The following is a 114,777-nucleotide window of genomic DNA, read 5'->3' as shown; positions in this document are numbered from 1 at the left end:
ATTCTATTCTATTCTATTCTATTCTATTCTATTCTATTCTATTCCATTCCATTCCATTCCATTCCATTCCATTCCATTCCATTCCATTCCCGGTAAATGGGATTCCCCGTTAATTATTCTTTTTATTTATTTATTTTTCCCGGCAAAAGGACTTCCCAGTTAATTACAATATCTATTTATCTATTTATTTTTCCTGGTAAACAGGCTCCCCCTTAACGGCACGTTAAATACAGAATCACAGAATTTCTAGGTTGGAAGAGACCTCAAAATCATCGAGTCCAACCTCTGACCTAACACTAACAGTCCCCACTAAACCATATCCCTAATATACGTATCCCTAATATCCGTATATGTATATTCCACTAATGTATTTATATATTTTTTCCCACTAATATAATATGTATATTCCCGCTAATATAATATATATACCCACTTTTATATATCTAAACATTCCCACTAATATATATTTCCACTAATATATATCTATTCCCACTTAAATATATATTCCCTCTAATACAATATATATATTCCACTAATATATGCATATATATTCCCACTAATATAATATATATGCCCACTTATATACCTCTATATATTCCAAGTAATATCTATACATTCCCACTAATATATATATACATACACCCACTAATATTATGTGTATATATTGTCCCGCTAATATAGTGTATAGTATGTGTATCTATATATATATTCCCACTAATAGGGTTTTCCCATTAATTGGCCTTTAATTATAAGGTTTTTCCAGACTTTTAATTGGCCTTTAACTCCACGCCTTTTTCTTTTTTTTTTTTTTTAATTTGTTTTTTGGTTTTGTTTGTTTGGGTGGTTTTTGTTTTGGTGGTGGGGATTAGTCGGGATTAACGTTAGTTACCCGTTAATTATTCTTTTAGCAGACGAGGATTCCCCTTTAATTGCGTGTTAATTACAACTTTGTTTTCACTGATGGGGAATACCCGTGAATCGCCTGCTAATTACAAGTTTCCTCAGTGATTGAATTACCCGTTAATTGCCTGTTAATTACAAGGGTTTTTCTTTGCAGTTATGGAATGAGACGTTAATTACAACGTGGTTTTTTTTTTTTTCCTTTTTTTTTTTTTTTTTTTTTTCTTCCCGGTGATTGGAATTACTTGTTAATTGCCAGTTAATCATGTGGATTATTTTTTTTTTCAGCTCGTGAAAAAATAGATTCATGAAAAAACAAATTGAAAATAATAGGCGTAAGTAGGGCTAAGCATCTTTACTTATGTGGCATCGGGTGAGGCTCGTCCGGTCCAAGCAGGGGGGCTCGAAGGGTTGGTTTAGGTCTATTTTGGCTCCTTTGGGATTTTCTGTGACCCTAAAAGGGGAACAGGAACACGCTCCGGAGCTGTGTGCCATCCCCCATGCAAAGGTGGCTGTGCTGCTGCCGAACTGCTAAAGTGGCCTTCTTGCCATGGAAAAAAAATCATTTTTTTGCCATGGAAAAACTCCTTTTCCATGCACAATATGCAGGCATACGTAGAAAAGGGTATAGAAGAAGGAAAAAAAATACACTTCAAAATCCTTCCTTTTCTGTTCCTTTAGCCAAAGCAGCTACAACACTCCAAATCCTTCCTTCACCCCTTGTGATTTTTAAGTGTGGTAGAGGGAAAGACTGTATTTTTGGGGGGGCACAGTTCTTTGCTTTGAGACAAAGTCATCTATTGATACAGAGAATAGAAGGCAGCCTTGTCTATTAAATAATTTACTACAGGAATTAAATAATAAAAACTTATTTATGGCAGCGGGCTGATGGCAGCTTGGCCCAGGAAGGTTTGGGGCTGAGGATCGCTGCCGTCCCGCTCCCATCCCGTGACTCACTCCTGGATAATACCAAGCAGAAAAAAAAATATCTGGAGACGTGATTCACGCTCCAAAGAGGCCAGAATAGGGCAGGCTGTAATATTTACAGCGAGCAGCATCTTCCCTGACGAAGACACATGGGTGCTGTGCACGGAGGGATGCTAATGAGTGTAATCTGTGCGTGCCCGATGCTAATGATGGCACAACGAGAAGTGCCCAGAGGAAAGCTGGGTCCAAGGCTTCTTCCATCTGCAGCTCGGGAATACTGGATCTGATTAAACCAAATATTTCCTTGTTTTTACCCATCTTTGGTGCATCTTCCCAAGTTTTCCATTTGAGCATCGTGCTGCAGAGGAAGTCTTCGCAATTTGGGGTCATGAAAGTAACGCACTGGGTGCACGCTTGTGTTCAAATCCCTTGACATTCCCCCCAAATTATTGACCTCGTGCCTCTCTTTCCTCCTTCTTGCAGGGACCTACGGGGATTTCCTTTGTACGCTGAGCTTGTTGTGTCCATTGCACAAGGCTGAATGTTGAGGTCTCCCTACATCACTGTTTTTCTCTTTGTTTCATGACTTTAAAACCCCAAGGTGCCAAGTGCCAGCTCTACCTTTTTGGCTTCTCCTCGTGCCTCCAGGAGACTTGTGCTCATGTTGATGTTGTTTCCAGGCACCAAAACTAGACAATACACCCCAAAACGATGTTGTGGATGAAAGCTGGACCAAGAAACTGCTGAGACATCACTGAATTGCCCTGGGACTACCCTGTGAGCCCCGACATGACCTGTTCATGGTCTCCTTGATTTCAGGAGCTGGCTTCTGAGGATATTTGGAATTGCACAGGGATAAAGGGCAGCCTCCACTGTGGGTTTTGGAATACCAAAAGAAGGTGTTAGGCTCTTATCACCACCGCGGGACCCCCGTGCCTGCCCTTACCAGCCCACCAGCTGCTTGCTAGGAGCCCCAGCAGAGAACTGGAGCAGCCGACGGTTGTTTGGCCACAACACAACCGCGTGAATTCGGAGATTAAAAGCCAGCGTGTGTCAAATCCAGGGCCTTGGCAGCAGGCAGCGCAAACATCTGTGTGATAAGCCTCCAGGTAGGAAAAATGCCAACGGAAGGAAACAGAAGCAACTCCTAGACACAATGGAGCGTGGATGTAAAAATGCGACTTACGAACTGCACAGACAAATTGCTATCCAAGTATGGCTTATAGCTCCTGGTTATTTTTATTTTATTTATTTATTTTAAGAAATCCTTGATTACTACAGCAATCCCTCCTAACTGTAGCTGTTGACGATCGTTTTGTAAAACATACAGCCAATATTTCCGCTGAACCCGAGCTAGCTTTCTCTGGTGGTGGATTGGCTTTTGAGGTGGCCCAGCAAAACCAAATAGCAGCTTTGAGGAGCTCCTATCGCTTTCGGAGGCACTTGCATCACTGCCCCGTGGTCATTTCAGCCCAGCGGTCCCATTTTGAGACCGGTGTGATGAGGATTTGGTCCTATAGATGCTGCCTGAGCAGAGCGCCGCCAGCTATTTCCCCTCTCCAGTTGTGTGTTGTCCTAGAATAAGATCAAGAAAATATATATCTGTTAACGTCTGTAGGCTGGAGGCATTTGAAATGGGGAGGAACCGCATTTCTTAAGGCTGCAATCTGAATTTATTTGCATCGCTGATGACTTCAAAATTAGAAGCAGTTATTGGTGTCTGGCTTTCTGGAGGAAAGCAAAGGCTGCAGAATTGCAAGTGCAACTCATGTATAATGGATGCGAGGCTTGTAGTCCATGGAGAAGGTGTTTTTCCTGCACAGGAGGAAGGTTGAGCAGAATGCAAATGCCTTGTTCAGCCCGAAATATTCCATTGGCATCAGTGTGGGAGAGGTATCTGATATAAACCTTAAATACCCATCAGCTTGCTTCATGCCTGTGGGGAACCAGCAAATTAGACCCTGTGGTTTAATAAACAATCCTTTGATGGAGGAGGAACTATGCAAAATATTCTTCCCATAAGGCTCAAAACCATATCGACTCCCTGCTGTACCTGGGAGGGGAAAGCACGGCAGTGCTGCTGCTACGAGAAGGAAACTTTTCCAAGCAGCCCGCCTGCAGTAAAATACAATAGCAGGTTGGTTGGCGGGTTTATTTTCCTCTGAGCTTTTTGGAAGTGGTCTCCATTTTCCATTCCCACTTGTATCCAGCTCCCAGAGGCACAACTTGGATATTAGGAGAAATTTCTTTATCGAAAGGGTTTTGTGGCATTGGAATTGGCTGCCCAGGGAAGCGTTGGAGTCACCATCCCTGGAGGTCTCCAAGAAAGGTGTAGATTTAGAATTTAGTAGAGTGGTTTCGTGGTGGTCTTTAATACTGCATTAAGGGTTGGACTAGAGGGTCTGAGAGGTCTTTTCCAAGCTGAACTGTGAATCTACAACTCCTAAGTGCAGCAGTGGGAGAGCATTCGTGCCTTTAATCCTTGCAACTGAAGGCAAGGCCGAGCTGCTTTGAATTCTGCTCTATGCCCATGAAATAAAGCAGGAGGGAATTAGGTGCTACTTGTTAGGTTAACCCCTGCTGCCTTGACAAGGATGTCGGCACCTCGTTGCTTATCCCCATCCCTGTCTAGAGGGAATTACAGACCTAGCTGAGCGCCTCAGAGCCCACATGAACTGTCACCGTGATAACCAATTGTCTGGTAACTCTCTGAAGCTCCAGCAAAAGAGTTAGCAAGGCTTTTCAGCGGAATACCGTGTTTCAGCACTTGTTGCCATGCCTCCAGGGCTGTCTCCTTGAGCTAACAAGAGACGGAGAGTGGCTTTTTGGAAATGCATTGTGACACCTCCTTCTAGAGATGGCTGGATATCCTATCTGTGTTCCTCACGCTGTGAATCATCGCAGATCAGAGTACCCTTCTCTGCCGAGGCTCCAGCAGCCTTTAAATGTTACAGGCTTGCACGCCAGCGTGAGCGGGTTTTTCTGAAAAGCCAGCCCACGTCCTATTCTTGTCATCTGTCCCCTTCTCTTATTTCCCCTTGTTCCTCATTTGTCCTTTCATACCGTGAGTCCTGGCATCTCTGTGCTATGCCACTGAGGCTGGACAAATCTGCTGCCAAGTGCTCCCTCCTCGTTTTACTTTTGCTGGCTCTTTACGAGGCCAATAAATACCTTTTGGTCCCCTGAACGTCTCCTTTACAACTCCACCCACATCTCCTGGCCTCGTGGTGCCTCTCTGCTTTCAGATGAGGAGACTCTGTTGACCTTGATGATTTCCTCCTAGGAGGACAGGGGTGAGGCTGGGAGGCTGGTTCAAGATGTGATTTCTGCACTAAACTTTTCTTTTAAGTGGGGATTTACAGATGTTGGCTGGTTTCAGCTCAGCCTAGTCGTTTGTCTGCTCTGTTGCCCTAGAAGAGGCTCTTCCATAGCCAGTGATCCTCTTTGTCCCCGTCCTCCAAGCAGACATTACAAAAGGCTCTCTGTACATTGGAAGCAATAACCAGGGGAGCATTAAAACAATCATAAAAGATGCCATTGGACCTTATGGGGAGCATCTTGAGTTATTTTGAAGCTACTCGATGAAGCCTTGCTGCCAGCTCTAAAATCGGTGCCATCCATATGGCGAAGTCAACGCTGGCAGAGAACACGTTCCCTTGGTCATCTCTTGAACCCATCCTTTTCCTCTCCAAAAATTCATTCCTGTTGGAGCTGACTGACATAAACTCACCTCTCTTGGGTCTCCAGACCCAAGCAGATGATTGTTTGGAGCTTCCAGCTGACCTGGACGATCCCAAGGAGCTGCTGAAGTGAGATCTTCCCGAAGTCCTGCTGGGGTTGGTCCCTCAAAAGCCTCTCCTACTTGACTTGTTGGCCTAACGAAGCTGCCCTGTGAAGCTCACGGGGTTAAACAGTCTCCCCTAACTCCTAACGAAATATTGGCTTATATCTGGTGTTTAAAAATCCCCTGTGGACGAAACGAGACGTATATTCAAATATATTCATGCTCACCATGGTGCTTTCTGACCTTCTCCTTCCTGGGAAGTCTACACGGCTTCCCCAAAAGGCTTTAGCATTGTGCTGGGCTCTGCAGGGCGAGGTGAGGCAGCTAGCAAGGGTAGAGATGTTTGTGAAGAATGCGTCTTCCTTGGGGACCCCGAGGAGCTGACTTTGTAGTAAACGTGTGTCCTGAGCTGACCTGTTCAGAAAATCAGGATGAACACTTCTGGAGTGCTCGATTTCCTCCCCATTTTCTTGGCATCTAAATGGCAATGCGCACTGGTGATGCTGCATGGTCACCAATGTGATCCAACTGCTTTAGATCCCCAAAACTGTCCACATTGTTTCAACCTGATCCTTGCGTTGCTGCTGGAGCTCTCTCCAACCTGCTTCACACTATTAGGATGCTCATTTTGTTTTATTCTTGGTCTTAATTTGTCTTGTTTGTCATAAATTTAGTTTGTCTCATAGGGAGATTTGTTGCATACTCTCCATTCTGGTTGGAGCTCGGCATTTCTTCTCAATACTTTGCAGTCTAAGATTATTGCACGAAAAATACCAGAACTCGGCTTAGGCTTCCAAAAATAACAAAATCCAGTTTCGAGATGTGGCGATTAATGCCAGCCCGCCGCACGCAGCCTCTCCTCGGAGCACCGGGGCTGCATTGCGGACCCGAGCGCGTATTTGCCTCAATAGGGGCCGTCCTTTTGTAAAGTGCCATATGCGTGCCACATTGCAGCTGGTTACCATGTCAACCTCTGAATGATCCTTTTTTTATTATTATTATTGAAAGGCGAGAAGGTAGGTACACGAAGTCCATTGATCTCGCTTGCCACCACTCTTTCATTGCACCGCGCTGCTTCTTCCTGGGAATGCTCTCACATTAACAGAGGGTTGCTTTGGGTTTTATTTCTTCTCCGATGCTCTCCGCCGTGATTCTTTGTAGGGGGCTGTGGTAGTCAGCAGAAGGGAAAGCAGTGTCATACGAAGACCAAATTGGCAAAATCTCTATGCGTGTGGTCCTCTTTGTGCCTCTTTTAGGGAAGCTGCTGCTGGTAGTCTGTTAGTTAAATACGGACCCGAGGCTTTGTGAACAGCATAAGGTGGTGAGATGAGGCTTGCCAGGGCTTCACCTACAGCTCTTGGTGGTAGAGGGGTTTCCTGAGACCCCCGAATCCACAAAAGTCACCCTCAATTTGTCTTGTTGGGATGCTCTTTTTCTTTTTTTCTTGCACCTGGAAATATCAGCATGACGCCAAATATTTTGACCACGTCTTAGGCATTCTCTCTTCCTTATGGCTCTCTGCTGGGGGGCAGAAGACTTGCTGGGGAAAGATTTGCCTTTGGTTTGTTCCAGAAATCAAATGAAGACTTTTAGACTCATCAGAGTGATATCTGAGGTGGATGAGCAATGAACTAACAGATCATTTAGACTGATGCATTCATACCAAAACTCATTTGTTCTCTCTGATTTGTTTGCCTGTGTCCTGAAAACACAACTTCTTGTGGTGCCTGTGCTCAGGCAGAGGTACCAAAGCTGGCTCATTTGCTCCAGTTAATGAAGAAGCATGGCATCAGTCTGCATTGAAACCAAAAGTCAGACCAATCATCCCCAAAAAATGGTTAGGGCAAACACAACCAAGACCACTGCTTGTTTTTTGTGATAACCTCAGATGTTGAATATCGTAGAAGGAAAATTAACAGAAGGAGGAATGTGGAGATGGAAATGGAGATGGAGAAGACCTTCTGGGTAAGCCTAAAGATGAAAAGCTCTTTGGTTTGCATTCTGGCTTTGTTCTCTGCCCAAGTTAAGATGCATTCCCATCCAAGGAGTTGATGTTCATCAGAGCTAAGGATAAATACCCTCCATCTTTCAGCTTCCTCTCGCTGTGGTTCTTGGTTTGATTCAGCATGATTGCTGAAGCCCCAGCTCCTCTAAGTGGAAGTCTTCATAATGCTCATCACTTAATGCCTCACACTTCGAGGCTTGTTCAGTCTCAAAGTGAAATCCCGAAAGAAATGCCACAACTTAAACCATTTATTTTATTTTTTTTAACTTTTCCAACTTTACAGAAATGGAGCTCATTTCCTTCGTGTGTGTGCTCAGACGTGATTTGTGGCATCCTCGTGCTCGTGTGCTGGTGCCTCTGTGGTTAGCCAGTTTGCTGGTAACAAAGCAAGCATCTGCATTCATGTTGGCAGGGATTTCTCATTTCACAGCTGGAGCACTGCTTGTTAACTCTCCTCTACAGCGACGAAATAATCTGGTAGCAGAGCTCACTGAACTTTTTCCTATTAAATTCCAAAAGTGCCCGACCCGGCCACTTTCACCTCTGTGGCAGCATCAAGATTAATGCCTGTATTACTGCTTATAGCCCAGCATACAGCAGTCAAGTCTGTCCGTGATAAATAACACTTTTCCATGCAATGGGACTAAGTGTTCTGACCTTTTGCTGTCGAAAGGCAATAACAAGTTGTGGGCTGACCCCAGCCAGCAGCTAAGTTTTTTTTTTTTTTTTTTTTTTTTTTTTTTTTTTTTTTTTTCCTGGGACTTTTTCCATCAAGTTCAGCCTTTAATTCCCTGGAAAGCTAGCTGGGTTATTTGCTTCTTGTGCTGCTTACACGCTGCCTGCTCCGGTTGACTTGATGAACTACTTGCCTGTATTTTATACGACCTGTCCTTCCTAATAAAATCATACCTGGTGACTTGAGAGCCTCTTTAATAGAAACTGAGTAAGAACAGGATTGTGCTGTTTGTGGGGCTTTGCTAACAGCTGTTCCTTAACGCTCATCCAGGCTGTTGACTATGACTAAACGTGAGTCTACTCCAGAATACCTGACCTGTGCCACGAGTAACAGGTTTTATTCCCCCAGGGTAAAGCAAAGAAATGCAGCAGCATGTTTACTAGCAGAGTTTGTCTCCCTAACATTAATATTAAAGGTTTCTACCCCTACTACGTCCCTCTCAAGCCCCAAACTTGCAGCGGAGGTGTCCAAAGTGATAAAATATGCTAACTCCTGACATCTCTCCCTGCTTGCTGGATGCAGTGGAAGCCAGTGCGTTGTGTCTGGCAGCAAGATTTTTATTTCAAAAGGAGCAGAGAAGGGAGCAAGAATGATGTTCGGGAGCTCAAACATGCAAGCAGCAGAAATTTCTCTGCTTTAAAGATAATCTGCATGTGTGCAGGACCAGGAGGGATGCTGTAATGAACAGTCACCCTAGGGTGTGCCCTGTTACACGCAGTGTTGGTGCAAGGCAGAAGCACCCAACTCACCTGCTGACTTTAACCACTGCTTTACAGCAGTTAGGGTTAGGGTTAGGGTTAGGGTTAGAAATTGTGTGTGTTCCTGCATGGGCAGTGTCTCCTTTATCAGCCTGTGTGGGTTTTATTCGCTGTCTCATGAAGTTTGTTTTGAGGATCAGGCGTGCTGCTCAAAATAAATCTAGTTCTGCACCGGAATTTTTCTTAATGCTGCCCTGAAGTGGTCAGGAAGGATTTACAGGCTCATGCATCAACCCTAGAGCAGGCAAAATTGTCTTTAAATGGGATTTTGAAGTGATAATCTTCCCTCTCAATGGAAGCGGTTTTAATTTTTCTTTCAGGAAGCAAGGTTGGGGGCCTGGCGCTGGCATATTGTGGCTTCAGTATTTAAGTAACTCTCAGGGAAAATAATTGCAAACAGAGCAATTCCAATCAAACAAGCGTTTAAGGTATTACTGCTGTGTGCAATGTGCTACTGCTCCCATTCTCAGGAGTAACGTGCCAGAATAGTTGGAAGAAATTTTTTAATTCAGCCTTGATTATTGTTATTTTTTTGAACTTGCTTTAGGAAAGAGTTGCTGCAGGGTGGGCAGACATCCTCCAGCAGGCAGCTGGATGTTTCCGAATGCCACCTCCCATCATCAGGAGATGGGGAGCGGCTCCTGGAGAAAGGAAATTAAATCCTGAAGTGAAAAGCTCTGTATGATATTGAAAAGCTCTGGAGAGGCACGCTGGCAATTTTTGTCTTGTCTGAAGCAAGCTGCAGGTCCTGAACCTGCAAGGAACACGAGCTTGTTTTGGACTCGGGTGAATAGTTCAGCCGCCGCTTTCCGTTTATTTTTTATTGTATTATATTTTTTTTGTCACTTGGTTATATGTTGTCTCTCACCCACTTTTCGTGCTGCCTCAGTACTGAATCATCTCCTTCGCATATTAAGTTTTAACAAAGTGCTGTAAGAATGACTTCATTATATATTTTTTTTTAATTATTAAAGCAGCTCAAAAGCTCGACGCGAATGGAACCGACAGGCAGGTGGATACTTAGGACGGGCGGAAATAATGTTCAACTAGTTCAATTTCAGGATTCCGTAACGCAATATGATTTAATAACACGGTCTGTCAGCTTGCTGTACAGAGGTGGAAAAACCCCATAGCTTCCTCCTAGGAAATACAAAACAACCTACTTTGGAGCTGTTTTTTTTTTTTTTTTTTTTTTTTTTCCTATGTGAACTTAAAAAAAAAAAAATAGCAGAGAATTTGGGGGTAAATTTCTATCCTTTTGGAAACAGGAGGTGGTGATTTTGGGCTGAAAAAGGAGGTTTAAGGCTTTAAGGAGGTACAGGCTTCCTTGCCACCACTGCCTCCGCTTCATCCAAGCTGCCAAACAAAACCAACAGCCGGGGAGAAGGAAAGCCACTAACTTTCATGTAAATACAAGTAAAGCTTTTGTACAACAGAGGTAGCAGAACCATGCAGAGGCTGGTCTAGGGGAGGTCCTGTCGAGGCCATAAAATGGTTTTCCTGGGGCCACAGCTGAGGAGGAACAGTAGAAAATGAAGAACAACATGTACAGCTGGTGATAAGGGGAAAAACGCTGCGGTGCCAATTGTGCTTGGCGGAAACCTTCTCCCTGTCGATGATCTTATTATCCATCTGTTTGGGAATGGACATAATGGTGTTAGTCATGACTTTCTCAAATAGAAATCGAGAGGATTGAGTGGGAGTGAAAGCCTGCTGCCAGGGTGGGAGAGGATGGAGTCCCGCAGCCAACGCAGCCGTCTGAAGCCTTGCAAGTTGAGGAAGAGCAAACAGAGGAAAGCCACCTCCACCTCGTCCCCCGTGCTCGTGCTTGAGAATACCAGAACTTCCCAGCATAAGGCTGGAGTGATCAGGGGGTGGCTGGGGATGCCAGTCCTCAGGTCCCTCGAGGGCATCTGGGGACGGTCAGAGTAAGGCTGGTGGTCACACACGATGAGCAACCTCTGCTAATTGATTCGTGGAATATTCCCATTAACACGGTGTAATGCCCTTGAAGGTGAACTCTAAGAGCATTTCTTGCACTGGAGAGAGAAACTCTTGATGGATGAGCTCCTCTCCAGTCCAGTCATTCCCCTCCAGTCTGGAAACGAGAAGACCCACTACGTTTTTTTGGGGACAGGTCTTGCTGATGGTTTTTTTTAGGGACAAGTCTTGCTGATGGGGTGATTTATGGCAAGGAAGCTGCAGGTTGCTTTGGCAGGGATGCTCTGGCTTCTGGGTGAAGTCGACTCTTTATTTTTGAGGCTCAATGCAGGGAGTGGTTGTGGAGCATTTGGGAAGCAGAATGGTCTGGGCTGGATTCATCCCCACCGTGCAACAATCCTCCCAGAGGTGAAAATACAAATATATAATACAAATATTATATTATATTAATACATCTGCTGCTGCTTCATGACAAGTGCAGGCAGAGTGACCAAATCTGTGTTTTTTTTTTTTTGTTTGTTTGTTTGTTTGTGTTTTGTTTTGTTTTGTTTTGTTTTGTTGTTTTTTCTCAAGCCCAACCCCTAATGCTGTGGCTCTGTATGAAGGGTGCTGGGGTGTGAGATCAAACTCTTCCTACCACGGTTGGAACTATCAGTGATTTCCTCCTCTGGCTTTTGGAAAATGAGGTTTTTCATTGCGTCAACTGCAGAAGGGAAGCTCTGGGGAACAGGAGCCATTTTCTGGGATAAGTTGTGCATTTTTCTTGAGTTTCTACTTAGTGAGTGTGGGGTTTCTTGGCTCTCAAGATGCAAAGATGACTTTATCCTGCTCTCACCTTTACAATGAGAAATAAACAGTGATTAACTCATTTTCTATGCTGCCAGAACAATGCAAAAGGGCACAACTAATCCAAGCTGGGCTTCTTGCTTCTCTTCTTTCGTGCTCTGCTTTTCACCAGTCTTCCTCAGCAGGGTCCTTAATCTAGAGGAGACTGGGCTCACATAAATGCACGCACAACTTGACCTCAGAGAGACTTTCTGTGCTGTTTTTCGGGTGATTGGTGTGTAAGTACAGTTAACTCAAGGACTGGTGATGGGCCACGCATCCCCTAGGGGAGGCTGTTTGTTGTAGTTTGACTTTGAAAGCGACTTGATTAAGGAAATAGCTTAATAGGGAGAGAGAGAGAGAGACAACAGCAGAGCAAAAAGACTTTCCCCTTTTTACTTAATTATGAGCATTAGTTGGAGGAGCAATGGAAAATAGAGTGGCAAAGCTTTCCTTTCATGCGACTGTCTGATGCCCTAGAGATATTTTCTTTGCTCTTTTATCATTATAGCTAGGATCATCTTGTATTTTTAGTCTAATAGCTGCAGCTTAAGTAATTTGTATAATAGTTGGTAATAGCAGCTTATGCAAAGCAGGGAGTGTGTACCTCGTGAAGGAAGAAAGTGCTGCCCTTCCCTGCAAAAATGAAATTAAAACCTCCAAAATAACTTGAGCAGGAGAAGGGGAACCAGGCAGCAGGGTGGTCAAACCCACAGTGTTCCTGCATGCATGGGAAGAAGGGGAATACTTGTTCCGTGTTGAAAGAGGTGGCTTTAAACAAAGAGGTGTATCCTGGAAGAGGCTCAAAGTCCTCGAGGGTGAATACCTCTGATGGTGAGAACAACTCATGGCACAGACCCAGCCGAGTCCCACGAGCATATAATGAAAATCTTGAGATGTGACAACGGTGGCACCTTCTATGGGCACTCAAGGGTCCCTCTGGCACCATACAGGGGGGATTTTAGGCTTGCTTGTCGGTGTGTGCTCTTTGGGGTGGCTTTCCCCCATTACCCCACCATAAATTTGTGTGAAGGGGGGTGAAGACCCACCCCAACTCCCCCCACAACCCCTTTTTTTACCCCACTTTTGGGTATTACAGAACAACATCAGGTGCTGTGGGAATTCTCCATGGCTGCAGGACGCCTCATGGAGATGTTGGGCTGACGGCTGGGTTGCATCCAGGCTGCAAAGTGTTCCTCCTTTGATGTTAATGAAGGAAAAACACCAAGGGGTGGGGAGGTGTCTTAGGCAGCAATGAAAAAAATAATGTCTTTCTTTCTCCGGGGACACAAAAGAGAGAATGCTTCAGCCTCAGTGTCAGGCGTTGACCTTTGAACCAGGAAATGTGGAAGAAAAATACTTTTATTCAAGCACGCTCAAAAAAAAAAATCACAGAAAAAAAAAAAAAAAAGCCAAAAAAAAACTACATAACCGGAACAGCACTCACAGAGCTGGTCCTTGAAGCTCAGACCATGGAAACCTGCAGGAGTTCACCCGCATCCACTCTGCAGCATCCTCATGTGAAGGCGGTGCAAGGCGGGCCCATGAGCACACAAAAACATCCATCGAACAGGGAAAAAAAATCCAACAGCGAGGTCAGGAGGGAAAAAAAATCTATTTCCGACTCTTTTCCTGCCTTTTAATTGCACTGTCTGGGGGACAGCTGGCATGTTTTCTCTTAGTGTCCCATGCAATTGCAAGGCAGAAATTTTAATTACGGCTAACTTCAAATTGGGTATGCTCAAATTAGCGTCTTAGTGGCATCGAAAGTTTAAAATAGAATCTATATAAAATCAAAATGAGCCTATGACGTGACCCGGAGCACTGAGTTTGGCTTTGATTTGAATCATGCTCATTATGCATTGCATAGGAAGTAATAAATATTTTTTTTGCAGCCATTTCTGAGATGTAATGGCTTTGCTGAATGATGTGATACCCTTTTTTTTTTTTATTTTCCTGGGGTTAATTATGGTCTACGTTTACTCAGGGTGGTTACAACAAAATAATGATGGGTAATGTAGGGGAGGGGGGTGATATTTTTTTTAGGGTGGTAAATATCGAGCTTTTCTCTAAAGGAAATGAGTTTGGGAGAAAATTTACGGGACTTGTATGGGCCACAGCTTTAGGAGGAGATGCCTGATAAATGAGGAATGCGCAAAGCATTTCTTAATCCATCTCCTCTGGCTCGATTTGTATGCAGGAGGCACCCGCTCTGACGCTGAAGGTTATTCTATTTTTAACATCATGCCGCCGCACTTTTTTTGGTGGAGAGGTAAGTTCCATCAAGTCTCCTTTTTTTTTTTCCAAACATCAATTAAAAGCCAGGCATTAAAAAACCCGCGCACGGGAGCGATGCACATCCCAGACCGGACTCTATTCCCCGCCGTGCTTTTGGTGTCTCCGCTGATTTATGGGGAAAGTCTGGACACCAAAACCCTTCCCACAACCAAAAGCTGGCTTTGGGGCAGATCTACACCAGCATGAGCCTGCAGGAACAGAACTGGCATTTTCTTGGGGTTTTTCCTCTTTTTTTTCTTTTTTTTTTTTTTTTTTTTTTTCCTGGCTGATGAAGATTATTTGCTGTAGTCAGCTGCTGTTCGGAGAGAGACTGCACTAGCAGCCTGGATCTTAATCCTGCTTGACAGCATAGCCCGAAGAACCAAAGTGGCCAAACCGATATAAAACTGCTGTCAATGCTCAGAAGAGCAGGGATTTTTTTTGGTGTATTTTGTGCTGTTTCTGTTCCAGAAAACGGGCTTTCTGCAAAAGCACCAAACCTGCGACCGCTACAGCCCCTTTCCTGGAGCAGCTTTGTGTTTTCTCGGGTTTTATTTGCTTGCTGAGCACTGCCGAGGTGCAGGGCAGCACCCGTGACCCTCTGTGTCTGACAGCATCATGTTTGCAAGCAAACCCGCTGTCCTCTGCATCGTGTCAGCTTTGAAGCAATTCAGCTGCTGAAAGCCCAAATAAATCCTGGTTTCCTTCTTTCTTTCCTTCTTTCTTTACTTCCTTTTTTCCTTCTTTCCTTCTTCCTTTCCTTCCTTCTTTCTTTCCTTCCCTTTTTCCTTCTTTCCTTCCTTCATTTTTCCCTTCTTTCCTTCTTTAATTCATTTCAAAGAGGCAATCTCACAGTAATAGCGCGGGTATTGCTCATTGCATCGATTAAGATATTTGTATCAACCAAATGTGGCTTGTGAAGGCATCTTGCTTCATTTCTGGTAGCAACATAGTGTGCCCAGCCTAGACAGAGTGACAACTAGGATTAAAAGTCTGTTGGGAGGGTTTCCAAGCATATACTGTTGATATATGTTGTATACCTATCTATCTATAGATATATCTGTCAATAGATACAAATATCTCTGCGTGTGTGTTATATATAAATAGAATACAACTGGGAGATATCTCTATATTTCTTTATATCTCTACCTATATCTAAATATATCTCTATACCTATATATCTCTATCTCTACCTATATCTCTATGTCTATACATCTATATTTATATCTCTATATCTGTATCTCTCTATAAACCCTTGCTTTGGAAAACAAATTCCCACCAAGCCCTGGACGTGTCCTGTTTTCAACAGCAACACCTTTGGTTAATTCACTTAAATTTCAGAATGAGGCTTAAAATCATAAGTTTCTGGTCTCTGTGGTGGTGCTCAGTATTTCAAGAGCTTCTGTCGGTCTCTGCTTCCACCCTCATCCTGCAAAATAATCAACCCAGAAGAAGTGGAAAAGTGAGTGATAGATGTTCTCGCTGGAAGTGATTTGGGCTGTTGTTGACTTTGTCAACAGAGAGGCCCCCGAGCTATTCACCTCTCTTCCCCCCCATACCAGCTTCTGAAAAATGAATTTTTCATTTAATTTCTGAATATGTACTGTCAATATTTAATAGCAGAGGGCTCTTCCTCATTAAATAAAGATGCTGATTTTTTTTTTTTTATTATTTTTTTTTCCCCTCACAGACGCTAATAAAAAGATTACATTGCTGTCCACCCATTGCTGGTACCTGACCTGATGGGTTTCTCTTCAACACGCATGAGGCTGACTTGTTTTTCCCGGAGGAATTTGGAAAGGAAGAGGAAAACGAATTTTCCAGCACATCCATGGGATATTTTTCTAGGAGCTGGTCCCCAGCAGGATCTGTTCCTTTCCAAGGTATCGCTGTGGCCCTTTCTGAAGGTTTCCCACCTTTCCAACAGTCCCACTCTCTTAACACTTTCCCTGAAATTATTCCTCAGCTTCACTTTGTGTGCTGGAGGCCAAACATCCTCCAAGCCCCAGTGCATTGTAAATGATTTAAAGGGTTTGGAGCTCCTTTGCCAGGGCTTTGGGCTCAAACAATGCGCAGGAGCTGTGCATAATTTTGACTTTTCCCCATGTGACAGGGGTTTAAGAAATATTTTTCTTATTGAAGCTTTTTTTTTTTTTTTAAGTGAAAACATCAAATAAACTAGCAGAAAATCTAATTAATTTTTCATCATGTGCAGAGTCTCTGGAATAATTACCAGGGTTGAGATTCCCCACAAGCCAATATCAGCTGTGCCATGAATATTCATGCCGGATGGAAACAGCGAGGATTGAGGGGCAGGTGTCGATTTTCATTGACTTTGGGAAGAGATTGTGGATGCTGCAGGTTAGCCGCCTGCTGTGCTGCTACGTGGTGATGGTGGTGGCCACCTCTGCAGCAGGTAAAGCCTCTGGTGATGTTTCTGGAAGGAAAATGTTTTCCAGACCAATTTGAAATGAGAAAGGGAGCTTGAAGTGGCTGGGGATGGTGGAGGAGATGCAGTCTATGTGATGGGTAAGAGCTGGGGGTCAGTTGATGGGTGGACACACACAGTGTGGCTCCACCAGGCTTTGACACAGGCTTCTCACTTTCCTGGAGTGAAAATAAAGCCAAAAAGCTGCACTAAACACTGTTTTTTTTTTCAGTTTGGGTGGCTTAGAGCTTACATCGCCTCAAAAAGAGCCTATTAAAGGCAACAGGCACCACGGGGTGAAAAGGGGAAGTGCCCTAAGGATGCACATCAAGACCAAACTGTGAATTTCAGAGGGGTTTGCACATGGTTTTCTGTGTCAGAGGGAAAAAGGCAAGCTGTAAATGGAAATCAGCTGCTGGCTCCGGAGTTGGAAATGAAATGCAAGTCCATTCAGTTTGCAAGTTTGTCTTAAAATGTATCTGGTAGCGATTCTGTTTGTTGATATCTTTAATGGGATTTAATTAAGTATGCTTACAGGACAAGGAAAGACCATATGGTCCCACTTATTATCAGCTAATTTAACTTTTCCCAAGGATAATTAAAACCAATGGATGTATTTGCTGTATTAACAACTGCAAAGACCAAGCTTTCTTCCTCCTTGCTTACTTAGCAGCAGCCTCAAGAGCAAAATTCTTCTATGGGCTTTAATAGAAGTTAATACTGCATTAATGTCCAGGGTCAGTCTAGATTGACCCACGTGGTGCTTCGGTAGGAACTCAATTTTTTGAAAGTAAGCCATTTTTTAATAGTGGTTCTATATGCAGAGTCAGCTTGCACCTGAACCAGGTTTCTGAGTAGGGGCTTTGCTTCGTTTCATGAACTGTATCTTTGCATTTGAATTCTCATTCGTATAACATCTGCAATCAGGTTGGGCAAAGGACAGCAAGGGAAGATGCTGGAGCACAGCATCCCTTCCTGAAATACCCAGTCTCTGTTTCGGGACGCGAGCATCAAATCCTCAACCTCCCGTGGAGGTTTGCTTCAAAGCCCGATCCTACTCATCACTAAGAGCGTGAGCTTTGCTCCTAATCTGAATTGCCGACTGGAGCTTCTAGCCATTGATTTGCAATACAGCTCCTTCCCCCGCTTCTAAAGATCCTTTAATACCTGGTATTTTCTCCTCTGAGGATATGATGTGCTGTAATCAAGTCATCTCTCACTTGTCTGTGTGATAACTGGGGCCAGTGGCACTGTTCGTGTCCGAGTGCTAACAGCTTTTTTGTAAGCCTGGTGCATGTGCATGGCTTTTTCTGCCTTTCTGACCCATTTTTCTGCCTTTCTGACCCCTTTTTCCACCTCTCCGACCCCTTTTTCCACCTGCCAAAATGGGTGCCCCATTTGGAGGCTCCATTTCCACATTTGTTTCACTTACATCAGGGTGTTCAATAGCACTGCCATGTTGCAGAACCCCCCAAAAATAACCCTGGAGATCCGATAAGCCATAAAACTCCCTAAAAAAAAGGGTCAGCAGGCTTACCCCTGGAAAAATGGGGTGGCCCATGCATCATCCTGGAGGAAATCCTGCTTACCATGTCAACTGCCAGTCATCGAAGTCCAATTCTGCCCCTGTTGTCTTTTGGGACCCAGTCCCATGTCGCTTCGACCCAAATTCCTCCTGCTGCAACACCTCGTGGCACGATCTGCTATTCGCCCTTTGCTGCCACAGACTGCTGTAAGTAAACATGGGAGGAAAAAGAAAAAAAAAGAAAAAAAGAAAAAAATACACCTCTGAATAAAGGGTTTTAGATGACTTGGGGAGAAAATGTGAGACAGGCGAGCAGCGCTTGGAATTATTGATCGATATTCCAGCAGCGGGGGTTGCTTGCTTTTGTCAAGGGCTGCAAGCCACGAGCACGCCTGTGGATAGACCTGGAGAGGCACATCACGGCCACACTGTTTGAGCAGAAATTTAATTTTTTTGGCCGTGCATAAGCCTGGTAATGTATGTTTGAGAACACGATAGAATGCAGAAGGTGGCGTCTGGCTTCCTCACCTCCTTGGGTCTGTTGTGGCACCAGTTGGTACCGAAAGCAGAGGATTGAGTTCACGTAATGAAATGCTGCTATGACCTTAGGGGTCAATTTTCAAACATTTATGCAAGTTTTTCGTTTTGCACAGCGGGGAGGAGCAGCAGGGAGGTTTCTTCTGTGTCTCATCGTGACGTTGTGATGCCTACCCTGGGGCTTTTGTGCACAGGGCTCAAGCCTGAACAACAAGCACTGGTGTTATGCGGTGCTTTTCCTCTTGTGGCTCCAGGGAGAGAGAAAATGCAAGGAAAAAAAAAAAAAAACAACAAAAAAACACAGCTGCATAGCAAGTCTTTAAGCTTGTCTGGGGTTGGCACAACGCAGTGCTGGCACAAAGAAGACCTGCTGTCCTTTTGTCTTGGTTATTGTTTAATCTTCTGGTCTGCTGGTGGGAAGAGCATCACCGCCACCGAGCCCTTGCTGTGCCAAGGGATGAGAGCCCCTCTCCGCCTTCTGCGTGCTCCCATCCGCACTGAAGTCTTTTAAATGCTCCTTTAAATCCCAAGCAGCCCCCTCTTCTTTTATCACTCCTTTCTCCCAGCCCGAGGGAGACGGTTTATTAAACAGAAGAAGCAAATTGTGTTTCGCTGCAGTCACCTTCCATTTCCAAAACAAAAAGCAAATTGTATTTCACCTGCCATTTCAAAAATAAAGCAGACTGAAGGAATCCAGCCCTGCTGGGGTGTAGATCCCGTGCGTTAATTGAAATGTCTCGAGGATATCGTTCGAGTCCCGTATTGCTTCCCACCTCCCCACCTTCCCTGGATCTCGAATGGGTATCCTGCCATTTAGCATGCATGTTTTGAAAGAGGTATATAGAAGTGCAAAAGGCTGTAAAAATCTCTGTAAAATACCCAGATGGAAGGAAAATGTAAAGAAACAGATGGCGCTTTTATAACTTGGTGTTTTATTGAGCTATAGAGCTTTCACTAAAACATCCCCGTGGTAAGGAGAGGCTTTTCTGGATAGACACAGATCATAAACTTTAATATTGAGATGTTTGTTTAGGGGGGTCATTCTGTGTACAAAAATAGCTTTTTGTGAATAGGAGGACATGGCGCGGGGCCTGCATGAGATGCTTTTGCACAAAACAGCCGTGGCCCTGGAGCCACCTGCCTTTGGGGACAATTTGCCTGGTGGATGAAAGGATTTTCCCTCTTCTTGCAGGACACTTTGATGGAGAGGAGCTGGGAGGGGGGAAAAACCTTTGCTGGAGAGCACTGGGCTCAGCTGCTGGACAAAATGGACTGAGAGACAAGAGGTAGGTGGGAAGAAAAAAAGTAAGGAGGGGAAAAAAGAGCATCACGCGTAGCCCTGGGGGGGTTTATTCAAGGCAGCAGCATCGTTGTGAGCCCCACATGGTCCTGGTGGGGGTCGCAGGACCGCTCTCAGCAGGACTGAGCCAGCCCCTTCTGCTTGCTGCAGCTTATTTGTCAGCACCAGGCTTCATTTTTTCCTGCAGCAGCCAGGGACTTAGTCACACTTTTAATTAAAGATTTCGAGAGAAGGCAAGAAATCTGAAACATGAATGATGGCACAGACAAGTTGTTACCGCCGCTCCTACTAACTAGCAATATGTCTTTCACAAATGTCTCTTGGTGTGCCCCCTCCTGCATCCTTCATTTTATTTACTGATCTATTTTTTTTTTCAAGGAAACAGCCATGTTGAGCCTTCTCAACTTCTGTTTTGTTGGTTTTTTTTTTTCAAGAAAAAATATTTTTGGTACAAACTGCTTTATAAAGTTGCCTGTTTTATCATAGAGGGGCAAGAGGAGACCTCAACGGTCAGGCCCTGCCTTCTTAAAGCTGCTGATGTCTTTGATAAACATGAGAACAAATGATCAGACCTTTTTTTCTTTTTTTTTTGGTTGGATTTTTTTCTTTTTGGCTGGGCTGGGCTAGCACAGCAGGGCTAACAGCTTGCATCTGTCTGCTTTCAGCAAGAAGAAACTTGATTTTTTTATTTATTTTTTATTTTTTTCTGCACTGAATCCTGAACTTCTCTCCAAACTGTGCTCTGCTCTGTTGGCTTGCTGCTGCTGTCCCTTTCTATCTGCCAGGCTGCTGCCCGAGGCAAGGAAAATATTCTTTCATCCAAAGCTTCAAGAGAAAAAAAAAAACACATTGTCTTTGAAAAACGTTGCTCAGGTCATGAATACCTGTGAAATTTTCCTGCAGATGGGATGTAACCCTTCCATCACACCTCTCCCATTCACACCCAGGGGGAAGCACACTGTCTGCTCAGAGAGAGACATCTGGACGATGTCTACCCAAAATAGGTGTGGACACCTGAGCAGCTTAATTTTATGCTCAAATAAGGGTTTTGAGCGGTGTAAGAGCCAGCTTGGCTTGACTGGAAATGGGTTTTGCGGTGATGGCACTCATGTGCCAGGTTCCTGTGGTGATGGAGGCTGAGTTGATTTTCCTTTTCTCACCCTCCCCGAGCACGTAGAGATTTTTTGTGTGTTGAAAATCAGTTCTGTGATTCCATGATGCCATGATTCCACAGTTGCATGATTCTTTAATGCTGTGATTCTGTGGTTCTGTTACTCTATGGTTCTGTGATTCCATTATTCCACAATTCAGTGATTCTGTGATTCCATGATTCTGTGATTCCATGATTCTACGATTCTCTAAATTCTACAGTTCTCTAAATTCTGCAATTCTCTAAATTCTACGATTCTCTAAATCTTATGATTCTCTAAATTCTATGATTCCATGGCTCTATGATTCCACAATTCCATGATTCTATGATTCTATAATTCTATGATTCCATGATTCTGTGACTCCACAATTCCATGATTCTGATTCTATGGTTCTGTGATTCTATGATTCTATAATTCTATGATTCTATAATTCTATGATTCTATAATTCTATGATTCTATAATTCTATAATTCTATTATTCCATAGTTCCATGGTTCTATAATTCTATGGTTCCATGATTCTATAATTCTATTATTCCGTGGTTCCATGGTTTTATGATTCTGTGATTCCACAATTCCTCATTTCCACGGTTCTACAATTCCACAGTTCCATGATTCTCTGATTCTATAATTCTGTTATTCCACAGTTCTATGACTCTGTGCTTCCACGATCCCATGCTTCTGTAATTCTCACCCAAGAAAAGCAGAGCAGCCTGTGCCAAGCCGGGTGCGCGATCCGGGCTGGGGAACGTCCCCTGGAGCCAGCAGATCTCCGAGCTGCCTCCTCGTGCTCATTCAGCACAGGGTCCTCCCAGCGAGGTGGCAGATGGTGGCACCTCCATGCCAGGCAGTGATATTTGCAGCTCAGTGGTGGCTTCGCTACGCAGAGCAGTTTGCCCAGAAGTACGTGCTTGGCTTAAGTTCATGCTTTATTTTTTATTTATTTAATTTTTGTGTTTTTTTTTTTTTTTTCATTTTTGCTGGATCCTGCACTAAAATTAACACAATGCCTTCACAGCATTAGATAAAGCCTCCAGCTAGGGTAAATCAAATTCTCAGCATCACGTTGGCTTAACTCAACCTAAGAACAAGAAAGCTTAAACACAACCCAAACAGGCATTGCTATTTCAGCATCCCCTTTGAAGTGAGAGCTCGCTTCAGAAGAGCTCAGTTCTTCGGGAGAGGGGAAGAAGTGGACACGTGTCTGAAGCTGGGTTCTGTCTCCCTGTAGAGCTCCTGATTTCAGTTGAAATGTATTTTTTTTTAATTATTATTATTAATAATAATAATTTCCTTGCAGCAGGAGAGATCTATATATGCAGTGTTGCTTTTTTTTTTTGGGATGCCTTTCCCAGGACAGACCCCATGCATGGGACAGATTAAAGCACACAGTGGAGGACTTACCAGATGAATCACCCCAATTTTGGGGGGCACAAAGCTTTATTTCCTTAACCCCAAGAGCCCAGATGAGGTGGTCTCGTATTTGGCCTGCTCTTGGGCAAATCCACCTCTCCAGTATCTCCTTGTACATGGTGCTGGTCATTGGGGTCCAGCCACTTTTCTGCAAGCTTTGCTGCCACCGTGGAAGTGGTCGGGGCTAATTGCAAGCTCACTTTATGCTGGCATAGCACAGGGCTGCGTGGAAATGTTTGATTCTATTCTTAATCCTCCTAAAGCCTGCAGAGGGAAGTAAAACAACCTTTCCGTTGATGGGCGATGGATCTGTCAGCTCCCCGAGTAAATTCCACCGCCTTTGCTCAGAAGGCACATGCTTGTTTTCCCTTTTTTCTCCCAACTATTTTCAGCTACAGAATTGCCTCCTAGGAGAAACCACTTTTTATTTATTTATTATTATTTTTTTTCATGCAGGACTTCTGGACTCCCTGCACTCACCTCTGGTCATTTCTGGTCTTTTTCACCCAAACTGAGATCGGCTGGCTCTTTATATTTGTCCCTACAATATTCGTGCACTTGCTGGGACTTCAGCTCAGCATTGTCCCCTGCTGTGGAGGTTTTGCAGATGGAAAAAAAAAAAAAAAAAGGCCATTAGGAGCAGCCTGTTGATTTGTGTGATGATGCTTTTCCAATGTTGTCCTGCTTATGCATGGATGAGGTCAAATATCTTGTATATCTGCAAAATACCTGGCTGCAAATAAATTCTGAGTGTCATATTTCTCTTGGTTCACCAGCAGCCTCCTTTTTACCCCCTTTTTTGGTGTTTTTTTCTTTTTTTTTTTTTTCCCTTTCAGGGGCTGAGCTGTGCAGGTACTCTTCGTGGTGACTGCCAGCTGTGAGATTATGGCATTCAATTTTATTTTATTTTTTAAATTGTATTAATTTGTCTTCTTTTATTTGCCTTTTGATTGCCAGGTCTGTGCAGAGGGCATCTTTTCTGACAGAGGCCAGGTCAATACCGGGGATCTTTTTTGTGGACTTCCCAATGTTTACTGGAGGTGCTTTGTGGATCTTAATAGTTGCCTTTCTCCTGTTTGCTCTGAAAATTCAGGGCTTCCTCTCTTAACCTTGTAGCAGAAAGGGAAGGAAACCCTTCAGATTTTTCAAACCTGCTTCGCCAAGTGTTTTACCTTTCCTCCTTGTTCCAGCTGGCTGCGTCTTCCAGGCTGATAAACAGGGCTATAAATTAGATATCCTGAGTGTGTGTTTTTCAGGTGCTCTCTAACCTTTTTCTGCCTGAAAGTGCAGAGAATGCCTTTTTTTTTTTTATTTTTGCCACAAGCGTGAGGGTCTTGTGGGGACAAAAGAAGAAAAGGGAAAAAGCGCTTGGAAACAGTTCAAATGACAAAAAGAGGAGAAAGCAGCAGAATTTCTACAGCTGCCCTGGGGAATTTGCATTAGCAGCTCCTTTTTCACCTGGACAGAGCCAGAACCAGAGCTCAAGAAGCTGGTGGGCTGGAAGACCTACGTTAAACATTATGATGGCACCACGTGAGACAGATTGCTCGTTACGGAGGCATCCTGGAGCATAAGGAAGAAATTCAAGAAATTCCCCCGTGGTGACGTTTTTGGAGACTTTATCACATCATTTCTATCGCTCGGGGTGCTAGGCAGGGTTAATCTCTGCTGGAAGCCCAGCGAGCTGTGCTGAGCATCGGGCTGCTCACGTTTCGGATGCTCGAAGCAGCCTCCACCTCCCCGCCATCCCAAGGGATGCAGCTGGGGATGCAGCTTCGATGCTGACCTACTTTTCCTCTCTTTTGCAGGTTGTACGCCAAGCCACATCTGCCGACGAGCTGCTGGGGGGTGAGGAGGATGGTTCTGGGCTGGGGATGTAAAAAGGGGATGGGAGCACAGGGGGCTGTGGCAGCACGATGGCATTTTCCTTGCCTGATGTTTTTCTCCTCCAGCCTCTTTTTCAGCCACTTTCTCCTGGTCTCCCATTTCCCAACCATTTTTAGTTACAAAAGCAAATTCAGCCCAAGCAGTGAAGGACAAGCAGCACCTTCCCCTCCCCATTAAACATCCAAAAAGCAAAGCCCAAAGCTCCAGTGCTGGACAAAAACAGGAGCAGATGCTAAAGGGAGGCGGTGGCAGCACCAGCCTTGCACTGTCACCTTGTCGGTGATGAGCTTGCACCATCCAGAAAAAACAAGGAAAAAAACAATCCCAGGGACACGAGGGCAGCAGTGGACCAAATGCTTTAACAGGGACATCTTCAGCCAGTATTTAGGGTGGCTTTAGCTGTTGTGATGCCCATAATAGACATTGGTCAGCTCTGAGCATCCTGGTGTTTCCCCATACTGCTCGCAATAATTCTAACATCGAGAGTAGACGACTTTCTGCAACCTCTGCTGTCACAGGGCTTTTATTTTCTTCTGACCTTAAGGTTTGATGCTGCTAAGCGAGTGTCTGGCATGCTCTGACTCCTAGCTGGGCTCTTGCTTTTGCCAAAACACCTGGGTTAAAGACATTCTGGGGTTTCTCTAGTCTGCTTTCTTCCATTGCCAAGCAGAGCCGTGCTCCAGACAGGGAGACAATGTTAATCTCCAGTCTTTCTAAAAAAAAAAAAAAAAAAAAAAAAAAAAAAAAAAAAAAAAAGATGTAAAATGAATCATTCTGCACGTGAAACTCCAGCATCATTTGGGGAAGAATTTGCACCGCCTATGACAGGAGGCCTATTCAGCCGAATCAAACTGCAGATGCAGACCCATTCATGCACTTTAAATGAATGCTGTCGTTTATCTTCATTAAGCGAGGAGCTGGCTGCCGGTGTCCGGACACTGAAGGATGCTCACCCTGCCCAGCGGGACCAGGAGCTCTCGCAGTGTGGCTCTTTGTGATGCCTGCCCTGACCTTTCAGGGCAATCTCTGGCTGGCAAAGTCTTTGTGCTCCGAGATCTGATGGGGGAGAAGCCTTCGTGCAGGCAGGGCTGTGAAAGCATCAAAAAAAAATATATAAAAAAAATCCCTGCTACTCTGCCTTGCTCTGACTCAAGCTGGAGCAATTGAACCAGGTCCTGTAGCGACAGACAGCTTCTCAACTGATTTTTAGGAATATTAATTGCAAGGAGAGCTTCCTCAAGAGTTTTTTTGTGAGTTATTTTTTGTATTTTTTTTTTTTTGGATGTCTGTATGAGGACTCCTTACGAGCTTGTAAAGGTGGAGCTGACCACCTGCATGGGACAAAATAACCCAAAATAAAGATAAAAAAAATAAATATTTATTTACTTCAAATTATTAAATAAATATTAAATAACCCCAAATTCACCCAAAATAGTGGAATAAGTGTGCAAAATGATGCACACCGATGCATGTGTCGGTCCGCACATGCCTCTTGTTCTTAGCTGTGGGTGCCGTCTGGCAGCAGCAGCATCCACGACACCGGGATTTTGGGATATTCAGTTGCCATGGCTCTGGAGCTGCTTATTATAGCAGCTCCTGATGGAGCAGGTAACGGGCTTTTTGCTGCTCGTGGCTCTGCTTTTGCTTATTGCCGAGGGCTGGAGTCCTTCCATCAGAAGGATCAGTGCACGGCCTGTGGCTCGCTGCTTGCTTGTTGAATGCCACGAGTTCCTTTCTCTTCCAAGGCTTCCTCCTTTTTTGGAGTCCTCACCCACTCCTCTTGCCACAGCATCCCATAATTCCTGTACAAAAACACAATTCTTAAACCCAAAATGATCTCGGCCCCCTTCGATAGCAAGCTCACTCACCTAACTCACCATCCTCCCAGTTTTAATACATTTGTTTGGGAAGGGTGCTTAGGACAATTTCTTCTGCTCTCAGTGTCAATGCATTTGTTTTAATTGATTAATTAATTAATTAATTAAAAGTGTCTCTCAATTTCTGGTGGAATTCAGGTGTTCTGCACTGTGGGGGCAGAATGAGGAGCAGTGAGGGGCTCGAGCTGCTATGGAGAAGCTCAACTTCATCCCAGCCAGACCCAGTATGACCAGTAAGGCCACCAGATGCACCCAGGGGGCCCTGCCCACCTCGAACATCCCATGCTGGAGCTGCCAGCAGGCTGGGTTGAGAAACTCCAAGTTTGGAGATGTATCTCCAGCATCGTGGCTACCAAAACCGCCAGCATTTGGCACTTCTGCACACAGAAAATAGAACTTATCCTGTTCCAGCTCAAACACAGGCCTTTAATCAATACTGTAAGAAATCCCTCAGAAATACGTAGCGCTGGCTTTTAATCTGAATAAATATTGTCCTCAAGAGCGCACTTAAAGGAGGAATGATTCTTACAAGGCCCAGTGGAGACGCTGATATAATTTTCTGGTCTTCAGTGCCTGTTTGTCACACCATTTTCCTGGGAAGATTAAAAAGAAAAAGAGGAAAAAGCCAGCATTTTAAGTAGTGTATGAAACGAGAGACTTATTAATAGCAGGTTGTGTCAAGGCTGTTGACAGTGTGTTTTGGGTGACGGTTTGCAGGCACGGAGGAGCAGCCCTTGGTCCACTCACCTTCCTCCCGGAGCTATGGGAGGGCTCCAAGAGCTCAAGATGTTTTTTAGGAGCACCAAACGGACATTTGAAGGAGGCTTTTTGAGGCTCTAAATGCGGCACGGCAGGCAGTCTGCTGCAGTTGGCAGGTCCAAGAACCAACCTCTCCAAACTAATTCCTCTAAGCCGTCACAAACGCTGGGGATTTGGGAGTCCTGGGTTTGCTTTCGGCTCCTGCCCCCCTTTCTAAGCCGTAAAATAAGGTTAGCAATGCATCTGGCATCCTCAGGGGGGATTTTGGGGGGATTTTTGTCCAAACATGATGTTTTGCATAAGTTAATCAGGTGGTATTCATTTTTCTAGACATGTACCATGCCACACTTTGTTGTTTTCTTGCCTGTTGTGTTTCTTCTTGTCTGCTGTGTTTCTTTTTCTTGTTTTTCCTGAGGAAATATCACAAAACACTTAGAAAAAACATCAAGAGCCTGGGGATTCTTAAAATTATAGAAGCGCAGAATCATGGAATTGTAGAATCATAGAATTTTAGAAACATAGAATTGCAGAATTGTGGAATCATAGAAACATAGAATTGTAGAATTTTAGAATCATAGAATTGTAGAATTTTAGAATCATAGAATTGTAGAATTTTAAAATCATAGAATTGTAGAATTTCAGAATGGTTTGAGTTGGAAACTCCCACTAGGTCAACCACCAAAGCCCCATCCAACCTGGCGTTGAAGAGGGATGGTGCAATTCTTGCCAGGGGCAAGGTGCTATCAAGCAAGCAGAACTCAGCATCAACAGAAATGGCAGCTCAATAAGCACTGGGAGTCTTGCTTCTCCAAATTCACCCAATTCTCCAAATTGTGTCTTTGGGTGGTGCTTTGGTGCTGGTAGGACAACACCAGGCAGTGACACCATCTCCCAGCAGACCTCACGTGCGCAGCTTTGCAGTGCTTTCACTTCCACGGGCTGCGTTTTTATTTTTTGGAGGAAGCAGAAAGGCGTTTTTGCATGAAAAGGTGTAAAATTAGATCTGCTTGCACAAGCGTAGCTCGTGTCGCACGTCTCCGTTGGCGGTGGTGGATGCTGAGAGCGCCGTGCGATGACAAGGGACAAGGGTGGTGCTCAGTTTTCCCTTGGAAAAAAGAAGCCTTTTTTGCCATCTTGCTGCTCCAGCCACTGAAAATAAATCAGTTTGTTGCCCTATGGCACCACTAAGTAGGTGTCAATCGGGTAACGAAAAGATCCAATCTCACTTAATTTGCTCCAGAGCAGCAGCGCTGCCCCAGGCACCTCCTGCGGTTTCTTGTACTGGCCCTCATCGACTGGTTTTTTTTTTCTCAGAAGTTACCTTTCCTCCTGAAATTGGCCAGAAATAGGTATTCCAGCTTCAGCTGGAAGCAGTATTGGTCCATGTGCTTGGGCACATAGGGAAGTGGCTGGGGGACGAGCCTCTTGTTCTGGTCCCAGCTGTCCTCAAGATGCTTGAGGACCATGGATGAAGGCACACCAAGGGCTGGAGCCTCTGGCATGTACCTTCTCTTAATTAAGGTGTTCTTAATTATCTTTAAATGGCTAAATGTTCTATTTGCATTCTGAATATTTATATTTTAACTATTTATATTGTAACTATTTATATTTTAACTATATTTTAACTATGTTTTAACTATTTTTATTTTAACTATTTTATTCTATTTTTATTCTAAATATTTATATTCTAAATATTTATATTCTAAATGTCGTGTGGAAAATCCAGATTGAAAATCAGCTTTGTGGAGCCTTGAGCCTTGCCTGAGCACTGCTCATGGTATTGGCTGCGGGGCTCATCCTTGGCTTGCCCCTCTCCCTGCTCTTTAATACGTCAACAAAACCTGTGTCAGAGCAAGGATTTGCAGCCCGACCCATTTAAAATAAGCCAGCGTTTCTCTTCCAAATCATCACAACACCGCCTCAATCTGGGTCTCGTTGCAGCCCAGGGATGCTCTGCCTCCAGGGACTGAGATGATCTCCAAGAAGCTGGATGTATTTGCAGCTCCCTTGCCTATCACAAGCCAACATTACCTCCAGATCCAACATTTATCACTCCTACATCTCCACATTTCCAGGCTTGCTCCGGCGCAAGCTTCATCTCCACCAGCACTGGTGCTCAATCAGAATTTCCTGCCCAAAGACACGATGGCACGAGGGAGATTTTCTTCTGGGACACTTTAGATCTGAGCTGTGCTTTGGCTGGAAAGCCCTGGCACGGATGCGTGTTTGCAGCTTCTTCCTTGCAAAGGCGGCACAAGGAACAAACACTAAATTTTAAGCCTTTTTCACACTTGTGATGGAATTCTGGGTGTGAAACTCAACATCCCCTCTGGAAAGCCAATGGTGCTGACGATGCTGAGCATGGGTGCTGAGGGTGCTATGAGCAGACAAAGTGATCTCCTGCTTGGTGGGCTTCCTTCTCCCATCCTCTTTGGACACCTCTTGGTTTGGTTGAGGTCCCTGGGGGTGCACCAGCCTTGGGAACAAGATGCCAAGAGCCATGCCCTGCTTTAATGTGGATTTGGGGCAAATCCTGTTCCTTGCAAGTGAGGGAGGACTTGGAGCTGGGAGCATCCCTGCAACAGAGCGCTGATTTTCTCCTCCTTGGCTTTGCCAAGTTCTTTCTCCCCAACCAAAAAGCAGAGTGAAGCCCAACCCTTTGGGCTCAAAGCTCTGCAGCGAGCAGGAGCACCGTGATGGTGACCTGGTGGCCCGTCCTCTCCATGAACAGGGATGCTTTGAGACAGGAGATGGCATCCACCAGGCTCTTTCCTCCGCTTTCCCGATGCGGATGACAGCTGCAGGCAGTGCTGAGGCTCCTGTCCCCTGGGACAGCAGGAGGTGGAGGATGGCTCGGCGTTTGTTCTTGGCTCGCAAAGCTTTCCTCGGCAAGCGCGCAGCTCTCAGGGGTGCACGCTGCTAACCTCCAGCTCATTGGGATGCGCCTGACGCCTTCCCATCCCGGCTCCTTTCTGTTTGATCTTGAAGCAATTAATTTCATCCTTCAGCATCTCATCCTCCCCACTGAACTTCTTCCAAGTGGGCTAATTATATGCCGCTGAAGCCACATGAAGCGCAAGACCTTCAGGATGGGGGCTGAAAAGCCACAGAACCTGAAGGGTGCCCTGGCAAGGAGGGGCCTGAAGGTAGGCAGGACACAGTCTTTGGACAGGTCTTTGGGTCAAAACTCATGGTATTTGGTCAGGACCCAGGGGCTTTGAGCAGAATGCATGGTCTTTGGGTAGAACTCATGGTCTTTGGGCAGGATCCATGGTCTTTGGGCAAAACTCATGGTCTTCGGGCAGGATCCATGGTCTTTGGGTCAAAACTCACAGTCTTTGGGTGTAACTCATGGTTTTGGGTAGAACCCACAGTTTCTGAGCAGGACCCATGGTCTGTGGATAGGTCCCATGGTCTTTGAGCAGGATCCATGGTCTTTGAGGAAGACCCATGGTCTTTGGGCAGGATCCACAATCTTTGGACAGGACTCACGGTCTTTGGGCAAGACACATGGTCTTTGGGTAGAAAGGGTTCAAAAAAAGGAAAAATATGTTTTTAGAGCTAAATTAAAAACAAATTATCAACCTCTGCAAAGCAGCAATTAGAAACACTTATAATTACATCACCTGGACAAAGGGGAGGAGGAGAGGTTGGCTTCCAGTGACTTGGAGCAACGAACCCAACAGGACTTTGAGCATGATGGAGTTATTTCGGTGCATTTGGCCTCTTGGGGCTATTTGTCTCGTTGGGCTATTTCAGGTTGCAGGATGTGTTCAAGTAGGTATTTTGCTGTTTCCTTTTTTTGACTTAGATTAATGAGAAGCTGCCGATACAGCTCTCATGCAATAAACCCCCTGCTAGCTGCTGTTTCATCTGCAAATCGTTGGCAAAGGGAGGAAAAAAAAAAAATGAGGCCAAGGGCTGTATGAATTCAGCCTGAATTTAAAAATAAATAAATAAATAAATAAATAAATAAAAGCATTATCTTTCCTCCCTTTTCTAGTGACCCGTGGGTTGTACGTGGCAATAGCGGAGCAAGGTCCAAATTACGAAGTTATTTGGGATTTGTTAGAGGGCACGAAATTTGGTTTTAATTGGAGGAGGTAAGCACCTTGCCTTCCTTGTAAACCCCATTGCCTTCGGCTAAATTGCACGGAGTGAGTTAATAGAAAGTGTCTATAGACATTTGTCAGCAATTAAGCGATAATGTACGGCTGTGTTCCGTGTTCCTGGCGTGCGCTAAGGTAGAGTGAGTATTTGAAGCTTTCGTGTGCTAGTTACTACTGAAATCAGCTTTTTCTAGACCATCGTTGCCTCCTTCCTCCTCCTGCATGGAGGAAAGCCGAAGGATGATGCCAAAAACCTCAGAAACGAGCGCTGTGATAGAGGAGGGGAAGGTGGCTTCACAGCCCCGGCACGGAACACTGCTTTTGGCACCAAAACGGTGTTTTTAGAAGGATTCTGAAAAATTGGAAGCGACGCAAGGAAGAAGCACCGAAAAGGCAGGGCAGCTCACAGCAACGGCTGGAGAGAGGAGCGGGGAGGATGCCAGCTGTTTAATCAACAAAATGGGGAAAAAAAAAAAAAAAAAGGGATGGCTGGAAGTCAAGGGGAAAATATTGTGTGAGAAGCTCTCTGACCTGCCGGAGGGTGGCACGGATGGGAGATAAAGCAAAGAAAACTCATTTTATATGGGAGGCTGGATTAATTGACCTAATAGCCATGGTGCTGATGGTGGTCTGAGGTCTTTGAGAGTTTTGGTGCGAGGCTGTTTTTGGGGTGGTCTTGCGGCGTTGCCAAATTGTGGCTTATTAAGCACCCAAGTGTGGCGTTGGACATGTTGTAGGACACTTTTGGCTTTGGTTTTTTTTTGGAATGACATGTTCTGGGACCCAACCTTCCCATTGCAAGCTTTACAGTCACATGGTGGACGTTTTTGGAGTGTTTTTTACATGATGCACCATATGGGATTCTTACCTCTTCCCAGCATTACTCACGGCAAAACCCTCCATCCTCTCTGATAACCCAAAAACCTGCTCAGGGAGCCAGAAATCCTCCTTTCCCTGCATCCAGCTAATGATTTCTTATTTCTTTGTGATCTGTTTTTGCAGTGGGCTGGAGGGAAGCATCCGTGGCCCCGTGCTACTGCGCTGCCCACGTTGGATGCGGTTGCTGCTATAAGGCAGAATGCTTTGACAATATTATTTTTCTCCCTTGGAGTCAGGGGGAGGAAAAATTGTGGCTGGTTGAGCCCTCAACACGCAGTTGCTGAAGTGTTTGCGCTGTTTACATAGTGGCTAGCTGCAGATATTTTTCAAAGTTAAGGACTAATTAATTCCAGCTCTCGAATATAAGAGTAAACACAAAGGGAGCGCATATTTAATGCATTATTCCACAGCTGTAATTAAATTAAATGAAAGCAATTTTCCATCAGCTCAGGTTACAGAAAAAGGGGAAAAAAATTCTTGGCTGAATTGCTGGAGCAATTATTCTAAGAAATTAAAACCTTTTTAGAGAAATAATGAAATGTTATTTGGTATTAGGAAAAAAAAAATCCAGGATTTCGTTTTGAAACCTGACAGGTTGTTACGGATTCAAGGGCCAGCCTGCAGGAGGAACAGGAGTTTTAATTGTGGTTTTGCTTGCATTTAACGAAGCACCTGAGCAATTAACAGCTGCTGTACACAAGCATGCAAGGACTCCTGCGTTTTCTTCCCTGTCCCCATGGCATGGAAGGGGATGGAGATGTTGAAAGCTGTGCCAAGGACTGATGAGGATCTTAGGGCGATGTTTTAGATTTTTTGGGGGTCTCTTGCTAAAAATTGCGAATTTTTAACCGTTGTCACAAGAAGGCTTCTGAAAGGATTTGACACGGCACAAAAGGAGGATGGAGAGGGCTTTTAATGAATCTTTTGCTACTGGCTTGAGAAAACTGTGCTGCAGAAGACTTCCCATGGGTGATAAGAGTTTTATGGATGGTTCTTTTAAGCATATGATGGATATTTTGGAGAGCAGACCTTTGGAGGAACGTAGTTTAATAGAAAGCAATATATCTCTTCCAACCTCATCCCCCCATGGAATATATCTCCTCAAAATTCAACCCCCATGGAATATATCTCCTCGAAATTCAACCCTCCTCCCGAGGTGTCTGAAGGGGACTTGGGTGCAGACAGAGAAATGTCCGAGTCGATCATCCCTTTCAGCAAGATATTTAGGAGGAAATAACACTGCGGTTTGTTGCTGTAAGCAAATTTTCCATCACGGCAACTAATTTGCTGCTCCCGTGTACGAGGAGCAAATTAAATTCTAAATTGAAAACTTAAATGGAAGCACTGCCCTGTGAATTTTCCATCCCATAAGCGATCCGGTTTGTTTCTGCGCTATTTGTGTTCTTTTTTATCAGGGTGCATGCGAGTGACAATTCATCCTTCGCTAGCTGAGCCCTGGTGCCTCACCATCCTTGTTGATGGAGGGGATGCTCAACGGCGGGCTGAGAAAAGCACCTTGCACAGCTCTGCGTGTGGTCGGATCCATCACGCCTGGACTTGATGATCTCTGAGGGCTTTTCCAACCTAAATTATTCCATTATTCCAGGATTCCAAGGTTTACCATTATTTCACGATTCTGTAATTCCACAATTCTGTGATTCTGAGAGTCCATGATTTTATGATTCTACAATTCTGTGATTCGGTGGTTTTAAGATTCCACAATTCCATGGTTCTGTGATTCCAAGGTGCCATTTTTCTGTGATTCTCTAATTCCACAGTTTTGTGATTCTGTGATTTTAAGATTCCGTGATTCAGTAACTCCACAATTCTGTAATTCCGTGGTTTTAAGAATCCGTGATTCAGTAATTCCACAGTTCTGTAATTCTGTAATTCTGTGGTTTTAAGATTCCATGATTCTGTGATTCCAAGATTCTGATTCCACGATTCTGTGATTCTAAAATTCCACAATTCCATAATTCCAAGATTCCATAAATCTATGATTTTGTGATTCTAAGATTCCATAATTCCAAGATTCCATAAATCTATGATTCTGTGATTCTCAGATTCCACAATTCCACGATTCTCAGATTTTATAATTCCACTATTCCACAGTTCCATGTGGTTGAAGGGAGGTGGAAAACAGTCCCGCGGGATCTTCATATCTTAATAGCAACAACCAATATCTCTGCCCTGGTGTTTTATTTATTTCTTGGTGTTAAAGGGCTGGACCTTCCTGTCCCATTCCCGTGCCAGCAGCTGATGCTCTAGGATTAATAATTCGGCTTACAGAGAGGGAAGAGGAATGCCTGAAAGACCAGCACCTCCACCAGCTGTGTGGGAAGAAGAACCTGCCAGCTTCCAGGTGTTCTCCGAGAAATTTGGCTTAAACAAATTGCCTTTTTTTTTTTTTTTTAATTTATTCTTTTTGTCTGGCAAGCATCTTGCCAGCAGGATGCAGATGAGAGCAAGGAGTGGGTCGGCGCGGTGCCGGTGTGGCCAAAACCATCTGGCAGCAGGGAGAGCAAGATGCTGGCTGGAGCTGCAGCGCCGAGGAGCTGGCATCCTTTGCATTTTTGCTCGCTGCTGGAAGCCTTTCTGTTTGCTTGACTGTGAATCCTCAGCTCCGGTTTATCCTTCAGCAGCTTTGTCCTGTCTGGAGGAGGTGGCAGGACTTGTGAGAAGATCCACATCCGTGGGGAAAAACCGCCTTTGCTAATTCAGCAGCATCGCCCGACTGCTCCCTGGGGAGAAGGAAACGGTGAAATTTGGGGCTGAGAGCGTTAATTTTTTTTTAATTTTTGCATCCTGAAGCCTCTGCAGGGGCTGCCGATGTGAAGCAGCCCTGGAGATCTGAGCCAGGGGGTGTCCATCAGCCCCCGAGCTGCATTTTGCACCGTGCTGGACCTGCATGGTATTTTTTTTGGAGCCATCCCCTCCTCTCCCTGCTGTGCCTGGGGGATTTCCACGTCCATGCCAGAGACCAGAGGATGCTCTGCATCACTTCAGAAGACCTCGAGCCCCATCATCCCAACACCCAAGCACAAAATCTCAGCATGGACCACGGTCACTGCTCCGCAAACCTCTGCAGTCGAGATTTTTTTTCCCAACTCCTGCATTTTTGCACCCCTTGAGCAGCTTTTTTTTTTTTGAGCAGATGCTGGGCTGCTTCGCCCCGAGCAGAAGCACTCTGTGTGCACACACAGCACGAAACACCTCACTGTGCCAAAAGCTGCTCTGAAGAGCTGGGTTTTGGGGAGGAAAAGCAATATTTGCGACTGCTGGCACGCTGCTCAGACCTGTAACAACTGCTCCTGCATGTCCCCTGAAGTCCCGGCAAGAAACGGGACAAAATCCCTGGATTTCCGTGCTGTGATGTGTCACCTTGTTTCCTCCCCTGCTTGCAGGGGAAGCACGTGGAAATCTGGGTCACGGTTTTGCTCCAAAGGTGCTTGCACAGCTGGGAAGAAATAGCAACACCCGTGGCTTTGCAGTGCTGCTCCTCTCCGCTCATCCGCCGTGTTCGCCGCTAACAGAGCCTCTCAGCAAGCTGCGTTTTGATGACGCTGAAAAATAAAAATAAAAAATAATTATTAAAAAAAAAATAATCTTTAACAGGGGCAGCTTTTCGTGAAAGCTGCTTGCATCTATTGGTATTTTGCAGCAGGGACATTGCACTAAAACGTCACGTTGAGGATTGCAAGGAGCTGAGGACCCATCCCCAAAGGGACCCCTCGCTCGTCCCGCAGGTGTGCGGTCCCGACCTGGGCACGGATGCTATTCCAGGAGCCTGGTGGCTAAACATAGCCCGGCTCCCCGCATCGAGCAAGCTGCCAGCTCCTTGATTTATGGCAGCAGCAGCAGCAGCAGCTCCTGTTTAATGAGTGCCGCTGGGTGGCTGCCAGACCGCGGCGTATGTGGAAGCAGCTCCTTGGGGTGGGAAAATGGAAGGGGGGTGCTAGGGACTGGCAAGGGAGGGGTTGGTTCCTCCTATAAAAGATGCTCTGCTTTTCTCAGCAGGTCTCCCTTGTGCCGTGGGGAAGATGATGGGGTGGAGGTGGTGGTCTTCTTCCCCGAGGGATGCTCTTCCTCGTGCAGCACGCGGAGGATGCTCCTTGCACAGCTCTCCATGCTCTTTGCTTGGACAAGAGGCAGTGGGGGACAAAGTGGAGCCCAGGAGGTTTCCTTCCAAACCATTTTGTGATTCGGAGAGTGGTGGAGTGCTGGCAGGGGCTGCCCGGAAAGATGCTGGTGCCTCCTCTGTGGAGATCTGCAGAGGGTGCTGGACGAGGTGCTGGGCACCCAGGGGTGCCTCCAACCTCAACCATTCCGCGATTGAGCGCTGAGGGTGAAAGAAATGAAAGAACCACGGCTGTGTTCTGCCCCCTGCTGAAATATAACCTAGAGGCTGGATGGGAATTCACCCTCCTCCCTCCAAACCTGGCCTTGGTGGACTTCTTCTTGTGCTTGTTCCCCAAAAAGGGATGCTCCAGAATTGGGGCTGAGAGGTGTCTCTGCCATTTTCACCCTCTCCAGAAACCAACGAGCTGCGTTCCCCCATGGTTTTTTTTTCTGCTTCCAGACCACATTTCAATTACTGCGGATATCCCAGGAGCAAACACGCGATGTGAAGGATTTTGGGTGCTTCAAACAATGATCTTCATTGTCACTTCGGCTCTTCTGTAAATACCGGGACTAATGATGCATAATGGAAAATAATCCGTGGGATGCAGATGGGTTTTATGAACGTGGGGATTAGGAGGGATGAGTTGGGCACTTTGGATGGCGGGTGATGGGTAACGAGATCCAAGCACTGCAGGCAACATCCAGACAAAGCTTCTTCCTTTATAGGTTTTTATTAAAGGACATATTTACTCGGTGTAGGCTCAGGGCTACGCGCAGCTGTCAAGCAAAGGAGCAGGGAGTGGATTAATGTCTTTGTAGCACGTTCCCAATTTTGTTTGTTTTCAAGATTATCCCCTGTGCTTCATCCATCCATTCATCCTCCCCGTCCATCCTGCAGAAGGTTTTAGGGCCAGAAGATGAATTTAGGGCTGGGATAGAGCTGCATGCAGCAGAATACTGAGCAAAATTTTGGAGGTGGCCTTGCCGAGAGGTGGGCACCCCCCCATCACCCCTCCCAGCTGGGATTGTTGAACAATTTTGTGAGTTTTATGTATTTCTGGTATATTTTTTTTTCCTTTAATTTTTTTTTTGACTGGGGCTTGGGAGGTTTCTCCTGAAGCCACTCCAGCACCTCCAAGGAGGATCTGGCAGGCTCCACGTGCTCTCTGCTGCTGCAACCCTACTTAACCCTGCTGCAAAATTCCCTCGTTTTTTCCCAAACCAATCATTTCTTTCCCCTGGGCTTGAGCCTCAGCTCACGCCTGCAAGCAAAACCAGCTGCAAAAAGCCTGAGGACCTTGCATTGTGCTCCGATTTGCACGCTGCAGCAGTGATTGCTCACGGTGCTTTAACGAGCTGGAACAACATTTCTCTTGTCTTGGGCAGCTCTCCTTGACCTCCCGCCCCCAGAAGCAGCACATAAATAGGGTTTTTCCTTGACCCTGCTTTCTCGGGTAAGAGAGGGGAGGAACAAATCCCTCGGAGAAGCTTTTGCTGATACGTGATCCGCAGCATTACTTGGCTTCAGAGCTTTGCGTTGGTCGTAATTGCATGTGGCTGATTTTTCCCCCTAACGAGCTGCGTCGTTCCCACAGCAGAGCGATTTCAGGAAGCTTTCAGCAGCACAAAAAGCAGAAGAACTTGGGCAAAAGTTCTCACACTGTGGTTTTAATCATGCATGGCATGGGGCAGCCTGCTCCAAAAACTCCGGAGCTGCACTGAAAACATTTTTTTCCCCAAAAAAAATCACTTTTTTATTTTTTTCTTTTTTAAATGCAAGGGCTGCCATGCTTTGCAGCCTTGAGAGCTGTCGGTGGCAGGTCCTCCATCCGCGTCCTGTCTCGCCTTAATGGGGCTCCTATTTAGCTGCAAGCTGCCACGTCGTGCTGACCGGTAATAAATCACCGCTCCCGCCTGCTCCATCGTGGAGGGTGGCGAGGGTACGGCTGCCTCCTCAAGGCTTTTGCAGGTGATAAAAGGGTCACTTCGCTTCCGAGAGAACAAGCCAGGAAGGATCTGAAGGCAAAACAGGCTCCTGTGCAACGCTGAGTCGGGAGGGATCCTCCGGTTGGGCTGGGATTAATTAAGCAGTCGGACTTGATGATGCTTGCAGGTCCCTTGCAAATGAACTATCTTTAATTGTGTGGCAGCTCGAGGGGTGGTAGGAGGAAAGCTGTGAAAGGAGCTGGTGCACAGCCACTTCCAAGCAAACCACGCTCGCTGGAGGTTGTGTTAACTCGTCTGTGAACTGTGCAAAGCAGTGGTGGGACCCGGCGTGTGACAGCAAGCCTTAAAAACCTCCCAGGAAGACGGCCCTAAATTGCACATTGCAAGAGCAGCAGCTGTCTGCCCCTAAAATAATCATCAGAGGTTCTTTTTCTGGAGGCTGAATGGTACAAGAACGGCTTTAGATGGATCTCATCCTCTCTCACCTGCAGTCCTGGGCCACCAACGTCTCACTCGCAAGTCCCCTGCTCTCCGGAGGGCACTGTCCTCGCGGCCACTACCGAAACTTGACATTTTTCTGGTCATTGCCATCCTCAGCAGAGGCGTAATTGAACTGTCTGTCCCATGCTATTTATCTCTCTTCACCTCCCAGATGAATCGGCCAAATCATTCAAGATGTAGAATAACAAACAGCGGAGAGAGCGGTGATGGCTTCGGCAGCATCGATGTGCTAAAGTGGGCAGATCCATCACGGGCTCGCGCCTGCCAGCATCTTCCCCGGGGAAAATCAATGAGGGGACGGTGACAAACGCACCGACACCTTAATGGGAGGCTGGAGAAAAATCACTGGCTGGAGAAACGATGAGCACAACGCCACCCAAACGTGGAGGCTGAGAGCTGGTGCCCACACGTGAGGTTGGGGTTGGGTACGAGCGATGGGAGACGTCAACGTTGGGTATGACCCAACAAGTGACGGGAGATGCCAATGTTGGGTACAAATCGATGAGTGATGGGAGATTCCATCACTGGGTATGAACTGATAAGGGATAGGAGCTGCCAACATTGGGTGTGAGCAATGAGCGATGGAAGATGCCGATGTTGGGTACGAAATGATGAGCGACGATAGGAAATGCCAACGTTGGGCACAAACAATGAGAGATGCCAAATTTGGGTACAAACGATGAGCAACGGAAGGAGCCAATGTTGGGTATGAACCAATGGGTGATGGGAGATGCCAACACTGGGTATGAGCAATGGGAGATGCCAACGTTGGGCACAAGCAACGAGCGACGCCAACGTTGGGTACAAGCGACGTGCGATGGGAGACACCGATGTGCAACGCGCCTTTAGCCCAAGCCCTGGCAGAGATTTCAATGAATCCTGGTGGGTTTTGGTGCTGAATCCCTTCCAGGTGCTGGGGAACCATCCCACCGGCACGTGGAAGAGTGTCTTCTTGTCTTCAGTAGCCAATACTCAAATCATTCACCTCCTCCGTGGATATCTGGTGGTGCTTGAGGACGAGGGTTGTGCTTGCATGAGCTGGGGTTGCCCTCCTCAGGACAGCCACCAAAAATGATGCAGGAACATCAGTTTTTGTTGTCTCAGAGCTCACTTCATGCCCTGGCAGCTCTGCTTGTACCCAGCTCTTCAAGATTTATCTGTGATTTTTTTTTTAATTATTATTATTTATTTATTATTCTTGTTATCACCTCTTTGTCACCTTGCTCATGGTGCATCTGCTTTGTGCTTCCAACAGCTGGATCTTCTTCCACGTCTATCCACCCAACTAAGAGAGATCTGCTGTCAGAACCTGATCTCTCTCAGATTCTCTTTTTTTTTTTTTTTTTTTTTTCCCCAGAAATGCACCAGCAAGCCCGCAGTATCTTTTTTATCACTTGCTCCTCTGAAATCTGAGTTAATAACTGGAGCAGCACAGTAAATCTCTGGTTCCGCACAGGTTGAAAACCGTAATTAAGCCGTCCTTCGAGCTGTCCGTCAAGCACTCTCTGCACGAGGAGGGAAATTTTAATCGAATTATCTGTGTAATCTCGTTTCAGCCTCTCCTTCCCCCGTGTTTGCTTGCTGCAGGTTTAATCTGATCGCATCTGCTGCACGCTTTGAGCTTGTGCATCACCACCAGAAAGGCATTTTGGGGAGAAAAATACCCAGCTAATAGAGTCTTGTGCTGGGAGAAAGCTTACCATGAAGAAATTCTGGGGAAAACCCAGGGTTATCTCAGAATCACAGAGGTTGCAGTTGTACAGCCTTGAAGCAGAAATTATTTCTAGCACTTCCCCACCTTTTCTTCCTCCTTTTTTTTTTTTTTTTTTTGAATTATTTTCTTCTTTCCCAGCCAGCTCCTCTCACTGCCCTCAGAACTGATGGGCAACATCACAGAGTACAACACCGGGCTTGGAAGATGGGATCTTGGCTCTCCTTAGGAATGGAAACCGGAGCAGATGCTGCAGAGAATCACTTGGTTTTGGCCCCGTGCTGCCAACTTGCACGCGCAGCAATTTATTGCATATGTGCACAGACGAGCATGGAGCTAATTAAACGCTGATTGCAGTCGGGAAGGTTGGTGGGTGGAGGTGGATGCTTGCACACGCAGCAAAATCAGCGCGGGGAAATTGAGCTTGATGGATGCTCTCCATCCCCATCCCGCAGGATTTCCACCCAAAACGACGTGGAGCCTCGTGGGGCTTCTCCACCCAGGGCTGCTATGGCACAGCGCAGCTTTTTTTATGCTTAAAAGGTCTTTTTATGGACAAATATAGCAGTAAAACAGGATAAAGCAGTGTGGGTTTTATTTTAGTTATTTATTTTTTTTTCAGAACCGTTGTTAATGATGAAAGAGCAGCGAGATTTGTGCTGATTCTTAATTTTTAAAAGCGCTCTCCTACCAGCGGTGATGATGTCTGGCTCTTTTCATTTTGTCTGATAGGTGAGCAAATGGAAGTTCCTAAAAAATAAATAAAAATTAAAAAAAAGAGAGAGTTTTAGCATTTTTACTGCACTTTGTCAACGCAAAATCTCGTATTTTTAGTCTTTTAGGCTGAATTAATCCGAATTAGTCGGCGCATGCAGACAAGTCCCTGGGCTGCAGCCATTCCCCTGCTCTCACACTCTCACACTCCCTTATTGTCAAGTTCATAAAATATCCTCCTCTTGACATCCTTCCCCTGCTAAATAGTCCGGGGGGGGGGGACTGCAAAACCTGCGCTCCCCCCTCAAAAAGAGAAAAAAAAAAAAAACTCAACTTCATCCCTTTCCCATCTCGTCTCCTTTCAGGTGACAGCTGCCCGGCGTCGAAGCCGTGGAGCTGCTCGAAAAGAAAATGGTTTTGGCAGCAAGGGGCTGAGCTGCGATGTTCCAGCAGGGATTTTGCAGAGCTCCCGTCGTTTTTGGGGCTTGGGTTAATGAGCAGTGATGCTGCCAGCAGGGGCTCCCTGGTCCTGGAGGTTTGCAAGGCGAGGGGTTTGCAGGGGAAAAAAAAATAGGTTTTGGGGATAAAATGAGTGTTTTGGTTGGTTGTTTTTAAAAAAAAAGAGCAAAAGGAGCTGGAACATCCCACAAGGGTGGTGCTGGGAAGAGGGAGTAGTGGTGGCATCTCCAAAAAAAATCAATTTTGGAGAAGAGAGCATCCCAAAAAAGCTCCATTTGCCCTCCTCCGGGCAATTTCAGCCTGACCCATCCCCTAAATTCACCTCCCACCCCCAAAATTCATCTCCCACCCCCAAAATTCATCTCCCATCCCCTAAATTCATCTTCTGTCCCTTAAATTCATCTTCTGTCCCCTGAAATTCACCTCTCACCCCCAAAATTCATCTCCTATCCCCTAAATTCACCTCCCACCCCCTAATTTCATCCCCCACCCCTAATTCCAGCACACAAAGGCACAGAAGAAGACCACGAGTTTCCTTTGAGCACACCCTCCACCGATGATTTCCATCCCTTCGCCACTCTTAAAGTGGTTAAATTTCAGAGAAATCCCTTAAAAATAATAATAAAAAAAAAGGCCAACACCACCCCTGCTTCCAGGAAGCCAGAGCTCAGCCGGGAGCTTTCTGCCTTGGCCTCGACGTTCAGTTCCCTCTCGACCTCGCTAACGACGGGGCTTAATTATCCCCAAACAACGGCCTTGGGTTCAATTAGAGGTTAATGCGATTGCCTTAACCTACACGGCACTGACGAGGGTGATAATGAGAAGATTGCAAAGAACAAAACGAGGTCATTAACAGGGCGGAAGAGCTTGGAGCTCTTATATTTTTCACGAAGTCAACCCCAAATTTCCCATTCCGTTGGAAAATGTGGCCTAAGGATGTGGGAAATCCTCCTGGGGGAAGCGTTTTAATGAGGTTTGTTAAATATCAGGGTGTTTTCAGGCAGGATTTGGTGCTGGAAGATGTTCCCCAGTGGAGGACCCATGCCACAGGGCTGGGAATCCAGAGGATTTAGCAATTTGTTAAAAAAAAAAAGAGCGATTTTAGCACGTGCGATTTAGCACGTGGGGTTTGAATTTGTGGCTTTCATTAGCAGGGCTCCGAGCAAATGAATCTCCCCTCGTTACAGCCGCCTTGATTAATTTTCGGTCATGTAAATTAGTTTTTATTTTATTTTCGCTGATTTTAAAAGAAATAAAGCAATTTCCTCTAGCCCCTCGCCTCCTTTTTCCTCCATGCCATGAGCTTTATGGAAGCCCTGACGAATCCTGGGGAGGGCTGTTGGGTTTTCTCCATCAAGGCGAGGACGTGCAGTTGGCTTGGGGGCCCAAGTTTGGTCAAGTTTGGGCAAATTTGGGTCCCCTTTTGGCTTTTCTACGACCTGACGTGGAGCTGCCTCTTTCCAAGCCCAAACCAGTGAATATTTTCAGTGCCCAACTCGCGTCGCCCTCTGCCGTGCAGCTGACGGGGAGGGGTGGCTAAGCGAAGCAGTGGGGCTTATTTTTTCCCCCAAAAAAGCAAAAAATAAAGCAAAACCTGTCTGCAAGCTCCCCCGTGATGCTCGTTGCCATGGCAGGAGCATCTCCCGTCGCTATGGCAGGAGCATCTCCCATCCCGCCCCGCTGCCACGGCAACGGGGACTCCCCCTCCCTGCTCGAAGGCGAAAAAAGAACCAAAAATCAAATAAATGAAGCAAAGTCGGAGCCGAGCGAAGCAAGGAAGCCGAGCAAGTGGTGGTGGGGAGGGGAAGAAGGATGCTTACCGTGGGGGGAGGCCACTTCCACCACCCGAATTAGCATCCCCCTGCCTGTAAACCCCAATAAGCTGCTTAGCGAAGCGCCCGCTTAATTAATTCCTGCCAGGAATTACCTGGGCCCGAGCGGTAATTAACTGCGGATAAGCCCGAGCAAAGAGGCAAGGCGAACGGCAAGTGGCAAAGGAGCGAGCCGAGGGGTGAAAAAAAGGGAAGAAATTTCAATTTACCAAGAAAAAAGGGGATGAGGAAGCGCTCAGCATCCTCCCTCGCCACGCCTGGCTGCTCGAGCTGCTTTGCCAGCTAAAAAAAAAATAATCCAGGCTTTTCCTTTTCCCCTCTATCACTCGTTTTATAGCCACAGAGCCATTGCAAGAGTTAAATCTGCACAAAAAGCTCCGGGTCTTAAAAAAAAAAAAACAATTAAAATCCCAAGAAACTTTGCTCTGGGAGCAGTTCATTACACCGAAGTGTCACGATGTCGCTCGAGCTGCGTTATTTTTTTTTAATTCCTGGCAATTAAAACGCAGCATGCCACGGAGCTAAAAATACCACCAGACTGCTTTTCATTTTTAATTAATTACCATTTTCAGCCCCCAAAATGGCATTTTTGCAGCCACGGCTTGAAAGCAGGCCTCCCAGGGGAACGCAGCAGGGGCGCTCGGGTCACCTGTCAGCGGTGTCGTGGGGTTTTGGGGTTGGTTTTTGAGTCTTGAGGCTCCTCGAGGTCTTGGGAACGCCGTGGACGTGGTGGCACGGGCCCTGTCGGTGCCTTTTGCAGCGATGCAGCGAGAGGAGGAGAGGAGGCAGGGGATGAAATGTGGTGTGGGAGTGCCACACACTGGCTGAGCTGCGCTGTACAGCAGCACGGGGCAGGGGAAACTTCCCCCAAACCCTGTCCCCACCACCAGGACAGCACCCAGCTTCTCAAAACAAAACAAAACAAAACACATTTATTTATATTTAATATCAAAAAAATAACTTAAATCAAGTTTTCCCAACCTGAGGAAACGTGACAGTGTCAACGATGACCCACGCGATGTCCTCGAGGATGCAGCTGATGTCTCTAAGGACACCAAGGGCAGCAGAGCAGGGGGCTCCCCCAATTTTGGGGGTCTCCACCCTCCCCAGGAGGCTCTGAAGCCCTCGGGGCTGGCGTCCCAGTGAGCAGGGCTCACTGGTGCTGCTTCTTGTGCCGGAGGATGTCGGTGGGCGTGAGGGTGAAGTCCTGCTGGCAGATGTCGCAGTGGTAGAGCCGGTGCAGAGCAGAGGTTTTGGAAGAGCTCCCAGCCTCTTCCTCCGGGGGGGCTGCGGGGGCAGACAGTGCAAGATCAGCCCCCAAACCCTTTAAGGATCATCCCCCAAACCTTTTTATTCCATCCCCATCCCAAAACTCTTTATTTTGTGCCACATTTTCAGGGCATGGTGATGATCAGCGCCACCCTTCTCCCTTTACCAACCCTCCCCGAACCCCCCCCAAGGAAATCTATCCCCAAATGTCCCCAGTCTCAGCCCCGGGGGGCTCACCCTCGGTGGGCTGGCAGGCGCTTTCGTGGCACATCCTCTCCAGGGGGGTGAAGGGCATGTGGAGACCGCAGTGGGGACACGTCCAGAAGGTCCGCAGGCACTCGCTGTAAAGGTCTGTGTCCGTCTGGGTGGGGGCACAAGGACATAAGTGGGACACACACCCCCAGGAGGATGTAAAAGAGGATGGGAGAAGGGTGTACTCACGGCCAGGCAGTTGTAGGTGAGGAATTCGGTCACCCTGTGGCCGCCTTTCACCTCGTCAGGCTTCAGCTCCGTGCCCTGGAAGAGCCCCGGGAGGTGGGGGGCCGCAGGCACGGTCTGGGGGCCGACGTAGAGAGCTTGCTTCTCCAGCCCCGTCAGCTGGCGCAGGCGGTACGGTGCCTGGGGGGACACGAGGAGATGCTCAAAATCTCATTTGAGCTCCCCAAAAATCTCCTGGGGCCAGCCTTAACCCTAATGCGAAGCCCCAGGGGTGTGTGACCGAGCACTGCTGTGGGGTCGAGGCTGGAGGTATCCTGGGGGGGAGGCCAGAGCCCGTGTGGGTGCTCCGTGAGCCCCCCAAATTAAAACATGGTCGTGGTGTTCGGATGGATCCTCCTTGGTAAGATATCACTGTATATATAGTATATATACTAGGGATATATGCATACAGTATATACAGGAAGATAGAATCTTAGATATAGAATATTGACTACGGATATACGTATCCTGTATAGACAGGAAGATAGAATCATATATATTATATATACTATATATATATACTGTATATACAGTAAGATATCATAGTATATATAGTATACATACTATGGACATACGTATACTGTGTATACAGTAAGATGTTATTATATATGCAGTATATATACTAGGGATATATGTATACTGCATATACAGTAAGATATTTATATATAGTGTATCTACTATGGATATATGTATACTGTATAGACAGTAAAATAGAATTGTATACGTAGTATATATACTAGGGATATATATATATACAGCATATACAGTAAGATATCACCGTATATCTGGTATATATACTAGGGATATATATACAGTAAGATATAATTGTATATATATAGTATATCTACTAGGGATATGGACTTGATGATCCTTAAGGGTCCCTTCCAACTCAGGATATTCTATGATTCTATGATTCTATGATTCTATGATATACATATACTGTGCATACAGTAAGATATTATATACGTAGTATATATAGTAGGGACATAAATATACTGCGTATACAGTAGAATATCATTATATATGCAGTATATATAATAGGGATATATGTATACTGCATATACAGTAAGACAGAATTGTATATATAGTATACATACTAGGGATATACATATACCGTGTATACAGTAAGATATTTATTTATAGTATATCTACTTTGGATGTATGTATACTGTATAGACAGTAAAATAGAATTGTATTTATAGTATATATACTAGTATATATACTGCATATACAGTAAGATATCGTTATATATATAGTATATATACTAGGGATATATGTATACTATATAGACAGGAAGATATCATTTATATATAGTTTATCTACTAGGGATATAAGCATACAGTATATACAGTAAGATATAATTGTATATATAGTATATCTACTAGGGATATACGTATCCTGTATGCTGTACTGGGACCAGCCCAGTGCTCCATGATGCCAGCACCTCCCTGTGGTGTTTCCCCTTCACTTTTACCCCAAAAAAACACTAAAACCACCCCGCGCGTCGCAACCGCCCCCGTCCAGCCCCCACCTCCATCCCCAGGAACTCCAGCAGCCCCCGTTTGAGGGCGGAGAGGTCCCTGGAGCTGGGCTCGTCGCCCCCGGGGTCCAGCTGCTGGTCCAGGAGCTTCTCCCAGGAGGCTCGGAGCTGCAGGGTGGTGGCGAGGAAGCGCAGGGCAGCGGCGGCGTCGGGCAGGGTGAGCTCCAGCCAGCCGTCCGCCACCAGCCGCGTGCAGTCCGCGTTGGTGTCCAGCGAGCGGGAGAAGAGCAGGAGAGCCTGGAGGAGCGAGGCAGGGACGGTTTGAGGAGCTGCAAGGGGGCAGAGAGGAAGAGGAGGAGGAGGAGGAAGCACCGAGAGCCCACCTGCAGCGCCGGCACGCGGATGCAGTTGACCAGGTAGGGCTTGGTGGTCTCCAGCAGCGAGACGAAGGCGAGGAGCTGGTGGTGGCGGCTCAGCCCGTCCTCTGCAAGGACACGAGGGGCATCTCAGGGGGGTCCTGAGCCTCTCCCCATCCCCACCGACTGGGGGGGCCGGATCCCAATGCCGGAGGGGCTCTCTATCCAAAAATGGGTGCGGAAAAAGCTGATCGGGGTCGCCCACCTTTGGTCCCGCCGCGCTCCTTCACCTCCTTGGCGTGCAGCAGCTCCGGGCTGGTGGCGAAGACGCAGGACGGGTGAAGCACGACGCCCTGCTTGCTCCTGGTGTGGAAAATCTGCAGCGAGAGCAGGATGAGCACCACGGAGCCCCCAGATAAAGGGGCTGGAGCGTGGGCAGAGCCCCCCAAATCCAAGGGGTTGGTTGTGGATGGGGACAGGCACCTGATCCGAGTCCTTGCGGCTGTTGTTGAGCGCGTCGGGCACGGCCAGCTGCGGGTAGAGCCCCCTGCACAGCACCAGCTTGAGCAGGGCGAGCTGCGAGGGCGACAGGACCGAGCCAGACACCGCCTGCAGCTCATCCACGTCGTGGCGGAGCTTAAACTTGACATCCTGCAGGGACAGAGAAGGTGCCAAGAGCTCATTTGGGGCCCAATTTCGCCTCCTGAGCGAGGGAACTGGAGCCGAGGCTCACCTGGATGTCAACGCTGCGCTCACCGGGCTCACGGGTGCCTGCTCCCTCCTCTTCCTCACCGGAGGAGCCGGCGGTGCCATCCTGGAGCCGCAGCACCTTGCGCTTCCGTCCCTGCGTCTCGGTGTGGTGGCGCCAGAGCCGGTGCAGCTCGCGGCGCTCCCGGTGCCGGCTCTGCCGGCTGTAGCTGTCGCTGGGTCGGCTGGGGGCCGCCTCCAGGAGCCGGTGGTCTCGGAGCAGCTCCTGTTTTTTGGGGAGGAGGAGGAAACGTCGCTGAGAACCCACAGGTTAAATAAATAAATAAAATAAATAAAAAAATGGGGAGGTTTCGGGTGAATTTGGCTCCGTTGTGCCCTCACCTGGAACTGCCGCCGCAGGTTGGCAGCCTCGTAGAGCCGATGCTCCTCCAAGCCCCGCCGCCGGCACCACTTGCGCGAGCTGCCGCCGCGCTCCGACTTCACCTGCACGGGGACACCGCAGGCTCCGGTACCGGCCCCAAAACGGAGCCGTTTCCCGTCCCCATCCCACCACCTCCTCGCCCCCCTCACCTGCACCCACTCGTTGAAGGCGTTGAGCAGCGTCAGGGGGTCCCCGTGGGGGCTCTCGAGGGGCCGCCGGGCGGTGGCGCAGTCGGGGTTGGCGTTGGAGAGGCGCAGGAAGGGCGACTGCACGCTCAGCGCCGCCGCCACCGTCAGCGTGGGCTCGGCCAGCCCGAAAAGTGCACCCAGCACCAGCATTTTGCCTGCGGGACGGAGAAAAGGGACGCGGCGAGGGCTTAAAAGGGAGGTTTTGGGGGGGGTTTTGCGCTCCCCCTGACCATCACTCACCCACCACCACGTCCACAGGCAGCTGGGCCAGCAGCGTCCCGATGGGCGTCAGCTCCTCGGCTTCATCCAGGGCCCCCTGCTCCCGCAGGTAGCGCACGGCCGTCTCCAGGCTGGCCGAGGGAGGGGGCTCCAAGAAGGGGAAGGTGCGGGGGTCGCCCAGCCCCATGCTTTTTACCTGGGGGAGAAGCGGGCAGAGCTTCATGGAAGGAAAACAGCCCGGATATTTAGGCTGCCAAGATCCCGAGCACCTATTTTTGGGGGCTCCGACCGTACCCTAAAAAAGGGGGAAGGAACCCAGTTACCTGGAGGACCAGAGCATCGAGTGCGACCCGCTGGATCTCCGGCACGGGGTAGGGGGGAAAGGCGTCGTAGTCGGATTCGGCGTAGAGCCTGTAGCAGACCCCGGGTCCCGTCCTGCCAGCGCGGCCCTTGCGCTGCTCGGCGCTCGCCCGGCTGATCCAGAACTCCTGCAGGCGCTGCAGCTTGCCCTGGGGGTCGTAGCTCATCTCCTTCACCTTCCCTGGAGGGATGGAGAAGGTCAGGGCAGGGCAGGAGGGAGCAGGAGGCTCCCCCCGAGGCCGGCAAGGCTTCACCCGAATCCAGCACGAAGCGCACGCCGTCGATGGTCACCGAGGTCTCGGCAATGTTGGTGGCGAGGATGCACTTTCGGACGCCGGGAGGGGGAACATCAAACACCTGAGGGGGGGCAAAAATTGGGCAGGAGGACGAAGGAGCTCAGCAAAACTCCATCAGGGCAGGGGAAACACGAGCTCCTCGCGGCGCCCACCTTATCCTGCTCGCTGACGGAGAGGGTGCTGTGCAGGGGCAGCACGATCCAGCGCTGGGTTTGCGTGGCGTAGACCTGTGCCGCCTCCTGCACGGCGCCGATTTCGGCCACCCCGCTGAGGAAAACCAGGAGGTCGCCGCGCTCCTCCGGGGGATATTTGTGGTCGATGGCCTGCAGCACCCGCAGGTAGGGCCGGGGGTCCAGGCGCTCCGGTTTCCCCGCCGCCGCCGCCGCCTCCTCCTTGGGGATGGGCTCGTAGATGACCTGGGGGAGGCGAAAAGTCAAGAAACGGGGAGGTGAGGAGTTTGGGGATGGTCCTGAGCTGGGATCCGGCCCTTAAATCACGCTCAGCGCTCACCGAGATGGGGAAGATCCTCCTGGGCATCTAATTCAGTCCCAAAATTGCACTCTCCAGCCCCAAAATCACACTCAGCACCCACCAAAATGGGGAAGATCCTCCCGGGCACCCGATCCAGCCCCAAAATCTTGCTCTCCAGCCCCAAAATCATGCTCAGGGCTCACCGAGATGGAGAAAATCCTCCCCAGCACCCGATCCAGCCCCAAAACCACACTCTCCAGCCCCAAAACCGCGCTCTCCAGCCCCAAAACCTCTCTCACCGAAATGGGGAAGATCCTCCCGGGCACCTGCAGCACGGGGGCGCCCCCGAAATAGTCGGAGAAGAGGCGGATGTTGATGGTGGCCGACATCAGCACCAGCTTCAGGTCGGGCCGGGCGGGCAGCAGGCGGCGCAGGACCCCCAGGAGGAAATCCCCGTGGAGGTGCCGCTCGTGGACCTCGTCGGCGATGATCACCCCGTAGGCGGGCAGCGCCGGCTCCCGCTGCGCCTGCCGCAGCAGCAGCCCCTCGGTCAGGAAGACGATGCTGGTGGCGGGCGAGCGGCTGCTCTCGAAGCGGATCTGGTAGCCCACCTGGGGGGAGGGAGAGGAAAAATGGGGCAGAAAGAGAGAAAATGGGATTTATGGCGCTCGCCGGGCGGCCCGGTCCAGTGGTAGCGCGATGGGGATGGCTGATGCTCAAGCATCCTGCATCCAAGAAGAAGTTTCCTTAATTATTCCTTAATTATTTGTCCTAAAAGGAGCTTTAAGACACTAAAAAAAGCAGGGTTAAAACACTAAAAGCAATTTTAAGACACCAAGAGGAATTTTAATCCTGTGCTGTGCCAGAACTGCTCACTTTTACCTTTCGTTTTACTTTTAACTTTCTACTTTTACCTTTTCTTTTTATCATTTTTCTTTTTATCATTTTTCTTTTTATCATTTTTCTTTTTTTGTTGTTTAAATCGTATCTTTCTTACCTTTTACTTGGTGCTTTTTCTACAAATTGCCTCCGATGATGCTCCCAAGCTGAGCAGTTTATGTAAATATAAACACTGCAGAGCCACACGTCGCCTTCTAAGCGCTCTGCTGTCTGGATCTGCTCACTTCTACCTTTTTTTTTAACCTTTTTTGTTTGTTTTTTTTTTACAAATCGTTTTTTTATTACATTTTTTTCTACTTTTTCTACAAATTGTCTCCGATGATGCTCCCAGGCTGAGTGTTTTAGGTAAATATTAACCCAGCAGCGCCGCACATCACCTTCTAAGCGCTCTGCTGTGCCAGAACCACTCATTTTACCTTATTTTTTCAACCTTTTTCCTTTTTTTTTTTTAAAGTCGTTTTTTTATTACATTTTTTTTCTACTTTTTCTACAAATTGTCTCCAACGATGCAGCCAGGCTGAGTGGTTTAGGCAAACATTAACGCTGCAGCATTGCACATCACCTTCTAGGCGCTCTACTGTGCCAGAACCGCTCACTTTTACCTTTTTTTTTTACCTTTTACTTTCTAGTTTTACTTTTTCTTTTTTTTTTTTTTTTTTACCTTTTTTCCTTTTTATTTATTTATTTTTATTTTACTTTACAAATGGTCCCCAATGATGCTCCCAGGCTGAGCATTTTAGGTAAATATTAACCCAGCAGCGCCGCACATCGCCTTCTAAGCGCTCTGCCGTGCCAAAACCACTCCTTTTAACCTTTTTTTTTTTTACCTTTTCCTTTCTCCTTTCTTTCACAAATCATCCCCAGCTCACCTGGTCGCCGTACTGCTGCAGGCTCTCGAAGGCCACCCTCTTGGCCAGCGAGACGCAGGCGATGCGGCGGGGCTGGGTGCAAGCCACGCGGCGGTAGCCGGCGGCCAGCAGGAACTGCGGCACCTGCGTGGACTTGCCGCAGCCGGTGTCACCGGCCACCACCACCACCTGGTTGCCGGCCACGGCCTGCAGGAGCTGGTTGCGAGCCCGGGCGATGGGCAGAGCCTGGCGCTCCCGTTGCAGCTTGGCCAGCTTGGCGAAGCTCCGCTTCTGCTCGAAGTCGAGGTAGAGCAGCCAGGCGTCGAGGAATTCCTGCAGGGCTTCCCGGGGCACCCGAGGGTGGCTCGGCGACGGCTCCGGGTTGGGCACCGCCAGGTTGAGGCGGTGCCGGGGGTGGTAGCGGCGCGGCAAGCCGAGGCGGCGAGAAGGTGGCCGGTCCTCGGCGTCGTCCCACGATGGCTCCCGCTCCGGTCGGCGGCTCTGGAAGCGGCGCAGGCGCTCGAAGAAGGCCCAGAAGCTGCGGGTTTCCTCGGGGCAGGCCCGTCGGGGGAAGTAGAGCTCCTCCAGCCTCCGCCGAGCCACCGGGCAGTCCCAGTCCCACCGGGACGACCGCGGGGCTCCGCCACCGGGAGACGGGCCCGGCTCCGGTTCCATCACGGCTCCACCGGGACCGAAGCCTCCGGGCCTTGGGGCCCGGTGCTGGGTTTCCTCAGGGCCTGGGCCCGGTTCTCTGAGGCCTCAGCCAAGCCAGGACCCGGTACCGGCACCCCCAAGGCCTCGGGCCCGGTTCCTGCCCCTCCAGGCCCCGGTCCCGGTCCAGGTCCCGGTCCCAGTCCCTCCAGGCCCCGGTACCGGCACCCCAAGGCCCCGCTCCTGGTCCCAATCCCGGTCCCAGCTCCCCCAGACCCCGGTCCCTTCCCCTCCAGGCCCCGGTCCCGGCACCCCCCAAGGCCTCAGGCCCCGGTCCCTGCCCCTCTGGGTCCCGGTACCGACTCCCACAGGCCCCAGGCCCCGGTACCGGCTCCACCAGGCCCCGCTCCCAGTCCCGGTCCCGGTCCCAGCCCCTCCAGGCCCCGCTCCCGGCTCCCCAAGGCCCCGCTCCCGGTCTCGGTCCCCCCAGGCCCGGTCCCGGCCCCCCCCCAGGCCCCGCTCCCGGTCCCGGTCCCGGTCCCGGCCCCTCCAGGCCGCACGGGGGCGCCCGAGCCCCGCCGCGGCGGGAGGAAGGGGGCGTGGCCACGAGCGGGGGGGCGTGGCGTGGTGGAGGAGGGCGTGGTTATGTATGAGGGGGCGTGGTCATGTGTGCAAGGGGCGGGGCGAGGAGGGGAGGGGGCGGGGCGTCTCGGCCGCTGGTGGCAGCGAGAGTGGCGCTGTCCCCAAATGTCCCCAAATATCCTCAAATGTCCCCAATTGTCCCCAAACCACCCCCACTCCCCAAATGTCCCCATTGTCCTCAATTGTCCCCAACCACCCCCATTGTCCCCAATTGTCCCCATTGTTCCCAGCCACCCCAATTTCCCCCCTCTGTCCCCATTGACCCCCCTATGTCCCCATTATCCCCCATTTTTCCCACCCATCCCCACTGCCCCCGTCCATCCCCATTGTTCCCCATTGTCCCCAACAGTCCCCAGTGTCCCCCATTGTCCCCATCCACCCCCATTGACCCTCAGTGTCCCCAACCGTCCCCAGTGCCCCCCACTGTCCCCATCCACCCCCAACTGTCCCCAACCATCCCCATTGACCCCCAGTGTCCCCACCCATCTCCAGTGCCCCCCACTGCTCCCACCCATCTCCAACCACCCCCATTGTCCCCCACTGTCCCCGACCATCCCCATTGTCCCCCACTGTCCCCAACCCCCCCACTCTTCAGGAACAACCCCCCCAGCTCACAACCCCCCTTTATTGACCTCTACACCACATCCTCGGTGGTACAAGGACTGGGGTCACCGGGGGGGTCCCCGTCCCGCAGCACCCACGCCAGGCGCCCCCCAAGGGAACGGGCGCGCCCCCGACCCAACAGCACGTAGAGGAGGGGGTTGAGGGCGCCGTTGAGGTGGGCGAAGGCGATGGCCAACGGTTGGGCGCCCAAGGCCCGCTTGTAGGGCGCCGCGCCGGGCGCGTAGAGCGCCAGGGCCAGCAGGACGGCGTGGTAGGGCAACCAGCAGCCCACGAAGCAGCCCACCAAGGCCACCATGGTGGTCACCGGCCTCGTGGCGGGGTGGCCGCGGGCCAGCAGCCACCCGTAGAAGCCCGCCATGGCCACCACGGGGCCGAGGAAGCCGGCGAAGAGGCGGAGGGCGGCCAGGCCGAGCTCGGCGCTGCGGCCAAGTGTGGCGTAGTCTAGGCCGCACGTGGTCTTCTCGGAGAAGGGGTCGCGGCGCAGGGTGCGGAGGAGGAAGGAGGGGAGGCTGAGGAGGAAGGCCAGCACCCACAGCGCCCCGCTGAGCCTCCGCGCCCTCCGGGGAGTCCGGTGCCACCAGCGCGTGGCCACGGCGCAGCGGTCGGCGCTGATGGCCGTCAAGAGCAAGACGCTGGCGAACATGTTGAGGATGGTGAGGGAGGGCAGGAGCTTGCAGGAGAAGCCCCCCAAGGGCCAGTGGTGGTCCTGGGCCAGCGGGAGGGCCAGGAAGGGCAAGGCCAAGCAGGAGAGGAGGTCGGCCACCGCCAGGTTGAGGAACCAGACGCCGTTGACCGTGCGCCGGAGGGTGACGCCGCTCACCCAGATGACGGCGACATTCCCCGGGACCCCCAGGAGAAAAGCCAAAGCGTCCAGCCCCAAAGCTGCCCCGATGGCCGGGGGCAGCCCCGGGGCCTCCTCGAAAGCCGGGGCGGTGAAGTTGAGCTCGAGGTCGGCGTAGTCGGTGCCGAGGTCCCACGAAGGCGTCATCCTCCGCTCGGGTCCCCGCCGGGGTCACCCCAGGTGGAGTTTGGGGGGCCTCGGAGACGTCTCCACCGCTGCCACCGCGACGAGGACCTTTCTGACCACAGGTCAGGATCCGTCCCCTCCGGAACGAGAAGTTTGAGCAACCTCCGGGCAGTGGGATGGGACCTTTGCGTCATCTGGCCCCGAAAAATTGCCCCAGCAGCAAAAATCCTCCCAAAAAGGAGAACTGCAGGAGCAGGTCTTGCTCAACACTGTATAGGAGCCAGAACACCCCCCCCCCCCCAATTTTATTTTTCTTTCCTTTTTTTTTTTTTTAATTTGAATTTTTAAGATTTTGGGTGCCTACTTACCCCCCCAAGGACGCTCCCGGAGCTCACAACACCACCGACGTTCCCAGCAGGATCCCAAAAGCTGTGTCCCTCCCCACCACACCCATACGTGCCCTGAGTCATCCAGGGGTGGAGGAGCTCTGATGGGGTGGAGGAGCCCCAGGGCTGCATCGCCCTCCCCGGGGGGGGAAACCCCAACGAGCAGCTCAAGGAGAAATCCCTGGAGAACCCCAAAGAGCAGCTCAAGGGGCAACCCCAAGGGGCAATCCCCAGGATCAACCCCCAAGGGGCAACCCCTGGAGAATCCCAAGAACCCCAAAAAGCAGCTCAAGGAACAACCCCATGGAGAACCCCAAATCGCAGCTCAAGAAGCAACCCCAAGGAGAACCCCAAGGTGAACCCCAAAAAGCAGTTCAAGGAGCAACCCCAAGCAGAACCCCAAGAACCAGCTCAAGGAGCAAGCCCAAGGGGCAACCCCTGGAGAATCCCAAAAACCCCAAAAAGCAGCTGAAGGAGCAACCCCAAGGAGCAACCCCAAGGGGAAACCCCTGGAGAATCCCAAGAAACCCAAAAAGCAGCTCAAGGAGCAACCCCAAGGAGAACCCCAAGGAGAACCCCAAGGATCAACCCCCAGAGAATCCCAGGAACCCCAAAAAGCAGCTCAAAGAACAACCCATGGACAACCCCTTGAAGAAGAACCCCAAGAAGAACCCCAAAAAGCAACCCCAAGGAGAGCGACCCAAGGAACACCTCGAGGACACGCAACCCACAGCGGCTCGGCGATTTATTGGCGACGTCGGACGCGGCTACGGCGAAGGCACGGGGCTGAGGTGGCCGGGGCGAAGTGGGGGGTGACCCCCTTTTTGGTGGGGCACGCCGCGCCCCGGCGCTTTGGGGTGGATTTTGCCCAACGGGGGGAGGCTCAGCCTCACCTCAGAGCTCGCTGCCCCACGGGGACATGGGGCGGGGAGGGCTTCAGGTGGTTTTTATGGGGCCGGGAGTGGGGCGCAGGGTCCAGGCTCGGAGGAGGAGGCAGCTCCAGGAGGCTGGAGTGTGGTGGCCTCCGGAGAGCCTCCAAGGAGGTCCACGAGGCCAAGACGTCGGTTACTTTGACCCTCCAGCTTCCCCACCCTGGAAAAAAAAAGGATAGAGGACGACGAACGCATCCCCTCGTAGATTCGGGTCCCATCCAGACTCCCCCAAAAAAGAGAGGAGGAGAAGGCGGCGGCCTCAGGCAGGAGGTCAGACGTTGGTGCTGACGCTCTGGTCGTCCGCGGTGGACTTGGTCTTGACGCGGCTGTCGCCCAAGGTGCTGCCGGAGAGGTCCTCGCTCATCACGCCACGCAGCACGGCGCGCCAGGAGCGCTGGCACTTGTCCTTGAAGTCCTGGCCCATCACCACGTAGATGACGGGGTTGATGCAGCTGTTGATGTAGGCCACCCCGGTGGCCACCGGGTCCACGGCCACCGCGCTCTTGAACAAGGCGCTGTAGGACGGGGCGGAGGCCAGGATGAGCCCCACCACGTGGAAGGGCAGCCAGCAGGCGAAGAAGCTGACGATGACCACCAGGACGAGCCTGGTGGCCTTCTTGGAGCGGGTGAAGCGCTTGCTGTGGACACGGGCCAGCAGCAGCCCGTAGCAGACGGAGATGACCACGAAGGGCACGAGGAAGCCGAAGATGAAGCGGGAGACGGCGATGAGGAGCTCGGTGAGGCGCTGGTGCCGCCCGACCGCGGCGTATTCCAAGACGCACGTCGTCTTGTCGGAGATGGGGTCCCGCCGTGCATTGCGGAAGATGAAGGAGGGGAGGGTGAGGAGGAAGGCCAACACCCACGCGGCCACGCAAGCCCCCCGGGCCACCGCCAGGGTCCGGTGGTTTTGGCACCAGACCGGCCGCATCACCAGGGCGCAGCGGTCGGCGCTGATGGCCATCAGGAGCAAGACGCTGGCGAACATGTTGAGGATGGTGAGGGAGGGCAGGAGCTTGCAGGCGAAGCCCCCCAAGGGCCAGTGGTGGTCCTGGGCCAGCGGGAGGGCCAGGAAGGGCAAGGCCAAGCAGCAGAGGAGGTCGGCCACCGCCAGGTTGAGGAACCAGACGCCGTTGACCGTGCGCCGCAGCTCGAAGCCGCTCACCCAGATGACGGCGGCGTTGCCCAGCACGCCCAGGAGGAAGATGATGGTGTAGAGCGCCAGGACGGCGCGGTGGCTGGCGGGGACCTCGTAGTCGCCGAAATCTTCGAAGTTGTAGTCCTCCATGCCGGAGTAGTTGGAGTAGTTGTAGCTCTGGAAGTCCATCGTGCACCTAGGAGCAAACCCCGTTAGCGGGGCGAGAGGGGAGGTGGCGGTGGGACGAGGATTTCGCCCTCGGGGTCAACCCCGTAGGACGCGTCCCCGCCACGAGCAGGGCGCGGGGACACCTCGTGGTGGCCCTCGATATCGAAAGGGGCTCGTGGAGAAGGCTGCACTGGTCAAGGGGTTAGGTTTTAGGCTGAAAAAGGAGAGGTTTGGGTCGGATGGGGAGCGCGATCTGGTGGAGGATCGTGGAAGGGGCTGGGCGATCTCCGAAGGTTGCGTCCAACCCAACCCAACCCAACCCCAACCCTACCCAACCCCTCATCTTCACGCCCTCCTCCAACCAAGGGACCTCTCCACCCATGCGGGGAGGACCCAGGAGCTGCCCTTCCCCTTCCAACCCTATGGAAATGCCCTTCCCCTTCCCCTTCCAACCCTACAAAGATGCTCTTCCAACCCTACAGAGACACCCTTCCCCTTCCAATCCTATGGAGCTGCCCTTCCCCATCCAACCCTACAAAAAATGTCCTCCTCAACCCAACCCTACAGAGACGCCCTTCCAACCCTACAAAGATGCTCTTCCAACCCTATAGAGCTGCCTTTCCAACCCTACAAAGATGCTCTTCCCCTTCCAATCCTATGGAGCTGCCCTTCCCAACCCAACCCTACAGAGATCTCCTCCCCAGTCCAACCCTACAGAGATGCCCTTCCCCACCCAACCCTACAAAGATGCCCTTCCAACCCTATGGAGCTGCCCTTCCCCCTCCAACCCTATGGAAATGTCCTCCTCAACCCAACCCTACAGAGACGCCCTTCCCCTTCCAATCCTACAAAGATGCCCTTCCAACCCTACAGAACTGCCCTTCCCCACCCAACCCTACAGAGATGTCCTCCTCGATCCAACCCTACAGAGACGTCCTTCCCCACCCAACCCTACAGAGATGTTCTCCTCAACCCAACCCTATAGAAATACCCTTCCCCTTCCAATCCTATAGAGCTTCTCCTCCCCCTTCCAACCCTATGGAGCTGCCCTTCCCCACCCAACCCTACAGAGACGTTCTCCTCAATCCAACCCTACAGAGATGCCCTTCCCCACCCAACCCTACGGAGACGCCCTTCCCCTTCCAACCCTACAGAGCCGCCTTTCTCCGTCTGACCCTACAGAGCCACTCTTCCACGGGGCCAGCGGCCCCCCAAGGAGCCGGCGTTGCACAAGAGCCTCCTCCCGCTCGCCATCCACCTCCGCCCTCGCCGTCACCAAGGAACTCGCGATTTCCCCACTTCCTTGGCGAGCCCTTCTCCTTCCTCCTGCCTTATGCAAGCGGCTGGGTGAGGAAACACCGGGGCACCTTCCCCGGGGGGGGGGGGATAACGGGGTGGGGAGGGTTTTGGGATCTCGGAGCCGGGGATGGGACCCCAGGGCGAGGAGGAGGGCGCGATGTGGAAGAGGAGATCATGGGGAAGAGTTGGGTTGAGCACAACGCAACCACGGATTGGGTGCTTATAGGGGATTGGGTGCCTATATGGGATTTGGTGCCCATAGGGGATTGGGTGCCTATAGGGGATTGGGTGCTTATATGGGATTGGGTGCCCATAGGGAGGGGATTTGGACCCCATGGAGATGAATTTTGGTGCCTCCGAGCATCGCAACGCGACCAAGGGGCTCCACCGGGAGCCCCCCGGCACGCACGGAGGGGGTCGGAGCCCACCCAGGGGGAAACCTCGGAGCCCACCGGGGTCGGGGTGGGGATTTTGGGGGCTCACCTGGTCCCCGCGGGCTGCGGCCGCTCTCCCGGCGCTGAGGACGAAGGATGGGGGCCGCGGGGCAGCGCGGTTTTATGCCGGCGGTGAAGAGGAAGCGGTGGCGGGGCCGCCGGGGCTGGGTGGGGTGGCGACCCGAAATGGGAGGAAATGGGGGTGGTGAAACCCCAAATTCTGTGGTTTTTTAATTTTTTTTAATTTTTTTTACTTATGGGAATTCCAAGGTGGTGCCCTGAGCATCCTGGTCCCGTCCGCGTCCCATCGCCGGGGGGCACTGCGCCCAGCCGCTGCCCTCCCCGAGCAGCCCCCCAGACCCCAATTCTCCTCCTTTCACCCCAAAATCTCATCCAGAGCCCTAGCCCTCCTCATCTCACCCCATCCCAAGCCCCAAATCTCCTAGTTTCACCCCCAAATTCCCTCGAGGGTTCCAAAATCTCATTTCACCCACCCCAAGCCTCCCTTTGGGGCCCCCAAATCTTTTAATTTCACCCCCAAATCTCCACCCGAGACCCCAAATCTTCTCAGTTCACCCCCAAATCCACCCCCAGAGCCCCAAAACCTTCTCATTTCACCCCAAATCTACTCCCAGGATTCCAAATCTTCTCATTTCACCCCCAAATGCCCCCCCCCAGGCCCTCCAATCTTCTCATTTCAGCCCCAAATCTCCCCAGGACCCCAAAATCTTCTAATTTCACCCCAAATCTTCTCATTTCACCCCAAAATCTTCTCATTTCACCCCAAAATCTTCTCATTTCACCCCAAAATCTTCTCATTTCACCCCAAAATCTTCTCATTTCACCCCAAAATCTTCTCATTTCACCCCAAAATCTTCTCATTTCACCCCAAAATCTTCTCATTTCACCCCAAAATCTTCTCATTTCACCCCAAAATCTTCTCATTTCACCCCAAAATCTTCTCATTTCACCCCAAAATCTTCTCATTTCTCCTCCTCCTCGATGGACACGGACCCCCCCACAGGGTCCAGGACCCCCCTAATTTCATTGTGGGGGGGGGGACCCAGCACCAGGGACCAGGCGCAGCGGCTTTTTTGAGATTTATTTTACAAATACCCCCCCCCCCAAAAAAAAACACCAAAATGGGGCAATTTTTCGGGGGGGGGGGGGGGGGGGGGAACGTCACCTGCTCCCCCCCCCATCTCCATGGCCTTGAAGTGGGGGGGGGGGCGGGAGCAGGGACCTCAAAAGGAACACGAGGACCCTAAAACCAGGCACCAGATTTTGGGGAGCCCCCCCCCAAAAAAGAAAATATTGGGGGGGGGACAACATTTAGGGGAGCCCCCCCCCCCCCAAATAAAAATTTTGTTGTGGGGGGGACACGACGGGAAACAGGAGCTGCGGCGGCGACCTCAGGGCTGTGTGGGGGGAGGCAAAAATTTTAATGTGGGACAGACAGACAGAGAGACAGCCATACAGCAAGCCCCCCCCCGGCAAAAAATAAAGCCAGAAGACCCCCCCCCCAAAGAAAAAGAAAGAGGCGGCATGCAGGAGGACGGCCGGGGGGGCGGTCAGCTGGCGGCGGGGGGGGGCGAGCGCTTACGGAAACGCACCCGCTGGAAGTCGGTGATCTCCACCGTGCCGGGGGGGGGGCCCTCGGGGTCCTGCTGTAGAGTTTCTGTAAGGGGGGGGGGATAAAAAAAATAAAAATTAAAAAAATTAAATAAATAGGGGGTGGTTAGAGCCCCCCCGTTAAATTTTGGGAGGTGGCGTTGTGGTGTTTGCGTCCCCCCCCCCCCCCCCCCAAAATATTATCGTTGTTCCCACCTTGTGTCGGGTGCTGGGGGGCGTCCTGGGGGGGCGCTGGAAGCCCCCCGGGGGGGGCCAGCTGCTCCGTGGGGCTCAGCCCTAAATGTGAAGGGGGGGGGGCACAAATTAGGGGGTTCCCCCCCCCCCCAAAAAAAAAAAAAATCCCACAAATCAGCGTGTGCTGAAGAAGGGGGGGGCGGGGACACACGCATTTAATTTGTGACCCCCCCGCCTCAAATTTTACCTGCAGGTTGTGCCGGGGGGGGGGCCGCGGGGGGGGCACCCCTCAGGCCGCCGGGGGGGGGGGAGGCCAGGTCCATCTCCTCGCCCCAGTCGCGGACGGGTCGGGGGCTTTCGGGGGGGAACAGGGGGCTGAGGGGGGGGCAGCCCCCCCCCGCCAAGCCTGGGGGGGGCGGGTTGGGGGCGGACGCACTGAGGAGGGGGGGGGCGGCCTCGGCGGGGGAGGGGGGGCTGCTGCCTTCGTCGTCTTCCTCCTCTTCCTCCTCTTCCTCATCGTCCTCTTCCTCCTCGCTGACGTCCTCCCACTCGTCCTCGTCCTCGTCTTCCTCGGGGCCGGGGGGGGGCTGCGGGGGGGTCCCACCGGGAGCTGCTTCAAGCTGGGGGGGGGACAGAGAGGAAAGGGGGGGGGCCCAAAAAATTGGGGTTTGAAAAACAAGGGGAGGCTTCGGGGGGAGGTCAAAAAAGGGGGCAGCTGGGGGGGTGTCTCAAAAAATGGGGGAAGCTTTTTTTTTTGGGGGGGGAGCCTAAAAGGGGAGAGCTTTTGGGGGGGGGCCCTAAAAGGGGAGAGCTTTGGGGGGGCCCTAAAAAGGGGCAGCTTTTGGGGGGGCCCTAAAAAGGGGAGAGCTTTGGGGGGCCCTAAGAAGGGGCAGCTTTTGGGGGGGGTCCCCAAAAGGGGAGAGCTTTTGGGGGGGGCCCTAAAAAGGGGCAGCTTTGGGGGGGTCCCCAAAAGGGGAGAGCTTTTGGGGGGGGCCCTAAAAAGGGGCAGCTTTGGGGGGGTTTTGGGGGGGTCCCCAAAAGGGGAGAGCTTTTGGGGGGGGCCCTAAAAAGCGGCAGCTTTTGGGGGGGGGTCCCCAAAAGGGGGCAGCTTTGGGGGGATTTTGGGGGGGTCCCCAAAAAGGGGAGAGCTTTGAGGGGGGGTCTCTAAAAGGGGGGGGAGCTTTGGGGGTAGATGTGTGGCCCCCCCCCCCCAAAAAAAACAGGGCCAGATTTATCAGGGAGAGGGGGAGCACACCAACCAGGGGCATCTTTCTACGGGGGGGAGACCCCCATAAAATGGGGGGGGGCTTTTTTTTTTTGGGGGGGGGGTCTCAGCCTCACCTCCTGCGCCCCCTTCCCATCAGCGCCGCCGGGCTGCGCTGCCGGCTCCTTCTCCTCCTCCCAGCGGTCGTCGTGCATGCTGGGGGGGGGGGGGGGGCAAAATTTGGGGGTGGGGGGGCGATATCAGAGCCCCTGGGGGGCAGAAATTTGAGGGGGGGGCAATAAAAAGGGGGGGGGAACCCCCCCAAGCTCACCTGTAGGGTTTGGTGCCGGGGTTGCGCCCGTGGCTCTGCCGCTTCCTGCGCGGCGCGGGCAGGAACTCGCCGAAAGTGGGGGGCTTGGGGGGGCGCTTTTGGGGTTCTGGGGGGGGGCGAGCCTCGCTTAGAGCCCCCCCCTTTAAGAAAAAAGGGGGGGGCACCCCAAAAATCTAAGTAAATCGAGGTGATATCGCACCGTGCTCGGCGTCGGGCGCGTCGCTGAACCTGCAGGGGGGGGAGAAATTGGGGCGAGGGGTAAAATAGGGGGGGTGGGGGGTAAATTGGGGGGATTTAGGGGGATTTTGGGGTCGGGGGGGGCCGGGGGGGGGCACCCACATGCCGTCGGTCTTGTCGGCGTCCCACTCGCGGCGCCACTGCCCGGTGGGCTGGCGGTGGCGGGCGAGGCGCTGGCGGTCGATCTCGTCGCGCTCCTGCTTCCAGCGGGCGTACTCGGCGCGCTCGCGGCCGGTCATGGTGGGGGCGGCGCGGCGACGACCCTAAAACCAGACCAAAAAAAGCTCAAAAAACCCAAATCTGACTTTTTTCTGTCCTGTAAAGCCTCGTGGGGGACTCACGCGCTGTTCCAAGCCGGCCCGGACCCCCTCGAAGTCGGTGCCCCCCCAGTTGCGGCCGTGCCGGCGGCTGCCCCCGTGGCGCTCGTCCTGAGCGGGGCCGCGGCGCCGGGGGTCGTCCAGGAAGCTGCGCACGGGGTTGCGGTCCTGCAGCCCGTCCTGGGGGGGGGGAAATAAGGGGGCTATCGCGACAGGAAGGGGCTGTGTCGCGATAGAGGGGGGCATATCGCGACTGGAGGGGAGTTGTTGTAAAGGGAGGGGGCTGTATCGCGAACAAGGGGGGTCTTGTTGCGATGGGAGTGGGATTATTGTGACAGGAGGGGGCAGTGTCGTGATAGAAGGGGCATATCGCGACTGGAGGGAGCTGTACTGTGATAGAGGGGGGCCGTATCATGACAGGAGGGGACTTATTGCAAAGGCAGGGGGCCGTATCACGAACAAGGGGGGCCCTGTCGCGACAGGAGTAGGTTTATCACGATGGGAGTGGGCCATGTCGTGATAGAGGGGTCCATATCATGACGGGAAATGCCATATCACAAAGGGAGAGGGCTGTATTGCGATGGGAGGGAGCTGTATCGCGACCAAGAGGGGTCCTGTCGCGACAGGAGTAGGTTTATCACGATGGGAGGGGACCATGTCGTGATAGAGGGAGGTCCTGTCACAACCCGAAGGGCCTTGTCATGACCATGGGGGGCCCCATCGTGACCGGAAAAGCCCTATCGCGACAGGAGGGGGCCCTATCGCGACGGGGACCCCCCCTCACCCGCTGGTTGCGCTCATACTCGGCGATTTTCTCCATCTCCTCGTTCATTCTCTCGATGTTTTGCCGCCGCCGCTCCTCCCATTCCTTAAAAGAGGGGGGGGGGAAGAATTTAGTGGGGGGGGGTCCCAAACCCTTTAAGCCCCCACCCCAAAAAACCCCTCAAACCCACCTGGGATTTGCGGTCGGGGCCGGCGTCGCCCCCCGACCCCCCAAGAGCCCCCCCCCCGCCCCGGCCCCCCGAGCGCCGCCCGCGGGCACCGCGCTCCCTCGGGGCCGGGGGGGGCTCCCCCCGGGGGGGGCGGCCGGAGGGGCGGGGGGCAGCGCCGCGGGGGGTCTGGGGGCGGCGGGGGGCTTCCGCTCGGTCCGGCCGGGCTTCTCCTAGGGGGGGGGAAAAAGGTTGAGGGGGAGACAGTGCCCCAAAATGCCCCCCCGTACCCCAAAAGTGTCCCCCCCCCAAATAAAAGAGCCTTCCATGTTGTCTGGCCCCATAAATGACCCCCAAAAGCCCCCCAAAACCGCCCCCAAAACCCCCCCCCCAAAAAATAGGACCCCCCCAAACCCCCACTCACCCCAAGACCCCCCCCAAATCCCCCCAGGACTCCCACAGACCCCACAGACCCCCCCAAAATCTTCCATATTCCCCCCCAAACCCCCTCAGAACCCCCAACCCCCCCCCCCACTCTCCATAATCCCCCCCAAAAAACTCTCAGCCCCCTCCCCCCCCCAAAAAATCTTCCATATTCCCCCCCAAACCCCTCAGGACCACCCCAAACCTCTCAGGACCCCCCCCCAAAGCCCCCAAACCCTCCATATTCTCCTCAAAACCCCCCCAAATCCCTCCAGGACCCCCCCGGACCCCCCCCCTCACCCCAAGCCCCCCCTCCTTGCGCCTCTCGGGCTCGGGGGGTCGCCGGTGCCGCGGCGCCGTCACCGCCACCCCCTCCTGCTCCGCTCGCCTCCGGTCCTCCTCAATCTCCTGGGGTGGGGGGGGCAAAAAAAGGGTGGGGGGGGTCCATCAGCAGCCCCCCCACCCCCAAAATAAAGCACCCCCAAGCCGTGAAGCCCCTAAAAGGCTTTATAGGGGCGCCAAGGACGCGTTAATAAGGCTTAATCCCGGATTAAGCGGCCTCGCGGCGTTAATCCGGTGGGATTAAAGGGCTGGGGGGGGGTTGGAGAGTGGGGGGGGGATTTGGGGGGGGGTCTCGGGTTTTTGGGGGGGGGTCTGGACCTGGTAGCGTCGGATGAGGGCCTCGTTCTTCTTGCGCAGGGCCTCGATGCGCTTGTCCAGCTCCGCGTCCTTCTCCTCCTTCGACCTCAGGTCCAGCGCCGCCGCCTGGGGGGGGGGCAAAAAAAAAAAAAATCCCCCAAAATTAATTAAAAAAAGGGATAAATGGGGACGGAGCCCCCCCCCCCGGGCCTAGGGAATCCTCCTCCCAGGTTGCAAGGCCTGATCCAGAGCCCCCCCTGCACAGGCTGGAGCCCCCCCAGATCCTAAATGGACCCCCCCCAGACCCCAAAGCTGAGCCCCAGAACCCCCCCAGAGCCAAAAGGGGCCCCCCCAGAGCCAAAAGGGCCCCCCCCAGAGCCAAAAGCTGAGCCCCAGAGGCCCCCCAGACCCAAATGGAGCCCCCCAAGCTCCTTCTGGACCCCCCCAGACCCCAAAGGCCTCCCCCCCAGACCCCAAAAACCCTCCCAGCCCCCTTCTGGACCCCCCAGGCCCTAAAACCGAACCCCAAAACCCCCCCGGCCTCTCCCGGACCCCCCCAGGCCCTTTCTGGACCCCCCCTACACCCCAAAGCCCCCCCAGACCCCCCCAGACCCCCCCTAGACCCCAAAGACCCCCCCCCCGGCCCCTTCTGGACCCCCCCAGGCCCCTTCTGGACCCCCCCAGGCCCCTTTGGACCCCCCCAGGCCCCCTCTGCCCCCCCCCAGACCCCAAAACCCAGCCCCAGGCCCCCTCCAGGCCCCCCCCAGGCCCCCCCAGGCCCCGAGGCCCAGCCCAGAGCCCCCCCAGGCCCCCTCTGGCCCCCCCCCAGACCCCAAAACCCAACCCCAGCCCCCCCCCAGCCCCTTTGGACCCCCCCCAGGCCTGTCCCAGACCCCCCCAGGACCCCTCGGGACCCCCCCGCCCCCCCCCTCACCATGGCGGGGCCGCCCCGGGCCCCCCCCGCCCGCAGCGCAACCGCCGGGCGTCCGCTGAAGGCTCCGCCTCGTCCCGCCTTCGGAGCGGCTTCCGCTTCCGGTCACGTGTTAGGGGCGGGTGGATGCGTGTTAAAAGGGCGAGGGGGGTGTTAAAAGGGCGAGGGGGGTTTGTGGGGCCCACTGCTGGGGTTAGTTGGGGACAAAGGGGGATAAAGTGGGACAAGGGGACAGGATGAGCTGTCTGTCCCCTCGTCCGGCCAGGCACCGACCCCATATCGGCCCCCCAATGTCCCTAAATATTCCCATGTCCCCATATGCCCTCATAACTCCCTATATCCCAATAACCCCATATCCTGATATCCCTGTCCCTATATCCCAATACCCCCATATCCCGATATCCCCCATCCCCAATAACCCTGTATCCCTATATCCCAATACACTCATATCCCTACATCCCCCTGTTCCCATATCCCGATATCCCCCATCCCAACATCCCCACATCCCCCTGTCCCCAATAACCCTATAACCCTATATCCTATAACCCTATAGTCCCCATCACCCCCACATCACGGCTTTTGGGGTCCCTGCTTTTTGGGTGTCCCAGGATTATGGGATGTCCCGGGATCATGGGGTGTCCCAGGATTGTGGGATGTCCCAGGATTGCGGAGTGTCCCAGGATTATGGGGTGTCCCGGGATCATGGGGTGTCCCAGGACTGCAGGGTGTCCCGGGATTATGGGGTGTCCCAGGATTATGGGGTGTCCCAGGATTGTGGGATGTCCTGGGATTGCAGGATGTCCCAGGATTATGGGGTGACCTGGGATTATGGGGTGTCCCATGATTGTGGGATGTCCTGGGATTATGGGGTGTCCCAGGATCATGGGATGTCCCAGGACGGTGGGGTGTCCCAGGATTATGGGATGTCCCGGGATTATGGGGTGTCCCAGGACTGGCACACCACTCGGAGCATCCCAAAGCACACACACACCACCCGAGGGTACATCACCCACCTTTAATCTCAACAAAAATCTCCAAAAAAAGTATTTTTCCCCCCAAAAAAAAACCCCACCCGGAGCCCCTCCTCGCCTAGCGGGACCCGCAGAGCCGCTCCCAGCGCGCGGCGTCGCCGATGTCGGCGCTGTACTGGGAGCTCCAGTCCCGCTCGAACACCGCCCGCAGCTGCTCCGGCACCGTGGCCCCCGCGCCGCCCCCCGGCTGCTGCACCACCAGCGCCGAGCCCGCCGTCTGCACGAAGTAGTCCCCGGACCAGTTGGAGGTCCCTGCGGGGAGAAATGGGGATGGGGAAGGGGAAATTGGGGTGAGGAAGGGGAAATGGGGATGGGGAAGGGGAAATTGGGGATGGGGAAGGGGAAATTGGGGAAAGGAAGGGGAAATGGGGATGGGGAAGGGGAAATGGGGATGGGGAAGGGGGAATGGGGATGGGGAAGGGGAAATGGGGATGGGGAAGGGGAAATGGGGGAGAGGAAGGGGAAATGGGGGTGAGGAAGGGGAAATGGGGATGGGGAAGGGGAAATGGGGAAGAGGAAGGGGGAATGGGGAAGAGGAAGGGGGAATGGGGATGGGGAAGGGGAAATGGGGAAGAGGAAGGGGGAATGGGGATGGGGAAGGGGGAATGGGGATGGGGAAGGGGGAATTGGGGAAAGGAAGGGGAAATGGGGATGAGGAAGGGGGAATGGGGATGGGGAAGGGGAAATGGGGATGAGGAAGGGGAAATGGGGATGGGGAAGGGGGAATGGGGATGGGGAAGGGGGAATGGGGATGGGGAAGGGGAAATGAGGATGGGGAAGGGGAAATGGGGATGGGGAAGGGGAAATGGGGATGATGAAGGGGAAATGGGGATGGTGAAGGGGGAATGGGGATGGGGAAGGGGGAATGGGGGTGAGGAAGGGGAAATGGGGATGGGGAAGAGAAAAAGGGGAAGAGGAAGGGGAAATGGGGAAGCGGAAGGGGAGCAGGAGAAGAGGAAAGGGACGGGAGGAAGAGGAAGGGGCCAGAGGATGAGGAAGAGGAGCAGGAAAAGAGGAAGGGGACCAGGGCACCCCAAGAGCCGACCCCACCAGCACCGCCACCGTTTTTCGGCGCCGGCACCGCCGAGGGGCTCACCGATGTAGGCCGCCTTCTCCGTCACCATGTACTTGTTGTGGTTGACCCGGGCGTAGGGGATCCGGGCTTGCGCCTCGCTCGACGGCACCATGAAGAGCCTCTACGGGGCCGGGGTGGAAAACGTCACCGGGACGGGGTAGGGGGGGACACGCCAGGGGGTCGCGGCGTCCCCCCGCCCGGTACCCACCACCTCCACGCTGTAACGGGTCCGGTTGTCGCCGACGGCGGCCAGGGATTTGAGGAAGGGGAACATCTCCGCCTTGGAGTGGGGCCAGCAGCCCACCAGGAGGCGAACCTTCACCCGCCGCTCGAAGACCGCCTTCCGGAGCCGGTTATCGATGGCCGGCCAAAATCTTTTTTGGGGAAAAAAAGCGTTATTTGTGAGCCTAACCAACGCGCTCGGGTGTTTCGGGGCTTCCCGTACCTCTTGGGGTAGGAGAACTCCATGGTGGGTAAGTAGCTCATCACCGCCACGTGCACGAAGTCCTCGGCGGTGTCGATGACGCCGAGCAGGGCGCGGAGGTCCTCGGTGCGCCCCGGGGCGCAGAGGGCCGGCGGGGCGCTCTGCGGAGCAGGGAGAAGGCTTCAGGTGCCACCAGCACGCCGAGGAATCCCCCCAAAAATCAAAAACCCACCCGCCCCGGCCCGCACCGAGAAGTAGACGGCGGCCGGCGTGTCGTTGAGGTTGAGCTCCAACGGCGTCTCCATGTTGAAGGAGGTGGAGAACGTCGCCGGCCACGGCGCGGGGATGGAGGCGTTGGGCAAACCCAGCACCCAGTAGGCTTCAAAAACCTTGCCCAGGTCCCGCGCCAAGCAGCTGCAGTTGTAGACGGCCGCTCCCAACTCCTTCACCTGCGCCAACGAGCCAACGACCCCCTCCCCTCAGCGGCGAGGGGGATTTTGGGGGGCGTTTGCCCCCTTGCGAGACGCGATGGGTTGTAATCAGAGGGTCCCGGCCCCGTGGCGATGCCCGGTTGTGTTTTGGGGGGAGAGGAGCGCGGTTGGGAGCGTTGAAATTGTGAAATTTTGCATTAAAATTGGGGCTCACCTGGGTGAGGGAGCGCCAGTCCATGTTGGCGCTGCCGATGTAGAGGTGGGCGCCGTCCACGATCCAAAATTTGGTGTGCAGCACCCCCCGGGTGAGCCGGGGCATGTCGACCGTCCGCACCGCGGCGCCTACAAGTTGGGGGGAAAGGGGGCGAAGGGAACGGGGTTGGGGTCTCCCTCGGGGTCGCCCCCAACCCCGTCGAGGCCGTCCCGGTTTTTGGGGGGTTGGCTCACCGCTGAGCTCGAGCGCCCGCAGGTCGCTCTGGGGGAATTTGGAGGTCGGGGTGTTGACGGCCACCCGGACGGAGACGCCGCGGGCCGGCAGCTTGAGGAGCTCCTCCAGGATCTGCTCGCCCTGCTCGGAGACGGGGGGAGAAAAAAAAGAGAGAAGTGGTCAAAAACCACCGGAAAACGCAAAAAAAAAAAAAAATAATAATAAAAAACACCCAACGCTTGAGCGGACGCGCGCAGTGAGCTGCGACGGGCGCGAGCCGGCTCCTTCGACGGTGGTTTATCGTGATAATTCATGGCAGCAACAAGGGATCTGGCTCCCTTCTGGTGGTTTATCGCGATAATTCATGGCAGAGGGGGATATGGCTCCCCATCAGTGTGGTTTATCGCGATAATTTACAGCAACAAAGGATCTGGCTCCTCACCAGCAGTTTATCGCGATAATTCATGGCAGCAGGGGTTCTGGCTCCCCGTCGGTGTGGTTTATCGCGATAATTCATGGCAGTAAGGGATCTGGTTCCCCATCAGAGTGGTTTATCGTGATAATTCACGGCCACAAGGGATCCGGCGCCGACACTGGTGGTTTATCATGATAATTGATGGCAAAAAGGGATCTAGCTCCCTGCCAGTGGTTTATCGTGATAATTCACAACAGCAAGGGATCTGGCTCCCCATCAGTGTGGTTTATCATGATAATTCACAGCAGCAAGGGATCTGTCTCCCTGTTGGTGGTTTATCGCGATAATTTATGGCAGAGGGGGATCTGGTGTGGTTTATCAGTGTGGTTTATCGCGATAATTCACAGCAACAAAGGATATGGCTCCCCGCTGGTGGTTTATCGTGATAACTCACAGCAGTCAGGGATCCGGCAGCAGGGGATCCGGCTCCCCACCAGTGGTTTATCGCGATAACCCACGGCAAAAAGCGATCCGGCTCCCACCCCGGTGGTTTATCGCGATAATTCACGGCAGGGGGGGCATCCAGCCCTGCTCATCACACCAAGCGTGAGCTCGGCCTCCTCATCCTCGCCCCGCTGACCTGCGAGGCCGAAGGCTCCTGGGTGTGCGTGTCCTCGTTGGTCATGGTCCAGTAGAAGGCGGCGACGTCGAGGCTGCGCCGGGCGCCGCCGACGAGGTTCAACCACGCGTCGAAAGTGGAAGGGTTCCCGGGTCCGCCGTAGCTCATTCCCTCCGGGATGCTCTCGACCAGAACGATCCTAAAAAAAAAGGTGAAAAAAGGGAAATTTGGGAAAAAAAAACACCAAGGGGAGCTCGGGGAGGCCGCACGCACCGGCACGGGTCGGCACAGGGCTCGGCGCGGCGTCGAAGCGCCGAGCTGGAGCAGAGGTGGAAGAAGTGGATGAAGAAGAGGAAGAGGAGGGTGACGAGGACGGCGGCCAGCAGGGCGGGCTGCGGAGAGGACGAGCCGGGGGTGAGAAAGGGGAAGCCAGCCCCAAAAAAAGGGGTTTTCGGCCCGTTTTTTTTTTTTTTTCGGCGGGAGGTTTTACCTTGGGTGAGAATCGGCCGGGTTGCGCCGGCGGCTCCTCGGGAGGCTCCAGCTGCGAGGGGGGGCGGAGAGGATTTGGGGGAGACCCCAAAGCAGGGTTTTTTTAGGGTGAATCCCCCCCAAAAATGGTCACGAAGCTGATTTTGGGGTGCTGGCAAGGGGCAGGGAGCTTCAGGACACCCCAATTGGGGATTTTGGGGTGCTAGGAGGGGGAAGGGAGGTTTGGGACACCCCAATTGGGGATTTTGGGGTGCTAGGAGGGGGCAGAGAGCTTCAGGACGCCCCAATTTGGGATTCTGGGGTGCTAGCAAGGGGCAGGGAGCTTTGGGACACCCCAATTGGGGATTTTGGGGTGCTAGCAGGGGGCAGAGAGGTTTGGGACACCCCAATTTGGGATTTTTGGGATGCTAGGAGGGGGCTGGGAGCTCAGAGACACCCCTATTTGGGGTTTTGGGGTGCTAGCAAGGGGCAGGGAGCTTCAGGATGCCCCAATTTGGGATTTTTGGGGTGCTAGCAGGGGGCAGGGAGGTTTGGGACACCCCAGTTTGGGGTTTTGGGGTGCTAGGAGGGGGCAGGGAGCTTCAGGATGCCCCAATTTGGGATTTTTGGGGTGCTAGCAAGGGGCAGGGAGCTTTGGGACCCCCCAATTTGGGGGTTTGGGGGTGCCGCCAGCGCCATACCTGCTCATAGACCCCATAAGGCTTCATTGTCGCGGGTCTCCGGGGGCCGAGGCTGTGGGAAAAGAAAACCAGATCGGGATTTCGGTGGTTTTGGGGCCACCCCACAGCGAGCCCCGCGCTGACTCACGGGGCTGACGCGCTCACGTGCCCCGGGGACGGGGAGGGGAACTCGGCCGTGCCTGGCCATGCCCCTATTTCCCTCCCGCCCCAAAATAGGGCTTTTAGGGTTCCCCAAAACCCTGTCCGGGGGCTTTTAGGGTTCCCCAAAACCCTGTCTGGGGGCTTTTAGGGTTCCCCAAAACCCCACCTGGGGATGGCAGCGGGGTTGGGATGGGGCCGTGGGTGGGGGTGAGTTGGGTTTATTTGGGGTTTGGCCCTTTCCCAGCCATAATTTAGGGTCGGAGAGAGGTTTGGGATCAGGAACATGTTTAGGGACAGGATTAGGACAATATTTGAGGGATGTTTAGGGCAAAGGACAGATTTAGGGGCAGAGCAAAGATTAGGACAATGTTTAGGGCATGTTTAGGGCCAGGAACGTGTTTAGGGCAGGCATTAAAGCCAGGACCAGGCTTCCTACAACACTTGGGACATGTTTAGGACTGGGAACAGGTTCAGGGGCACGCTTAGGGCCAGGATTATGACAAGGTTTTGGGTACGTTCAGGACCAGGGACCTATTTAGGGCCATGTCTGGAATTAGGACTCAATTTCAGGCACGTTAAGGGTTAGGAACATATTTAGGGCCACCTGCAGGGCCCTTTTTGGGGTCGGAGCCCAGTTTAGGGCCAAGACACGTTTAGGGCTAGGATTAGGACAGCGTTTGGGGCACATTTAGGGCCAGAGCCACATTTAGGGTCAGGTTTAGGGGTTTAGGAATTGGGCTTAGGGTCAGAACTGGGTTTAGGAATTGGGTTTAGGGTTTAGGAATTGGGTTTAGGATCTGGGTTGAGGAATTGGGTTTAGGATGTGGATTTAGGGGTTTAGCAAGTGGGTTTAGGGGTTTAGGAACTGGGTTTAGGTAACAACTGGGTTTAGGAACTGGGTTTACGGATTTAGGAACCGGGTTTAAGGGTTTCGGATCTGGGTTTAGGATCTGAATTTAGGGGTTTAGGGACCACAACTGGGTTTAGGAATTGGGTTTAGGGTCAGAACTGGATTCAGGTCCAGAACTGGGTTCAGGGCCAGGACCAGGGCGTTATTTAGGACCGGGGCCACATTTGGGGCCAGGACTAAAAACCCCCAAAATCCAGGACAAAATTTGGGCAGATTTGGGGCCGGGACGCAATTTAGGGCACGCCTAGCGGGGCAGGTTTAGGATCAGGCACTGTTTTAGGGCCAGGATCCTATTTAGGGCCTTATTTAGGGCCGGGGCCCGGTTCCCCCCCCCACCCCGTACCGGAGGTCCCGGGGGGGGGGAGGCGGGAGGCCCCGGGTCCTCCAGCGGTCGTCTCTATGGTCGCCGCGCCCTTTGCTCCCAACGGGGCCGCCGCTGCCTAGAGCGGCCACGGCGCGTGCGTGGGGTTAGAGCGGCGCTCTTGGCTGCTTCCGGCATCTCGGTGGTGGCTACTTCCGGTACGGGCCTGGAGCCGGCGGGATGGGGCGCGGCGGGGGCCGGGAGGTGAGGGGGGGGCCGGGGGGGGTCTGGAGGGGTTTTGGGGGGCAAAAAAGGGTCTGGGGGGGTGGAACTGTGGGGCAGGAGGGGCTGAGGGGGGTATTTGGGGTCCGGGGGTGGGCAGAAGGAGGCCTGGGAGGGGCAGAAGGGGGCCTGGGGTGGGGTTGGGGGGGCAGAAGGGGGCCTGGGGTGGGGTTGGGGGGGCAGAAGGGGGCTGAGGGGGGTGTTTGGGGGCCTGGGAGGGGCAGAAGTGGGGCTGGGGGATGGTCGAAGCGGGGCATTTGGGGCCTGGGGGGGTTTTGGGGGGGCAGAAGGGGGCTTGGGGGGGTATTTGGGGGCCTGGGAGGGGCAGAAGGGGGACTGGGGGGGGTCGGAGGGGGGCATTGGGGGCCTGAGGGGGCCTTGGGGGGGGCAGAAGAGGCCTGGGGGGGCAGATGGGGGCTGAGGGGGGTATTTGGGGGCCTGGGGGGCTTGGAGCTGTTGGGCAGGAGGGGCTGGGGGGGCATTTGGGGACCTGGGGGGGTTAGAAGGGGGGTTTGGAGGGGGTATTTGGGGTCTGGGGGTGTGTTGGGGGGTGTTTCACCCCCCCCTTGCCCTATTCCAGGCAGGCGGTGAGGGCTGAGCCCCAGGCGCTGTGCCCCCCCCCGGGCAGGGGGAGGGGGGCCCGGTGATGGTGTCAGTGACAATGGGTGAGTGTCCTAAAACCCTAAAAAAAAAAAAAAAAAAACAAGGGCTGGGGAGCTCCAAAACCCTGCAAAACCACCCCAAAAAAAAAACAAAAAACCCTACGGGATCTGCAGGGGAGTGGGTGTGGAGAATAAATTGTGAATTTTACTAATTTGACTCATTTTTGTTCCTTTTTGGAACTTTTTGTCCTGCTGGCAGCGACGTCGGAGTGGATCCAGTTCTTCAAGGAAGCGGGGATCCCCCCCGGCCCCGCCGTCAACTACGCCGTGATGTTCGTGGATAACAGGTGGGGAGAGCCCCCAAATCCGTCATTTTTTTACCTGAAAATGCACAAGGAAGAGCAAAACCCAGCATTTTGTCCCATTTTCTACTCATTTTATTAATTAATCTGGGCCGAGCTTTGTTTCTGTTCTCTCCCACGCCTCTAAACTCCTCTTTTTGACCCAAAACTGGGCGAGGAAGAGCAAAACCCAGCAGCCTGCCCCATTTTCTGCTCATTTTGTTAATTAATCTGGGCCAAACTTTGTTTTTCTTACCTTCTGTGCCTCTAAACTCTTCTTTTTGACCCAAAATTGTGCAAGGAGGAGCAGAACCCAACAATCCATCCAATTTTCCTTTCGTTTCATTGTTCTTTTTTAATTAATCTGGGTTGAGCTTCGTTATTGGCACCGCCGTGTCGCGTCGTAGCTCCTGCTGGATTAATCCTGGGCTTAATTGGGCTCGCTGGGGTTTAATTAAGCTTGTAATTAGGGAGGAGAGGGATTATCCCAAACCTCCAGCCCCATTGGGAGCGGATTCCTTCCCGATGTCCCCGCAGGATCCAGAAGAACATGCTGCTGGACCTCAACAAGGAGATCATGAACGAGCTGGGCATCACCATCGTGGGGGACATCATCGCCATCCTCAAGCACGCCAAAGTCGTTTACAGGCAGGTACGAGCCTCCCCGACCAGTTTGGGACTGGGACGAACTGGTTTTTGGCCCGGGAAGGGTGGCTTGGGGGGGATTTTAGGGGTGCTGATGGAGCTCGCACCCCGCAGGAGATGTGCAAAGCGGCCACCGAGGCGCTGAGCCCCCCGAGCGCGCCGGCGGAGCTGCGCCGCAACGCCAGCAGCGGTGAGTGCGGGCTCAACAACCCCTAAAATCCCTGTTTTTTAAGAAAAAAAATCCTTTGGGGGAGCTTTAATTCACGGTGGCCCCCCCGGTTCTGTTTCCAGCCGCCTCCCGCATGATTGCCAACAGCCTGAGCCGGGACTCGCCGCCCGCCACCCCCACCCGCCGGCCCGACACCTCCAAAATCTCCGTCACCGTCTCCAACAAGCTGGCGGCGAAGAGCGCGGGTAGGGAGGAAGAGCACGGGCGAGGAAGAAGAGGGTGGGCAGGGAGGAAGAGCTTGGGTAGGGAGGAAGAGCGTTGAGTACAGAGGGAGCGCTCGCACGGCCACTCTGGGTGACTTTTTGCCCCAAATCACGCCTCTCCCAAAATCCGTGGGGGTTTAGGAGGTGTTTTCCCCCCCCGGGTGCTCTTTTGGGGTCAATTCTTGCCGTTTTAGCCACCGGTCTGAGCTTCTCCCTGGTTTTTCCCCCCTCCTGAGGTCTGCGTGAGGCGGAAACCGGGAGCCCCGCGCCGGTGCAAGCCAAGCGGCGCCGCGTGACGGCGGAGATGGAGGGCAAATACGTGATCACCATGCCCAAGGGCACCACGCCGCGCACCAAGAAGATCCTGGAGCAGCAGGCGGCCAAAGGTAGCGACCCCACAGCCTCTCGGTACCACCACGGGGACGTTTTGGGGCCCCAAAAACCCGGGGGATGAGCCCCGTGTCCTCCGTTCCGTGGCGATCCCAAGCTGTTAAAAAATCTCGTCTCAATTACGTGATTTTATAAACACATCAAGGTGCTGTGACCCATAAAGTTGGCTTTTATTTCTCTAAAAACCACATTTATAAATTAAAAAAGGGAAAACAGGCACCAGGAGGAGCAGAAACCACTCTCGAAGCACTTATTTAATGGGATTTCTGCGTTTTTTTCACGTGCGCTGGCGGTGCCTCCCCATCCTCTTCCACTTTCCCCCCTAAAATTCTCAAAACTGTGTTTTCTCCCTTAAAAAACCCCACCAGGTCTGCAGAGGACATCGGTTTTCGACCGCCTGGGAGCTGAAACAAAAGCAGACACGGCAGCTGGCAAGGTGAGCGCAGCGGGGATGCGTTTTGAGGGAAAACCTTGAGGAAAAAGCCCAAACTGGAAACGTGCTGGAGGAAATTTGGGGGATTCTTCGGTGGTCCCGGGTGTCGTAGAATTTAGGTTGGAAAAACCTTCAGGATCATGAAGCCCGACCACCAAAATGATGATTCTCTTCCTATGCCTCAATTTTCACCCTTCAATTTGGGACACGGTAGGGTTTTTTGGTGCTCTGGAAGCTGGAAAAAAATAGAGAATTTTATTTTACTGGATGTTTTTTGGTGATTTTCACCCCGAAACACATGAGGGGGTTCCTTCATTATTGCACAAACAGGGTGAAGGCAAAGCCAGCACCCAAAATGGGGGCGGGGGGGCCCAAACTTTGTTCTTACACCCCCCTTGTGTCCCCCCCAGCCCACAGGGGTGTTCAGCAGGCTGGGCGACACTCCGGCCGGCGGCAAGAACGCGGAGAGCGACGACGACGAAGGCTCCGTCCTGCCCTACGCCGGCGTCCTCAAGAAACCCCCCAAGGACGCCCCCGAAACGGGGAAAATCATCAAAGCCAAAGCCCAAACCTCGGAACCCCCCCGGCGCCGCGCCGGGGGCAAAACGCAGCCCCCCCAAAGCAGCCTGGAAGCTCAGGACAGCAGCGTCAGCAGCAGCCGGAGCAAAAACCAGCCCGAATTTCGGGTGACCATCAAGAGGACTTGGGGCAGCGCCAAGGTGAGCAGCAGCAGCGACGCCCTCAGCGCCCGCATGGACGACGCCGGCGCCGTCAGCGTCTTCCAGAGACTGGGGAAAAAAGCGGACTGACGCCAGCTCCACGTGGCCAAAACCTGGGCGTTTCGTCCTCGTTTTGGTCAAAATTTGGGTTTAGTTTACGGTTGCGTTCGAGTTCTGGGCTTACCTTCACGGTTTGGTTGAAAATCCAGGTTTATTTTCATGGTTTTGTTGAAATTCCAGGCTTATCTTTGTGGTTTTGTTTGAAAGCCGGGTTTATTTTACGCTTTTGTTCAAGTTCTGTGCTTATCTTCACGGTTTTGTTTGAAATCCAGGCTTATCGCCACAGTTTTGTTCAAAATTTGGGCTTTCCATCCCAGTTTTGCTCGAAATCCAGATTTATTTTACAGTTTCATTCAAGTTCTGGGTTTATCTTCACAGTTTTGTTTGAAATCTGAATTTATTTTTGTGGTTTCATTCAAATTCTGGGCTTTCCATCCCAATTTTGTTTGAAATCCGGGTTTATTTTCATGTGTTTTTTTCAAGTTCTTGACTTATCTTCACAGTTTTCTTCAAATTCTGGGCTTTCCATCCCAGTTTTGTTCGAAATCTGGTTTTATTTTCACAGTTTTATTGGAAATCCAGGCTTATATTCACGTTTTTCTTCATATTTTGGGTTTATTTTCATGTTTTTCTTCTAATTCTGGGCTTCTCCTCCTGGTTGTGTTCAAATCCTGGTCTTATCTTCCCGATTTTGTTCAAAATCCGGGCTTCTCATCCCAGTTTTGTTCAAAATCTGGACTTACCTTCCCAGTTCTGTTCAAAATCCAAGTTTCTCCTGGTTTCCCCATCTCTTCCCCACTCACCACATTGATGAGGGGGAAAAGTTATTTAAAAAAAAGACTTTCCTGCACTCGCTGCACTTAAAGTTTTTCCTTTTTATTTTCTTTTTCCTTTTTTTTTTTAATTTTTTCCTTATCTTTTTCCTATTTTTTCTATTTTCCTATTTATTTTTTCTCCCCTGCAGGTTCGTTTTGTATTTCTAAGAGCCGGGATGCTTTTTTGGAGCAGCCCCTTATAAAAGCAAAATCTCCCCAAAATGGCTCACGGTTGCCACGTGCGCTGCTTGCGGGCCCCGAAAATTGCCAATTTTCACACCTAAAATTGGAATTGCTGCCAGCCCGTCCCCAAAATGGGCACATTGTCCCCAAAACGGGCATCGGGGACTTTGCACAAATGCCAGGTTTGTCCCCAAATCGGCTCTCTGTGGGTGTTGACTTTGGGTTGAAACCAGGAGGTTTAGGGGCTCGCCAAGCATCCTTCCTGCTCTGCTTCCCAAATTTCATTATTTTTCCCATTTCACACCTGGGGAGAAGCTTTTTTTTTTTTTTTTTTTTTGCCAGTTTCGTTGCGTTTGCTGTGGTTTTCTTGCATCACCTCTAACTTTGGGTTTTGGTGGTTTTTGAGGTATTTTTGTTTTTTTTTTGAGCTTTTTTTGTTTATTTGTGGATTTTTTTGGGGGGAGTGGGTTACGATGTGGTCTCACAACACCCCTTTTTGGCGTTTTTTTGGCGTGCAGTGTGCCCAGCCCCTCACAGGGGGCCACTCGCTGCGGTTTTAACCCTGGGGGGCAGACAAAAAAAAAAAAAAGGCGGAAAAAGGCATTTTGACCATTTTCCACCATCTGCCCCCCAGCAGCGGGTGGGAGATGCGGCAGGTTTGGGGGTTTCCTTGCGTTTCTGGAGGGGAGCGGCCCCGAGCTGTGCAAATAAAGGCGTTTTTTGGATTTTTGACCGTCTTTAGTGGTTCTTCCATTAAAAGCAGGGTGCCTCGGGGCAGCTCGGGGGCAGCTTTTTGCCCCAAATTTGCTTTTTCTCCCTTCTTTCTCCCGCTATACAGCTCCGTGAGGTTGGGGGATATGCAAATACATGCAAATGAAGCTCCATGAAGTGGGCGTGGCCTTGACTTATGGAAAGATGACTCCAAAATCAGTAAGATTTTAAAGTAGGGATTTTTTTTAAATCCCTAAGTGCACTCCCTGCACTTAAATTTTTCCATTTTTATTTTTTTTTTCCCTTTTTCCCCTCAGCCTCGCCACAGGGACGTGGAGCCCAGCGAGGGGACTGCGCATGCGCGCCACTCACCGCGCAGCCCCTCCCCTCTGCCCCCTAGCCGTGCGCATGCGCGGGCGGGGCGGCGGCGCGGCGCATGCGCAGCGCGCGCCGCGGGGAGGCTCGCGGGGTCCTTCCCTCACCGTCCCCCTCGCCCCCTCCCCTCCCCGGCCGTCTCCGCTTCCTGCGTGCGTGGGCCCGCGGCGGGCGGGGTTTCCGGGAGCGCCGCCGCCGTCCGCGCGGATTAAGCGCCGCAGGAGCCTCCCCGCCGCCGCCACCGGGATGAGCGGCGGCCGACGGCCGGTTTTACGGCGTCCATGACAGGTGAGGAGCCGGCCCCGCGTTCCCTGCGCTCTCCGCGGCCCCCCCCGCGCGGCGCAATGGACTCGCCCGCCCCCCGCTGGGCGCTCTGGGGACCGTACCATGCGCCGCACGCCCAGAGGGGGGCCGCTGCGGCGTCCCCCGCGCCTCGTAGTGGACCCGTCCGCTCGCTGAGAGGGGGGGGGGGCTGCCCTGCGGACCGTACCATCCGCGGCCCTCCCGCAGGGGGGGTGCGGCGGCGTCCCCCGCGCTGCGCTTTGGACCCGTCCGCTCGCTGATTTGGTTGTCCTGCGGACCGTACCATTCTCGGCAGGGATGGGGGGGGGGAGAGGAGGGGAGCGCGGCCTCCCCCCGCCTCCATCTTGCGCCCGCCCGCCTCAGAGCGGGGGGGGACGAGGCGCGGAGCGAACCACTCGCCTCTGAGGGGGGGGTTAAGGGGGGGGAAGGCGATTTTTGGGTGTTTTCTTGAATTTTAGGGTGCGCCTGAGGGTGTGGAGGGGGTTAGCAGTGAGGGGGGGGTTGTTTTGGGGGATTGTGGTGTTGTGGGGGGGCTGTGGCGTGTGTGTGGGGAGTTAGAGGGGCATGGAGTTGAGGGGAGCTTTTTGGGGGAGTTTTGTGGGGTTTTGAGTTTTTTTTTGGGGGGGTTATGAGGTAAAAGTGGGGGGTTAGGGGCTGGGGGGGGACCCTGCTGTGGTGCTGAGGGGTTTTGGGGGGGCTCTAGGCTGGGAGAGGGGCATTTGGGGGCTGTTTGGGGCCCCAACATCCCCCACCCCTCAAAAAAAAATAAACCACCCAAAAAAAAGTAAACCACCCCAAAATGCCAAACCCCAAAAACCCCCTTTTGTACCCCAAAATCTCATCCAACCCACACGATACACCCTTAGGTTGCCCTGAAGCCGGGAGCCTCAGTGCCAGCCCCCCCCCGTGAGGTGCCACCGCTCGGGGTTTGGTTTTTGAGTGCTGAAAAACCCGATTCGGGGTCTTTTTGGGGTTGGGGTTTGTCGCTAACTCCCTTTGCCGTCCAGGGCTCGGGATCCCGCAGGCGAACGGTGGAGGAAAGCCGAGTCCTGAACCTAAAAGCGGTGCTCGGGGCTCGAGGAGGCGCTTACAGGAGCAGGTTGGGATGCTGAGGGCTCGAAATGGGTGAAAAAAGCGACATTTTGGGCCAACGAGATGGCTTTGGCGTCCCCTTGGCGCTGTCAGGGGACAGCTCCTTGCTTGGGGGCTCTGCCTCGCGTGGGCTCAGAGCCTCACCTGCACCAGGACCCCACTGGAGCACCGGTCCCAAGCAATTAACGGCCAATTAATGGCTTTTCCTCGGTAATTAAAGGCTTTTCCTCATCAGAACGGTGCCAAACTAGACCCTAACGACCCTAATGGCTCACCCAGATGCCCAATTTCTGCTTGACCCCGCTCCAAGCGGCCCTGATGCCTCTTTTGGGAGCGGGTCTGAGCCTGCAGCACTCGATGAATAAACCACGGCCGATAAACCATCGCTTGGACAGCTTGAAAGAGCAGGATTTTAACCAAAAACCAGCAATAAAAGCAGCTCCTTCGAGGTTTTTAACCCAGGAACGCATCCCAGGACGGATCCTTGCCCTTCCCAGCGAGGCACGGGGGAAATCTGCGGTGAATGAGGCTCGAGATGGTGGCCTGTGTTGGGAAAACCCTTTTATCACAGGCTCCGGTATCCCGGCGGGCCAAAAAAGTGCCAATTTGGGTGAATTTGTGGAGGAGGAATGAATTTGGACAGCAGGAGGAGGGGGCTGAACACCAGGAGACCCTTTGGCATCGCTCCTGTTCCGTGAAGCCGAGGGGGAGATGAAGGCGCCCCGAATCGAACCCCAAACGCCCAGGAAGAGTAACAAAATCGCCGTTTTCCTCCCCAATTTGACCCGAATGAAGAAACCCCGCGGTGCCGCAACCCGAAAATCAATAGCGGGGGCCCTGCCAGGCAGACTTTACCCCCTTTTGGGGTGAGAGCAGCTCCTGATCTCTCCTCAGCGCCGATTTTTCCTCCCGAGCGTCGCTTCGAGGTTTTTGGAGCTTTATCCTCAGCTGCCGGAGGAGAAACCGCGGTCGTTTTGGGGTTAAATGAGCCTGAAACGGCTTCAGGTTAGCGCTCGGGGTTCCAGCAGCAGGATTTTGGTGCGGACGGCTCCGGTGGGACGCCGGCTTTTAAATAATTCTGGGTGGTTTTACCCTAAATCCAGCACCGATTTCTCACCACGTCCCTTCCTCTAGAGGCCGTGCGATGCTTTTCGAACCTCCCCCTCCTCCCAGAGGCATATTTTGGGGGATAAAACTGGGATTTGGGGGCTGATCTGGAGCAGGGAGAAGTCCTGCAGCCTCCAAACCTCCGCGGCACCGTCCCGTTGCGCCGTTTTTCCCCCCCCCGGGGCCGGGTTTTGGGGCCGGGTTTAATCCCGGCGGGTGACTCCGATTAAATTTTGCTCGAGACGTTTATTTCACGCAAATCCCCGCTTCTTACCCCAAAGCTCCCGGCCCTCCACGATGGCAGCCTCGCGGCCAGGTAGGGGTCACCGACCACAACTCATTTTCCGCTGGGATTTGGTGTAAAAAACCTCAGGGGGGGTTAAATCGACGAATAACTGTGACTTCGTCCTCAGGCATCGCCCCCACGCGATCTCCAGCTCCTCTTTTGGGCTGAAAAGAGCGGAAAAAGAGATTTTCTGCTTGCCTCAAGCCCTGCTGACTCTTTTCTTCTCCCCCAGGTCGCTAGCCGTGTCCCCGGTCCTGCCGCAGCGAGGAGGCGAGAGGCAGCGCCATGAGCGAGGTGGCGGTGGTGAAGGAGGGCTGGCTGCACAAGAGAGGTGAGCAGCGGGGCTGCCGTGATCCCTGAAAGCTTTTGGGTGGCCATGGATTTGTTTTTATTCCGTTTTTTTAAAGCTTTCCCCAAATCTGGGGCTCTTCCCTTTAACCGAGATGAATTTGGGGCTCCTCTCTTTAACCATTACAATTTTGGGGCTCCCCTTTTTAAACAAGGCAAAGCCAGGGCTCCTCATTTTAATCAAGACAAATCTGGGGCTCCTCAATTTAACCGAGACAAATTTGGGGCTCCCCTCTTTAACTAAGACAAATTTGGGGCTCCTTGTTTTAACCAAGACAAATCTGGGGCTCCTCTCTTTAACCAAGACTACTGTGGGGCTCCTTCTTTTAAACAAGACAAATCTGGGGCTCTTCTCTTTAACCACGAATTTGGGGCTCCTCTTCTTAACTGAGACAAATTTGAGGCTCCCCTGTCCTTAACCAAGACAAATTTGGGGCTCCTCTCTTTAACATAGATGAATTTGGGGCTCCTCTCTTTAACTCTGACAATTTTGGGGCTCCCCTCTTTAACCACGACAAATCTGGGGCTCCTTTTTTTTAACCACGACAAACTTGGGGCTCCCCTCCTTAACCAAAACAAATTTGGGGCTCCCCTCTTTAACCAAAACAAATCCGGGGCTCCCCTCTGTTTAATTAAGACAAACCCCCCCCCCCTTTAACGAGGGGCGTCCCGGAGCAGCGCCGAGCTGCTCCTTTCCCCCCTTGCTGCCCCGCGGCCCCAGCGCGTATTTTTAGCCTCCAGAGCAGCTGCGTGGGGCTATTTTATTTTTAGCTCTGCCCGAGGTGGATCTCCCTTTCTTTTTTTTATCCACTGAGAGTTTTTGGGGGCAATTCGGGACCTTTTGGGGAAGAAGGAGGCGGCGCAGCACCGAGCAACGATACAGAAGAAACCGAGAGCCCGGCTTGGGGTGAAACCAGCTCCTTTTTGCTTCGTTTTCTTACACTTTTGGACAATTCTTTCCCTTTTTTTTGCAGGGGAGTACATCAAAACGTGGCGCCCCCGGTACTTCCTGCTGAAGAGCGATGGCTCCTTCATCGGCTACAAGGAGCGCCCCGAGACCTCCGACCACAGCTTGCCGCCCCTCAACAACTTCTCGGTGGCGGGTAGGTGGGCGCGGGCGGGGTGCCGGATCCCAAACCTTCCCCTTCCTTTTTCCCCCCTCTCCCTTCCCTTTTTGCCCCTCTCCCCTGCCTTCCTTCCTTTCGCCCCTCTCCTTTTCCTTCCTTCCTTTTTGCCCTCTCCCCTTCCTTCCCTTTTGCCCCTCTCCCCCTTAACTTCCCTTTTTTGCCCCTCTCTCCTTCCTCCCTTCCTTTTTGCCCTCTCCCCTTTCCTTCCTTCCTTCCTTCCTTCCTTCCTTCCCTTTTCTCCCTCTTCCCTTTCCTTCCTTTTCGCACTTCCTCTCCCCTTCCTGCCTTCCTTCCTCCTTTTTGCCTTCTCCCCTTTCGTTCCTTCCCTTTTTGCCCTCTCCCCCTTAACTTTCCTTCCTTCCTTCCTTCCTTCCTTCCTTCCTTCCTTCCTTCCTTCCTTCCTTCCTTCCTTCCTTCCTTCCTTCCTTCCTTCCTTCCTTCCTTCCTTCCTTCCTTCCTTCCTTCCTTTCCTTCCTTTCCTTCCTCCCCTCTCCCCCTTCCTTCCTTTTTCCCCCCCTTTCCTTTTTCCCCCCCTTTCCTTTTTCCCCCCCTTTCCTTTTTCCCCCCCTTTCCTTTTTCCCCCCCTTTCCTTTTTCCCTCTCCCCTTTCCTTCCTTTTTCCCCCCCTTTCCTTTTTCCCCTCTCCCCTTTCCTTCCTTTTTCCCCCCCTTTCCTTTTTCCCCTCTCCCCTTTCCTTCCTTTTTCCCCCCCTTTCCTTTTTCCCCTCTCCCCTTTCCTTCCTTTTTCCCCCCCTTTCCTTTTTCCCCTCTCCCCTTTCCTTCCTTTTTCCCCCCTTCCTTCATTTTTCTCCCTTTCCTCTACTTTCCTTTCTGCCCCCCTCTTTCCTTCCTTTTCCCCCCGTATTTCCTTTTTCCCCTCTCCCCCTTCCTTCCTTCTCACCCTCCCTCTCCCCTTTCCTTCCTTTTTCCCCCCCTATTTCCTTTTTCCCCTCTCCCCTTCCTTCCTCCTCACCCCTCTCCTTCCCTTCCCCTTTCCCCAGAGTGCCAGCTGATGAAAACCGAGCGCCCCCGCCCCAACACCTTCGTCATCCGCTGCCTGCAGTGGACCACGGTCATCGAGCGGACCTTCCACGTCGACTCCCCCGAGGAGCGGTAAGCCCCCAAAAAACCCCTTTCTACCCCCAAAAAGCCCCACGGCTGCTCCTAATCACCCCCTTTTCCCCCCCCCCTGCAGCGAGGAGTGGATGCGAGCCATCCAAACGGTGGCCAACAGCCTGAAAAACCAGGAGCCCGAGGTGGACGCCATGGATTACAAGTGCGGCTCCCCAAACGACAGCACCGGGGCTGAGGAGATGGAGGTGGCCGTCAGCAAAACCCGAGCCAAGGCGGTGAGGCAGGCTCAGCGTTGCTTCCCACAGGATAAAGGAAAAAAAAAAAGCCAAAATTAGTGAAGTTTTTGCATCCTGCTCGCCCGCGCCGCAACCCCTCGCCTGTTTCTTTCTCCCCCCTCTCAGACCATGAACGATTTCGATTACCTGAAGCTCCTGGGCAAAGGCACTTTTGGCAAAGTCATCCTGGTGAGGGAAAAGGCCACCGGCCGCTACTACGCCATGAAGATCCTGCGGAAAGAGGTCATCATCGCCAAGGTAAGGCACAAACATCCATCTCCAGCTGATTTTTACAGCCTCCAGGAGCATCCAAAACACTTTAGGGATGAAAACAGGGCACGGGGTGACACCATCCCCACCCGGATGTCGCCTTTTGGTGACGTGTGGTGGCGTTTCCACCCCCTGGAGCACAAAATGCAGCTTTTTGGGCGCTCCCGGTGCTGTTTTTTGGGTTCAGCAGCACAAAATCCCCGTTTTCTACAAAATAAGGGGCTCGCAGAGCTCAGCACGGCGCCGTGCAGCGCTCCCCTTTCTCCTCCCTCTCCCCCACGCAGGACGAAGTGGCGCACACCGTCACGGAGAGCCGGGTGCTGCAGAACACCAGGCACCCCTTCCTGACCGTGAGTACCTCCCTCGCCCACCTCCCACCCCTTAAACACATCCCAAATCACCTCCCAGCACGAACATTTTGGGGTTGGGATCCCGCTGAGGCACAGGAAGCGCCCCCGAGCCCGTTAATTTTTCGGGGATCCCCATTTTTTAACCAACCCTGCTGTCCAAAAGCCCTCGGGGGAGCAGCAGGGGCGCGGATCCTGCTCTGCTCTCACCGTGGTGCTGCCCCAAACGAGGCCAGGCGGATATTTTATCAGACCAAAGCTCCTCAAACCGGGTCCCGGCTCCAACCCCGCATCCCCGGGACGATTCCAAAGCCACCAACGCCTCCCTTTGGCCTCCTCCTCCTCCTCCATTCGTCCCTTTTTCTCCTCAGACCCTTTTTTTTTCCCCTTTTCAGGCGCTGAAGTACGCCTTCCAGACCAACGACCGCCTCTGCTTCGTCATGGAGTACGCCAACGGCGGCGAGGTGCGGGCGAACACCGGGATTTTGGGGAAATTCTCCCCCAAATCGATATTCTCGGCCCTTTCCAGCGCTGCCTCCCACCCTGCTGCCACTCTGTGTTATTTTTCCACCTCTTAACCCCCGTTTTTTGGCAAAAAGGAGGGGAAACGGCCCCGTGCTCGTGCACCTCCTGTGTTTCAAGCCGGGCATTTTGCTCTCCCTGGCTGGAAAGATTTTGGGTGTTGGGAACCGAGCGGCTTAGGGCACGCATGACCGCATCAGCTGCCTGCACGGAGCTGCTGAGAGCGATTAGCCCGGGATTTGCTGCTTTCATTTTGCTGACGGGGCCCCTGCTTTGTTATTTTTTCCCCTTTTTTTTTTTTTTTTTTCTCCCCCCAAAGCTTTTTTTCCACCTCTCGAGGGAGCGCGTCTTCACGGAGGACCGGGCTCGCTTCTACGGGGCCGAAATCGTCTCTGCCTTGGAGTACCTGCACTCCAGGGACGTGGTCTACAGGGACATCAAGGTACCAGCAGGGTTCTGCCCACCCCAGCGCCCAATTTTAATTATCCTGGGAGCCTTTTCGGGCTTCCCAGCACCATCCTCCTGGTCCTCAGGGGAGAAAACCCCGCTCGATTGCCGCGGGCTGCTTTTTTCTGCCTTTTTCATGGCAGCTTGCTGGAGGTTTTGATCCCCCAAATGGGGCTGGGGGTGCGATCCTGCGTTTTGGTGCAGGAGGGAGGGCTCGGATGTGAGAGGAGGAGCTGGATCCACCCCATCCCCATCCCTGTGGGGCCAACCGAGCCCCTTCAACCCCCTCAACCCCATCCCGCGGAGCCTGGAGGGGGGAGAAAACGCTTCCCCAACCTTTTTCTGCCCCATTTTCCAGCTGGAAAACCTCATGCTGGACAAAGACGGCCACATCAAAATCACCGATTTCGGGCTCTGCAAGGAAGGCATCAGCGACGGAGCCACGATGAAAACCTTCTGCGGCACGCCGGAGTACCTGGCCCCGGAGGTATTTATTCTCCAAGCCCCGAATCGCGGAGATGGCGCCCAAAATTGCCTAAAATCCGTATTTTTTTATTATTATTTTTTAATTTTTAATTTTTTTTTATTTTTTTATTTTTTTATTTTTATTTTTTCTTAGGTTTTGGAGGACAACGACTATGGGCGAGCCGTGGACTGGTGGGGTTTGGGGGTGGTGATGTACGAGATGATGTGCGGCCGCCTGCCCTTCTACAACCAGGACCACGAGCGCCTCTTCGAGCTCATCCTGATGGAGGAGATCCGCTTCCCCCGCACCCTCAGCCCCGAAGCCAAATCCCTGCTGGCCGGCCTGCTGAAAAAAGACCCCAAACAGAGGTGAGGCCCGGGGTGGGGGGGTGGTTTTGGGGTACCCAACACCCCGCTGCTGGCCCCGGGGACACGGCTGTGCGCCCCGCAGGCTCGGGGGAGGCCCCAGCGACGCCAAGGAGGTGATGGAGCATCGCTTCTTCGCCGCCATCAACTGGCAGGACGTGGTCCAGAAGAAGGTAACGAGCTCGGGGACAGCGTGGACGCCACAAACAGCACCCGGGGGGGGTCCTCGTTCACCCCCTCCCCTTTATTTTTATTTTTTTTTGTTTTTCCCTCCAGCTCGTGCCCCCCTTCAAACCCCAGGTGACGTCCGAGATCGACACGCGCTACTTCGACGACGAGTTCACCGCCCAGTCCATCACCATCACGCCGCCAGATCGCTGTGAGTTCTCCCCCAAAAAAACACCTCCAAAACCCCCCCAAAGCACAGAAAAAGGCCGAGGAGCCCCCCGGGACCCCCCCCCAGCTTTACCAATCCCCCTTTTCCCCCTTTTTTTTTTATTTCCTGCAGACGACAACATGGGCTCCCTGGAGAGCGACCAGCGCACGCACTTCCCCCAGTTCTCCTACTCCGCCAGCATCCGGGAGTGAGCGCCGGGGGGGGGACGAATTCCTCGCACCAGGGGACCTCGGGGGGGGGCCCTGCCCCACATTTGGGGGGCTGCGGGAGGTCGCAGCGGCCGCGGCCGGCTCCGAGCTGCGCCTCCGCTCCCCCCCCCCGCCTCCCCAAGCGTAGGACTGCTTTTTATTTTATTTTATTGTTTATTATATATATTTTTTTTAAACTCCTAGAAGTGCTCGCAGCTTTTTTAAACACCCACCCCCCAAAAAAAAAAAAAAGCCTTTCAGGGCCTTTCTCCCTTCTCCTCCCCCCTCCCCAGTACGCCCCAGTGTTCCCAGTAAGGTGAGGTGCGGGGCTCCAGCTCCCCAAAAATCGCCGGGGCGGGGGATTCTGCCCCAAAAAGCAATATAAATATATAAATATATATATTTTTTTCCTTTTTCTTCGATGCCTTAAAGCTGGGAAGCTGTCACCCCCCCCCTGGGGCGGGGGGGGGGGCTGGTGCCATTGTCACCTCCGTGTCCCCCCCCCCACCTCCCGGTGGGCTCCGTTGCCGGCGATGGAGCCGGTGGCACCGCACGCCCCGGGGGGGGGGGGACACAAAAAGGAGGGGGGGGGGACACACAGTTTGGGGGGGGGTCTTTGGGGCCGTGCCACCGTCACCGCCGGGCCGGTGACGAGGTGTGGGCGCATCCCCCTCTTCCTACCCCAAAATTTGGAGCGGAATTAACTTTAAAAACTGCCAAATAAGGAAAAAGAGCGGCGCAGGACCCCCGGGGGGGGGGCACAGGACCCCCGGGGGGGGACACACGGGGGTTGGGGGGGGGTCCTGGTGTCGCGGCGGCTGCTTTCGCCCGCCCTCGGATTTGTACGGTACAAGCAATAAAATGTTGGTTTTTTGTTGTTTTTTTTGGGGGGGTTTTGGGTCTTTCCTGCGCCCTTGGGGACCGCCCCGCGTCCCCCTGGGGTCTGGGGGGGTTTTGGGATGTGGGGGGGGCTGGGATAAGGGACAAGGGATGGGGACAGGGACAGGGGATGGGGACAAGAGACTGGAACTGGGCTAAGGGACAGGATGGGGACTGGGATCAGGGATGGGACTGGGATGGAGACAGGGGGATGGGATTGGGATGAGACTGGGACAAGGGACTGGAATGGGGACAGGGGACTGGGATAAGGGACGGGGTTGGGGACAGGAGATGGGGATAAGGGACAAGGGATGGGGACAAGGGACAGGAGGATGGGGATAGGGACTGGGATGGGGACAGGGGTGTGGGATTGGGATGAGACTGGGACAAGGGACTGGGATAAGGGACAGGGATGGGGACAAGGGACAGGATGGGGACTGGGATGTGGGATGGGGACGGGAGACTGGGACAAGGGGTGGGTGTAGGGACAAGGGATGGGGACAAGAGTCTGGGATGGGGACAGGGATGTGGGATTGGGATGAGACTGGGACAAGGGACTGGGATTGGGACATGAAACTGGGATAATGGATGTGGGATGGGGACGAGGGACAGGATGGGGACTGGGATAAGAGACACGGGACTGGGATGGGGCCAGGAGACTGGGATAGGGGACAGGGATGGGGACAAGGGCCAGGAATGGGGCCAGGGGACAAGAACCAGACACGGGACTGGGACAGGGCTGGGGACACGCGACAGGACCCACGCGGGGCTCCTGCCCCTTTAAGACCGCCCCCCCCACTCCCCCTGGTGGCGCGCCGCGCTGGCCCCGCCCCCTTTGTTAACCCCGCCCCCTCCCCGTAGCCCCGCCCCCTCGGCGTGCGCTCCCCTCCCTTCAGTCTCCGCGCGCCGGCTCCGCGGCGTCCTCGCGCCGCCGCCGCCGCCCCCCATTGGCCCGTGCGCTCGCGCCGCCGCCGCCTGGTGAGAGACCCCCCCCGCCCCTCCCCGCGCCGCCTCAGTCTCCCCCGAGGGGCTCGGGGGAGACGGGCGGGGAGGGGGGCGCTGCCGCCGCTCGCGCCCCGGTTGCTTTTCCCGAGCGGCCTCGGGCCGTTTTTGGGGAGCGGGGAGGGTGGGAGGGCACGGCGGGGGGGGGTCCCGGTAGCCCCGGCTCCCCGCTTCCTCCTCCCGGCGGGCTGCGGGGGGGGCGCTGCTGGGATTTGTAGTCCGCGGGCGGCGGCGCGGGCCTAGCGGCGGATGAGGGGGGGAGGGGGGCGAGGACTACAACTCCCAGCGGCCCCCGCGCGGGGTGGGGAGGGGGCGGTGCTGGTGCCCCGCAGGAGTTGGGGCCCGGGCCGCGGGGGGAATGACGTGGTTTTGGGGGGGGGGGGGGGGGAAATTTGGGGGTCCTGGGGGGATTTTGGGGGAAAATTGTGATTTTTTGAGGGGAAATTGTGGCTTTTAGGGGGGAAAGTGTGGGTTTTGGGGGGGAATTGTGGGTTTTAGGGGGGGGTTGAGGAGGATGGGGGGGTCCCTGAGGTGCTTGGGGGGGGCTCTGAGGGGTTTTGGGGGGGTCTGGCACGGTTTGGGGGGGGCCCTGATGTGATTTGGGGGCCCTGAGGTTTTTGGGGGGGGCTCTGAAGTGTTTTTGGGGGCCCCACAGCCCCCCCCCTCTCCTTTTTTGTTGTCAGGGGGGGCAAAACGAGGCCTTGCTTCCCTGTGCCCCCCCCCCCTCTTTTCTTTTTTGGGTGGGGGGCACCAATGTGGGGTGCTGCCCCCCCCTTAATTTTTGGGGTACAACTCTTGCTTTCCACCCCCCCCCCCAAAAAAAAACAGGGGAATCCCCCCTTAATAACAGGGTCCCCACCCCTTCCCCCTCCCCTGGGATATTTTGGGGGTGGGGGCACCCCCTTAACCCCCCCTCCCAAAAAAAATAAAATCAGACGAGCATCCATTCATCCAACCCTTATTTTTTAATATTTTTAATAGTTTTTTGCTCGTTTTTCCCCTTTTTTAAACAAAAACCCACCCAGCGCTGATGGCAGGCTGCCTCCTGCCCCTCGTTACCCCAATGTGCCCCCCCCTCACCCCCCCCAGCCCCCATTTTTAACCATTTCTTTAATTTTTCGGGCCTCCAGAACTCCCTGCTGGGAGGTAACCCGTAATAATGACCCCATTAGAAGCAGGATTTGGGGATTTTGGTTGTCTTTTGGGGCAAAAAGCCCCACTTTTTTGTGCAAATTTTAAAAGGGGGGGGGTCCGAGGCGGTTTTTGGGGTGTAACAGCTGAAATTGGGGCGGAATTGGGTCAAATTGGGGTGCTGGGGAATGAATGGGGCTGTGGGATTGGGGTTTAGGGGGTGTGGGTGGGGGCTTCCCCCCCCCCCCCCTTGTTTTTTTCATTGGGGTGAGCCCCCCCCACCCCCCTGAGGGGTTATTTTCCCAAATTTCACCATTTTTTCCCCCAAAACCTCCAATTTTAGAAGCTCGCCGGCGGCCGGAGCGATGCTGAAACATTTCCCTTAAAGAATTAAGTGGGAAAAGGGGGGGCAAAAATGACCCAAAACCAACCAAACTCCCCCCAAAATCCGGCCGGGGGCGTGCGTGCGGAAGCGAAACCCCCCCGGGAATTTCTTCCCTTTTTAAATAGGAGCCAGGATTATTTTTATTTTGGGGGGGGGGGTGCACCCCCACCCCCCAATTCACCCAGATTTCATTTATTTTTTGGCTTTTTTTCCCCATTTCACGGAAAAAAAAATAAGATTTTATTTTCGGCCCTTCCCAGCCCCCCCCCCCCGGCATATTTTCCTTCTTCCCCCCCCCCTTTTTTTATTTTCTTAATTAAATCCCGTCGCCAAACTTGTCCTGACCTATTTGTGCAGGCACCAAAGAGCCGTTCGCTAACGAGCCGCTGTTAATTAGGATCCGCCGCCGGGCTCCGCTCCCCCCGCCGTGCAACCCGAGGGGCTTTTTTTGGGGGAAAAATCCTCAAATTTGGGATCTTCAGTTTTGATATCTTCCAATTTAGGATCTGGGGGGGGGGGGCAGCACCCCTCAAACTCTTGGATTTACCAGCAAAAACCCCGATTTCCCTTTATTTTACCCAACAACGAGGCTGCTGCTTCTTCTGCTGCCGATTTTTTTGGGGAGAAAAACCTCCCTTTTGTTCTTTTGGGTATTTTTGGGGGGTTGTTTTTGTGGTTTTTTTTGTTGTTTTTTTTTTTTTTTTTGGGGCAGCGCCCGCCCTGCAGGTCGGGGCTTGCCGGGCTCAGCCCGCTCCGCCTGCCGTGAGCAGCTTCATTACCATTAAAAACCTCCGATTCTCACCCATTTTGGGGTGTTTTTTTTCTTTTTCCGGGCCCCCCAAATCTCCCCGCCGCCGCCCCGAGGTCCTAATTAAGGCTGACGAGGTAAAGACCCCGCTTTTAATTAATCAAAGCAGGTTAATTGCGTCGCTCCGAGCCTGCTCCCCCCCCTCTACACCCATTTAATGGATTTCTCTGCTTTTTGCCCCAAATCCAGAGCCGCCCCGTGATCCTGGACCCCGCTGACCCCGATCGGGGGCTGCTGTCGGACCCCCCCAGCGCATCCCCGCGGTAAGGTCGGTGATTTTGGGGGAATATCTCGAGATTTTGTGAATTGTGACCCAAAACAGGATCAGCTCCTTTCGCTATTGTATTTTTTTCCCTTTTTTTCCCTCTTTTTTTCCCTTTTTCCCCTCCTTTTACACTAAAACCAATTAATGACGATCTCATCGCCCGGTAATGGGGATTATTTGGCGTTAACCACCCCTAATTAGGCACAAAGTTGTGAACCTCTTAGCTAATTGCTCCACTAATTTCCCCTCCCACAGCCGGCCGGGGACGTTTTGGGTTCGTTTCCTGCCTTTTACCCATTTAGGACCAATTTTCAGGAAACGCGGAACTCAGCCCCTGCTTGAAGCAGGTGTTTTTGCCTGGCATCCCAAAATTTGGGTTGATTTTGGGGGGAAAAAAGCATGAAATAGGGCACGAGGCACTTGTGGTGTGCTGAGTGCTCTCCCGATCCGTTTTTTGGGCTGTTTTCACCCAAAATGAGCACTGGATGATAGAATCTACAACGTGAGGCTCAGCAAAACCAGGAGCCGTGCCTTAAATCGGCATTTTTAAGGGGAAATTTTCCCCGATGCCTGTTTTTTTTCCCCCCCGATTCCAGGCTAAGGCAGGGTTAAAGCCGTGGCCACGGGGGGAAAAACGCCAGAAATTGTAGCGCAATTTATCAAAAGCCGTGGTTAATAATTAAAAAACCTCGCCCTTCCCCCCTCGCGGCAGCTCCGGGTGCTTTGGGGCGTGCGGCTCGGAAAACCCAGCTCGGTAAATAGGCCCCGAGATAAAGCAGAAACCGCCCCGTTTCCCCCCAAAATTTTGGGGGCGTTTCGCAGCCACGCGTGGCGTTTGAGCCCTTTTCCTGGCGTTTTTACCCCAAAAATCACACGGGGTGTCGGGGTCATCCCGCTCTCTGGATCGGCTCCTCGGTGCCGCGAGGCTCCCATGACTAAAATTAAAAATTATGGCTAAAATTTTAAAAAATATAACATATTTTTGGCTTTGAGAGCCAGCTAAAATTGTTAAAATTAAAAATTATGGCTAAAATGGTTAAAATTATTATTTTTTTTCACTCTGGGTGATCAAATTCTCGCTGGTGCACAAGGAAATCCCACAGGGATGCGGCACCAGGAATTGCCTGCTTCCCCCCAAAATTTTGGGGCATTTCTCACCCGTGCATGACGGTGACCCTAAATACAGGACCATAGTGGGGTGTTTGAACCCTTTTCCTGGCATTTTTACCCCAAAAGTCACACTGGGCATTGGGATCATCCTCCTCGGTGCTGTAAGGCTCCGGCTAAAATGGCTAAAACTAAAAATTACGGCTAAAATTAAAAAAAAAAAACATTATATTTTTGGCTTCAGGAGCCAGCTAAATGGTTTAAAATCAAAAAATATGGCTAAAATGGTTAAAATTAGTATTTTTTTTCGCTCTGGGTGATCAAATTCTCCCCATCCCACGAGGAAATCCCTGGGGACGCGGCGCCGGACCCTGACCCCGCGCGGTGCCGGCCGCGGGCGTTCCTCTGCCCTTTGCCCCCGGGGAGCGCCCGGCCCCAAATCCGCCCCGGATCCGAGGGCAGAAAGCGGAAAAAAAATCAATTTTTCCGCCCGGCCGCGCCGGGAATGAGTTAATTCCCCCCATTTCTCCATCTGGAGACGGAGAGAATAGAGTAGGACCTACAATAACAGCGCTGGTTGTGTTTACGTGGTGGTTTTTTTTGGGGTCGAGCTCGGCGTTTTTGGCTCGCGAGCTGAGGGATTCGGCGTTGCCCAGCCAGCGGGGCGATTTTGGGGCCAGATCTCGCCGTTTTGGTTAAAGCAGCTCTCCGGGAGCGCGGGGCCTTCCCTGCTCGTCTTCGGGGGATTAGAGCAGATTATTTCGAGAGGGAGATTAGAGCAGCCCAGCGGGGTGGGTGCTCGCTGTTTGCCTGCATCCCCGCTGCCCGTTTTGGGGAGAAAAACGGGGATTTGGGCTGAAAAATCGGCGTGAAGTGGTCCCGAACCCACCGAGGTAAGGGCCCGTTTGGGTTGAAATCCCTAAATCCGGTCATTTTCCGCGGGGTTCAGTCCCCACCAGGGATTGCTCGGAAGGGGACGACGCGTGAGCTGCGAGGCGGAGCGATTTTGGGGCGAATCCGAGCGATTTTGGGGCGGATTTTGGGGCGGATTTTGGGGTTTCGCCCCCGGGGCGCGCTCGGCTGCCGCGCCTCCCCCGGATTAGCGCCGGGGTTGGGAAATTTGAGCCTTAAAGCCCCAAAAGGCGGCAGGGAAAGGCGTGGAACCGCCTCGTTAATCCCTCAGCACCTTTCATTAATCGCTAATTTAAGGGCAGGAGGCTCCGAACACGTCCTCAAAGTCACTGTATTGGGGTTTTTCCCCCCAAAAAAACGCCGGGATTTGGGAATTCGTCGCCGCCAGCGCGGCAACGGGGCCCCGAGGTTTGGGGATGAGACTTTGGGGCCGAAATCCCCGGGGTTTTGTCCCCCCCCCCGGGGGTCAGCAGAGCTTCACGAGATGCCCTGGGGGTGCTTTTAGCCAATTCTGAGTCGTTCCACCCCAAATTCATCACCGAAAAAAATCTTCTGGGACGTGCTCGGCCTAGGGGGGGGAGCTGGCAAGAGGCTGAGAAAGGAGGGTAAAAAAAACAAAAACTGGGTACCCAAATTGGTGTTTTTTCCCCCCAGCACCGGTGTTTCGCGTCTTTTTTTTAATTTTGGGGGCAAATCCGTGGGTTTTGGTAAAGGAGGGCTGCACCAAGAGCTTAATTCCCGATTTTTGGTAAATCCTCACTCCGGTCGGGGCTGCTCCTCGGAGAGGCTCGTTAGCCCTCCCCGTCTGCGTTTAATTAATGCTCTCAGGTATTGATTTAACACCCCCCCCTGCTCGCCAGATGCCGGCTGGCGGGGTAATTAGCGGGGATTAACGAGCTGCGCGCCCGACGGGGCAGCCTGGAGGGGACGCAGACAGATTAGGACTCGTCTGTCCGTCCCCATCCCACGGGGGGGGGGCTTTTTTGGGGTCCCCAGACCCCCCTTTTTGGGGTGCCGAAGGGATTTGGTTTGCCGGGGGGCGATTTTTGGCGAGCCAAAACCCCCCTCGAAACCAAAACCCCGGTGCGTGCGGTTGGGGACGGTTTTAGGGGCTGCTCGGTGACTTTGGGAGGACCCCAAAATGCAGATAAATGGGTGAACCCCCCCAAATAACCCCCCCAAAATCCCTCTGACCTCTTTTCTCCTTCTCCTTGGCAGGATGGCCGGGCAGAAGCGCCGGCGGGCGCCGGCGTGAGCGCGGTGGGCAGAGCCATGGGGCAACGGCGCGCCGGGCACGGCCACCCCCGGGCTTCGCCGGCCGCTCGCCGGCCCCCGGCGTGGCAACCATGAGCCCCCCCCCCGCGGCCACGCCACCCCTCGCCGGACGATGAGCGCCCACCGCCCGCCCCGGCACGACGACGGCGCCGGCGCCGCCACCGACCCGGCGTTTTGGGCGCAGAATGGAAACGGCGCCTCCGAACCCGGCGCCCCCCGGCCGGTGCCGCCGGTGCTCCCCAAAATGGGGGTGCGCGCCCGCATCGCCGACTGGCCCCCAAAAAGAGAACCCGCGGCCGCCAGCCCGAGCCGAGAAGGGGGCCGGGAAGCGGCGGCGGCGGCGGCGACCCCGCGGGGCGGCCCCGGTGGGCAGCAGCCACCCTTGGGTGGCGGCGGCGGCGGTGGCGGCGGCGGTGGCGGCGGCGTTTCGGGGCTCAAAGCCCTGCACCGCTTGGCCCGGCGGCGCTCCAAGGACGTGGAGTTCCAGGAGGGGTGGCCCCGTTCTTGCGGCCGTCCCCTGGTCCCCCTGCGGCACCGCAGCAGCAGCGAGGTGACGCTGAGCGAGTGCGACCCCGAGGAGGCGGCGGAGGCGCGGGGGGCCAAGCTGGCGGGGGCCGGGGGTTTGTTCCGCGAGTACGGCAGCACCTCGTCCATCGACGTGCAGGGCATCTCGGAGCAGAGCTTCTTCGCCATGCTCAACGAGTTCCGCAGCGGCGGAAAAAGCTCGGGGGGGGTCACGCTTTCTTCGGAGACCCCCCCGGGACCGTCTCCGGTGGCGCCGCGGGACGAGCCGGCGGCGCAGCCCAAGGAGAAAACGCGGAGGAAAGGGCCCAAGGGCGACGCCGGGGGCGAATCCATCTTCAGGAAGCTGCGGAGCGGCCGAAACGAAGGGGACGGAGGCGGCGGTGAGGAGGGGAGAGCGGCGGAGCCGGGCAAGGCGTGGGTTTGCCGGCGGAGCTTCGCCCACTACGACGTGCAGAGCATGCTCTTCGACCTCAACGCCGTGGCCGCCAACCGCGCCGTGGTGGCCCAGCGCCGAAACACCACCACGGGAGCCTCGGCGGCTTCGGCGGCCAGCGCGCGGCCCGGCGGGCCGGATCCGGCCTTGGCCAGCACCGAGGACCTGAACGGCAAGGAGAACCTGGAGCACGACGTCGGGGATAACACCAGCAACGAGCTCCTGCTCAGCTGCCCCCATTTCCGCAACGAGATCGGCGGCGGGGGCGAGCGCAACGTCAGCTTCTCCAGGGCTTCGGGGGGCTCGGCCGGCGGCGGTCCCGTGGGTGACGGGGGGTTCCCGGAGCCCAGCCTCGACGCCCGGCCCACCAACGCCGGCATTTCGGTGCTGGAGGTGCCCAAGGAGCTGCAGAGGAACCCCAACAGGCTCAAGCACTACAGCGTCGAGCACGTGGACCTCGGCGCCCGCTACTACCGGGACCATTTCCACGGCAAAGGTGGGCACGCGGCGGCGCCGAAACGTTGTGGGGTGGTGACGTGGAGGTGCTCGGGGGGCTTCGAGACCACCCCAAAGCCTTTTTTTTGAAGGGTTTGGGGTGCATCGCCGCGCCTTCCGTCCCGTTTGTGGGAATGGGAACGGGGATGGCGTGGAACTGGGAGGTCTGGTGGGACTGGGTGGGGTGGAAGGTCCCACAAGCCGTCTGTCCCTACACCTCCTTCGTCCCCGTTTGCTTGCAGAGCACTCCAACTACTTCGGGGTGGACGAGAAGCTGGGCCCCGTGGCCGTCAGCATCAAGAGGGAGAAGCTGGAGGACCACAAGGAGCACGGCCCCCAGTACCAGTACAGGATCATCTTCCGGACCAGTGAGGTGCGTTGGCGCGCTCTTCGCCCCCTTGGGTGCCTTAAAACCAGTTCCTAAAGGGGCTGGGAGTGGGGCACACTTGTGGGTCCGTCCCCATCCTGTTATCATTGTCCCCCCCATCCCCATTTTGGGGCTGTCCCCATCCTGCTCGCCACCATCATCATCCCCTTCTCTGGTCCTTCCCCATCCCATCATCACCATCGTTGTCCCCGTTGTTCCTATCCCGGATCCGTCCCCATCCCATCATCACTGACCCCATCTTGGGGTCTCGTTCACCGTTGTCCCCATCTCAGGTCCATCGTCATCCTCATCGTTCCCCTCTTGGGCCTGTCCCCGTTGTTCTTGAGACCTTCCTTGTCCCATCATCATCCTCACCTTGGATCCATCCCATTGCCATCATCCTCATCATTGTCCCCACCTCGCATCTGTCCCCGTCCCGTTGTCCTAATCGTCATCCCCACCTTGGGTTCATCCCCATCCTGTTGTCCCCACCTCGGATCCGTCCCAATCCTATCATCCCCATCATCATCCTCACCTCAAATCTGTCCCCATCCCATTGTCCCCATCATCGTCCTCACCTCAGATCCGTCCCCATCCCATCCTTATCATCATCCCCACCTTGGATCCATCCCCATCCCATCATCCCCATCATCATCCTCACCTCAGATCCATCCCCATCCCATCCTTCTCATCATCATCTCCACCTGGGATCCATTCCATCATCATCCCATTATCGTCCCCACCTTGGATCCATCCCCATCCCATCACTCCCATCATCATCCCAGTATCATCCCCATCTTGGACCCATCCCCATCCCATCCTTCTCATCCTCTTGTCCCGATCCCATCACCCCCATCATCACCCCATTATCACCCCCACCTTGGGTCCATCCCTATCCCATCATCCCCATCCCATCATCCCATTATTGTCCCCACCTTGGGTCCATCCCCATCATCATCCTCACCTTGAATCCGTCACCATCCTATTGTCCCCACCTTGGCTCCATCCCCATCCCATCATCCCATTATCATCCCGACCTCATCCCCATCCCATCACCCCCATCATCACCCCATTATCACCCCCACCTTGCCTCCATCCCCACCCCATCACCCCCATCCCCATCCCATCATCACCCCCACCCTGCGCCCATCCCCACCCCTCTCCCCTCCCCTCCCCGTGCGCCCCCCCCCGGCTCACCCACCCCCTTTTTCACCCCGTAAAGCTCACCACCCTCCGCGGCTCCATCCTGGAGGACGCCACCCCCACCGCCACCAAGCACGGCACGGTGCGGGGGCTCCCGTTGAAGGACGCCCTGGAGTACGTCGTCCCCGAGCTCAACATCCACTGCCTGCGCCTGGCCATGAGCACCCCAAAAGTCACCGAGCAGCTCCTCAAGCTCGACGAGCAAGGGGTGAGCGGGATCTGGGGGTCTCGGGGGGGCGGGCGAGGGGGTCCCGGTGACAAATATCCCCCGGTGGTGGCCCCCATCACGGTGGTGCCGCGGCAACTGGTGGTGATTTGTGCGTTTTTGACCCTAAATCTCTTGGTCGCCTTCTTGGCTTGACGATCCGTGGGGTTGGGGTGGGAGGGGGGGATACGTGGCCCCCTTTTTGGGGTGCTGACCCCCTCCCCGCAGCTCTGCCGGCGGCACAAGGTGGGCATCCTGTACTGCAAAGCCGGGCAGAGCTCGGAGGAGGAGATGTACAACAACGAGGACGCGGGGCCGGCCTTCGAGGAGTTCCTCTCGCTGCTGGGGGAGAAAGTTTGCCTCAAAGCCTTCAGCAAGTACGCCGCGCAGCTGGACACCAAAAGTGAGCAACGGGGACGGATTTTTTGGGGTCCTCCTCAAAATTTGGGGCTTCGATTACAGATTTGGGGCCGCCCAAATCCTTGACTGCCTGTTTTCCCCCCCCCGCAGCCGACTCGACGGGCACCCACTCGCTCTACACCACCTACCAGGACTACGAGATCATGTTCCACGTCTCCACCATGCTGCCCTACACCCCCAACAACCGGCAGCAGGTACCCCAAAACCCCTCCAAGGCTCCACACCTCATCCGTTTGTCCTTCTGTCCCTCATACACCCCCCCTTTTTTATTTTTTTTTGGCTTCTTCTCCCCCCTCGCCAGCTGCTGAGGAAGAGGCACATCGGCAACGACATCGTCACCATCATCTTCCAGGAGCCCGGCGCCCTGCCCTTCACCCCCCAAAACGTCCGATCGCACTTCCAGCACGTCTTCATCATCGTCCGAGCCCACAGCCCTTGCACCGATAATGTCTGCTATAGGTGAGCCCCCCCCGGATAACCCCATTTCACCCTCCAAATCCCCCCCACCGCGCTTTGGGGTCAAATTTTGGGGGCGTTTTCTCCCCTCCGAGATGTTTCTCCCCCTACTCCTTCTTCCTCAAAGTGCCCCGAGGACCCGTAATTAATTTTCTGCTTCGCCTCCCCCAAGCGTGGCCGTGACCAGGTCCAAAGACGTGCCCCCCTTCGGCCCCCCCATCCCCAACGGCGTCACCTTCCGCAAGTCCGACGTCTTCCGAGACTTCTTGCTGGCCAAGGTGATCAACGCGGAGAACGCCGCCCACAAGTCGGACAAATTCCACACCATGGCCACCCGCACGCGGCAGGAGTACCTCAAGGACCTGGCCGAGAACTGCGTCACCAACACGCCCATCGATTCGGCCGGGAAGTTCAACCTCATCTCCTTGGCCTCCAAAAAAAAGGAGAAGACCAAAGCCCGGGCGGGCGCCGAGCAGCACAGCGCCGGGGCCATCGCCTGGCGCGTCTCCGCTCAGGATTTCGCCCGCGGGGCCGAGATCTCCTGCGCCTTGGGCATCTCCAACGAGTTCGTGGTGCTGCTCGACCTGGCCGCCAAGGAGGTGGTCTTCAACTGCTTCTGCGGGGACGTCATCGGCTGGACCGCCGACGCCTCCACCCTCAAGATCTTCTACGGCCGCGGCGACCACATCTTCATCCGGGCGGCCGAGGGCGGCCCCGAGGACGTCAAGGAGATCGTGCAGAGGTTGAAGGTGAGCGTCTTGGGGTCGTGGAGCTCCTCCATCCTCGTGGAGGAGGAGATTTGGGGCCGTGGAGCTCTTCCATCCCCGTGGAGGAGGAGATTTGGGGCCGTGGAGCTCTTCCATCCTCATGGAGGAGGAAATTTGGGGTCATGGAGATCCCTCGTCCTCATGGAGGAGGAAATTTGGGGTCATGAAGCTCCCTTGTCCTCATGGAGGAGGAAATTTCGGGTCGTGGAGATCCCTCGTCCTCATGGAGGAGGAGATCTGGGGCCGTGGAGCTCCCTTGTCCTCATGGAGGAGGAAATTTGGGGTCATGGAGATCCCTTGTCCTCATGGAGGAGGAAATTTGGGGCTGTGGAGCTCTTCCATCCTCGTGGAGGAGGAGATCTGGGGCCGTGGAGCTCTTCCATCCTCATGGAGGAGGAAATTTGGGTTGAGTTGGGTTCGGTTGGGTTGAGTTGGGTTCGGTTGGGTTGAGTTGGGTTCGGTTGGGTTGAGTTGGGTTCGGTTGGGTTGAGTTGGGTTCGGTTGGGTTGAGTTGGGTTCGGTTGGGTTGAGTTGGGTTCGGTTGGGTTGAGTTGGGTTCGGTTGGGTTGAGTTGGGTTGAGGTTGGTTCGGTTGGGTTGAGTTGAGTTGGGTTGGGTTGGGTTGGGTTGGGTTGGGTTGAGTTGAGTTGGGTTGGGTTGAGCCGGGTTGAGTTGGGTTGGGTTGAGTTGGGTTGAGTTGAGTTGGGTTGGGTTGAGCCGGGTTGAGTTGGGTTGGGTTGAGTTGGGTTGAGTTGAGTTGGGTTGGGTTGGGTTGAGTTGGGTTGGCTTGAGTTGGGTTGGCTTGAGTTGGGTTGAGTTGGGTTGAGTTGGGTTGAGTTGAGTTGGGTTGAGTTGAGTTGGGTTGAGTTGAGTTGGGTTGAGTTGGGTTCCTTTCGGCGCGCGTCAACGGCGACGAGTGGCCGTGCCCTTCTTGCAGGTGACGACGGCGGGCTGCGAGACGGTGGACATGACCTTGAGGCGCAACGGGCTGGGCCAGCTGGGTTTCCACGTCAAATACGACGGCACGGTGGCCGAGGTGGAGGATTACGGCTTCGCCTGGCAGGCCGGGCTGCGGCAGGGCAGCCGCCTGGTGGAGATCTGCAAGGTGGCCGTGGTGACCCTCAGCCACGAGCAGATGATCGACCTCCTGCGCACCTCCGTCACCGTCAAGGTGGTCATCGTCCCGCCCCACGAGGACGGGGCGCCGCGCAGGTGAACCCCCCATCCCGCTCCTCGTTACGGCTTTTTGGGGTTTTGCTGCTGGAGAAATTCGGGGCCGGGTTCCCACCGGGGTGTTTTTTGGGGCTCGGTTCCCACCAGGGTGTTTTTTTGGGGCTGGGTTCCCACCAGGGTGTTTTTTGGGGCTCAGCTCCCCGGGGCACTTTTTGGGGGCTCAGCTCTCCCAAGGAGTTTTTTGGGGCCGGGCTCCCAGGAGCATTTTTGGGGCCTCAGTTTCCAGGGTGATTTTTGGGGCTCAGCTCCCCCAAGGCACTTTTTGGGGCTTAGCTACCCCCGGGGGCTGGGTTCCCACCGGGGTGTTTTTTTGGGGCTGGGTTCCCACCGGGGTGTTTTTTGGGGCCGGGCTCCCCAGGGCGTTTTTGGGGCCTCGGCTTTCAGGGTGATTTTTGGGGCTCAGCTCCCCCAAGGCATTTTCTGGGGCTTAGCTACCCGGGGCGTTTTTGGGGCTGGGTTCCCACCGGGGTGTTTTTTTGGGGCCAGGTTCCCACCAGGGTGTTTTTTTGGGGCTGGGATCCTCCAGGGCGCTTTTGGGGCCGGGCTCCCCCAGGGCATTTTTGGGGCCTCGGCTTTCAGGGTGATTTTTGGGGCTCAGCTCCCCCAAGGCATTTTTTGGGGCTTAGCTACCCGGGGCGTTTTTGGGGCTGGGTTCCCACCAGGGTGTTTTTTTGGGGTGGGTTCCCACCAGGGTGTTTTTTTGGGGTGGGTTCCCACCGAGGTGTTTTTTGGGGCTGGGTTCCCACCGGGGTGTTTTTTGGGGCCGGGCTCCCAGGAGCATTTTTGGGGCCTCAGCTTCCAGGGTGATTTTTGGGGCTCAGCTCCTCCAAGGCATTTTTTGGGGCTTAGCTACCCGGGGTGTTTTTGGGGCTGGGTTCCCACCACGGTGTTTTTTGGGGCCGGGCTCCCCAGGGCATTTTTGGGGCCTCAGCTTCCAGGGTGATTTTTGGGGCTCAGCTCCCCCAAGGCACTTTTTGGGGGCTCAGCTCCTCAGGGCGTTTTTGGGGCCTCAGCTTCCAGGGCACTTTTAGGGCTCTGCTCCCCAGGGGCACTTTTGGGGGACTCTGCTCCCTGGGGTGTTTTTGGGGGCTCCCTGGGACATTTTGGGGCTCAGCCCCTGGGGCAAACCGGGGTCTCCGAGGTGTGCACGGAGACAGAATTGCCATCAGGGACCCCGTTCCCATCCCCTCCATCCTTACAAACCCTAATTAGAGCAATTAAGGCTGGTTTAATGACAGGATTTGGAGGCTAGCCCCCCTCAATCCCCCATCCCTGCAGAATTTCGGGGACGGGGGCAATTTTGGGTGTCGCTCAACAACCAAAGGGGCCGGGATCTTCAAGGGGGGGGTCGTCCCCGTCCCCAAATCCCCAAATCCTGATGTCCTTTTAGGGGCTGGGCCGAATCGGTGGAGCTGAGCAGCTCCGAACCCAAAGGCGAAGCCGACAGCGGGCGACCCCCTTACCGCAGCAGCTCGGGGTGGCAGTGGAGCGGCCCCGCGTCCCACAACGCCCCCCCCCCGGCCACCGCTGGCCACGGGCAACCCCTCGGTGGCAGCAGGGCCACCAAACAGCCCCCGGTGTCCTACCGCGAGGTGCAGCCCCCGCACGCCAAGAGGTGAGGACGAGGGATTTTGGGGGGGGGGGGGGGAAGCTTTGGGGCTTTTGGGGGGCGTTTTGGGGGTGCCGTGACCCCCCTTTTTCTCCTCGCCCCGATACCCCAGACCCGTCAGCTTCCCCGAAAGCCCCCACCCCAATGCCTCGACGCCGGTCGGAGCCGAGAGGTCGCAGCCTTACCGGCAACCCTCGGGGAGCTTCTCGGCGCCTGCCACCGCCACCTACGCTCGCTATAAACCCTCTCCGGAAAGGTTTGTAGGCTCCGCGCCCCCCCTTAAAAAAAAAAAATAAAAAATCACCGCTTTTTCCCTTTTACGGGATGGCCCCAAAACGAGGAGAAAAGCCCCAAACTCCTCTCGTTGTCCCCCTTAGGTACGCGGCCCCGCAGCGGGCGCTGCTGCCCTTCGAGCCCCACGGTGGCCACGATGTCCCCTCCAGCGGTGATTCGTCCTCGGGGGGGCTCAGCAGCCACGAGAGCACCATGGAGAGGCACAAACCCGGTGAGAAAAGTGTTTTTGGGGGGGGCAAAGGCAGGAAAACCCATCCTGGGGGGCGCAAAACCCAACCCAGGGGGGAAAAAACCCAGCTTGGGGTGCGCAAAATTTGGCTCAGGGGCGCAAAACCCAGCTTGGGGGGGTAAAACCCAACCTGGGGGGGTAAAACCCATCCTGGGGGGCAAAACACAACCTGGGGGGGGAAAAACCCATCAGGAGGGGGCACAAAACCCGGCTTGGGGGTGCAAAACTCAACCCAGGGGGTGCAAAACCCCTCCTGGGGGGGGCAAAACCCAACCTGGTGGGACAAAACCCATCCCGGGGGGCACAAAACCCATCCTGGGGTGTCAAAACCCAACCTGGGGGGCGCAAAACACAACCGGGGGGGGGCAGAACCCATCCTGGGGGGGCACAAAACCCAACCTGGGGGGGTAAAACCCATCCCGGGGGGCACAAAACCCGGCTTGGGGGTGCAAAACTCAACCCAGGGGGGGCAAAAACCCCTCCTGGGGGGCGCAAAACCTGGCTTGGGGGTGCAAAAATCCAACCTGGGGGGACAAAACCCATCCCGGGGGGCGCAAGACCCCTCCTGGGGGGGGGAAAAACCCAACCTGGGGTGTGCAAAACCCAACCTGGGGGGGCAAAACCCATCCCAGGGGGCACAAAACCCCTCCTGGGGGGGGCAAAACCCAACCTGGGGGGACAAAACCCATGCCGGGGGGGCTCAAAAGCCATCCCAGGGGGGCAAAACCCAGCTTGGGGTGTGCAAAATTTGGCTTGGGGGGGCAAAACCCAACCGGGGGGGGCAAAACCCATCAGGAGGGGGCACAAAACCCAACCTGGGGGGGCAAAACTCATCCTGGGGGGCACAAAACCCAAACTGGGGGGGCAAAACCCAACCTGGGGGGGCAAAATCCAACTGGGCTGGGACCAGAACCGCCCCCAAATATTTTGGGGACGAGGGTCCCGGGCTGGGGGGGAGGTGGCCCCGGTGCCCCCCCCCCCATTTTGGTGACGCCGGGGGGGGGGGTTTTGGGACTCGTTGCAGAGCCGCTGTGGCACGTGCCCGCCCCGTCCAGGCTGGGGGGCAAGCGGGCCAGCAGGCAGGAGGCCACGGGCAAGGACTCGCCCAGCCGGCACCCAAAGGTGAGGGGCCGTCACCCTGGGGGGCTGGGGTACCCCCCCAGTGCCTTGGGGACTTGGGGGGGGGCTCTGGGACCCCCCCAGTTTCATTTCGGGGCACCCTAAGCTTTTTGGGAGGGGCTCTGGGACCCCAAAGCTTGATTTTAAGGGGGGCTCTGGGACCCCAAATCTAATTTTGAGGCACCCCCAGTCCTTTGGGGGGGCTCTTGGACCCCAGATTTAATTTTGGGGCACCCTCAGTCCCTTGGGGGGGGCTCTGGGACCCCAAATTTAATTTTGGGGCACCCCCAGTCCTTTGGGGGGGCTCTTGGACCCCAGATTTAATTTTGGGGCACCCTCAGTCCCTTGGGGGGGGCTCTGGGACCCCAAATTTAATTTTGGGGCACCCCCAGTCCTTTGAGGGGGGGCTCTTGGACCCCAAATTTAATTTTGGGGCACCCCCAGTCCCTTGGGGGGGGGCTCTGGGACCCCCCAGCTTCATTTTACAACCCCCAACCCTCTTGTGGGGGGGCTCTAAGACCCCCCCATCTTCATCTCCCCCCCCCCCAACCCCTTTTTATGCCCTCAACCCCCCCCCAATCTTCCTTTTACCCCCCCAACCCCATTTTTTCACCCCCTAAGCCCCCCCAGGGCTCCTTTTCACCCCCTCCAAGCCCTTTTTTAGGACTGGGGGGGGGGTCTAGGAGCCCCCCCCTCACTTTTTGTGTCCCCCCCCCCAGCCCGAAGCCCCCTACTCCAGCCACTCGAGCAGCAACACCCTCTCCAGCAACGCCTCCAGCAGCAGCCACGACGAGCGCTGGTTCGACCCCCCCGACCCCCCCGACCCCCCCGACCCCGACCCCCAAATCTCCAAAGGGGGTGGGGGTGGGGGCGGCGGGGGGGGGGCTTCCAGCGACAGCGGCATCGACGCCCCCCTCTACGCCCCCAAATCTTCCCGGCCGGCTGCCCCCCCCCAGAGGGAAAAAATCCCCAAAGGGTACGGGGAGGAGGAGCCCCCCCCCGCCAAGGGCTACCAGCGGCCCAGGGGCTGCTTGCCGCCCCCCCCCGCCGCCAGCCCCGACCCCTTCAAGCAAGCCAGGTAATGAGACCCCCCCCCAGACCCCCCCCAAATTCCTTTTGACCCCCCCCAACCCTCTTTGACCCCCCCCCAAATCCCTTTTGACCCCCCTGAACCCCCCTTGACCCCCCCAAATCCCCTTTGACCCCCTGACCCCCTTTGACCCCCCCCCTTTGACCCCCCCAAATCCCCCTTTGACCCCCCGACCCCCTTTGACCCCCCCCTTATTTTATTTTATTTTATTTTATTTTATTTTATTTTATTTTATTTTATTTTATTTTATTTTATTTTATTTTATTAATTTTAATTTAATTTAATTTTAACTTTCTTTATTTTTTACTTTATTAATTTTTTTAATTTTTTAAATTTTAATTTAATTTAACTTTAACTTTTCTATTTATTTTTTATTTTATTAATTTATTTTTTTAATTTTAATTTAATTTTAACTTTCTTTTTTATTTTTTTTATTTTATTATTTTTTTAAAAATAATAATTTTAATTTTAATTTATTTTATTTTTTATTTTATTATTATTTTTTTAATTTTAATTCAATTTTAATTTATTTTTATTTTTTATTTATTTTTTATTTAATTTATTTTTTATTTTATTAATTTTTTATTCTTAAAAATTTTAATTTTAATTTAATTTTAATTTATTTTATTTTTAATTTATTTTTTATTTTATTATTATTTTTTAAATTTTAATTCAATTTAAATTTATTTTTATTTTTTATGTATTTTTTATTTTATTAATTTTTTATTTTTAAAAATTTTAATTTTAATTTAATTTTAATTTTAATTTAATTTTAATTTTAATTTAATTTTAATTTTAATTTAATTTTAATTTAATTAATTTTTTTTTTTATTATTTTTTTTTTTTCCTGCAGCTCCCGGGGGGGTCCCAAAGGCCCCGCGGAGCCCCCCCGCCCCCCCGGCTCCTTCCAGCTCTCCGCCTCCGTCCCCAAATCCTTTTTCTCCAAGCAGCCCGGCAGGACCAAACCCGGCTGGAAACGGGGCGACGACCCCCCCGCCCGCCCCACAGCCTTCCCCGACCCCAAAAAGTAAGGGGGGACCCCACGGGGGGGGCTCAGCTGGGACCCTACAGGTTTTAGGAGGGGTTTGGGGGGGGTGCGGGGGGGTGGGTGATTCGGTTTTGGGGTTCAAAGTGGTGAAAGGGCTTTGTGCACCCCAAAAATCCCACCCCATAAATCCCCCAAGAGCCTCATACACCCCCTAAATCCCCCATAAATACCCAAGAGATTCGTACACCCCATAAATAACCCCTAAATCCCCCAAAGAGCTTCATGCACCCCAAAAATCCCATCCCCTAAATCCCCCAAAGAGCTTCATACACCCCTTAAATCCCACCCCATAAATCCCCCAAGAGCTTCATGCACCCCATAAATCCCCCATAAATCCCCCAAAGAGCTTCATGCACCCCATAAATCCCCCATAAACCCCCCAAAAAGCTTCATACACCCCCTAAATCCCCCAAGAGCTTCGTGTACCCCCTAAATCCTACCCCATAAACCCCCCAAAGAGCTTTGTGCACCCCCTAAATCCCCCATAAATCCCCCAAAGAGCTTCATACACCCCTTAAATCCCACCCCATAAATCCCCCAAGAGCTTCGTGAACCCCTAAATCCCATCCCATAAATCCCCCAAAGAGCTTTCTGCACCCCAAAAATCCCCCAAGAGCTTCGTGCACCCCATAAATACCCCATAAATACCCCATAGCCCCCCCAAAGAGCTTCATACACCCCATAAATCCCCCATAAATCCCCCAAAGAGCTTCATGCACCCCAAAAATCCCACCCCATAAATCCCCCAAGAGCTTTGTGCACCCCTTAAATCCCCCGTAAATCCCCCGAGAGCCTCATACATCCCATAAGTCCCCCCTAAATCCCCCCTAAACCCCCCAAAGAGCTTCGTCCACCCCCTAAACCCCCCCCCGGGGGTCCCTTTTTGGGGTCTGACCCCAAAAAAAAAACCCCATTGCAGGCAGGTGGACGCGGGCACCAAGAACGTTTTCGGGCAGCCGCGGCTGCGGGCGTCGCTGCGGGACCTGCGCTCCCCCCGCAAACCCTACAAATCCACCGTGGAGGCCGACCTCAAAAAACTCATCCTGATGGACAGCGCCGGCCCCGAACCCGAGCGGGACACGGTGAGCGACCCCCCCAAAAAAAAATTAAAAAAAAAAAAATTAAAAAATCTTTAAAAATGACGAAAAAAAGCGCAAAAACCTAAAATCGCCGTTTTTCGCCCCAAAAAGTCGCCCCCCAAGGGGTTGCAGAGGACGCTGTCGGATGAGAGCCTCTGCGGGGGGCGGCGGGAGGGGGCCGCCGCCCCCGACCCCCCCTCGGCCGCCACCTTCCCCTCCTGCACCCTCCCCGGCCGCCGGCAGCACCCGGGCAGCCTCCCCGAGAAAAAATGTAAGTTTGGGGTTTTTCCCCTTTTTCCCCTTTTTTTCCTTTTTCCCCCCTTTTTTCCCCTTTTTTCCCCATTTTTTTTCCTTTTTTCCCCCTTGTTTTCCCCTTTTTTTCCCCTTTTCCCCATTTTTCCTTTTTTCCCCCTTTTTTCCTTCCCCTTTTTTCCTTTTTCCCCTTTTTTCCTTTTTTTCCCCTTTTTTCCTTTCTCTTTTCCTTTTTCCCTTTATCCCCCTTTTTCCCCTTTTCCCCTATTTCCCCCCTTTTTTCCCTTTCCCCCTTTCTTTCCCCTTCCCCCCCTTCCCCCTTTTTTTTCATTTTCCCACTTTTTTCCCATTTTTTCCCACTTTTTTCCATTTTTTCTGTTTTTCTCACCTTTTTTCCCCTTTTTTCTTCCCCTTTTTCCCCCCTTTTTTCCCCTTTCCCCCTTTTTTCCCCCCTTTTCCCCCCATTTTTTCCTTTTTTTCCTCCTTTCCTGTTTTTTTGGTTTTTTCCTTTTTTTTTCCTTTTTTTTAATTTTTTTTTCCTTTTTTTCCTTTTTTCATTTTTTTTCCTTTTTCCATTTTTTCCCTTTTTTCCTTTTTCCGTTTTTTTCCTTTTTCCCTTTTTTTCATTTTTTCCTTTTTTTCCTTTTTTCGTTTTTTTCTCCTTTTTTTTCCTTTTTTTCCTTTTTTTTCATTTTTTTTCCTTTTTTCCTTTTTTCCTTTTTTTTTGTTTTTTTTCCTTTTTTCCTTTTTCCTTTTTTTCTTCTTTTGTTTTTTTTTTTGTTTTTTTTTTCTCTTTTTTCGTTTTTTTCCTTTTTCACGTTTTCCTTTTTTCCCTATTCCCTTTTTTCTCCCCCCTTTTTTTTTTTTTCCCCTCTCCCCCTCACCCTCCATTTTGGGGCCGTTTTGGGGTTTTTCCCCCCCCCAGGCACGATCTCTTCCCTGGAGCTGCGCCGCGTGGAGCCGGGCCCGGGGCTGATGCCGCTGCCGGCTGCGGGGCCGGGGCTGGAGTGGGCCAGCCTGGTCAGCGCCGCCAAGGCCTACGAAGGTAACGGGGTTTTTATAGGGTCGGGGGGCTGCGGGGGGCGGGGGGAGGCCTCACGGGGCCCCCGCAGGCTGCACAGGCTGTAGGGAGGCGCCCGGCCCTATAGGGAGGTGTTCGGCTCCATAACAATGGTCCTGACCCTATAACGGAGCTCTCAGCCCCATAGGGATGTTCCTGACCCATAGGGATGTTTCTGACCCTATAAAGGAGCTCTCAACCCCACAAGGATGTTCCTGACCCTATAAGGGGGCTCTCAGTCCCATAGGGAGGCTGCCAGCCCTATAGGGAGGTGCCCAGCCCTGTAACAATGCTCCCGACCCCATAGGGATGTTCCTGACCCTATAGGGGAGCTCAGCCCTATAACGACTCTCCCACCTCTATAGGGAAGCTCTCAGCCCCACAAGGATGTTCCCAACCCCATAGGGAGGTGCCTGACCCTATAGGGGAGCTCTCAGCCCCATAGGGATGTTCCTGACCCCATAGGGGAGCTCTCAGCCCCATAGGGATGTTCCTGACCCTATAGGGGATCTCCCAGCCCCATAACAATGCTCCTACCCCTATAGGGTCACTCCTTCCCCTATAAGGGATTTCCCAGCCCCACAAGGATGCTCCCACCCCTATAGGGTCACTCCTTCCCCTATATAGGATTTCCCAGCCCCATAACCATGCCCCCACCCCTATAGGGTCACTCCTGACCCTATAAGGGATCTTACAACCCCATAACGATGCTCTCACCCCTATATAGGATCTCCCAGCCCCATAACCATGCCCCCACCCCAATAGGGGGATCTCCCAGCCCCCCAAGCCCCCCCCCGACCCTATATGGCCGCCCTTGAGCCCCCACCCTATAGTTTTGGGGGGGTCCCGACCCCACTGCCCGCTCCCCCCGCAGTGCAGCGCGCCGTCTCCCTCTTCTCCCTCGCCGACCCCGAACCCCAAAACGCCCCCGCGGAGCGCCCGGCACCGCGCTGCAGGTAAACCACGGGGGGGGGGACCCTAAATCCATGGGGGGGGGTCCTAAATCCCAGGGGGGACCCTAAATCCCAGGGGGGACCCTAAATCCCAGGGGGTGGTCCTAAATCCTGGGGGGGGGATCCTAAATCCTGGGGAGGGATCCTAAAACTGGGGGGGGGGTCCCAAAGGCCGGGGGGGATCCTAAAATTGGGGGGGGATCCTAAAATCAGGGGGGGCCCTAAACACGAGGGTGGGGGTCCTAAAACCCTAGTGGGGGAATCCTAAAACCCAGGGGGGGGACCCTAAATCCCAGTTGGGGCCCTAAACACAAGGGTGGGGGTCCCAAAACCCTGGGAGGGTCCTAAAATCCCGGGGGGGGTCCTAAATCCTGGGGGGGGGGATCCTAAATCCTGGGGAGGGATCCTAAAATTGGGGGGGGGGGGGTCCCAAAACCCTGGGGAGAGATCCTAAAACCCTAGTGGGGGAATCCTAAAATCCCAGGGGGGGGGTCCCAAACCCTGGATGGGGCCCTAAATCCCGGGGGGAGAGCGCCCTAAATCCCCGGGGGGGGACCCTAAATCCCAGGGGGGGGATCCTAAAACCCTGGGGAGGGTCCCCAAAACCCCTGGGTGGGGGTTCCAAAACACTTGGGGGGGGGAAATCCTAAAACCCCTGGGAGGGGGGGGTCCTAAACCCAGGGATGTTCCCCAAAAACCCTTAAGGGGGGGTCCCCAAAACCCCCGGGGGGGTGCTCCCAACCCCATAACCCCCCCCAATATTTTTTTTACCCCCCCAATTTATTTTTTTTACCCCCCAATATTTTTTTTACCCCCCCAAATATTTTTTTTACCCCCCAAATATATTTTTTGCCCCCCCAATATTTTTTTTACCTCCCCAATTTATTTTTTTACCCCCCAATTTTTTTATTTACCCCCCCAATTTTTTTAATTTTTTTTTACCCCCCCATTTTTTTTTAATTTTTATTTTATTTTTTATTTTTTACCCCCCCAATTTTTTTTATTTTTTTTTTACCCCCCCAATTTTTTATTTTTTATTTTTTTTTACCCCTTAAACATTTCATTTCCTTTTTTTTTCTCCCCCCCCCCAGCAGCGAGGAGCCCCCCCTGGACCTCCCCGGGAAGGTTTTCCAGCTGGAGGCGATGCTCAAGCAGCTCCACAGCGACCTCCAAAAGGTTTGGGACAACACCGGGACATTATAGGGCACCCCCTTTTTTTGGGGGGGGGACCCTATAACCCCCCCCCTTAATTTTTTTTCGTGCCCCCCCCCCAGGAGAAGCAGGACAAGGTGGTGCTGCAGGCGGAGGTGGCGTCGCTGCGGCAGAACAACCAGCGGCTGCAGGAGGAGTCGCAGACGGCCAGCGAGCAGCTGCGGCGCTTCGCCCGCTTTTTTGGGGCCGTCGACAAAAAGGAGCTTTGAGGGGGGGCCCGACCCCCCCCCCCCGGCACGGTCCTATACGGGGACCGGTCCTATATGCGGACTGGAGGAGGCTCACGGGGTAAAGAGCGGTCCCACAGGGCTAGGAGGGCTGTTATAGGGCTGGGATGGCTTTATAGGGTCAGGAGTGGTTTGTAGGGTCAGGAGTGTCCGTATAGGATCAGGAGCTGCTATATGGTCATATACGTGAACCGGTCCTATATACGGACTGGAGGAGGCTCATGGGGTTAGGAGTAGCCTTATGGGGCCAGGAAAGCTCTTATAGGGTCAGGAACGGCTTCATAGGGTCAGGAGTGTCCATATAGGATCAGGAGCTGCTATATGGTCATATACAGGGACCGGTCCTATATACGGACTGGAGGAGGCTCACGGGGTAAAGAGCGGTCCCACAGGGCTAGGAGGGCTGTTATAGGGCTGGAATGGCTTTATAGGGTCAGGAGTGGTTTATAGGGTCAGGAGTGGTTTGTAGGGTCAGGAGTGCCCATATAGGATCAGGAGCTGCTATATGGTCATATACAGGGACCGGTCCTATATACGGACCAGAGGAGCCCCACGGGGCAATAAGCAGCCTTACAGGGTCAGGAACGGCTTTATAGGGTCGGGAGTGTCCATATAGGATCAGGAGCTGCTGTATGGGACCAAGAGCTGCTGTATGGTTCTATATAGGGACCGGTCCTATATGCAGACTGGAGGAGGCTCATGGGGTTAGGAGTAGCCTTACGGGGCTAGGAGGGCTGTTATAGGGCTGGAGTGGCTTTATAGGGTCAGGAGTGGTTTGTAGGGTCAGGAGTGTCCGTATGGGATCAGGAGCTGCTGTGTGGTACTATATAGGGACCGGTCCTATATACGGACCAGAGGAGCCCCATGGGACTGGGAGAAACCCTACAGGCCCGGGAGCTGCTGTATGGGACCAGGAGCGTCTTTATAGGGCCAGGAGTTTCTATATGGGACCAGGAGCTTCTGTATGGGACTGGGAACAGCTATATAGGGCCAGGAGCAGCTATATGGGACCAGGAACATCCATATAGGACCAGCAGCGTCCCTATGGGGCTGCGAGCAGCCATATGTGCCCAGCACCTTCTGTATAGGGCCAGGAGCACCCATATGTGCCTGGTAGGGTCCCTATAGGGCCGGGAGCCTCCCTATAGGGCCAGGAGCTTCCCTATAGGGCCCAGTAGCATCTGTAGAGCCCCAGGGGCACCCATAGGGTCCTGGGAGCACCCATGGGTGCCCGACCCCATCCCTATAGGGCCGGGAGCCCCCATATAGGACCAGGAGCACCCATGGGTGCCCGACCCCATTCCTTATAGGGCCGGGACCCCCCCCCTAGGTCTTCCAGCCCCGTTTCCTCCGGGGGCTTCCAAGGCAATAAGGGGCGAGGGGCTCCCCCCCCCCCGGCCCCCTTTTTTTTTTTTTTTGGGTTGTTTTGGGGCTTTTTTATTATTTTGAACATTTTTTTTTTTTTTTGGGGTGCGAACCGAAAAAAAAATAATAATTCTCCCAAGCACTTTTTTTTTCCCCCAAAAAAAACCCTAAATTATTTCCGCCACCAAGCGATGCTGAGAGCGGCTCAGGAAGCGACCCCCCCCCCCCCCCCAAAAAAAAATCCCCCCACCCCAAAAAAAAATCCCCCCCCCCCGCCCCAAAATCCCCCCCGAATTGTTTAAATGTAAATGTTCTTTATAAAAAAAAAACACTATATTTGTATAAATGGGACCGTTTGTAAGCTTTTTTTTGTGTTTTTTCCCTCAATTTTCTATTTTTTTTTTTGGGGGGGGGGGGACACGGACGGACTCCAGGACCCCCCCACCCCAAAAAAAACCCTCGTTGTGTATATGGGAACCTGTACATTTTATTTTATACCCCCCCGATCTTATTTAATTCCCCCCCTCCCCCCCCCATTAAAAAAAAAACACCTTAAAAACCCTGCGATTTTTGCTAATCTGGACCAAAACGCTGTGCCCCCCCCCCCACCCCCCCCAGGTGTGTTTTTTTTTGCTCATTTTGTGTAAAAAAGAGGCTGGAAAAGGAAATAAAAGGTTTGTAGAAAGCCGGCTCCTTCGGGGGGGGGGGCAGGACCCCCCACCCCGGGCATATTTTTTTTTGGGGGGGGGGGCTGGGAAATTTGGGGGGAATTTGGGGGTTTTGGGGGGAATTTGGGGGGTTTGGGGGTCTTGGGTTAAGGGGGGGGGTCTTGGATTATGGGGATTTGGGGGGAATTTGGGGGATTTGGGGGGGTCTGGAAATTTTTTGGGGGGGGTCTGAAATTTTTGGGGGGGGTCTGGAAATTTTTGGGGGGGGTCTGAAAATTTTGGGGGGGGTCCTGAAAATGTTGGGGGGGGTCTGGAAATGTTGGGGGGGGGTCTGGAAATTTTTTCGGGGGTCTGGAAATGTTGGGGGGGCTGGAAAATTTTTGGGGGGGGGTCTGAAAATTTTTGGGGGGGTCTGGAAATTTTTTGGGGGGATCTGGAAATTTTTGGGGGGGTCTGAAAATTTTGGGGGGGGGTCTGGAATTTTGGGAGGGGTCTGAAAATTTTTGGGGGGGGGTCTGGAAATGTTGGGGGGGGGTCTAAAAATTTTGGGGGGGTCTGGAAATTTTTGGGGGGGTCTGAAAATTTTGGGGGGGGGTCTGGAAATATTGGGGGCAGTCTGAAAATTTTTGGGGGGGTCTGGAAATTTTTGGGGGGGGTCTGAAAATTTTTGGGGGGGTCTAAAAATTTTGGGGGGGGTCTGGAAATTTTGGGGGGGGGTCTGGAAATATTGGGGGTCTGGAATTTTTTTTGGGGGGGTTCTGAAAAATGTTGGGTGGGGTCTGAAATTTTGGGGGGGGTCTGGAAATGTTGGGGGGGGTCTGAAAATTTTGGGGGGGTCTGGAAATGTTGGGGGGGGTCTGAAAATTTTGGGGGGGTCTGGAAATTTTTGGGGGGGGGTCTGAAAATTTTGGGAGGGGTCTGAAAATTTTTGGGGGGGGTCCCTGGAGGTTTTTTTTTTGGGGGGGGGTCTCGGAAAGCAGGCGGAGGCGGGGGGGCTCTGCCCATGGTTTAATGCACAGACACTCAAAGCACACGGCGCCACGACAACACGACTCTGGGGGGGGGGCAAGGGGGGGGGCACAGATTTTTTTTTTTTTGGGTGGGGGGGGGGCCCTCAGCTGCTCCCCCCCCCCCAAAAAAAAAATTTCCCCCCCCCCCCCCCCCCACTCTTTGCACCAGGAACAACAGAAACCCACCACATGGAGCAGCTCGATTTTTTTTGGGGGGGGGGGGGGACGACACCACCCCCCCCCCCCCCCCCATATTAAAATAAATACCCCCCCCACCAACCACGAGGAGGGGGGGGGGGGCGCAGCGGGGGGGGTGCCCCCCCCCCCCCAAATTTCACATCATGCAACGCCCCCCCCCCCATTTTTTCCCCCCCCCCCCCCCCACCCCCCCCCCTTGGCTCCTTTATGGCTTTTTATGGCAGTTTTTTGTGTTTTTTTTTTTGGGGGGGGGCCAGGCCCGGTGGGGGAGGGGTTGGGGGGGGGGGGGGTTCATCCACCTGCCCCCCCCCCCCCCCCCCCCCAGGACCCCCCCCCCCTAGGTGAGGGTGATGTAGGCTGACGCCTTCTCCTTCAGCTGCCGCAGGCAGAGGTGACAGCTCCAGCTGCCTGCGGGGACAAATTTTGGGGAGGGGGGGGTTAAACAAAGACCCCCCCACATTTTGGGGACCCCCCCCAAAAAAAAAAACCACCCCTTTTACCTTCGGGGGGCTCCGCCATGGGGGGGGCTCAGGCAGTACATGTGGTACCCCCGGTCGCAGTCGTCGCAGAAAAGCAGCTGGTCCTGGGGGGGGGGGGGAGGTT

The 114,777-nt window shown here is 53.5% G+C and overlaps 7 protein-coding genes across 18 annotated transcripts; 3 read left to right on the top strand and 4 right to left on the bottom strand.

Moving 5' to 3' along the window:
- Positions 1 to 34,388: 34,388 nt before the first annotated feature.
- DHX34 (DExH-box helicase 34) lies at positions 34,389 to 52,205 on the bottom strand. 6 transcript variants are annotated; one of them, XR_014686464.1, is made up of 21 exons: positions 51,318 to 52,205; positions 49,848 to 50,159; positions 49,230 to 49,493; positions 49,036 to 49,138; positions 48,745 to 48,962; positions 48,443 to 48,617; positions 48,164 to 48,357; positions 47,975 to 48,076; positions 47,619 to 47,858; positions 47,369 to 47,536; positions 47,151 to 47,262; positions 46,913 to 47,013; positions 46,581 to 46,826; positions 45,014 to 45,190; positions 44,810 to 44,933; positions 44,285 to 44,590; positions 43,867 to 44,054; positions 43,513 to 43,585; positions 40,990 to 41,048; positions 35,314 to 35,580; positions 34,389 to 34,758 (listed from the first exon to the last, which is right to left on the bottom strand). XR_014686464.1 is itself a non-coding variant. In XM_084501944.1 (16 exons), exons 1-16 carry the CDS (start codon positions 51,969 to 51,971, stop codon positions 44,457 to 44,459), a joined length of 3,324 nt encoding a protein of 1,107 aa, XP_084358070.1. In that variant the 5' UTR covers positions 51,972 to 52,205; the 3' UTR covers positions 44,221 to 44,456. The 6 variants fall into 6 exon arrangements, 1 of the variants encoding a protein (XP_084358070.1); XR_014686465.1 differs by lacking the exon at positions 43,513 to 43,585; XR_014686466.1 differs by lacking the exons at positions 34,389 to 34,758; positions 35,314 to 35,580 and having other exon boundaries at positions 40,887 to 41,048.
- Positions 52,206 to 53,207: 1,002 nt separating this feature from the next.
- Positions 53,208 to 54,511, bottom strand: LOC311425863 (C5a anaphylatoxin chemotactic receptor 1-like). The gene has a single exon (XM_084501892.1). The coding sequence runs from the start codon at positions 54,199 to 54,201 to the stop codon at positions 53,224 to 53,226; it is 978 nt and encodes a 325-aa protein (XP_084358018.1). The 5' UTR covers positions 54,202 to 54,511; the 3' UTR covers positions 53,208 to 53,223.
- A 783-nt stretch (positions 54,512 to 55,294) lies between these two features.
- Positions 55,295 to 65,447, bottom strand: CCDC9 (coiled-coil domain containing 9). The gene is given in 15 exon segments (XM_084501893.1): positions 55,295 to 56,829; positions 60,148 to 60,212; positions 60,362 to 60,442; positions 60,588 to 60,960; positions 61,682 to 61,760; positions 61,876 to 61,981; positions 62,075 to 62,103; positions 62,215 to 62,375; positions 62,454 to 62,609; positions 63,214 to 63,297; positions 63,383 to 63,565; positions 63,568 to 63,591; positions 64,082 to 64,189; positions 64,442 to 64,546; positions 65,355 to 65,447. Coding segments are annotated over 15 exon segments (2,931 nt in total). The 5' UTR covers positions 65,358 to 65,447; the 3' UTR covers positions 55,295 to 55,455.
- A 900-nt stretch (positions 65,448 to 66,347) lies between these two features.
- Positions 66,348 to 71,079, bottom strand: PLD3 (phospholipase D family member 3). Its single transcript, XM_084501890.1, has 11 exons — positions 70,943 to 71,079; positions 70,264 to 70,314; positions 70,047 to 70,165; positions 69,795 to 69,972; positions 68,760 to 68,880; positions 68,527 to 68,654; positions 68,130 to 68,330; positions 67,903 to 68,042; positions 67,666 to 67,831; positions 67,479 to 67,578; positions 66,348 to 66,634 (listed from the first exon to the last, which is right to left on the bottom strand). Exons 1-11 carry the CDS (start codon positions 70,967 to 70,969, stop codon positions 66,441 to 66,443), a joined length of 1,425 nt encoding a protein of 474 aa, XP_084358016.1. The 5' UTR covers positions 70,970 to 71,079; the 3' UTR covers positions 66,348 to 66,440.
- Positions 71,080 to 72,484: 1,405 nt separating this feature from the next.
- Positions 72,485 to 77,921, top strand: LOC311425862 (uncharacterized protein C19orf47). The gene is made up of 9 exons (XM_084501891.1): positions 72,485 to 72,558; positions 73,157 to 73,241; positions 73,438 to 73,525; positions 74,057 to 74,171; positions 74,279 to 74,354; positions 74,456 to 74,578; positions 74,833 to 74,982; positions 75,355 to 75,422; positions 75,830 to 77,921. The coding sequence occupies exons 2-9, from the start codon at positions 73,223 to 73,225 to the stop codon at positions 76,226 to 76,228; spliced, it is 1,038 nt and encodes a 345-aa protein (XP_084358017.1). The 5' UTR covers positions 72,485 to 72,558; positions 73,157 to 73,222; the 3' UTR covers positions 76,229 to 77,921.
- Positions 77,922 to 78,430: 509 nt separating this feature from the next.
- AKT2 (AKT serine/threonine kinase 2) lies at positions 78,431 to 87,292 on the top strand. Of its 3 annotated transcripts, none has more exons than XM_084502044.1 (14): positions 78,431 to 78,570; positions 81,303 to 81,401; positions 82,393 to 82,521; positions 83,545 to 83,656; positions 83,739 to 83,892; positions 84,019 to 84,150; positions 84,447 to 84,512; positions 84,905 to 84,973; positions 85,371 to 85,473; positions 85,837 to 85,965; positions 86,098 to 86,312; positions 86,395 to 86,482; positions 86,586 to 86,688; positions 86,818 to 87,292. In XM_084502044.1, the coding sequence occupies exons 2-14, from the start codon at positions 81,356 to 81,358 to the stop codon at positions 87,212 to 87,214; spliced, it is 1,743 nt and encodes a 580-aa protein (XP_084358170.1). In that variant the 5' UTR covers positions 78,431 to 78,570; positions 81,303 to 81,355; the 3' UTR covers positions 87,215 to 87,292. The 3 variants fall into 3 exon arrangements, with proteins under 3 accessions (XP_084358170.1, XP_084358172.1, XP_084358171.1); XM_084502046.1 differs by having other exon boundaries at positions 85,351 to 85,473; positions 86,818 to 87,100; XM_084502045.1 differs by lacking the exon at positions 78,431 to 78,570 and adding an exon at positions 80,556 to 80,682.
- A 1,355-nt stretch (positions 87,293 to 88,647) lies between these two features.
- Positions 88,648 to 112,644, top strand: SIPA1L3 (signal induced proliferation associated 1 like 3). Of its 5 annotated transcripts, none has more exons than XM_084502040.1 (22): positions 88,648 to 88,751; positions 91,289 to 91,362; positions 94,602 to 96,112; positions 96,354 to 96,484; positions 97,701 to 97,889; positions 98,115 to 98,289; positions 98,397 to 98,500; positions 98,608 to 98,765; positions 98,935 to 99,511; positions 100,466 to 100,740; positions 102,152 to 102,376; positions 102,483 to 102,626; positions 102,748 to 102,875; positions 103,918 to 104,015; positions 104,732 to 105,090; positions 105,956 to 106,129; positions 107,070 to 107,232; positions 107,341 to 107,500; positions 108,407 to 108,526; positions 109,416 to 109,497; positions 110,586 to 110,670; positions 110,769 to 112,644. In XM_084502040.1, the coding sequence occupies exons 3-22, from the start codon at positions 94,771 to 94,773 to the stop codon at positions 110,913 to 110,915; spliced, it is 4,836 nt and encodes a 1,611-aa protein (XP_084358166.1). In that variant the 5' UTR covers positions 88,648 to 88,751; positions 91,289 to 91,362; positions 94,602 to 94,770; the 3' UTR covers positions 110,916 to 112,644. The 5 variants fall into 5 exon arrangements, with proteins under 5 accessions (XP_084358166.1, XP_084358168.1, XP_084358164.1 ...); XM_084502042.1 differs by having other exon boundaries at positions 91,289 to 91,367; positions 110,589 to 110,670; XM_084502038.1 differs by having other exon boundaries at positions 91,289 to 91,367.
- Positions 112,645 to 114,777: the final 2,133 nt, after the last annotated feature.

Source organism: Aythya ferina (genome assembly GCF_964211825.1).
Source record: "Aythya ferina genome assembly, chromosome: 35".
NCBI lineage: Eukaryota > Metazoa > Chordata > Aves > Anseriformes > Anatidae > Aythya > Aythya ferina.
The sequence above is the reverse complement of the archived record's forward strand: the minus strand, read 5'-3'. Positions and strand labels throughout refer to the sequence as shown.

Excerpts from the sequence above, each read along its gene's own strand:
- DHX34 (XM_084501944.1), bottom strand. The coding sequence starts at position 51,971 with ATGGAACCGGAGCCGGGCCCGTCTCCCGGTGGCGGAGCCCCGCGGTCG. Across the intron at positions 48,963-49,035 it reads GCGCTTCGTGCTGGATTCGG|GGAAGGTGAAGGAGATGAGC; the intron begins GTGAAGCCTTGC and ends CCATCCCTCCAG. Across the intron at positions 46,827-46,912 it reads TCCGCGTGCCGGCGCTGCAG|GCTCTCCTGCTCTTCTCCCG; the intron begins GTGGGCTCTCGG and ends TCGCTCCTCCAG.
- LOC311425863 (XM_084501892.1), bottom strand. The coding sequence starts at position 54,201 with ATGACGCCTTCGTGGGACCTCGGCACCGACTACGCCGACCTCGAGCTC.
- PLD3 (XM_084501890.1), bottom strand. The coding sequence starts at position 70,969 with ATGAAGCCTTATGGGGTCTATGAGCAG. Across the intron at positions 68,043-68,129 it reads CGGCCGCCGTCTACTTCTCG|AGCGCCCCGCCGGCCCTCTG; the intron begins GTGCGGGCCGGG and ends CCTGCTCCGCAG. Across the intron at positions 66,635-67,478 it reads GGAGAAGGCGGCCTACATCG|GGACCTCCAACTGGTCCGGG; the intron begins GTGAGCCCCTCG and ends TTCTCCCCGCAG.
- LOC311425862 (XM_084501891.1), top strand. Across the intron at positions 73,526-74,056 it reads GTGATGTTCGTGGATAACAG|GATCCAGAAGAACATGCTGC; the intron begins GTGGGGAGAGCC and ends ATGTCCCCGCAG. Across the intron at positions 74,579-74,832 it reads GCTGGCGGCGAAGAGCGCGG|GTCTGCGTGAGGCGGAAACC; the intron begins GTAGGGAGGAAG and ends CCCCCTCCTGAG.
- AKT2 (XM_084502044.1), top strand. The coding sequence starts at position 81,356 with ATGAGCGAGGTGGCGGTGGTGAAGGAGGGCTGGCTGCACAAGAGAG. Across the intron at positions 83,657-83,738 it reads GTCGACTCCCCCGAGGAGCG|CGAGGAGTGGATGCGAGCCA; the intron begins GTAAGCCCCCAA and ends CCCCCCCTGCAG. Across the intron at positions 86,483-86,585 it reads AGGACGTGGTCCAGAAGAAG|CTCGTGCCCCCCTTCAAACC; the intron begins GTAACGAGCTCG and ends TTTTCCCTCCAG.
- SIPA1L3 (XM_084502040.1), top strand. The coding sequence starts at position 94,771 with ATGAGCGCCCACCGCCCGCCCCGGCACGACGACGGCGCCGGCGCCGCC. Across the intron at positions 98,501-98,607 it reads CCCCCAACAACCGGCAGCAG|CTGCTGAGGAAGAGGCACAT; the intron begins GTACCCCAAAAC and ends CCCCCTCGCCAG. Across the intron at positions 102,876-103,917 it reads CATGGAGAGGCACAAACCCG|AGCCGCTGTGGCACGTGCCC; the intron begins GTGAGAAAAGTG and ends GACTCGTTGCAG.